The 144,179-nt window shown below is 43.1% G+C and overlaps 3 protein-coding genes and 2 non-coding genes across 5 annotated transcripts; 2 read left to right on the plus strand and 3 right to left on the minus strand.

Moving 5' to 3' along the window:
* Nucleotides 1-16,573: 16,573 nt before the first annotated feature.
* Nucleotides 16,574-19,442, minus strand: spata46 (spermatogenesis associated 46). The gene is made up of 2 exons (XM_045694883.2): nt 17,781-19,442; nt 16,574-17,351 (listed from the first exon to the last, which is right to left on the minus strand). The coding sequence occupies exons 1-2, from the start codon at nt 17,848-17,850 to the stop codon at nt 16,621-16,623; spliced, it is 801 nt and encodes a 266-aa protein (XP_045550839.1). The 5' UTR covers nt 17,851-19,442; the 3' UTR covers nt 16,574-16,620.
* Nucleotides 19,443-25,894: 6,452 nt separating this feature from the next.
* On the minus strand, nt 25,895-62,656 carry LOC106570446 (polypeptide N-acetylgalactosaminyltransferase 12). The gene is made up of 10 exons (XM_045694884.2): nt 61,695-62,656; nt 50,403-50,572; nt 49,535-49,724; nt 47,427-47,612; nt 47,109-47,226; nt 41,458-41,634; nt 38,401-38,532; nt 35,104-35,217; nt 33,287-33,445; nt 25,895-31,675 (listed from the first exon to the last, which is right to left on the minus strand). Exons 1-10 carry the CDS (start codon nt 62,078-62,080, stop codon nt 31,535-31,537), a joined length of 1,773 nt encoding a protein of 590 aa, XP_045550840.2. The 5' UTR covers nt 62,081-62,656; the 3' UTR covers nt 25,895-31,534.
* A 2,900-nt stretch (nt 62,657-65,556) lies between these two features.
* Nucleotides 65,557-94,532, minus strand: LOC106570445 (polypeptide N-acetylgalactosaminyltransferase 4). Its single transcript, XM_082961262.1, has 11 exons — nt 94,177-94,532; nt 82,331-82,779; nt 81,070-81,260; nt 79,777-79,945; nt 79,521-79,706; nt 79,030-79,147; nt 75,803-75,979; nt 71,880-72,011; nt 70,966-71,076; nt 69,473-69,625; nt 65,557-67,562 (listed from the first exon to the last, which is right to left on the minus strand). The coding sequence occupies exons 2-11, from the start codon at nt 82,717-82,719 to the stop codon at nt 67,422-67,424; spliced, it is 1,767 nt and encodes a 588-aa protein (XP_082817388.1). The 5' UTR covers nt 82,720-82,779; nt 94,177-94,532; the 3' UTR covers nt 65,557-67,421.
* A 31,009-nt stretch (nt 94,533-125,541) lies between these two features.
* On the plus strand, nt 125,542-125,623 carry trnal-aag (transfer RNA leucine (anticodon AAG)). Its single transcript has one exon. It is a non-coding gene; the product is annotated as a tRNA-Leu (tRNA).
* A 736-nt stretch (nt 125,624-126,359) lies between these two features.
* trnal-aag (transfer RNA leucine (anticodon AAG)) lies at nt 126,360-126,441 on the plus strand. Its single transcript has one exon. It is a non-coding gene; the product is annotated as a tRNA-Leu (tRNA).
* The last annotated feature ends 17,738 nt before the right edge of the window (nt 126,442-144,179 follow it).

A 144,179-nucleotide genomic window follows, 5' to 3' on the forward strand; every position in this document is an offset into this window, starting at 1 on the left:
GCACTATTTCTGACCTGGACAAAAGTAGTGCACTATATAGAAAATAGGGTGTCATTTGGACTCACAGCTCTTGTAAACACCATGCATTCACTCCTCAGGACACTGTGATGGTTAACATGGCATGTCAGAAAGTCTTCCAGTCTCTGTCTCACAATCCTTTTAATTATTGTGTTAGACATACAGTGCCTTCAGAAAGTATTTATACCCCTTGACTTTTTCCAAATTGTGTTGTGTTACAACCTGAATTTAAAATTGATTAAATTGAGGGTTTTTTTGTCGCTGGCCTACACACAACACCCCCTAATATCAAAGTGGAATTATGTTTTTAGACATTTTTACAAATTAATAAAAAATGAAAAACTGAAATGTCTTGAGTCAATAAGTATTTAAACCCTTTTTTATGGCAAGCCTAAATAAGTTCATCAATAAACATTTACATAAGAACTCACATAATAACTTGCATGGGCTCACTGTGTGCAATAATAGAGTTTAACATGATTTTTTAATGACTACCTCATCTCATACAATTATCTGTTAGGTCCCTCAGTCAAGCAGTGAATTTCAACACAGATTCAACCACAAAGACCTGGGAGGTTTTCCAATGACTCGCAAAGAAGGGCACCTATTGGTAGATGGGTAAAAAAAATAGCAGACATTAAATATATCCCTTTGAGCATTAATTACACTTTGGATGGTGTATCAATACACCCAATCCCTACAAAGATACAGGAGTCCTTCCTAACTCAGTTGTCGGAGGGGAAGGAAACTGCTCAGGGATTTCACCATGAGGCCAATGGTGACTTTAACACAGTTATAGAGTTTAATGGCTGTGATAGGAGAAAACTGAGGATGGATCAACAACATTGTAGTTACTCCTTTAACTCTGTCATTTCGGTTAATAATGTGGAGTAACTACAATGTTGTTAATCCATCCCCCATTAACTCCTATCACAGCCTGTACATAATACAAATATTCCAATACATGCATCCTGTTTGCAACAAGGAACTAAAGCAATACTGCAAAAAATGTGGCAAAGCAATTCACTTTTTGTCTTGAATATAAAGTGTTATGTTTGGGGCAAATCCAATACAACATATTACAAACAAAGTGGTGGCGTCATCACGTTATGGGTATGCTGGTATTGTTAAGGGGAGTTTTAATAAACATAATGGAGCTAATCACAGGCAAAACCCTAATGCAAAACCACACACACACACACTGCCTGACTGATCTCAGAGGGGGACTGGCGTTCCAGGACTCTGGGCCAGCGCCATCAATTATGAAGGAAATCCAATCCACCCGAGACAAATAAAAGTTAGCTCCTGAAAGGTTAAGAGCCAGTCGATGACTTATACATGTGTGGGTGTGGGGTAGATAGATAGATAGAGAGATAGATAGAGAGATAGAGAGATAGATCCAGCAGCGATCCTCCTCCATTGCAACCTAATCAGTCTTTGTTGGCGTACTAAATGGCACTCTATTCCCTACATAGTGCACTACGTAAGTCCAAAGTAGTGCACTAAATAGGGAATAAGCTGCAATTTGGGACGCATTCTCTGTCTGTCTCTCTTCACTAATGAGAACCATCCAGCCAGTCAGTCAGCCAGCTAGTCAGCCAGACAGTTCGCCAGCCAGCCAGTCAGTCAGCCAGCTTGTCAGCCAGCTAGTCAGCCAGCCTTCTGGCCGGCTAGTCAGCGAGACAGTAATCCAGCCACCCAGCCAGTCAGCCAGCCAGTCAGTGTGGAAAGGAGGGAGGCCCAGACGGTCCGGCCCACGTGCCTGACTGATCTCAGAGGGGGACTGGCGCTCCAGGACTCTGGGCCAGCACCATTAATTATGGACGAAATCCAATCCACCCAAGACAAATAAAAGTTTACTCCTGAAAGGTTAAGAGCCAGTCGATGACAGACAGACAGACAGACAGACAGACAGACAGACAGACAGACAGACAGACAGACAGACAGACAGACAGACAGACAGACAGACAGACAGACAGACAGACAGACAGACAGACAGACAGACAGACAGACAGACAGACAGACAGACAGACAGACAGACAGACAGACAAATGGGTAAAGACACATAACATCCACATCAATTTTTTTCTTGATCAAATACCATGTAAAACAACCACTTTTTGTGCAGTATTAATTTACCATCCTTCCAAACCAGTTAATGTACATGTACATTACTGTATTGTACGTAGGCTGGTCATCTAGGTTTTTACCTGTAGACTTTCCATCACCATGAAGAAAAACAATGCACAATACAGTCATTTTTTATTCAAATTGAGTACATTGGGACATCAAGTGGTTTGTGATGATGTGACTCAGTTGGTAGAGCATGGCATTTGGAACGCTAGAGTTCTGGGTTTGATTCCACGGGGAACCAGTATGAAAAAGTATAAACATTTATGCACTCACTACTCTAAGTTTCTCTGGATAAGAGTGTCTACTAAAATGGAAAAGGAATGAATAGACCATTTCACTTTTCACAAAGAAATAAGATGCATTTGCAAAGAAAATTGTATATACAAAAGTATGTGGACACACTTTCAAATTAGTGGATTCGGCTATTTCAGCCACTCCTGTTGCTGACAGGTGTATAAAACTGAGCACACAGCCATGCATTCTCATTGGCAGTAGAATGGCCTTACTGAAGAGCTCAATGGCTTTCATTGTGGCACCATCTTAGGATGCCACCTTTCCAACAAGTCAGATCATCACATTTCTGCCCTGCTAGAGTTGCCCTGGTCAACGGTAAGTGCTTTTATTGTGAAGTGGAAATGACTAGGAGCAACAACGGCTTAGCTGTGAAGTGGTAGGTCACACAAACTCACAGAACGGGACTCCTGAAGTAAGTAGCACGTAAAAATTGTCTGTCCTCAGTTGCAACACTCACCACCGAGTTCTAAACTGCCTCTGGATGCTACGTCAGCTCAATAACTGTCGGGAGATCACCAGGCGCAATGCCAAGCGTCGGCTGGAGTGTTGTAAAGCTCGCCGCCATTGGACTCTGTACCAGTGGAAACGCGTTCTCTGGAGTGATGTCTAACGCTTCACCATCTGGCAGTCCGACGGATTTATCTTGGTTTGGCGGATGCCAGAAGAACGCTACCTGCCCGAATGCATTGTGCCAATGGACTGGGGCTGTTTTTCATGGTTCGGACTAGGCCCCTTAGTTCCAGTGAAGGGAAATCTTAATGCTACAGCATACAATGACATTCTAGACCATTCTGTGCTTCCAACTTTGTGGCAACAGTTTGGGGAAGGCCTTTTCCTGTTTCAGCAAGACAATGCCACCGTGCACAAAGCGAGGTCCAAATAGAAATGGTTTGTCGACATCGGTGTGGAAGAACTTAGCTGGCCTGCACAGAGCCCTGACCTCAACCCCATCGAACACCTTTGGGATGAATTGGAATGCCGACTGCGAGCCAGGTCTAATCGCCCAACATCAGTGCCAGACCTCACTAATACTCTTGTGGCTGAATGGAAGCAAGTCATTGCAGCAATGTTCCAACATCTAGTGGAAAGGCTTCGCAGAAGAGTGGAGGCTGTTATAGCAGCAAAGGGGGGACCAACTCCATATTAATGCCCATGATTTTGGAATGAGATGTTCAACATACTTTTGGTCATGTTGTGTATTTCAAGGAACTGGAAAACATACAGGGCATTCGGAAAGTATTCAGACCCTTTGACTTTTTCCACATTTTGCTACATTACAGCCTTATTCTAAAATGTATTAAATCTTTTTTTTTCTCCCCTCATTAATCTACACACAATACCCATAATGACAAAGCCAAAAATGTTTTTTTTTACATTTTATTCTAACCCTTTCCTCAGGTGGATGGTCAAAGACTGCCCGAAAACGTCGGGTGAACTCCTCATAATGGTCCAACGCCGTATCTCCTCCTCCACACACAGCGCTGGCCCACTCCAGGGCTCTCCCGGTGAGGCACGAGACGAGGGCGAAACTCGTCTCCCGGTCAGATGGAACTGGGTGGACCGTGGCCAGGAAAAGGTCTAATTGGAGTAGGAAACCCCGGCAGGTGGCAGCACTTCCGTTGTACCCCTGAGGCATGGATAGACGAATGCCATCGGGTTCAGGTTGAGAAGGGCACTCAGGATAGACCCCGGTTGGACTGGTGGAGGCGCTGGAAAAACTCAGTCTCTCCCAGCGGTCCATATTCTGGACAACGCGATCCATGGCAGCGCATAGATGGTGAAGCTTCTCCTCATTCTCCTGGATGCGCTCCTCCACCTTCATGTTCGGGGTATCCTCTCCTGCTGACTTCATATTTTTGGTCCGAGATTCTGTCATTGATGTGTGTGTAGGTGGCAGGGAAGTCAGGCGCAGGAGAAACCAACTTTGTATAACTGGAGTTATTTAATACAGAATAAACAAACACGAACTCCAAAACCAAAGTCCATAAAAAGAACATGGGTAAAAAAAATACCCGCGCACACCAAATACAAAAATCACGAAGCCGATAACAAAACAAAACAATCTCGGACAAGGACATGAGGGAAAACAGAGGGTTAAATACACAACATGTAATCAATGTAATTGAAACCAGGTGTGTAGACTAATCAGACAAAACCAATGGAAAATGAAAAATGGATCAGTGATGGCTACAAGACCGGTGACGTCGATCGCTGAGCACCACCCGAACAAGGAGGGGCATCGACTTCGGTAGAAGTCGTGACAAGAACAGCCCCCTCAGCCAGCTGGTTCTGGGGATCTGATCACAAATGCAAAAATACCCCAAAGAGCCCAAGGACAGAATCACATTTAGACCCAACCAAATTATGAGAAAGTAAAAAGAGAACTATTTGACGTACTGGAAACAATCAACCAAAATACATAGCAAATTGGAATACTATCTGACCCTAAACCACTGTGACTGACCCAAAACTACAATAAGAAAAGCCTTGACTATTATTTTGAGAGAGGTCACCATAGGCAGAACTGGCTCTCAGGAGAAGACTGTGTGGCCTGTGTGGCCATTGCCCACAAAATGAGGTGGAAACTGAGCTGCAGTTTCTAATCTCCTGCCAAATGTACAACTATATAAGAGACACATTTCCCTAAAATTAAAGAAACCCACAAAGAATTCGAACACAAATAAAATGTTGACAAACTCCCATATCTGTTAGGCAAAATACCGCAGTGTGCAATCCCAGCAGCAAAATATGTTACCTGATGGAGCAAGTAAAGGTCAACCAGTGGGTCAGATGCACCAATGTAACTGTAACCTATATTTATCTTTGTATGCACCCCCCATCATTCTTATGAATGTTATACAAAATGTTTTAACCGCTAATAATATAATATCTTAAACATTGTTATTCTCTGTGTGCAATGTTTACTGTTATTTGTTGTTGATTGTTTTTTATTTAGTTTTGTTTAATTCGCTTTGTTGGTTATTGTGGTGATTGTTTTGTTTTAGTATTTTCACCTGCTTTGGCAATGTAAACATGTTTCCCATGCCAATAAAGCCACTTAGAATTGAATTGAGAGAGAGAGACCGCGAGGCTCACGGTAACAAGATCATGATTGCTTTTTTTCTCCACTGATTAGGCTAATGGTGGATTGAGATGTTCTCTTCCACCCAAGGCGATCAGCTGCATCAATAACTGATGGGGTAGCTTGGGAATGCTGTTGGCCAGGAGGCTTACAAAACTTCCTATTGCACCGACATCTGTCTGTGGAGTCACGTACACATGCAGTCACTCACCCATTGGGCTCTGGTCAAATGTAGTGCACTAGGGAATATGGTGCTATTTGGGACACAGATCACTGGAACCCTAATGCGTACAGTGCATTCGGAAAGTATTCAGACCCCTTGACTTTTTCCACATTTTGTTACGTTACAGCTTTATTCTAGAATTGCTTAAATAGATTTTTTTTTTGTTCATCAATCTGCACACAATACCCACAATGACAAAGCAAAGTTGCAAGTTTATTACCAATAAAAAACTGAAATGTCACATTTACATAAGTATTCAGACCCTTTACTCAGTACTTTGTTGAAGCACCTTTGGCAGTGATTACAGCCTCAAGTCTTCTTGGCTATGACGCTACAAGCTTGGCACACCTGTATTTGGGGAGTTTCTCCCATTCTTCTCTGCAGGTCCTCTCAAGCTCTGTCAGGTTGGATGGGGAGCATCGCTGCACAGCTATTTTCAGGTCTCTCCAGAGATATTAGATCGGGTTCAAGTTCGGCCTCTGGATGGGCCGCTCAAGGACATTCAGAGACTTGTCACGAAGCCACTCCTGGATTGTGTTAGCTGTGTGCTTAGGGTCGTTGTCCTGTTGGAAGGGGAACCTTTGCCCCAGTCTGAGGTCCTGAGTGCTCTGAAACAGGTTTTAATCAAGGATTGCTCTCTACTTTGTTCCATTCATCTTTCCCTCGATCCTGGCTAGTCTCCCAGTCCCTGCCGCTGAAAAACATCCCCACAGCATAATGCTGCCACCACCATGCTTCACCGTGGGGATGGTGCCAGGTTTCCTCCAGACGTGACGCTTGGCATTGAGGCCAAAGAGTTCAATCTTGGTTTCATCAGACCAGAGAATCTTGTTTCTCATGGTCTAAGAGTCTTTAGGTGCCTTTTGGCAACTCCAAGCGGGCTGTCATGTGCCTTTACCTGAGGAGTGGCTTCCTTCTGGCCACTCTACCATAAAGGCCTGATTGGTGGAGTGGTGCAGAGATGGTTGTCCTTCTGGAAGGTTCTCCCAACACCACAGAGGAATTCTGGAGTTCTGTCAGAGTGACCATCAGGTCCTTGGTAACCTCCCTGATCGAGGCCTTTTTCCCCCAATTGCTCAGTTTGGCCGGGTGGCCAAGAGCTGGCCAAACTGAGCAATCGGGGGGAGAAGGGCCTTGATCATTTAAGAATGATGGAGGCCATTGTGTTCTTGGGGACCTTCAATGCTGCAGACATTTTTGGGAACCCTTCCCCAGGTCTGTGCCTCAACACAATCCTGTCTCGGAGCTCTACGGAGAATTCCTTCGACCTCATGGCTTGGTTTTTGCTCTGACATGCACTGTCAACTGTGGGACCTTACATAGACAGGTGTGTGACTTTCCAAATCATGTCCAATCAATTGAATTTACCACAGGTGGACTCCAATCTACTAGTAAAAACATCTCAAGGATGATCAATGGAAACAGGATGCACATGAGCTCAATTTCGAGTCTCATAGTGAAGGGTCTGAATACTTATGTAAATAAGGTATTTCTGTTGTTTGTTTTTTTTTACAAATTTGCAAAAAATTCTAAAAACCTGCATTCACTTTGTCATTATGGGGTATTGTGTGTAGATTGATGAGGGAAAATGTTAGATTTGATCCATTTTAGAATAAGGCTGTAACATAACAAAATGTGGCAAAAGTCAAGGGGTCTTTTGGTGAAGTGAGAGCCAGAGCCAATGCCTAGGCTTTAGCTCAACGGACTAACACAGTTGGGACGTTCATATGTAGGCTACTGTATGTACTGTATACCAACATTAATATCCTCATATGGCGTATACTCTAAAATGCCTTTTTCATTATGTTATTATTCCATGATGTAATATGTTAATAATGTCAGTATAAATTGGAGCAACAGAAGACATACTGCTGCCTAGATCATTGGCTATGACCACCATACACATATACACTCAGACATAATACACACAAAGACCCTCAGATATGCACACGTAGACATGACATGAGGGTCATGTGATCAGAATCTAGGATGACTCTATCATGTACCATTAACAAGAACACCGTTTGGGCTCACGGGCTAGAACCCAGTGCACGACAGCGGTAGAAAAACAAGTCACAGTACATTTCATTTTTTCAGTAGACTGAACAAGGTGCTGTGAGAAAATTCTGATTCAGAAATCGCGTAAAGAACATCCAACACAATATTTTTTGGAGGAAAATAGCTCACCAAATGAAAGTCATGAAAAATGGATGAGAAAATCAGTCATTCATTCATATTTAATGGGCAGGCTTAAGATGTATTACGCAACCAAAACCAACAACCTACGGATAGAGGAGGAGAGACATAATGAGGTGTGTGGATGGAAGTACCTGCAATATGCTGCTGATATCAGCTCTAACACAGTGGCCAATAGTGTGGTATCCAAATACTTCACTGTAACACCAATTAAACCCTGTCTCTTTTCTTACATAGAGGCAGTGATGACATACAGATACACAATCATGCACAAATATGCACATACCCACACAAACACTCTTACAGTACACACAAACACACACAGTACACACACAGTACACACACACACACCTGGTGCTCCCCTTGGTATTTCCTCTCTCAGTGTGTCATCCCATCAGGCCATTAACGGGCCCAGCCACGCATCAGGTGACTGAGTCAATCGATAAAGCACGCAGACTCTCTTCATTAGAGGCCCCACGGCTAGGCAACCTGCCACTCTGCTGCTCTGGCACACAGGGAGATGAAGCACTGTCACCCACTCTTTCTCTGTCTCTCTCTCTCTCTCTCTCTCTCACACACACCACACACACACACACACACACACACACACACACACACACACACACACACACACTGAAAGACTTATCAAGGTGGACAGACGGGTGCAGAAAGAGTGATTGAGAAAGTGAGAGAACAAAAACAAAACATAAGGAGAGAGAAAGAGATGGAGGAGTGGAGGAAAAACAGGATGACTCATTCAACAAAGTTGGTAAAAGAGAAAAAGATTTGGAAAACAACATGTTACATCACATTTGTCTGGTGGTGGTGAATAAGATCTGTCTGGTGGATAAGACCTGTCTGGTGGATAATACCTGTCTGGTGGATAAGATCTGTCTGGTGGATAACATCTGTCTGGTGGATAATACCTGTCTGGTGGATAAGATCTGTCTGGTGGATAAGACCTGTCTGGTGGATAAGACCTGTCTGGTGAATAAGACCTGTCTGGTGGATAAGATCTGTCTGGTGGATAAGATCTGTCTGGTGGATAATATCTGTCTGGTGGATAAGACCTGTCTGGTGAATAAGATCTGTCTGGTGGATAAGACCTGTCTGGTGGATAAGACCTGTCTGGTGGATAAGATCTGTCTGGTGGATAAGACCTGTCTGGTGGATAAGACCTGTCTGGTGGATAACATCTGTCTGGTGGATAAGACCTGTCTGGTGAATAAGACCTGTCTGGTGAATAAGACCTGTCTGGTGGATAAGATCTGTCTGGTGGATAACATCTGTCTGGTGGATAATATCTGTCTGGTGGATAAGACCTGTGTGGTGGATAAGATCTGTCTGGTGGATAAGACCTGTCTGGTGAATAAGACCTGTCTGGTGAATAAGACCTGTCTGGTGGATAAGATCTGTCTGGTGGATAACATCTGTCTGGTGGATAATATCTGTCTGGTGGATAAGACCTGTGTGGTGGATAAGATCTGTCTGGTGGATAAGATCTGTCTGGTGAATAAGATCTGTCTGGTGAATAAGACCTGTCTGGTGAATAAGACCTGTCTGGTGAATAAGACCTGTGTGGTGGATAAGACCTGTGTGGTGGATAAGATCTGTCTGGTGGATAAGATCTGCCTGGTGGATAAGATCTGCCTGGTGGATAAGATCTCTCTGGTGGATAAGACCTGTCTGGTGAATAAGATCTGTCTGGTGAATAAGACCTGTCTGGTGAATAAGACCTGTGTGGTGGATAAGATCTGTCTGGTGGATAAGACCTGTCTGGTGAATAATAACTGTCTGGTGGATAAGATTCAGCTCACTAACAATGGAGTGGTTCATAATGCAATCCATTAAAGATGTTGATTCAGATGTGGGGGTTAAGGAAGCAGGGCAAGACATGCATCAATCTCAGGGTGTGCTAATGAATAAAGTTGTCTGTTAGTTTACAGATCTTGGACACCATAATGGCCTTACACTTCAGGCTGATGAAAGGAGAATATAAACTAGCAGCCACTCTTTCAAACAGCCAAAGCTCCCTTTTGTACTGAGCTGACTCAATGAAGGAGATTCTATAGTACATGCATAATTTCCATAGCAATACCAATTGAGTGCTAGGGCGCTTTGAAGTTTCATTAGACAACGCATTACATGATGTGATGTAACAAGTGACAGTTTACTATGCATCGTGGATTAAGGTTGGGAGTATTTCTAAAAGATAGATAGTGTTAAGCCTATACAGTAGCCTTACCTTTTAGTGATGCACGGGTTGGATATCCGCTGGGCGGGTGGGTTTAGGGTCATGAAATGCGGGCGGCATTAGTGCTTAAGCCTACTGTACGAGCGCCAAATAGCCTACATGCCAATCGCCTAATCCTTCTGGAAACGGGCAGAAAAAGTTAAGGTCATCCATGGAGGCAAAAAGGACAATGTCGGAGTTTCATTCAACAAGAGAAAAGCAGCGAAATGGAGAGTTAAAAATAAAGAGAAGGGAGGACCAGAAAAATCATGTTTGATGAAGTGGTAAAAGAGGATGATGGTTGTGTTATGTGTGATGATTGTGAGGCGCTATACAAATTCGACAGGACTGATCAGATCTGATCAGATCCTCCTCTCCACCCTCTCCGAGTTGGGCATCTCCGGCGCGGCCCACGCTTGGATTGCGTCCTACCTGACAGGTCGCTCCTACCAGGTGGCGTGGCGAGAATCTGTCTCCGCACCATGCGCTCTCACCACTGGTGTCCCCCAGGGCTCTGTTCTAGGCCCTCTCCTATTCTCGCTATACACCAAGTCACTTGGCTCTGTCATATCCTCACATGGTCTCTCCTATCATTGCTATGCAGACGACACACAATTAATCTTCTCCTTTCCCCCTTCTGATAACCAGGCGGCGAATCGCATCTCTGCATGTCTGTCAGACATATCAGTGTGGATGACGGATCACCAGCTCAAGCTGAACCTCGGCAAGACGGAGCTGCTCTTCCTCCCGGGGAAGGACTGCCCGTTCCATGATCTCGCCATCACGGTTGACAACTCCCTTGTGTCCTCCTCCCAGAGTGCTAAGAACCTTGGCGTGATCCTGGACAACACCCTGTCGTTCTCCACTAACATCAAGGCGGTGACCCGATCCTGTAGGTTCATGCTCTACAACATTCGCAGAGTACGACCCTGCCTCACACAGGAAGCGGCGCAGGTCCTAATCCAGGCACTTGTCATCTCCCGTCTGGATTACTGCAACTCGCTGTTGGCTGGGCTCCCTGCCTGTGCCATTAAACCCCTACAACTCATCCAGAACGCCGCAGCCCGTCTGGTGTTCAACCTTCCCAAGTTCTCTCACGTCACCCCGCTCCTCCGCTCTCTCCACTGGCTTCCAGTTGAAGCTCGCATCCGCTACAAGACCATGGTGATTGCCTACGGAGCTGTGAAGGGAACGGCACCTCCATACCTTCAGGCTCTGATCAGGCCCTACACCCAAACAAGGGCACTGCGTTCATCCACCACTGGCCTGCTGGCCCCCCTACCTCTGAGGAAGCACAGTTCCCGCTCAGCCCAGTCAAAACTGTTCGCTTCTCTGGCACCCCAATGGTGGAACAAGCTCCCTCACGACGCCAGGACAGCGGAGTCAATCACCACCTTCCGGAGACACCTGAAACCCCACCTCTTTAAGGAATACCTAGGATAGGATAAAGTAATCCTTCTAACCCCCCCCCCCCCCCCTTAAAAGATTTAGATGCACTATTGTAAAGTGGTTGTTCCACTGGATATCATAAGGTGAATGCACCATTTTGTAAGTCGCTCTGGATAAGAGCGTCTGCTAAATGACTTAAATGTAATGTAAATGTAATGTAATGACTGAGACTTCAAATTGGCCTAGGGCACATCAAGGGAACTGTAGCCTACTGTTCAGATGGGTTAAACGGGAACTGAAATCTGGACACTGACTGTAGCTCTGTAACCTCTCAGGTAGCCTTTATTAACTCCTGCAGAATTAAGCATTTCTTGCAGTAAAATGATACACCAAATGTAGGCTAAATGTTGACTCGGGGAATAGAAGAAATATGATTTCTTTCTTTCAGCATTTTGAGAGAATTCAAATGGAAGTTAGATACTGTCTGTAGTGGCTTGATCTTTATCAGCATCATAAAAGCTGATAGTATTTCAACCACATAAAATATGCATCCAAGCAGAACTGAAATCTATCAGAAACATGTTGGGTCGTTTTCACAGCTTTCTATTTCTTTACAACCGGTCAAACTGATGTCAATTGGACATTTTGCACAGCAAATCTTTCCTTTTTTTGTTGTTAAATTATTACATTTTACTTCAGTCCCTAAACATCTTTGCTAAGCGAAAGAACCAGAGATGACAGAGAAAACTTTACTGATGTCAACTAGATTGAAGCATTCATTTATGACATTCTGGTGAGCAAGGGTTTATTTAGTCTTCTAGGGCAACATATAATGACAGAAGGAAAGATGCATGTATCCAATTATAGCCAAGTTGACTAACAAATAGTCCAAAATGTCAGAAATTAAAGGCAGATATATATCTAAATCAGGCAAAAAAATAGCCTGCACCCCCCTGTCAAAAAATTGTCCCGCTGTCTGACTTTAGCCTACAGCGCATTTTCTATATTAACAGGTTAGGATCTGGTGCAGGTCTCAGATTTTTACTTTATCACCTATAGCGGGGCGGTTGCTAATGGGTTTTTAGCAATTGCGGTCGGGTGTGGGTGAACAAACAGCTGACCCTCGCATCACTTTTACCTAAAGAAATGAACCGCTGTGTGACAATGGCAGACATTTCACTGCTATCCCCTCATTTGGCGCCAAATTCAGATTGTAAATGTTTGCTAATATTTGTTCATGTTTCTAGCGTTCTCAAGTAGGCCTACATTTCTATTGCTAAACATGTCCTGTGGTTGTTATAGGCTACAAGCTATCACATGCAAGAAGGACTGTTTATCACTGATACATTATCAGAATTTAAAGTTGCGTTATTGCTGACCTGTACCACCAGAGCGAGCACTGGTCACTAATATATAGTTATCCAGCAGGTGCGCATGCTCAGTAACTACAACATTTTATCTATGTCGGTTTCCCCCCTAATATCTTTAGGCTTTCCATTGAATGTTTGTGATATTATGTCCTTAACTGTTCAAAATATTGATTATAGAGTGACATATTAATGTTAATTGATGAAATACCTGTTCAGGTTGCTCATTTTGAGGAGAGCTTAGGCTGGAGGGACATGTTGTCCCAGGGCTCTCTTAAACTCAGCTGTGTGAGGATTTATCTAAACTCAGTGTTATAGGTTCTCTGCCTAGTTTAAAGGCCCCAGTCCTAGTTTCAGTTATTGGCCATTTAGATTATTGTTCGTTATCTTGTAAGTCTACGCCTTTGTCAGTGTTTGTCAGCATCTTGTAAATGTCCTTTGAGCCAGCTCACCTTCTGCCCCTGTAAATAAATACCACCTTCAGAACCATTCTGTCTGACCCCCCAGGAACTCAGTAAGCCCTGGGTCATACCACCAGGACGGGCCCAGCGGGGATCCCTTCTTAGCATCCACAGGCAATTAGCACTTCCTCATCTCTGACTGTTTGTGTAAGCTTCCTGCCTTCCTCCTCTCCCACTCAGCTGAGAATGTTCCGGTGTCCCCCAGCGATGAGCCTTATCGATCACCTCCTTTGGAAAAGGTTGATACCTTGGCTACTGGCTGGGCACCGGGACCCCCTGCCCATGCCGTGCCAACCCCATGTTCATCAACACCCCCTACCTACTGCACTGAGGATATTGTTATTCCTCTCTCTCGCTCTCTCTCTCTGAGTCAGACAGGTACCTGGGCTGTAGTCGGTGACCACGCACTGTGCTTTTAAAACCCCATTGGATGTGTGTCTCTGTGGTGCCACATTGACCATTTCACAGGATGTTGTGGGAATACACTGCAGGCTCAGATGCAGGCTTGGTACAAGATATTTTTCCAAGTGGCTAGAGGATATTGTGGGTAATGTATCCATGAAATATGATAGCAACATTGCCTTTTAACACCCAGTAAAAGGAAAAATATTCTAAAGTTGCCACCATAAGCAATGTAATGACCATAGAGTGCATAGCTGCTTAAACAAACAGTTGTTTGTCATTTTATAAACTAATCATTAAATTGTGTCAGTGATGAATTATGCATGAAAAATCTTCTTACAGCTGGATAGGCCTACATCTCATATCTGAGGAAAATTAACGTTGTGCTCTCTTAAATGAGCATTATCTGAAGCTCCTCTACTTGGATGCCTGGGCTTTGAGCTTGGTTGATTCCACAGCTCCTTATCCACCCTGCCTCTGCTACAGTAGATAAGATTAATAGACTAGAATAATTAATTCCACGGTGGGCAAATTATTTTCTAAAACAAATTTTCAAATCCTGTAAGCCCAAATATGTTAATGTTGTTCAATTGAGTGACTCATACATTCAATTGAGCAGAATGAGAAACAGATGGGGAAAAAGAAAGTGTTGGCCAGGGTCTGGTATGAGGAGGGTACACGCTCACGAGACCAGAACTGTACTATTTAGCTCTGGTCAGCAGTGATGAGATTTCAATTCACACAGACAGCAACTGATCTTCTTGTGAAAAAAACCAAAACAAGTCCCACCATCCCAGAGTAAATCCTCCAGGACAGCAATTACACCTTGCCACTGAGAAATTCAATGCCAATAATCTTTCTCATTCAGTGAAACTGAGGAATCAAAAAGATGGATGCTTTTAAAGCTCTCTCTGGCAACAGGGTGACATCAGGGATGGGGTAACCGTCGATCTCATTCAGCCACTTGTGAAAGGTGCTGTTCCTTCTTATTGTCTCCACCGACTCCTGAGTCAACCTCTGGCTGGGTGTTGTCCCTTCCTCCTTCCTTCCTCCAGCTCCAGGAGCCTGAGCCCCCTGCTTCTGCCTTGTCTGCCCTCCACTCCTACCAGGGGTGGACTGGCCATCTGGCATTTCGGGCAAATGCAAGATGGGCTGGTTCACTTTTATTCTAGTGGGCCTGCCTAACTAATATTTTTTGCACAAAATGATAATTATCTGGATAATGAGCCAGTGTGCCTCCAGGGATAAAAAAAAAATGGGCCAGTGTGGGGGCCTCAAGGGAAAAGAAAATCTGGTTTGTCAGAAATGCCAGAGCTGATTTCTGGTCCCAGTCCATCTCGACTCCTACCCCCTCTAGCAAGGCCCAGGTCTGCCCTGCATGTGGGGGGACTCAGCTGTTCCTTGGCACCACTACTCACTAGCACCCTCCCGTGGAGCTTCCTGGTGTTGTTCTGGTGGTAGACCTCCCTCAACTTCCTGTAGAAGACGCAGCAGCTGAAGCCTTCCATCCAGTTGAGGCTGATGTGGTTCTACTGGGCTCTACTTACTTGAACCGCTCATTGGCTGAAGAATGAGTTGGATATGGTGGATGTCCCTGTCCCTGAGGCCTGGGTGGGGTGTGCTTCAGGGGGATGCAAGGAAGGTGAGCAGGGGTCTGTCATACTGGTGGCTCTGCTGTCATCAAAACCTGGAGGGAGGTTGGCTATCTCATTGAGTCTGAGACAGAAAACAAGAATTGAGGAGAATGTATGTATGAAGAACCTTGATCTATAAAGACATGGCTAGGTGAACACAAATCAATGCGCCTGACTGGCCATTGCAGTTTTCAGATTTCTATTCAGTACAGCATTTGAGAGGTAGGCTAAACTCAAGAAAGCAGGCCATTGAAAACATCTAGCATTTTGAAGGCACGGAAGAAGTGCTCTAACCTCGCTAAAGAAAACTACACAAGAATGTTGTCAATGTTGTTCTGTCGGAGGAGACTCCAAATTCACAAACTACAGCAGTTGTGAGAAGAAAAAAAGCATGTTTTTTCTCTACACACCAACCTTTCACATTAAATATTTAGCACATGGAGCTGGATCATTGTTCTAATATTTTTGGGGGTTTTATATTCTCGTCTTGTATGCTCACACATGTCTCAGAGGTATGGATAAAATCCTAAGGTACTGCATGTAATGTTAATGAAGTAATCACAATTGAGTGTCTCCCTATTTTTTGCCAAAACATTTGAATAAATGTAAATCTACTACACAGGCTTGTCATTACGTGTCATCTGCTTTGGGAATCAAACATGCTTCATTTGATTGGCTTTGTCATGTCCATTGGCTTTGGGGTAAGAAGATCAGCAGACTCTAAAGTTTGGTGAGCAAGTGTGATATGTGTTCTGACTGTTCTCATCTCTCCATCACCATGGAGATGCTTCTCAAAATAAATACATGTGTGATGTCATAAACGTCATACAAGCAGTGCCTTCTACATGGAAGCATTTTCTTCCGACAGGTGGCATCATTCCTACATCATCAGTGCAGACGGAATCGTTGCACTATCTGACGTAAGACAGTGACATGGAAGATGGGCATGGAGATTTGAACCTTGGTGAATGAAAACCTCTTTTCATCTCTTAAATAAAGATAATTTCAGATGTCCTAATTTCTGAGTAAAACACATTTAACAGAGAAGAAGTAACCTACAGTACATTATGTTTGTGAATTATTATTATTTAATTTTTTTGACAAGTTAACAACACCCTGTCAGTTCTAGACAACCCAGCAACAATACTACAGTACACACATTCTCCAACCAACTCATACAAAACTGCCTCAGTGAAGTGATGCTGTCACTTCTGTCTTCTGCAGCCACTTTTGGATCATGTCTCCCTTCTTATCGCTCGTCTCAAGACCCTTCCTCCCAACGCTGTCGGTGGGCTGGGGTGCCAGAGCCAGCGAGGCCGACCCCAGGTATGTGGTGGAGGAGCTGGAGGGCTTAGGGTCGTTATCCATGGCAAGAGACTCCCTGCTCTGGCAACTCATCATGATCATGGGCCTGCGGTCCTGCATGCTCTTCAGCTTCCTGTAGAACACCCTGCAGCTGAAGCCCTCCCTCCAGCCCTGGTCAATGTGACCCAGGAGGGTCCCCAGGTAATCGTAGTACCTCAGGCAGCCTGAGCACTTGTACTTCCTCTCCCCACAGACTAGTTCTGCAGCCGTGACCTTGCGGATGAAGAGAGGATCCAGTTCGCCGCACATTGATCTCTGGGAGTCGGAGGTGTGGTGGCAGTGCATGGTCTGTGGCGGCCGGGGATGAGGGTCGGCACCAGTCGAGTTGTTGGACCCTACCGGGATTGGAGTGGCTGGGTTGAGGGAGTAGCTGTGGACCATGACGTCGTAGTGGAGGTGGTGGTCGGAGGGGCTGCTGGCGGGGTGCTGGCCGTGGCCCGAGCTGGTGGTGCCCAGCCTGGACAGGAGGTCTGAGATGCTGGGGTTAAGTCTGGAGGGGGTTGTCTCTATGGTCTTTGACTGCACCTTCAGGCAGTCTGTGAGACTATCACAACCTGTACAGACAGCATGCACTTTTCAATTCCAAGGTTTCATTATGGGTCTAAAATGTATTCAGTGATGTACTCAGTGAAAATAAAAAAAACATGACTGCATGGCCACTAAAAGTCAGTCTAAATGGAAATAAATTGAGTGTTTTGAGGGGTGGAAGTGAGTGAAAAATGTCACTACTTTGTTCCACAGCTAGAGGTGGGAAATGCGTTCGATGCACTACAGTTCACTAAGATATGATGGCCTTCATCAAGCCAACAGCATCTAATGGATAAATCCTTTGAGTCTATCTGTACTTTTACCAAGATTGATTCTGCTCAATCACCAGCTTCCCTTTATAAATGTCATCAAGGTCATCCTATCATCTGATAAACACTTTTATATGTTGACATTTCATCATGTCACATAATTAGTGGCATAAAAAGTTAACATACCGGATGATTCTTCTACAATATTTGTCTTTTTTTCCTTAGTCCTTCTCAGAGCATCCATGCTTATGATCATTTAGGTTATCATACCTACAGTGTTTCAACAGCTATTTTGAGCAGATAACACCCTTGTGGTTTTCTCTGTTCTCTGAGTAACCATCATGTTTCATCACAGGCCAGAACAGTGACGTCACAAAGGGAACTCTGACTGAGCATTTCACTGTGATGAACATGTTTGATAAACCAGCTAAAATTAGAGTAATATTGAGTATCAGAACAAGCATTATTTTTCCAGAGGTAATTTATCTATCACAATAATTTCAGTAGCTACAATATGTAGGCTACATCTGTTGTGGGTAACAATGCCAATATCATTTACCTCTCTCTGCAGCCCTAGTGTTATCAGCAAAGTCATCTGTGGGATCATTCTTTGGAGAGTCAAGTTTCCTATAGTGTCCCCTCATATGATACCTGGAGATATCCAACTCTAGTCAGACAGAGAAGGATGCAAAGACATTACTGAAACACTGAGTGGCCATGATAAAATAAATGTAAGTGAACGTACTACATTTAAATAAGTAAGGCTACATATTAAAACAAACAATAAAGAGAGAAATATTATTTAAAATCTTATATTGAGAGATGGGGGAGTATTGAGGGCAAATTGAGAGCATAATGCAGGTGTATTCAGGGCCAGATAAATAGCAAGCTAACATTAGCTCCGATAGTAATTTGTTTTTATTAGCAAGAGTTCACTGTACCCATAAACTCTTTTCATAAACAAAACATCCCACTCAGCTATCAGATTCATGACTGTAAATGTACCTTGAATCTTCTTCACAAGAAAGTCCATTCGATTTCCCCCGTCTACAATTTTGTGTACAATTCTGTTTAGAGTTCTTGAAGTACTAAAATGTTGCATGCTTCAAATACTTTGTTTCATTGTTTCCTTGTTCCCTGGGAAACCAGAATTATATGAGATCAGAGGGTTCCATTCAGAGAAGAGATACAAATTAGGGATTAATATCGGTAACCGGGATCCGGGACTGTCCCGTGACCACTATTCACAATTCCCACATTTTTTTAAATAAAAAGACCTGGGAAATTATGACATTTTAAGCCAATGTCGCACTAACGCAATTCAAAGAAATACACAACATGAGCAGCAGTAGATTGGCAAAAAAAAATTATAACACATTATACAAACTGGTGGTTGCATAGTAGCCTTTAGCCTAGCGTATTTACTTCACACAAAGTCGCCGTAAATTCAAACCACATGCATAATTGACACTGCCAGACTGCACACGAGACCCGAATTGCAGTTTAGAGTTCTCATCAGAAGCAGAACTTGAAATTAATTTCTGGTCAGACCCAAGCCTGGTGAGCTGAAATTAAATGAAAGAATAGCGCGGCGGAGGCAAGTGGCAGCGGAGACGAGGAAACAACCATTGGACAGTAGTAAGATGGCGCTGACAGATATGGCAGCTCTGCTTCTAGCTCCTAAGAAACTTTGCAGTATTTTGTTTTTTGGTGTGTTATTTCTTACATTATTAGCCCTGATTTTTTTTGTGTTATTACACACAGCCGGAAATAACATTTTGGACATCAGAGCACTGGTAACTCACCAGCATTACGACCAGAAATACAACTTTCCCAAATTGGACCTTTTGTTTGTACCCCCCAGGGCAATTTAACTTATTCCAGAGGCTGCTCCAAAACACCACTGGCGGAGAAGAGGTATGCGGAGTGGACTTCTAGTCCGAATCAGGAGGCGTGCACTCCATCCACCGCTTCTGAGTATATTACTGGCTAATGTTCAGTCTCTGGGTAATAAAGTAGACGAGCTCAGGGCGAGGATCTCCTTCCAGAGAGGCATCAGGGATTGTAACATACTCTGTTTCACGGAAACATGGCTCTCTCGGGATATACTGTCCCTGTCCATACAGCCAGCTGTGTTCTCAGTACATCGCGCAGACAGGAATAAAGAACTCTCTGTGAAAAAGAAAGGTGGGGGTGTATGTTTCATGATTAACTACTCATGGTGTGATTGTGATAACATACAGAAACTCAAGTCCTTTAGTTCACCCGACCAAGAATACCTCATAATGAAATGCCCACCATATTACCTCCCAAGAGAATTTTCTTCAGTTATAGTCACAGCCAAGTATACTCCCCCTCAAGCCGATACCACGATGGCCCTCAAAGAACTACACTGGACTTCATGCAAACTGGAAACCACATATCCCGAGGACACATTTATTGTAGCTGGGGATGAAAAAAAAATGAATCTGAGGAAAAGGCTACTGAAGTTCTACCAACACATTGACTGTAGTACTCACGCTGGGAAAACATTGGACCACTGCTACTCAACTTTTAGATATGCCTACAAGACCCTCCCCCGCTCTCCCTTCGGCAAATCTGATCCCGACTCAATTATATCCCTTCCTATAGGCAGAAACTCATACAGGAAGTGCCCGTGCTAAGGTCTATTCAACACTGGTCTAACCAATCGGAATCCATGCTTCAAGATTGTTTTGATCACGCGGACTGGGATATGGTCCGGGTAGTCTCTGAGAATAACATTGAAGAATAAACGGATACGGTGACTGAGTTCATCAGGAAGTGCATAGGAGATGTTGTACACACTGTGACTATTAACCTGTTATTTACATTTTTACATTACATTTAAGTCATTTAGCAGACGCTCTTATCCAGAGCGACTTACAAATTGGTGCATTCACCTTATGATATCCAGTGGAACAACCACTTTACAATAGTGCATCTAAATCTTTTAAGGGGGGGGGGGGGGGGGGTTAGAAGGATTACTTTATCCTATCCTAGGTATTCCTTAAAGAGGTGGGGTTTCAGGTGTCTCCGGAAGGTGGTGATTGACTCCACTGTCCTGGCGTCGTGAGGGAGCTTGTTCCACCATTGGTGTGCCAGAGCAGCGAACAGTTATGGCTAGGGGGCAGTATTTTCTCGGCCGGATAAAAAAATGTACCCGATTTAATCTGATTATTACTCCTGCCCAGAAACTAGAATATGCATATAATTATTAGCTTTGGATAGAAAACACTCCAAACTGTTTGAATGGTGTCTGTGAGTATAACAGAACTCATTTGGCAGGCCAAAACCTGAGAAGATTCCATGCAGGAAGTGCCCTGTCTGACAATTTCTTGGCCTTCTTGATTATCTCTATCCAATACAGGGGATCTCTGCTGTTACGTGACACTTCCTACGGCTCCCATGGGCTCTCAGAAGGCGGCAAAAAGCTGAATCGTGGCTTTGCAGGCTCTGGCTGAAAAACATTAGCGCGTTTGGATAGTGGCCAGTCACAGTAGTATGAAACTGAGGCGCGTGCACGAGTCGACTCCATTGTTTATTTTTCTCTCTCTTTGAACGAAAACCACCACTCCCGGTCGGAATATTATCGCTTTTTTACGAGAAAAATGGCATAAAAATTGATTTTAAACAGCGGTTGACATGCTTTGAAGTACGGTAATGGAATATTTAGAATTTTTTTGTCAAGAAATGCGTCGTGCGCGTGACGCTTATTTACACTTCGGATAGTGTCTTGAACGCACGAACAAAACGCCGCTATTTGGATATAACTATGGATTATTTTGAACCAAACCAACATTTGTTATTGAAGTAGCAGTCCTGGGAGTGCATTCTGACGAAGAACACCAAAGGTAATCAAACTTTTCTAATAGTAAATCCGAGTTTGGTGAAGGCTAAACTTGCTGGGTGTCTAAATAGCTAGCCCTGTGATGCCGGGCTATGTACTCAGAATATTGCAAAATGTGCTTTCACCGAAAAGCTATTTTAAAATCGGACACCTCGATTGCACAAAGGAGTTCTGTATCTATAATTCTTAAAATAATTATGTTTTTTGTGAACGTTTATCGTGAGTAATTTAGTAAATTCACCGGAAGTGTTCGGTGGGAATGCTAGTTCTGAACGTCACATGCTAATGTAAAAAGCTGGTTTTTGATATAAATATGAACTTGATTGAACAAAACATGCATGTATTGTATAACATAATGTCCTAGGAGTGTCATCTGATGAAGATCATCAAAGGTTAGTGCTGCATTTAGCTGTGATTTTGTTTTTTGTGACATTATATGCTAGCTTGAAAAATGGGTGTCTGATTATTTCTGGCTGGGTACTCTGCTGACATAATCTAATGTTTTGCTTTTGCTGTAAAGCCTTTTTGAAATCGGACAGTGTGGTTAGATAAAGGAGAGTCTTGTCTTTAAAATGCTGTAAAATAGTCATATGTTGGAAAAATTGAAGTTTTTGTATTTTTGAGGAATTTGTAATTCGCGCCACGCCTATCATTGGATATTGGAGCAGGTGTTCCGCTAGCGGAACGTCTAGATGTAAGAGGTTAAAACCTACCCAAACCAGAAACTGTGGACAAATGGCAGCATTCGCACAAAACTGAAAGCACGAACCACCGCATTGAACCATGACAAGGTGACTGGGAATATGGCCAAATACAAACAGTGTAGTTATTGCCTCCGTAAGGCAATAAAACAGGCAAAACGTCAGTACAGAGACAAAGTGGAGTCGCAATTCAATGGCTCAGACATGAGACCTATGTGCCAGGGTCTACAGACAATCACGGACTACAAAGGAAAAACCAGCCACGTCACAGACACCGATGTCTTGCTTCCGGGCAAGCTAAACACCTTCTTCCCCCGCTTTGAGGATAACACAGTGCCACCGACGCGTCCCTCTACCAAGGACGGTGGGCTCTCCTTCTCAGTGGCCGACTTGAGTAAAACATTTAAACGTGTCAACCCTTGCAAGGATGCCGGCACAGACGGCATCCCTATCCGCGTCCTCAGAACATGCGCAGACCAGCTGTTTACGGACATATTCAATCTCTCCCTATCCCAGTCTGCTGTCCCCACTTGCTTCAAGATGTCCACCATTGTTCCGGTACCAACGAAAGCAAAGGTAACTGAACTAACTGACTATTGCCCCGTAGCACTCACTTCTGTCATCATGAAGTGCTTTGAGAGGCTAGTTAAGGATCATATCACCTCTACCTTACCTGACTCCCTAGACCCACTTCAATTTGCTTACCCTCCAAGCTCATCGTTAAGCTCGGGGCCCTGGGTCTGAACCCCTCCCTGTGCAACTGGGTCCTGGACTTCCTGACAGGCCGCCCCTAGTTGGTGAAGGTAGGAAACAACACCTCCACTTTGCTGATCCTCAACAAAGGGGCCCCACAAAGGTGGTTGCTCAGCCCCGTTGTACTCCCTGTTCACCCATGACTGCGTGGCCACGCACGCCTCCAACTCAATCATCAAGTTTGCAGACAACTCAACAGTAGTACCTCAGGGGTGTGTACTTAGTCCCCTCCTGTATTCCCTGTTCACTCACGACTGCGTGGTCAAACACGACTCCAACACATCATTAAGTTTGCTGACGACACAACAGTGGTAGGCCTGATCACCGACAACGATGAGACAGCCTATAGGGAGGAGGTCAGAGAACTGGCGGTGTGGTGCCAGGACAACAATCTCTCCCTCAATGTGAGCAAGACAAAAGAGCTGATCATGGACTACAGGAAAAGGCGCGCCGAATAGGCTCCCATTAACATTGACGGGGCTGTAGTGGAGCGGGTCGAGAGTTTCAAGGTCCTTGGTGTCCACATCACCAACAAACTATTATGGTCCAAAAACATACCAAGACAGTTGTGAAGAAGGCACAAAACCTTTTCCCCCTCAGGAGACTGAAAAGATTTGGCATGGGTCCCCAGATTCTCAAAAGGTTCTATAGCTGCACCATCAAGAGCATCCTGACCGGTTGCATCACCGCCTGGTATGGCAATTGCTCGGCATCTGACCGTAAGGCGCTTCAGAGGGTAGTGCGAATGGCCCAGTACATCACTGGGGCCATGCTCCCTGCCAGCTTCCTGCCATGTCATAGGAAAGCCCATAAAAGTGTCAGAGACTCCAGTCACCCAAGTTATAGACTGTTTTCTCTGCTACCGCACGGCAAGCGGCACCGGAGCGCCAAGTCTAGGACCAAAAGGCTCCTCAACAGCTTCTACCCCCAAGCCATAAGACTGCCGAACAATTCATAAAATCGCCACCGGTCAATTTACATTGACACCCCCCCTTTTGTACACTGCTGCTACTCGCTGTTTGTTTGTTACCTATATATAGTCACTTCGCCCCCACTTACATGTACAGATTACCTCGACTAGCCTGTACCCCCGCACACTGACTCGGTACCGGTGCCCCCTGTATATAGCCTCGTTATGTTATTCTTATTGTGTTACTTTTTATTATTACTTTTTATTTTAGTCTACTTGGTAAATATTTTCTTCTTCTTGAACTGCACTGTTGGTTATGGGCTTGTAAGTAAGCATTTCACTGTAAAGTCTACACTTGTTGTACTCGGCACATGTGACAAATAAAGTTTGATTAGATTTGATTTGAACTGCACAGCCCGCAACTGCAGGGCTCTCCAGAGGGTGGTGCGGTCTGCCCAATGCATCACCAGGGTCAAACAACCTGCCCTCCAGGACACCTACAACACCCGATGTCACAGGAAGGCCAAAAAGATCATCAAGGACAACAACCACCCGAGCCACGGCCTGTTCACCCCGCTATCATCCAGAAGGCGAGGTCAGTACAGGTGCATCAAAGCTGGGACTGAGAGACTGAAAAACAGCTTCTATCTCAAGGCCTTCAGACTGTTAAATAGCCATCACTAGCCGGCTTCCACCCCGTTACGCAAGCCTGCACCTTAGAGGCTGCTGCCCTATATACATAGACTTGGAATCACTGGCCACTTCAATATTGTAACACTAGGCACTTTAATAATGTTTACATACCGCTTTACTCATCTAATATGTATATACTGTATTCTATTCTACTGTATTTTAGTCAATGCCACTCCAACATTGCTCAATCTAATATTTATATATTTCTTAATTCCATTATTTTACTTTTAGATCAAGCATTTCGCTACACCTGCAATAACGTCTGCTAAATATTTGTACGTAGTTTCCTTCAGTGTTTCTGTGAGAGGAGAGACAGGAAACACAGCTCTAACTCTAAGGTTCTAATCCCCTTCCTTTCCGCTCACCGCCCCAGAGAGCCAGCCTAGGCAGATGACACCACACAAAGGAGGCCCACGCAGGCACCCTATGAAATATCAAACAGCGGAGCTTCATGAATGAGTAATTGAGGAAGACTGCAGGGCATTGCTGAGGCACAGGGGGAACAGAGGGACTTGGCGTGAGCTTGACATTTTGCCATCTCACACAGCAGCTGGTGTTAAAACCAATCAGATATGGTTTGAACAGAACGAACAGAACTCTCACTTATTCTCACTCCATCTCGGAAAGAGGACGACAGGAATGGATCCACCAGCATCAGTGTATTTTACTATCACTGGGGCGCAAGAGTCATATATGGCAAAGGGAACAAGCATGAAAAATATAAATGATATGTGTAGTTACTAAAATAAAATATGAAGTGTTTTTTTATGGAGAGACGTTTTTGAAAGGTACAGTGCTAGAGAATACCTGCATGTGTGTCGGCCCACAGCAGAGTACAATACTGTACTGGTATGGTATGGGGAAAGACTTCAGGTGTTTGATGTATGTGCTTTGAAGTAAAGACATATCAACCAAGAATACAGTTTTACCTTGTATTATTATTCAGACATTACACATTTGAGTTAAGGAATAGAAAATGGTACCTTAATATGAACACCAACTCTGAGTGTCATCAAATCTACTCCAGTTAACAAACAGTTAAAAAAAAAAATAATAATAATAATAAATATATAATATATATATATATATATATATATATATATATATATATATATATATATATATATATATATATATATATATATATATATATATAAATAAATCCTTCATTTTCTGATGATGGTTAAGGCCACTTGGAATGATGAACAGCATAAAAAAACATGGAATTGGATCCAGCATATTGATTGACCAATCTCTTTACAAGTGAAGTATTTCCCAGTATTCTTTCAACTTGGATTGGGACAAAATCTTAACAGTCTTAAAATGTGAAAATCAAGTAAATATACAGTACCAGTCAAACGCTTGGACACAGCTACTCATTCAAGGGTTTTCCTTTATTTTTACTATTTTCTACATTGTAAAATAATAGTGAAGACATCAAAATTATGAAATAACACATATTGAATGATATAGTAACCAAAAAAGTGTTAAACAAATCAAAATATATTTGAGATTCTTCAAAGTAGCCACCCTTTGCCTTGATGACAGCTTTGCACGCTCTTGGCATTCTTTCAACCAGCTTCATGTGGTAGTCACCTGGAATGCATTTCAATTAACCTCTTACGACACCAATCGCATAGGGGCAGTATTGTCACTTTCGGATGAAATACGTGCCCATATTAAACTGCCTCCTACTCAAACTCAGAAGCTAGGATATGCATATTATTAGTAGATTTGGATAGAAAACACTCTGAAGTTTCTAAAACTGTTTGAATGATGATTGTGAGTATAAGAGAACTCATATGGCAGGCAAAAACATGAGAATAATCCTACCAGGAAGTGGAAATCTGATGCGTGGAATCTTTCCAAGTCATTGCCTATCTAACACACAGTGACTAAGGATTCATTTAGCACTTTCTAAGGCTTCCACTAGTTGTCAACAGTCTTTAGAACCTTGTTTCAGCCTTTTGCAGTGAACAGAGAGCGAACAAGAAGGCTGGGAAGTTGTTGACTCAGGGAAGGACATCAGTTCATTGGCGCGTATTCACGTGAGGAGGTAGCTGTGTTCCATAACGTTTTTCTTGACATTGGAATCGTCCGGTTGGAATATTATTGAAGTTTGACGTTAAAAAGGCCCTAAAGATTGATGCTTTACAACGTTTGACATGTTAAAACGAACGTAAATATTACTTTTTTTACTTTTCGTCGTGACATTTTCCACGCGCTTCCTACATTTGGAGTAGCTAACTGAACGCGCAAACAACAAGGAGTTATTTGGACATAAATTATGGACTTTATTGAACAATACAACATTTATTGTGGACCTGGAATCCCTGGAAGTGCCTTCTGATGAAGTTCATCAAAGGTAAGTGAATATTTCTAATGCTATTTATGATTTTAGATGACTCCAAAATGGCGGGTATCTGTATCGCCTAGTGTATTTTTCTGAGCGCACTACTCAGATTATTGCAAAGTGTGCTTTCCCCGTGAAGCTTTTTTGAAATCTGTCACAGTGGTTGCATAAAGGAGATGTTCATCTATAATTCTTATCAACGTTTATGATGAGTATTTTTGTAAATTGTTGTGCTTTTCCGAACGTCACGCGCCAATGTAAAATGCTGTTTTTGGATATAAATATTAACTTTATCGAACAAAAAATGCATGTATTGTGTAACATGATGTCCTAGGAGTGTCATCTGATGAAGATTGTCAAAGGTTAGTGCTTCATTTAGCTGTGTTTTGGGTTTTTGTGATGCATCTAGTTGCTTGGAAAATGGCTGTGTGATTATTTTTGTCTATGTACTCTCCTAACATAATCTAATGTTTTGCTTTCGCGGGAAAGCCTTTTTGAAATCGGACATCGTGGTTCGATTCAGGAGAAGTGTATCTTTAAAATGGTGTAAAATAGTCGTATGTTTGAGAAATTGAAATTATTAGATTTGTGGATTTGAATTTGGCGCTCTGATTTTTCACTGGCTATTGTCAAACTCAATCCCGCTAACAGGATTGGTGTCGTATGAAGTTTTAACAGGTGTGCCTTGTTAAAAGTTAATTTGTGGAATTTCTTTCCTTCTAATGTGTTTGAGCCAATCAGCTGTGTTGTGACAAGGTAGGGGTGATATACAGAAGATAGCCCTATTTGGTAAAATACCAAGGCCATATTATGGCACGAACAGATCAAATAAACAAAGAGAAACAACAAGTCAATCATTACTTTTTTTTTACCTTCATTTAACTAGGCAAGTCAGTTAAGAACAAATTCTTATTTTCAATGACAGCCTAGGAACAGTGGGTTAACTGCCTTGTTCAGGGGCAGAACAACAGAAACCTGAACAAGTTTCTTCAAGTACCTTGTCAGTTCGGGCATTTGAACTTGTAACCTTTCGGTTACTAATCCAACGCTCTAACCACTAGGCTATGCTGCCACGCCTTTAAGACATGAAGGTCAGTCAATACGAAAAATGTCAAGAACTTTGTGAAAGTTTCTTCAAGTGCAGTCACAAAAACCATCAAGTGCTATGATGAAACTGGCTTACCTGTGGACAGCCACAGGAAAGGAGTTACCTCTGCTGCAAAGGATAAGTTCAATAGCGTTAACTGCACCTCAGTTTCCAGCCCAAATAAATGCTTCACAGAGTTCAAGTAACAGACACATCTCAACATCAACTGTTCAGAGGAGTCTGTGAATCAGGCCTTCATGGTTGAATACCTGTAAAGAAATCACTACTAAAGAACACCAATAAGAAGAAGAGACTTGCTTGGGCCAAGAAACATGAGCAATAAACATTAGAATGGTGGAAATCTGTCCAGAGTAGGTGAACGGATGATCTGCGCATGTGTGGTTCCCAACGTGAAGCATGGAAAAGGAGGTGTGATGGTGTGGGGGTGCTTTGCTGGTAACACTGTCTGTGATTTATTTAGAATTCAAGGCAAACTTAGCCAGCATGGCTATCACAGTATTCTGCAGTGATACGCCATCCCATCTGGTTTGCGCTTAGTGGGACTATCATTTGTTTTTCAACAGGACAATGACCCAAAACACACCTCCAGGCTGTGTAAGGGCTATTTGACCAAGAAGGCGAGTGATGGAGTCCTGCATCAGATGACCTGGCCTCCACAATCACCCAACCTCAACTCAATTAAGATGGTTTGGGATGAGTTGGACCTCAGAGTGAAGGAAAAGCAGCCAACAAGTGCTCAGCATATGTGGGAACTTCTTCAAGACAGTTGGAAAAGCATTCCAGGTGACTACCTCATGAAGCTGGTTGAGAGAATGCCAAGAATGTGCAAAGCTGTCATCAAGGCAAAGGGTGGCTACGTTGAAAAATCTCAAAAATAAAATATATTTTCATTTGTTTAACACTTTTTTGGTTAATACATGATCCATGTGTTATTTCATAGTTGTGATGTCTTCCCTATTATTCTACAATGTAGAAAATATTAAAAATAAAGAAAAACCCTTGAATGAGTAGGTGTGTCCAAACTTTTGACTTGTACTGTACATGTCATTGAACACTGAAGAGAAACAAAACAGAATTGCATAGTGCATATATAGTATGTGAAAGAACAGAGGTTGTGTCCCCTATCAGCCCTGATCAAAAGTAATGTACAACATAGAGAATAGGGAGTCATGTGGGAGGCATCCAAAGTACTGTGTCCCATACAGACAGAGAACATCTGGACAGCTTGCAGAACATCCCACTTTATGACATACGATGATAGAGAAGCGCCGCCCTATTCTATGACGTGTCAGAAAGATACTGTGTGTCACCGCCGTGTACCCAACAGCCACCAAAAAGGCAACGACTATGTGACCACACATCCACACTACTAGGCTAAATAGGGATCAATACATCCACAATTGGTCACAACCTCCTTGCATAAGATATCAATCTTTCATACCCGTAGGCTATATCTTCTGACGACATTTGCACTATAACTGTAGGAAATAAGTGGTATATTTTGTCCTTAAATCTCTTTTGATATCTCTTTTTGCATCAGGTAAGGGAGTTTTTCAGGGTAAAATGGCCCAGTTGATGGCCAAAAGGAACGTTTCTTATTCATTGCCAACAATCGCTGTGGATCTTTTGGATCTTTTTACTAATTTCTCAATTAATAACAATATTAATCCTTTTTGACATTAACAATGATTCATAAGTAAGTAAACAAACTGAGTAAATATATAATTTGAAATAAACATGAATGTAATGAAATTAACAGACACAGTATATATATATATATACATATACATATATGTGTGTGTGTGTGTGTGTGTGTGTGTGTGTGTGTGTGTGTGTGTGTATTTAGTTTTGTGTCATTCCACCAATTCGGCACCTTTTGATTTCACCTAAAGAGCACATGTTCAACTTCATAAAACACACTTTTTCCCATCTTAAGAGGTGAAATTAAAAATGACTATAGTAAGTGCCTATTCAGTGGCAAATAAAGTAACAGGGTTGACCGTAACAAGGTTAACGATTTCTTCTTAAATCACCATCAATCCTGCTGTGACAGGGGGAATGAAAGCTTGTTCTGTGCAACAGGGAGTGACAATTGAATGCAAGCTTAAAAAAAAAAAAAAAAGATCTATGGGCAACAGGGTTGACATTTTATAATCGACCCACTCAGTTTTCCACCACAAAACACTAGAAAATGGCCAAAAAGTGTACAACCAGCTTTTTACTCTATGATTTTACAATTAGATGATCAAAAAAGGTAATAGTCTCACCGTATTTCACCATATTAAAACAAGAGTTCTGTTCACAAAACAGGGTTGACCTTACAATGAGGGACAGACGTAAATGAACCATGCACACACGTCACTGAGCTGAGAACAGATTGGTTGGAGTGGGAAAAAGATCAGCACACAAGATGGAAGCTTTGGCGCCCTCTAGAGGTTGAGTCTGAGATATCCAGCTGCAATGTAATGCAAGTACATACTGTCACTGTCAAGAACACTGCAATGACAAAAACATCAACTACCAGGGGCAAAGTGGTCCTGGGTTCAAGAAAAGGAGAGATGGAAAACGATGAAAGTGAGAATAAAAACCACTAGTGGATTTCAGTCAGATGAACAGATCGGTGGTATGAACCATGGTGCACCCATAGAGATAGACAGAGGATTCGTCTTTGTATCTGTGCCATTATAGCTTCTGGGTGGGGGGGTGCCATTAAGGCAATCTCCATTTTGAAGTAGTACATTTCCTTCTTAACTATTTGCTGTTCCCTCCTGATGACATGAATCCAACAGGGTCACCAGGAGGGAACAGCCAATGAAGTTGGAAGTCCCACCCAGTTGACTGCATTAAAATGGTGGAAGCCCTCAATGGTGTTGCCCATGCAAATACAACCTTTTGGGGCCTCTATCATTCTCTATGGGTGTACCCCTCATCCTCAAATGGGTGTTACCCCATTAAAGTGAGTGGACACAGCCCTTAACCAATGAAAAAGAAGAAAAAACTTACTGTACTGTAAATCACTGTGGATAAGAGCGTCTGCTAAATTACTTAAATGTAAATAACAGCATGAACAATTGCAACGGTTGTCATTAAATCCCACACTATACACTGGATGTAAAATTGTGTTTGAAAACCCATACAATGTTAAAAAAATGTAATAAAAAGATTGGAGAAGCAGATATGTGGTATGTGTTAATTATCAAATATCAAACGTTGTCGAGCAAGCACACGGTTGTGCATAGATCCAGGAGGTAAGATAGCGGTTCCTCCTTTGCCTGACTTGGGTAATATTCATTAGAGCACAATGATTCAAAACAGTGTGCAACAGAAAAACAAAAACAAGTGATTCCAATTGCACTAATTCAATTAGTACCTCCCTGTTTCGGCAAGTTTTTTTTCTGTTTAGTTCCTATTAAATACAACCCAGGCTATCTCCACAGCATAGGGACTGGACCTGAGTATGGGTCTTGGGGCCTCCGGCCCTCTCCCTCAACTACAGGATAGGGGTTTGGTTGGCCCTCCACCTCAGTGTTAGAGATTTCGTCTGGCTCGCTCCACTATGCCACCCTCTCCTCAAAGAACCACTTCTGGTTGGCGTGGTCTGAGCAGGGCCGCAGGGCAGGGGCACGGCTGCCGTCGTCCGTCTTGTCCACGGCCTGGACACACTTCTGGGTCATCATGTGGTAGAGGGTGCCGTCCTATTGGAGAAGAGTTATTTATAACATGTCACCTTTACTCATACAGGTTATTGAAATACAATCTCTTTTACAAGACAGACCAAATGGACCACTAGTATAGAGTAGTCCTTCAGGCCTGTTACCTAATGCTGGTCTTCATCCTTGCCTTCTAACCAGCTAATATCTACCTGAGCAACCAAGTGTGTGGACTCAATGATAAATGAGCGCCAAAGGGATATTAACAGCAGTAGGACTGCATACAGCCCTGGAGGAGTGGAGTTGTGAACCACTGGTGTGTTGACTACATCCAGGAACACAAGAGACTACAGACATTACAGAGAGGGGAGAAGTGCAGTGTGAATACAGCAATATCACAGTACACTGAAATCATCATGTTTGAATATGGAGAGGGCCAAGAAATTGTCACCCCACCTTCTGTCGCTTGCTCTCTCTCCCTCCCTCTCTTCCTCCTTCCATCCATCTCTTCCTTCCATCCTCCCTCCCCCTCTCCATTTCCATTTAGATAGAATGCTTTAGCTCCAGCTATTAAGATGGCTAAACTGAACACATATACTAAACAACCAAGTATGCACACCCAGACAATAGGCTACCTCAATGTTCTATGATCCATTGTGTACAAACTGCTACATCAAAGCTATCCAAAATACATGATTAGATTATGTGACTTCTACTCCATAGAAAGAATATGGGGATGTGATTTACTAAAGTGATACCCGGATGATTCTGTATCTGAGGGGAGTTGGAGTCTGTGGAGGCTAAGGCACTGGTGGGTGAGAGAGAGAGAGAGAGAGAGAGAGAGAGAGACATTTTATGAGAATGCTGAGAGAGAGCACTGACAGAGTGTGAAAAGTTGAGAACTGTGAAGGAGAGAGAGAACGTGAGAGATGAGAGCTGAGAGGGGAGGGCTTAATGTCAGTGTTTGTCAAAGATTTCCTTTGAGCATGCTCTGAAGGCCTCGAGGCCGCTCCGACAAGAAACTCAACGTCACACACACAGAACACAAGAGTGATTAGTGAAAACCAACATTTAGCTACACACTTACTGTATAGGTCCATGTGTGTTCCTCTGGGTGTTCCCCTCCGCACTCCACTCTCTTTTCTCTACCCTCTTCAGAGGATGGTGGTGGGCGGAGATATAGGAGGACTGGTTCATTGTAATGGCTGAATGGAATGGTATCAAACACATAAAACATATGGTTTCCATGTGTTTGATACCCTTACATTGATTCCATTACAATGAGCCTGTCCTCGTATATCTCAGCCCACGAGCCACCACTGGCCCTCTTTCTAAGCCACCCTTTTTCTCTCTGGCCCACAGTCTCACACTATCCCCCACCTTCTTTCTGTTACCAAAACCTCCCCTATTCCCAACCCTCCCCCAAACCACTTCCTCTGCTCCCTGTTTTCCTGTCCCACTTCCTTGTCGTTAAAGTCTGGATTTCCCTCCAAAAATTCCCATTCTTCTCATTCACTTGAAGACAAGCACATGGCTGCGTCCCAAATAATACCCTATTGTCTAAACAGTGTAGAAAATAGAGTGCAATTTTGACCAGGGCCCTCGTATATAGGGAATAGGTTACCATTTAGGATGCATAGTCCCTTTCCCCCTCACCTCTCTGAGGACAAACTTCTGGTCCTGTGGCACAGGCTGCCGGGGATTCCTGCACAGGTGTACGGTCAGGTAGGTGGAGACGGCGTCCCCCACAGCGCACCCTGCTGGGTCCCTGGTGTTATAGCGGATCTCACTTCTCTTACTGGAGTACTCAAAGAACTGCAGCAGGAGAGACGTAGGGTGAGACGCAGGGTGAGACCAGCAGAGTGTGGGCAATCTGGGCAGTGTGGTCTGAGTTTTTGTTGTGTCCATTTCTGTTGCCAGTACAAAGTAAGGCAACACAGTGGATACACAGCACAGTGGATACACAGCACAGTGGATACACAGCACAGTGGATACACAGCACAGTGGATACACAGCACAGTGGATACACAGCACAGTGGATACACAGCACAGTGGATACACAGCACAGTGGATTCACAGCACAGTGGATACACAGCACAGTGGATACACAGCACAGTGGATACACAGCACAGTGGATACACAGCACAGTGGATACACAGCACAGTGGATACACAGCACAGTGGATACACAGCACAGTGGATACACAGCACAGTGGATACACAGCACAGTGGATACACAGCACAGTGGATACACAGCACAGTGGATACACAGCACAGTGGATACACAGCACAGTGGATACACAGCACAGTGGATACACAGCACAGTGGATACACAGCACAGTGGATACACAGCACAGTGGATACACAGCACAGTGGATACACAGCACAGTGGATACACAGAGGGGTGCTGAAATAACAATGCCAACTTTTAAGGTGCTCAATGTAGCCCACACTGGATATCACTTTTCTGCACAATACTCTCTTTTTATCCTTTGGGTGCAAAAATGATGTTTTATTGGTTCAACGTACCAAACAAAGACTATTTCAGTTTAAGGTTGAGCGTGATGGTAACTGCTTTCATCACTATCCTTTCAGTCCAAATTCACAAAGCAATTTTATAATTGTCAACGTAAATTATCATCTGAAGCCATGAGACAAACACTCTTTCCACTATCCACATGCTCTCTGCCAGGCCCAGTCAAAAGCCAAATAACCACTAAGCCATGAAAAGGCTATTGGCCATGAAAGCCCTGTGAGCATTGTTTACCATGACAGCTGTAAGCTAGCACACCAGTGTATGGACCACTACTTAATGTTGGACATGAAGAGTAAAAATGGAGTTATAACTACCTGGTTTTAAATGAAGGACATGGAGAGTAAAGATGGAGCCATAGCTACCTGGTTTTAAATGAAGGACATAGAGAGTAAAGATGGAGCCATAGCTACCTGGTTTTAAATGAAGGACATGGAGAGTAAAGATGGAGCCATAGCTACCTGGTTTTAAATGAAGGACATAGAGAGTAAAGATGGAGCCATAGCTACCTGGTTTTAAATGAAGGACATGGAGAGTAAAGATGGAGCCATAGCTACCTGGTTTTAAATGAAGGACATGGAGAGTAAAGATGGAGCCATAGCTACCTGGTTTTAAATGAAGGACATGGAGAGTAAAGATGGAGCCATAGCTACCTGGTTTTAAATGAAGGACATGGAGAGTAAAGATGGAGCCATAGCTACCTGGTTTTAAATGAAGGACATGGAGAGTAAAGATGGAGCCATAGCTACCTGGTTTTAAATGAAGGACATAGAGAGTAAAGATGGAGCCATAGCTACCTGGTTTTAAATGAAGGACATGGAGAGTAAAGATGGAGCCATAGCTACCTGGTTTTAAATGAAGGACATAGAGAGTAAAGATGGAGCCATAGCTACCTGGTTTTAAATGAAGGACATGGAGAGTAAAGATGGAGCCATAGCTACCTGGTTTTGTCCCATGCCATGACAGGGGTAGAGGATGATTCGGTGGCCCACCAGGTTATGGTCGTCAGGAGGATTGTAGTCAAAGCAGTAGCTGGACATGCCTCTGTTCTTCAGCTAGAGGGAAACAACATGCAGATGCCATTGTTATAATACAGATATGAGTATGGGGAGTCAAGAGAAAGCTCAACATTGTCTATGATAACTGATATTTCAGTGCACTATCCCTTCAATAAAAAAGGTTCATGTGGTGCCAATGTGAGGTTCATTAAGGCACACCATAGTATAGGAAAACGATAACAAGCTTTTCTTATTGGACAAGTTCAGGTAGCCTGCTATAGACCACCCTCTGCCCCCAGCTGTGCTCTGGACACCATATGTGAACTGATTGGCCCCATCTATCTTCAGAGCTCGTGCTGCTAGGTGACCTAAACTGGGACATGCTTAACACCCCAGCCATCCTACAATCTAAGCTTGATGCCCTCAATCTCACACAAATTATCAATGAACCTACCAGGTACCACCCCAAAGCCGTAAACACGGGCACCCTCATAAATATCATCCTAACCAACTTGCCCTCTATATATACCTCTGCTGTTTTCAACCAAGATCTCAGCGATCACTGCCTCATTGCCTGCATCCGTAATGGGTCAGCGGTCAAACAACCTCCACTCATCACTGTCAAACGCTCCCTGAAACACTTCAGCGAGCAAGCCTTTCTTATCGACCTGGCCCGGGTATCCTGGAAGGATATTGACCTCATCCCGTCAGTAGAGGATGCCTTAGCATCGAACAGCCCCCGTGATATGTAGCTTTTCAGAGAAGTTAGAAACCAATATACACAGGCAGTTAGAAAAGCCAAGGCTAGCTTTTTCAAGCAGAAATTTGCTTCCTGCAACACAAACTCAAAAAAGTTCTGGGACACTGTAAAGTCCATGGAGAATAAGAGCACCTCCTCCCAGCTGCCCACTGCACTGAGGATAGGAAACTCTGTCACCACCGATAAATCCACTATAATTGAGAATTTCAATAAGCATTTTTCTACGGCTGGCCATGCTTTCCACCTGGCTACCCCTACCGCGGTCAACAGCACTGTACACCCCACAGCAACTCACCCAAGCCTTCCCCATTTCTCCTTCTCCCAAATCCAGTCAGCTGATGTTCTGAAAGAGCTGCAAAATCTGGACCCCTACAAATCAGCCGGGCTAGACAATCTGGACCCTTTCTTTCTAAAATTATCTGCCAAAATTATTGCAACCCCTATTACTAGCCTGTTCAACCTCTCTTTCGTGTCGTCTGAGATTCTCAAAGATTGGAAAGCAGCTGCGGTCATCCCCCTCTTCAAAGGGGGGGACACTCTTGACCCAAACTGCTACAGACCTATATCTATCCTACACTGCCTTTCTAAGGTCTTCGAAAGCCAAGTCAACAAAACAGATTACCGACCATTTCGAATCCCACCGCACCTTCTCCGCTATGTAATCTGGTTTCATTTGACATTTTTTTTTTACATTTTAGTCATTTAGCAGACGCTCCTATCCAGAGCGACTTACAGTAGTGAATGCATACATTTCATTAAAAAAAAAAATCTTCAGTACTGGTCCCCCATGGGAATCAAACCCACAACCCTGGCGTTGCAAACACCATGTTCTACCAAATGAGCCACACATCCTGGTCATGGCTGCACCTCAGCCACGCTTAAGGTCCTAAACGATATCTTAACCGCCATCGATAAGAAACAATACTGTGCAGCCGTATTCATCGACCTGGCCAAGGCTTTCGACTGTCAATCACTACATCCTCATCGGCAGACTCAATAGTCTTGGTTTCTCAAATGATTGCCCCGCCTGGTTCACCAACTACTTCTCTGATTGAGTTCAGTGTGTCAAATTGTCTCTATGGGGGAGCCACAGGGTTCAATTCTTGGGCCGACTCTTTTCTCTGTATACATCAATGATGTCGCTCTTGCTGCTGGTGAGTCTCTGATCCACCTCTACGCAGACAACACCATTCTGTATACTTCTGGCCCTTCTTTGGACACTGTGTTAACTAACCTCCAAACGAGCTTCAATGCCATACAACTCTCCTTCCGTGGCCTCCAACTGCTCTTAAATACAAGTAAAACTAAATGCATGCTCTTCAACCGATCGCTGCCTGCACCTGCCCGCCCGTCCAGCATCACTACTCTGGACGGTTCTGACTTCGAATATGTGGACAACTACAAATACCTAGGTGTCTGGTTAGACTGTAAACTCTCCTTCCAGACTCACATCAAACATCTCCAATCCAAAGTTAAATCTAGAATCGGCTTCCTATTTTGCAACAAAGCATCCTTCACTCATGCTGCCAAACATACCCTCGTAAAACTGACCATCCTACCAATCCTCGACTTCGGCGATGTCATTTACAAAATAGCCTCCAATACCCTACTCAATAAATTGGATGCAGTCTATCACAGTGCCATCCGTTTTGTCACCAAAGCCCCATATACTACCCACCACTGCGACCTGTACGGTCTCTTTGGCCGGCCCTCGCTTCATACTCGTCACCAAACCCACTGGCTCCAGGTCATCTACAAGACCCTGCTAGGTAAAGTCCCCCCTTATCTCAGCTCGCTGGTCACCATAGCAGCACCCACCTGTAGCACGCGCTCCAGCAGGTATATATATCTCACTGGTCACCCCCAAAGCCAATTCCTCCTTCGGCCGCCTCTCCTTCCAGTTCTCTGCTGCCAATGACTGGAACGAACTACAAAAATCACTGAAACTGGAAACACTTATCTCCCTCACTAGCTTTAAGCACCAGCTGTCAGAGCAGCTCACAGATTAGTGCACCTGTACATAGCCCATCTATAATTTAGTCCAAACAACTACCTCTTCCCCTACTGTATTTATTTATTTAGCTCCTTTGCACCCCATTATTTCTATTTCTACTTTGCACTTTCTTCCACTACAAATCTACCATTCCAGTGTTTTACTTGCTATATTGTATGTACTTCGCCACCATGACCTTTTTTGCCTTTACCTCCCTTATCTCACCTCATTTGCTCACATTGTATATAGACTTATTTTTCTACTGTATTATTGACTGTATGTTTGTTTTACTCCATGTGTAACTCTGTGTTGTTGTATGTGTCGAACTGCTTTGCTTTATCTTGGCCAGGTCGCAATTGTAAATGAGAACTTGTTCTCAACTTGCCTACCTGGTTAAATAAAGGTGAAATAAAAATAAAAGTTTCAGTCTGTTTCCGTCTGCCTAATGAATGCGTCCCTGGAGTCAAAATTGCAGCATTCTCCTCACCATTCCAAACGTCCCAGGCCTGTCCTCAGGAACGTGGATATCAGGATAGATGTTCTCCAGGTACCACTTGAAGTCCTTACATCCTAACTGTGTCCTGAGCTTCCTCCTGTCTGTCACATCCCCAAAGGCCTCCTGATAACAACAATGGCACAAGAAACTTTAGTTCCACATTTCTTTCCAATCTATATGGACTAGAGTCTTCTATAAGCATAGACAGGACTAGCCTGGGTACCAGTCTGTTTGAGTTATCATTCCACTCCATGCCATGCTAAACATGGCGTAGAGTAGAATGTTAGCAAAACAGCTTCTGGATTTCAGGCTAAGACAGAACTTATTCTTTACCTGAAATGTAAACATGTTATTAGGATTGTGCATCATAAAGGGTATTTATTTTTGAGCCAATGCTGATATGAGTTCAGAAATAAATGTGAACCCGACTTCCTGTCTGTTTGAGTCTCTGGGTATATTGTGTGCAATGACAGACAACAGCACCATATATGGTTTTCAACATCTCTCTCACACACACACATCACAAACCCATCACATACAGTACATTGACATGCATAATCATCACAGGATGTGCACTCTACTGCTCTGTATCTTGAAAACTTGACAGCTGACATGCAACATTTTGGGGGATTGTATTAACAGTGGACTAATAAACAAAATACAAAAACAATTTTATTTGGGGATTTATCCCTTTAACACAAATAAACTCCACAACACCATTCACAGCATTCTAATATCATCATCAGCATTTCTTTATTTCTGTGTGGTGGTTTACTGTGTTTCACCACTCCAGAGGGGTTGTTACGTGTGAGCTATGGTCCACAGAGGAACATATGTTTGGAGTCAAGCCCCTATTGGAGGGGGGTGAGCAATGCCACAGGATGATGGATGCGAGCGGCACGCCTGAACACAGCTCTAATTGGTTGCTCATCAATTTATTTAGACCCAAGGCAGGTAGGCAGGTTTCAACTGGTGTGAATTAAAAGTTGAACAGGAAACAACAAGTACCTACTGAGAGATATTAGTCCAACCATTAGAAAACATCATCACATTGCTTGACAGAAGCTTTAGCAACACGAGTCACTAGATTCTTGAGAGCGATTGTCTCTCATATTGTGTACTACTGAAAAGGGCAGAATGACATATTCCTCTTCATCTGAATAACAGGCAGGAGATGTTCTAATACATTTCACTTCTGTTAGTAAACCTCCAGCAAACAGAGCAGAGAGGGAGAAAAGAATATTGGAGACAGAGCTAGAGACAGAGCTAGAGCGCTAGAGAGAGAGAGAGCTAGAGAGGGAGAGCTAGAGAGAGAGAGCTAGAGAGAGAGCTAGAGAGAGAGAGAGAGCTAGAGAGAGAGCTAGAGAGAGAGAGAGCTAGAGAGAGAGAGCTAGAGAGAGAGAGCGAGAGAGCTAGACAGAGAGAGAGAGCTAGACAGAGAGAGAGAGCTAGAGAGAGAGAGAGCTAGAGAGAGCTAGAGAGAGAGAGAGCTAGAGAGAGAGAGAGCGAGAGAGAGCGAGAGAGCTAGAGAGAGAGAGAGAGCTAGAGAGCTAGAGAGAGCTAGAGAGAGAGAGCTAGAGAGAGAGAGAGAGCTAGAGAGAGAGAGAGAGCTAGAGAGAGAGAGAGAGCTAGAGAGAGAGAGAGCTAGAGAGAGAGAGAGAGCTAGAGAGAGAGAGAGCTAGAAAGAGAGAGAGAGAGCTAGAGAGAGAGAGAGCTAGAGAGAGAGAGAGCTAGAGAGAGAGCTAGAGAGAGAGCTAGAGAGAGAGAGAGAGCTAGAAAGAGAGAGAGAGAGCTAGAGAGAGAGAGCTAGAGAGAGAGCTAGAGAGAGAGAGAGAGAGCTAGAGAGAGAGAGAGAGCTAGAGAGAGAGAGAGCGAGAGAGAAAGAGCTAGAGAGCTAGAGAGAGAGCTAGAGAGAGAGAGAGCTAGAGAGAGAGCTAGAGAGCGAGAGCTGAGAGAGAGAGCTAGAGAGAGAGCTAGAGAGAGAGCTAGAGAGAGAGAGCTAGAGAGAGAGAGCTGGAGAGCTAGAGAGAGAGCTAGAGAGAGCGAGCTAGAGAAAGAGAGCTAGAGAGAGCTAGAGAGAGAGAGAGAGAGAGAGAGAGCTAGAGAGAGAGAGCTAGAGCTAGAGAGAGAGCTAGAGAGAGAGAGCTAGAGCTAGAGAGAGAGCTAGAGAGAGAGAGAGAGAGAGAGCTAGAGAGAGAGAGAGAGAGAGAGAGAGAGCTAGAGAGAGAGAGAGCTAGAGAGAGCTAGAGAGAGAGAGAGCTAGAGAGAGAGAGAGCTAGAGAGAGAGCTAGAGAGAGAGCTAGAGAGAGCGAGCGAGCGAGAATGGGTGTTTGTGGAGCGGATAGTGTTCTGCCTGGCACTCCCCACTTGGCAGTTGGCACGTCCACCTCCTCTCTGAGAAATGAGTGCCATCTGATCTGTGTTCAGTCCAGAGGGCCGTTCCCTTTAATGACACACACTGGCAGCCTGGTACCTTGGCAGGCCTCGGTTCAAACACTTTTAGCGTTTGCTTTAGCCTCCTTGAAGTGCCTGATGGGCGGCCTTTGCACTTTTGCAACTATTTTGTTGGTTTCATTGTGACAGCTCAATCACGCCCAGCTGAGGTATTAGAAAACATGTTATTTTATTTGAACCTGTTGGCAACCTGGCACTTGGGTTTTCCCGGGACGGAGCGTTTCTGACTCACTGAGCTGTGCCTCTCGATGGTAATCTCACACCGTACGGAGTGTCACCTCGGGTGTCCCTTATGTCCTTATGCATCACAAGTGTCACTCAATCAGGAGAGCATTTACAGAGTAGCATGCGGGGAGTGGTGTGTGTCCTCAGAGGTGAAAAGATGTGATTAATCAATCCTTCTGATAGGCCTCTAGTCTACAGTCAGGGAAAGGCATGAGTGCATTTGATCAATACTTTGAAAGCTGCGCATGCATACAAAATATTACCACCTCCCCTACAGCTCCTAACCAACAATCGCAGCACCATAAACTTTCAAACTCCGCAGTCACACATTTTGCTAGCTTTCGTAGTCCCTGTTCAGGGCTGGCCTACCAGGCGAGCGTGGGGGTTACGGTGGTAGTACAACTCCTTGTACTCGTCCATCCAGACCTCAGCAGCACGCACGCTGTTGGCCAGGGCCTTGCTCCGCGAGTAGGGGGCCTTCTTTGGGAAGACGTGGCCCACGTGGGAGCAGGGGTGGATCTCCAGGCTGCCCCCGCACTGCCAGATCTAAATAACAACAACAGCAGGAGCAACACGAGAACATTATTAGCTACACACTGTTAAGTTCATGTTTTAAGTATCCCTATATTTCTGTTATTACGGGGCTATCACTCAGTCAAGAGTGCGGCTGCGCAGGAAGTTAGTTCGTGGATGGACCTAGCCGTGAGTGTAATGGCTACCTTGTAGTGTGTTCATACAGTATAGTAAACTTTGAAAACTGGAACCTTGTCGTTGTGTCATTTCGAGTTAACATTGGTAGCAGAGGATGGCTAATAACTACAATGTGCCACCTCGCTTCGACGAGAAGAGGTCGTACAAAAGTTGGAAAAATGAACTTGGAATCTGGACACGAGTTACTAATCTGGACGCGAAAAAGCAAGCACTTGCGGTGGTATTATCGCTCGAGGGAAGAGCGAGAGATACAGCACTGGAAATATCCGTTGAGGATTTGAACAATGATGATGGTATGGGAACTTTGATCAGAGCACTGGATTCTGTATTTCTTAAAGAAGAGAAAGACCGTGCCTACGAGGCATATTCAAACTTTGACAGTGTTTCGAGAGATATTTCGGTTGCAATGACGGACTACATCATTGATTTCAAGTTGTTAGCTTTCAAGTTGCTAGATACTGCCTGTCTAGATGGTAGGGAGAAACAGTTGGCTTTGACTGCTTGTACTGTACTGACTTTTGCATCAATGAAGTCGGCACTAAAAAGAATTTTTGGTGAAAAGACGTCTGTCGCGCCGTTAACAGATGGAATGCAAGCGAGTGACGGAGCAAATTACACTGAGCAGCAGAGAAAAGGCGCCAAAAAGTCACGTTCTCAAGACAACCTGAAGAGGGCGCCATTTCCCGGAACAAATCCACTGGACAAATATGGAAGGAGATCAAAATGTGCTGTTTGTCAAAGCACTTACCATTGGGTTAAAGACTGTCCTCATAAAAATGAACAAGTTAAACTAACAGAGGAAAATGTAAACACAGATATAGAGCAGTGTAACATTACACTGTTTTCAAATGAATCTGCTTCTGATACTGAGATTTTTATAGTTGAATCCTTAGGATCTGCTGTGATTGATACTGCATGTACACGGACAGTGTGTGGTGCAAAATGGCTTGATAGCTATGTTAGTGAACTAAATATGAAAGAAGTACAAAATATGATTGACACACCAAGCAACAGAGCTTTCAAATTTGGAGATGGGAGAATTGTCCATTCTACCAAGAGAGTTAAGATACCAGCAAAAATTGGTCAGACTAAGTGTCACATTGAAACAGAGGTGGTCCCTACAGATATCCCCTTACAATTAAGCAAAGCTTCCCTCAAGAAGGCAGGGGCTGTACTAGACATAAAAAATGACAAGGCAGTGATGTTTAAACAACCAGTGACTCTTGAACTTACTACCTCAGGCCACTATTGTGTAAACATGTTAGACAAAGACATCACACAGAGTCCATGCAAAAATGAGATTCGGACGGACACAGAGCACATGGAGATTCTGACAGTCACAGAGAACATGAACACAAAAGAAAAACACAAAGTATTGTTAAAGCTTCACAAACCGTTTGGACATGCTACAGTTGACAGACTTAAGAAGTTACTCAACAGTTCAGGGAATAATGATGATGAGAGTATTTCCATTCTACAGCAGATAGTTAACAATTGTGAGACATGTCAAAAATACAGTAAACCTATGCCCAAACCAGCTGTTGGTTTGCCACTAGCTTCCAAGTACAATGAAACAGTGGCTGTAGATCTACATGAGTTAGCACCAAGTGTGTGGTACCTTCACATAATCGACCACTTCACACGCTTCAGCGCTGGAAGCATTGTGAATACAAAGAAACCCAGTGACATCGTCAGGCACTTCATTCATTCCTGGGTAAGTGTGCATGGCCCTCCCCAGAAATTGTACAGTGACAATGGAGGAGAATTCAATAATAATGAAATAAGAGAAATGGCAGAGAACTTCAACATGGAAGTAAAGACAACTGCTGCATACAGTCCATGGAGCAATGGACTTCTGGAGAGACACAATCAAACACTCACAGAGATCATGCTGAAAGTGAAGCAAGACAATGGATGTGACTGGAACACAGCCCTAGATTGGGCTTTGATGGCAAAAAACTCAATGCACAATGTTCATGGTTACAGCCCATACCAACTAGTGTTCGGGCAGAACCCTAATCTTCCCTCTGTACTGGTTGACAAGCCACCAGCACTAGAAGGGACCAGTGTGAGTGCATGGGTGGGACAGCACCTGTCAGCACTACATGCAGCGAGAAAAGCGTTCACTGAAGCAGAGTGCTCAGAAAGAATTCGCAGGGCTCTGCGTAAACAGCTACGACCCACCGATGAGAAGTACGAAACTGGAAACAAAGAGTACTACAAACGAGTTGACTGTCAAGAGTGGAAGGGACCGGGAGTAGTCATTGGCCAAGATGGTGTGGTGATATTTGTGAGGCACGGAGGCATCATTGTCAGGGTGCATCACTCAAGATTGCGGAAAGTAAATGATCAACAAGATAGAGGGGCTGTTGCTGAGAATCATCCTAATGAAAAGGAGACAGTAACAGACACAAACCTACCAGATGTCACATCCAATGATATGGACACTGAAACTGACCCAGGAAATGAAGCAGAGACCTTCAAACATGCCACAGATAATACTGTTGAGCGTTCAAATGAGGAAAACATTCAACAACAGCCACATGTGTTAAGACAACATGGATGTTCCAATCTGAAAACTGGACAAACTGTTAAATATATGGACAGAGAAAGTGGTATTCCACATACAGCAACCGTCATTGGACGAGCAGGAAAAGCCAAAGGAAAACACCAGAACTGGTACAACTTGCAGTACTCTGAACCAGTTACACTTTCTGGTACAACAGGGTCAGCTGACCTGTCACTTGTAGATCATCTCAGAATTGAACCAATGGAAAATCGAGAAAAACAGAATGACATTCAAAATGATGATGTACTTGAAACAAAGGACGTGTCATTTGACTCAGCTAAGCTAGATGAGCTCAGTAATTGGAGGAAAAATTGAGTGTTTGAGGAAGTTACAGACATTGGCCAAAAATGTGTCTCAACAAGGTGGGTGTGTACCCTTAAAGAGTCCTTAACTGGAATAGTGCCTAAAGCACGTCTAGTGGCTAGAGGTTTTGAGGAGCTGGCTGCTAAACAACTCCCAAAAGACTCACCGACATGCGCCTCAGAGTCACTCAGATTGCTGATGTCCGTGATCTGCCAGAAAAAATGGAAACTTAATTCCATAGACATCAAATCTGCATTTTTGCAGGGAACAGAGCTGTCAAGGGACATTCACATCCGACCTCCGCCTGAAGCTAAATGCGAAGGAACACTGTGGAAACTAAAGAAGTGCGTGTATGGACTGGCAGATGCATCACTCTACTGGTACAACAAAGTCAAGGCAACAATGCTGAATACAGGTGGAAAACTGTCACAAGTGGATCCTGCAGTCTTCTATTGGCTTGATCAAGACTGCAGTGTGACTGGAGTACTTGCCTGTCATGTTGATGACTTCATCTGGGGTGGCTCACAGACCTTTGCTACAACTGTGATTCCAAACCTCAAATCTGTTTTCCAGGTTGGCCGTGAGGAGCATGATAATTTTTGTTATGTTGGCATAGAGTTTATTACAGTTGATGGGACAATACTGATGCAACAGGAGAGCTATATCAAGAATCTTCAACCCATTCACATGGATTCTTCAAGAGCCGTACAAAGGAATTCCCCTCTATGTGGAATTGAAGCTGATCAATTGAGGTCAAAGATAGGACAAATTTTATGGGTTGCTAGACAGAGTAGACCTGATGTAATGTTTGATGGTTGCAACTTGGCATCTAACACAAAACACGCCACTGTACAAACCATTCATGAGGCAAACAAAGTTGTTCGTAAACTGAAATCACAACAAGTGACTTTAAAGTTTCAGCATGTTGGAAAAGATGACTCTTTGAAACTAGTTGTCTTCAGTGATGCTTCGCTAGGGAACCTTACAGATGGAGGCACACAAGGTGGACATCTAATCATGTTAATGGGTGAAGGAGGAAGATTCTCACCTATCTGTTGGCAGTCAAAAAGGATCAGAAGGGTTGTCCGAAGCACACTTGCTGGAGAAACACTTACTCTTGCGGATGGAATTGACAATGCGATCTTTCTTGCAACTCTGTTCTCAGAGCTTACCACTGGTGAGACAAAACGGCACATTCTACCTGTAGTTTGTGTCACTGACAACTACTCATTAGTTGATGCTTTGAAGTCAACCAAGTCTGTCACAGAGAAAAGACTTCGTCTTGAGATTAGCAGCATCAAGGAACTTATTCAAGCACAGAGAATCCAGCGGATTCTGTGGTCGACCACAAAGGAACAGCTTGCTGACTGACTAAAAAGGGAGCATCCGGTCTTGTGCTCCTACAGGCTCTCCTCCTACAGGCTCTCAGTAATGGAAAGTGGCAGCTTGAGTAATACAAATAAAAACTGTCACACAACCCATTTGTAATGGGGAACTTAAATAATACTTGGACATTTAATTATGTTGTTGATGTTTAATTTGCCTTTAAAGAAAAGGGGGAGATTGTTAAGTTCATGTTTTAAGTATCCCTATATTTCTGTTATTACGGGGCTATCACTCAGTCAAGAGTGCGGCTGCGCAGGAAGTTAGTTCGTGGATGGACCTAGCCGTGAGTGTAATGGCTACCTTGTAGTGTGTTCATACAGTATAGTAAACTTTGTTAAACTGGAACCTTGTCGTTGTGTCATTTCGAGTTAACACACACCATGATTCAATCAGGCAGCACAATGAACGGGAGGGAGTTCTGTTGCGGCGGTCTTGTTTTCTGTCCCACAGGAAGTAACCTGATCAAGGAAAACATGAGCTCTGTGCTGGTTTAAATTCTTCAAAATGTGCAACTTTATTGACTGTGAGAACTTTTGGTCCCGAGTTCTTTAACATTATTTTGATTAGGTGAATCCAGGTGAAAGCTATCATCCCTTATTGATGTCACTTGTAAATCCACTTCAATCTGTGTGAATGAAGGGGAGGAGACAGGTTAAAGAAGGATTTTTAAGCCTTGAGACAATTGAGATATGGATTGTGTATGTTTTTTCCACCCAACAGTTTCCTGTGTGTATCCAGAATGGTCCACCACTCAAAGGACATCCAGCCAACTTGACACAACTGTGGGAAGCATTGGAGTCAACAAGGGCCAGCATCCCTGTGGAACTCAATATTAGGAAGGTGTTCTTAATGTTTTGTAAAACTCAGAGTATAGTGAATCAACACACATATTTCACAACGATATGGTGACCATCCGTTACAGGATTCCAGTGAGTTTTTAACTTATGACAGCAATGTCAGAAAGAAGCAATGGATAAACAGCTCACACACTCACTCACTCACTCTGTTGCTCAGACACTATGCTCACAAACTCTCTCTCACACACACTCACCCTGAATGAGAACTCTAGGTTCTCTCCTCCCCACACCTCCATGCCTGTGTCGTACGTCCCCAGGTAATGGAAATAGTTCTTACTGACAGCAAACAGCCCACCAGCCATAGTAGGAGACCTGGGACCAAAACACACACAGCTTAGAGCAGATCTTGAAAACTTGTTCCATAATTATCAGAAATTATACAGTATATGGTGTTTATAACAATTATTGATCTCTAATAATATGCATGTCATTTTAAAGTACATCTTGATAGTCCAATCCTAAATGAGCTATTTTCCTCTCCGATACACTGGGGATTTTAGGGTACCACAGACCTGATGACGTCGATGGCAGAGCGTCTGTGTTTCTGCTCATACTCTGGCACTGGGTGCCAGGTGAAGACCAGCCGCCAATCAAATCCTCCTAAATGGGGTTCCCCAGAGTTGCCTAGATACTGAAAAGTGTTCCAGTCGATGACATCGATGACGGGACAGACCACAGCCGATGGCTTCTCCTTTATCCTGGGAGGAAAAGGAGAAGAATGCAGAAGTAAGCACGGGGGTTGCAGTATAACAGGATTATAACATGGTTGGGCGACAGGTAGCAGGGGGTTGCAGTATAACAGGGTTATAACAGGGTTGGGCGACAGGTAGCAGGGGGTTGCAGTATAACAGGGTTATAACAGGGTTGGGCGACAGGTAGCAGGGGGTTGCAGTATAACAGGGTTATAACAGGGTTGGCGGCAGGTAGCAGGGGGTTGCAGTATAACAGGGTTATAACAGGATTATTACAGGGTTATAACAGGGTTGGGCGACAGGTAGCAGAGGGTTGCAGTATAACGGTTATAACAGGGTTGGGCGACAGGTAGCAGGGGGTTGCAGTATAACAGGGTTATAACAGGGTTGGCGGCAGGTAGCAGGGGGTTACAGTATAACAGGGTTATAACAGGATTATTACAGGGTTATAACAGGGTTGGGCGACAGGTAGCAGAGGGTTGCAGTATAACAGGGTTATAACAGGGTTGGGCGACAGGTAGCAGGGGGTTGCAGTATAACAGGGTTATAACAGGGTTATAACAGGGTTGGTGGCAGGTAGCAGGGGGTTGCAGTATAACAGGGTTATAACAGGGTTATAACAGGGTTATAACAGGGTTGGGCGACAGGGGGTTGCAGTATAACAGGGTTATAACATGGTTGGCGGCAGGTAGCAGGGGGTTGCAGTATAACAGGGTTATAACAGGGTTGGGCGACAGGTAGCAGAGGGTTGCAGTATAAAAGGGGTTATAACAGGGTTGGGCGACAGGTAGCAGGGGGTTGCAGTATAACAGGGTTATAACAGGGTTATAACAGGGTTGGGCGACAGGTAGCAGAGGGTTGCAGTATAACAGGGTTATAACAGGGTTGGGTGGCAGGTAGCAGGGGGTTGCAGTATAACAGGGTTATAACATGGTTGGCGGCAGGTAGCAGGGGGTTACAGTATAACAGGGTTATAACAGGATTATTACAGGGTTATAACAGGGTTGGGCGACAGGTAGCAGAGGGTTGCAGTATAACAGGGTTATAACAGGGTTGGGCGGCAGGTAGCAGGGGGTTGCAGTATAACAGGGTTATAACAGGGTTGGGCGGCAGGTAGCAGGGGGTTGCAGTATAACAGGGTTATAACAGGATTATTACAGGGTTATAACAGGGTTGGGCGACAGGTAGCAGAGGGTTGCAGTATAACAGGGTTATAACAGGGTTGGGCGACAGGTAGCAGGGGGTTGCAGTATAACAGGGTTATAACAGGGTTGGCGGCAGGTAGCAGGGGGTTGCAGTATAACAGGGTTATAACATGGTTGGCGGCAGGTAGCAGGGGGTTACAGTATAACAGGGTTATAACAGGATTATTACAGGGTTATAACAGGGTTGGGCGACAGGTAGCAGAGGGTTGCAGTATAACAGGGTTATAACAGGGTTGGGCGACAGGTAGCAGGGGGTTGCAGTATAACAGGGTTATAACAGGGTTATAACAGGGTTGGTGGCAGGTAGCAGGGGGTTGCAGTATAACAGGGTTATAACAGGGTTATAACAGGGTTGGGCGACAGGGGGTTGCAGTATAACAGGGTTATAACATGGTTGGCGGCAGGTAGCAGGGGGTTGCAGTATAACAGGGTTATAACAGGGTTGGTGGCAGGTAGCAGGGGGTTGCAGTATAACAGGGTTATAACAGGGTTATAACAGGGTTGCAGTATAGCAGGGTTATAACAGGGTTGGGCGACAGGTAGCAGGGGGTTGCAGTATAACAGGGTTATAACAGGGTTATAACAGGAATGGTGGCAGGTAGCAGGGGGTTGCAGTATAACAGGGTTATAACATGGTTGCAGTATAACAGGGTTATAACATGGTTGGCGGCCGGAAGCGGGGGTTGCAGTATAACAGGGTTACAGGTTATAACGGTTTCTCACCTGTGGAGCAGGGGCTCCAGCCAGCCCTCGTGACATTCACAGTGGCAGTCCAGGAAGGTCAGCACGTCACCCGTGGCAATGGAGGCCCCCAGGAGCCTGGCCCGCACCAGGCCCTCCCTCTTCCTGGCCCGGATCAGACGCACCTTCTTCAAGCTGGAGATGTAGTTTTCCAACGGCTCCTTCAAATGAGCTGCGGGGGAACAAAAAGGGCTGTTGTTTACATTTCATGATTGATGGAAAGCAAGATTGTACATTTCCTCGACTAACAAAAAGAATTGTGTAATGTGTTATGTTACCACAGGGTGGTTCAGCTAATAGGTGTGCCTGAACTTTGTGGTTAATTGATAATTAATTAAATAATACAACCAACTACTTGACAGAAATCTTATAAAATATTTCTAGTGACTCATTGGGCCAATACTACATCATGAGTGGGTTAAATAGTGACCGATGAGCAAGGCTGCATGTTTACCAACTGGCATTCAAAATTACTGAAATGTATTCAATGGGATAGTTCACTCAAAAACTTTATTTTGTATTTTGTTCATTAGTCCACAAAAAAACGTTGCATGTCAGAAGTCAAGTTTTCAAGAAAGAGCACTTTCAGTACAGAGCAAAAACTGTGCACTACACCTGTGACCTTAACATATTGAATGTCAAATTCATCATATATTGTCTGTCATTTGCTTTGGCAGGCAGAATGGCATATCATGTCTACTCTAGCCAAGCCAGTCTGTCCATCAGGGTCTCAGAGTAGGAGAATGATCTAGGATGTTGGCTTTTAAATCACAATTAACACAAATTGCATGGACAGGGGGGACCTGATCCTAGATCAGCACATGCAGGCCATGTATGTCTATGATTGTACCTCTGTCACTATAGTCGTCCACCAGCACCACCTCTCGTAGCAGTAAGTTAGGTGATGTCTCCAGGACACTGTGGACAGTGCGTAGCAGCGTGGACCACGCCTCGTTGTAGAAGGCGATCACCACTGAGGTAGATGGCAATGACCTATAGTCATACTTCAGGTCCTTACAACTGGAGAAGAGAGAAACATATCACTTGTTATATGATCTGTAGCCTGATCCCAGACCCGTTTGTGCCATCATGCCACTCAATGGTTGAGAATGGCGCTGGAGGGGATGGCTGCCGTTTTACGGGCTCCCAACCAACCGTGCTATGGTAGTAACCCGCCTCTACCATCAGTTCTGCTGGCCAACATGTAAATCACTGGAAAATAAACTGGATGACCTTTGTTCGAGAATATCCTACCAACGGGGCATTAACCTGTTAGGGCTAGGGGGCAGTATTTACATGGCCGGATAAAAAACGTACCCGATTTAATCTGGTTATTACTACTGCCCAGAAACTAGAATATGCATATAATTATTGGCTTTGGATAGAAAACACCCTAAAGTTTCTAAAACTGTTTGAATAGTGTCTGTGAGTATAACCGAACTCATATGGCAGGCAAAAACCTGAGAAGATTCTGTACAGGAAGTGCCCTCTCTGAACATTCCTTGGGCTTCTTGACTCTTTTTATTGAAAACGTAGGATCTTTGCTGTAACGTGACACTTCCTACGGCTCCCATAGGCTCTCAGAACCCGGGAAAAAGCTGAATGTCTTTGCAGCCCCTGGCTGAAAAACATTAGCGCCTTTGGTAAGTGGTCTATCAGAGGACAATGAGACTGAGGCGCGTGCACGAGGCGACCCCATGTTTTTATTTTCTCTTTCTTTGAACTAAAACACGGTTTCCCGGTCGGAATATTATCTCTTTTTTACGAGAAAAATTGCATAAAAATTTATTTTAAACAGCGGTTGACATGCTTCGAAGTACGGTAATGGAATATTTCGAATTTTTTTGTCACGAAACGCGTCGGGCGCGTCACCCTTCTTTACCCTTTCGGATAGTGTCTTGAACGCACGAACAAAACAGAGGATATTTGAACATAACTATGGATTATTTTGAACCAAACCAACATTTGTTATTGAAGTAGAAGTCCTGGGAGTGCATTCTGACGAAGAACAGCAAAGGTAATAACATTTTTCTTATAGTAAATCTGACTTTGGTGAGGGCTAAACTTGGTGGGTGTCTAAATAGCTAGCCCTGTGATGCCGGGCTATCTACTCAGAATATTACAAAATGTGCTTTCACCGAAAAGCTATTTTAAAATCGGACATAGCAAGTGCATTAAGGAGTTCTGTATCTATAATTCTTAAAATAATTGTTATGTTTTTTGTGAACGTTTATCGTGAGTAATTTAGTAAATTCACCGGAAGTTTGCGGGGGGTATGCTAGTTCTGAACGTCACATGCTAATGTAAAAAGCTGGTTTTTGATATAAATATGAACTTGATTGAACAAAACATGCATGTATTGTATAACATAATGTCCTAGGATTGTCATCTGATGAAGATCATCAAAGGTTAGTGCTGCATTTAGCTGTGGTTTGGGTTTATGTGACATTATATGCTAGCTTGAAAAATGGGTGTCTGATTATTTCTGGCTGGGTACTCTGCTGACATAATCTAAGGTTTTGCTTTCGTTGTAAAGCCTTTTTGAAATCGGACAGTGTGGTTAGATTAACGAGAGTCTTGTCTTTAAAATGGTGTAAAATAGTCATATGTTTGAGAAATTGAAGTAATAGCATTTCTAAGGTATTTGAATATCGCGCCACGGGATTACACTGGCTGTTGCGTAGGTGGGACGATTTCGTCCCACCTAGCCCAGAGAGGTTAAAAACTGTAATATCTTATGTTTCACCGAATTGCGGCTGAATGGTGACATGGATAATATACCGTTGGCTGGGTTTTCCGTTAATCGGCAGGACAGAACAGCTACGTCTGGTAAGACGAGGCGTGGGGTGTGTTTCTTTGTCAATAACAGCTGGTGCACGAAGTCTAATAGTAAGAAAGTCTCGAGGTATTGCTCGCCTGAAGTAGAGTACCTCATGATAAGCTGTAGACCACACTATCTACAAAGAGGGTTTTCATTTATATTTTTTTCGTAGCTGTCTATTTACCATCACAAACCAATGCTGGCACTAAGACCGCACTCAACAAGCTGTATAAGGCCATAAGCAAACAAGAAAATGCTCATCCAGAAGTGGCGCTCCTATTGGCCGGGGACTTTAATACAGGCAAACTTAAATCCGTTTTACCTCATTTCTACCAGCATGCCACATGCACACCCAAAAGTAAAAAAACTCTAGACCACCTTTACTCCACACACAGAGACACATACATAGCTCTCCCTTGCCCTCCATTTAGCAAATCTGACCATAATTCTATCCTCCCGATTCCTGCTTACAAGTGGGAAAAAAACTACTAAAACAGGAAGTACCTGTGACTCGCTCAATACGGAAGTGGTCAGATGACACAGGTGCTACGCAACAGGACTGTTTCGCTAGCACAGACTGGAATATGTTCCAGGAGTATACCACCTCAGTCACCGGCTTCATCAATAAGAGCATCGATGACATCGTCCCACAGTGACCGTACGTACATATCTCAACCAGAATCCATGGATTACAGGCAACACCCACACCGAGCTAAAGGCTAGAGCTGCCAGTTCAAGGAGTCGGACACTAATCCGGACGCTTACAAGAAATCCCGCTATGCCCTCAGACAAACCATCAAACAGGCAAAGCTTCAATACAGGACTAAGATTGAATCCTACAGATTACAGATTACCAGGACGTGTACTCAGAGCATGCGCGGACCAACTGGGAAGTGTCTTCAACCTCTCCCTGACCAAGTCTGTAATACCTACATGTTTCAAGCAGACCACCATAGTCCCTGTGCCCAAGAAAGCGAGTAACCTGCCTAAAAGACTACAGCCCCGTAGCAATCATATCAGTAGCTATGAAGTGCTTTGTAAGGCTGGTAATGGCTCACATCAACACCATCATGCTGGAAATCCTAGACCCACTCCAATTTGCATACCGCCCCAACAGATCCACAGATGACGCAATCTCAATCGCACTCCACACTGCCCTTTCCCACCTGGACAAAAGGAACACCGATGTGAGAATGCTGTTCATTGACTACAGCTCAGTGTTCAACACCATAGTGCACACAAAGCTCATCACTACGCTAAGGACCTTGAGACTAAACACCATCCCCTGCAACTGGATCCTAGACTTCATGACGGGCCACCCCAGGCAGTAAGGGTAGGCAACAACACTTCTGCCACGCTGATCCTCAACACGGGGGCCCCTCAGGGGTGCGTGCTTAGTCCCCTCCAGTTTTCCCTGTTCTCCCACGACTGCGGGGCCAAGCACGACTCCAACACCATCATTAAGTTTGCTGACGACACAAAAGTGGTAGGCTTGATCACCGACAACGATGAGACAGCCTATAGGGAAAAGGTCAGAGACCTGGCAGTGTGGTGCCAGGACAACAACCTTTCCCTCAATGTGAGCAAGACAAAGGAGCTGATCGTGGACTACAAGGAAAGGAGGGCCGAACAGGCCCCCATTCACATCGACGGAGCTGTAGTGGAGCGGGTCCTTGGTCTCCACATCACTAACAAACTATCACGGTCCAAACACACCAAGACAGTCATGAAGAGGTCATGACAACACCTTTTCCCCCTCAGGAGACTGAAAAGATTTGGCATGGGTCCCCAGATCCTCAAAAAGTTATACAGCTGAACCAGTGAGGGCATACTGACCGGTTGCATCACCGCCTGGTATGGCAACTGCACTCTGGAGCAGGTTTTCATCAAGGATCTCTCTGTACTTTGCTCCGTTCATCTCTCCCTCGATCCTGACTAGTCTCCCAGTCCCTGCCACTGAAAAACATCCCCACAGCATGATGCTGCCACCACCATGCTTCACCGTAGGGATGGTGCCAGGTTTCCTCCAGACGTGACGCTTGGCATTCAGGCCAAAGAGTTTAATCTTGGATTCATCAGACCAGAGAATCTTGTTTCTCATGGTCTGAGAGTCTTTAGGTGCCTTTTGGCAACTCCAAGCAGGCTGTCATATGCCTTTTACTGAGGAGTGGCTTCAGTCTGGCCAATCTACCATAAAGGCCTAATTGGTGGAGTGCTGCAGAGGTCGTTGTCCTTCTGGAAGGTTCTCCCATCTCCATAGAAGAACTCTAGATCTCTGTCAGCGACCATCGGGTTATTGGTCATCTCCCTGACTAAGTCCCTTCTCCCACGATTGCTGAGTTTGGCCGGGTGACCAGCTCTAGGAAGAGTTTTGGTGGTTCCAAACTTCTTCCATTTAAGAATGATGGAGGCCACTGTGTTCTTGGGGACCTTCAATGCTGCAGATATTTGTTGGTACCCTTCCCCAGATCTGTGCCTCGACACAATCCTTTCTCTGAGCTCTCCGGACAATTCCTTCGACATGACTTGGTTTTTGCTCTGACATGCACTGTTAACTGTGGGAACTTGTATAGACAGGTGTGTGCCTTTCCAAATCATGTCCAATCAATTGAATTTACCACAGGTTGACTCCAATCATGTTGTAGAAACTTCTCAAGGGTGATCAATGGAAACAGGACACACCTGAGCTCAATTTTTTCGAGTCTCATAGTAAAGGGTCTGAATACTTAAAATGTAAATAATGTATTTTCTGTTTTGTATTTTTAATACATTTGCAAAATATCAAAAAACCTGTTTCTGCTTTGTCATTATGGGCTATTGTCTGTAAATTGATGAGGGGACATTTTTTTAAATCCATTTTAGAATAAGGCCGTAACGTAACAAAATGTGGAACAAGTCAAGGGGTCTGAATACTTTCCGAATGCACTATAGGCCCAGGTCCTTACAACTGGAGAAGAAGAAAGAAAATCAGTTATTTGTTGTTGGTTACTGTTGTTGCTTACTGTTGTTGGTTACCATTGTGCTTGGATGTCTCAGATGTGGCCGCAGGACTTTGTTTGTGCATGGCTAAAATGGCACTAAGTCATTTGAGACTTAACTTCCTGCCCTAATGGGAACTCAAAAGGAACAGCTGTACGAGCTTTGTTAGTGACTTTATCCAACATGACAAAATAAAGCTTTATCTTGTCCGATTTTGGCATTTAGAACTAGGCAAAGGGGCATAAAATCATCTTGAGCTGTTTCAATGTGGCATAAAAATCAACAAATCATCTTGAGCTGAGGAGTGAAGTGTTAGCCACTATGGGTTAATGGAGTGTAGGCAGAGGCGCCATGCCCATAGGGGTCACAGGGGGCACATGCCCCCTCAGATTTGTCCAGTTACATTTTTTTTTGGGGGGGGGGGGGGGGGGGAGTTGGCTTTAGCTTGCCAAGATATTTTCCCAATCTCCCAACCTCCTAACTAGCTACCAGGAAGCCATTTCAGGCTATAAATCTGTAATGGATACACTGGGAATCGGGAAGCAGGTGCAGAAGGTGAGTTTAATAATAAAACAAGGCAGATAAACAAAACAGGAGAAGCGTACTGAACATGAACACAAACCATCACTGCCTGATGACAGAGGGCTAAATAAAGGGAGAGTAATCAAGGTGATGAAAGGGCTGGGGGTGCGGTACTGTTGCCAGACCCTGAGCTCACCTGAATAAATTTTTTGTTTGTTTCTAGTTATATCGTTCAATTTTGTTTTGTATAAATCCATGTACGTCGCAAGTTTGAAAGTGGATTGTACGTACCATGTGTAACGACCTTAATCCTAATCGCTGTAATATGCGGAAAACTTTACAATCACTACCAGGGGTTGTATGGATTCAGAGAGTAAATCAACCACCATCACCTACTCCCGTGAGTTTCTTCTCCCTTTCCGAGATAAAGCCCACGCTCTTAAAAATAGCATTGCCCTGCCTGATGGTTGTTCTACAAAGTCAAAAAGGGAAACTAAGAAGAAGCGAGGCTTAAGAGGTGGTGTCAGGAACAGACTCCCGGTGATCACCCTGTCAAATGTGGGGTCATTAAATAACAAACTGGAAGAGTTAGCGGCAAGGGCTACATTTGAAGAGGACTTTAGGAGAAGTAATTGAATCTGCTTTACAGAAATGTGGCTCAAGCAGGACAATGTTGATGTGAACATTGATGGATACACTGTTATTAGAGCAGATGGAGACAAAACAACGTCACATAAATCAATAGGCGAGGGGCTATGCATCTTTGTAGATAATACTTGGGCCATGCAGAGTAATGTGATTGAACAAGTGTTTACCAGAGACTATGAGATTCTCGTTGTATCATCCAGGCCATTCTATCTACCACGCGAGTTTGGACAAATTACCATTATTCTGGTCTATGTGCCTGGACCTAACAATAAGGAAGCTGCTGACAGGATTACACACTGTTTCAATGCTGCGCTTTCACGATCAACTGACCAGACAGTATTTGTGCTTGGGGATTTTAATACACTCTCCCTTTCCGCACATCTGCCCACCCTGCAACAGTATGTCACCTGACCAACTCGCTCAACTCTCATCCTGGACCAGTGTTACGGCAACGTAGAGGACGCATACAAGGCAGTGTGCACAGTACCCATCGGGAAATCAGACAATAACGTTATCCATCTCCTTCCGAGATACAGGCAGCAGGTGAAATGCGAAAAAGGTAGGGACAGAGGAGAGTAGAGAGGAGCTCAAGGATTGTGTTCTTTGACTCGTGCAGGGATCCCCATGAGTTGACATACAGAATTACATCATACATCTAGTTCTGTGAGGATACTGTCATTAACACAAAAACTGTCAGAGTATTTTCCAACAACAAGCCCTGGGTGTCTAAGGACTTGAAAATGTGCCTCAATGAAAGGAAGTGTGCATTCCTGAAAGGGGATACTGATGCTGTAAAGGAGAAAAAAAAAACGAATTCAGGTCAAAAATGTGGAAACCAAAAGAGGACTTCAAGGATAAAGTGGAGCAGAGGTTCTGTACAGGCAATCCAAGACAAGCATTAAAGACGAAAGTTAACAAATATGTGAGAGCATCCCCAAATCCTCTCCTGTCCAGATAACAAAGAACGATGGGGCCTCTTGCTGGTCAAATATTAAGCCACACAAAGCACCGGGCCCAGGAGGACTACGGGGCAAAGTACTGAAGGTCTGCGCCGACCAACTCAAGGGAGTTTTCACACGACTGTTTCAACTCCTGCTGAGCACCTGAACATTGCCAAACTCCTGGAAGGTGTCGACCATTGTACCAGTGCCTAAGAAGTCAGGGGCCAAATCACCAAATTACTTTTGACCTGTGGCCCTCATGCCCCTTTTGACCAAATGCATGGAAAGGGTTGTTAGTAAGCACCTTACCCTGTCCATAGCAGATCAACTGGACCCATTACAGTTTGCCTCTAAGGCACAGAGGGGGACTGAGGATGCTACCCTGACCTTGGTGAACATGGTGGCTAGTCACCTTCAACATGCTAAAACATATGCACACATTTTATTTATTTTAGTTCAGCTTTCAAGACAATGCAAATACAGACACTGCTGAAACGACTACTGGACCTACATGTCAATGGAGGCCTTGTGGGTTGGATCAAGGACTTCATGAATGGGGCCCTCTCTGATGAACTGACCCTGAACACAGCGGCGCCCCAGGGGTGTGTCCTTTCACCGTTGTTGTTCTCTATCTACACTAATGAAATGAAGATCCAAGGAAACAATGTGAGCCTTTTCAAGTACGCGGATGACATGGCTCTGGTAGGATTATTTTTTAAAGATGCTACGTCAGATGGGGACAGCTATTTTAAACAGACCAACAACATTCATGAATAGTGTCCTCCACATCAATGTGAAAAAGACAAAGGAGCTGATCATCAATAGCAAGAACTTACCAATGTCCCAACCACTGTCTCTGAACGACCAACCAGTGGAGGTGGTTGAGTGTTTAAAATATCTAGGGACACAAATTCATAACAAGCTGAGTTTACAGACTGTATTTTTTATAGAGCAAGCCAGCGCCTATTTTTATCAGGAAATAGAAGGGGTTTGGGGTCAGCCAGGATGTTCTAAAATAGTGTACAGCTGCTTGGTGGAGAGCATCCTCACGTTCAATATGACAGTCTGGTATGGTCATCTGAGTGTGAGGAGCAAAAGCAAACTGACCAGAATAGTAAACACAGCCAGCAAAGTAATTGGTCGACCACATGCACATTTGAGCAGTCTGTTCCACAAGGCAACCAAAAAGAAGGCACTGGCTGTCGTTGGCGACCCCTCCCACCCTCAGTTCAAGAGGCTTCCCTCTGGCCGGCGCTTCAGAATGCCCATGGTCAAGCAGAACGTGTCAAACGTTCATTCGTTCCTTGTGCTGGTGGACTACTAAATTCAAAGTAAATTGTATCAGTATATGTACTTATCTATCCAGTGCAGTTGGGACAGTGATCGGTTGTGAGGGAATGTATTAATGTCCTCTATGTTTTTAGTGTATGCAGCATGATGGACTGACTGGTTTAAATGTGTCTGATGTGAGAATGTATGTGTTTGTGATACTTTTAATGGAACGTGATGCCAAAGAAATATTGTCCATCCTGGATGGACAATAAAGTTTTATTCTATTCAATGATGAGGTCCAGTTGTGCGTAACGATGGGGAGCAGGTGTGCGTAATGATGATTGCCAGGGGCGGTGATTAGTAGACCGGCGACGTCGAGCGCCCGAACGGTTATATTACCTACAGCATGGTCAAGCAAGTTAATTTTTCCAACATTTTTGGACTACTAAACAACTATTGATTTAGAACCATGAAGAGTTACTGCAAGTCACAAAGAAAACAGGAGCTGCCTCCACTATTCCAGCACCATTTCCACTTCAACATTTCAACAAATCACCTATTCTTAGTCCAATACAATGACAACTAAAAGGTATAAAAAACTATTTAGTCCAATTAATGTAAGCTAAATATCATGGTTCTAATTTGTGTGTGCGCATGCGTGCAACAGGTAGAAAAAACATGTTGACTCACCCTACTAGTAGAAAAACGCCAATGACGACAACCTCTTTCATGTTAACGAAATGGTCTATGACTCTGTCATAAAGTACACACTTATTTTTTTTTGTCCTAGGCTATCTGGCTAAAATGCTTGCTTGCTAGCCTAACTTCCTTTCATGGGCAACTTTAGCTAGTTAACATTAGCCTTCTACATCTAGCTAGATATTGAACTTCCATCCTCTCAGTCCAGCACAATGTATGAATTTATGTTTGGATCAGAATCGCTGTTATTATTAGTACAGAGAACTAAGTAAAACTACAAGTCCAAATCCCTATCTCCATCCATGGCTACAACAAGATGCAACAATTCAAGTTGCTTCTGTCAATTATGTATTTATCTCGATGCGATGTGATAGGAGTGAAGCCAAATCCAAACTGGCTTCCCTTTACACTTTTTTTTGGTGCGCCATGGACCATTCACAGATGAGCTCACTCAGTTTAGCTCAATGCTGATTAGCTATTATTTTATACTTTTTTTAACCTCTATGGGCTAGGTGGGACGCAAGCTCAACAGCCAGTGTAATCCCGTGGCGCGATATTCAAATACCTTAGAAATGCTATTACTTCAATTTCTCAAACATATGACTATTTTACACCATTTTAAAGACAAGACTCTCGTTAATCTAACCACACTGTCCGATTTCAAAAAGGCTTTACAACGAAAACAAAACATTAGATTATGTCAGCAAAGTACCCAGCCAGAAATAATCAGACACCCATTTTTCAAGCTAGCATATAATGTCACATAAACTCAAACCACAGCTAAATGCAGCACTAACCTTTGATGATCTTCATCAGATGACAATCCTAGGACATTATGTTATACAATACATGCATGTTTTGTTCAATCAAGTTCATATTTATATCAAAAACCAGCTTTTTACATTAGCATGTGACACCGAACACTTCCGGTGAATTTACTAAATTACTCACGATAAACATTCACAAAAAACATAACAATTATTTTAAGAATTATAGATACAGAACTCCTTTATGCACTCGCTATGTCCGATTTTAAAATAGCTTTTCGGTGAAAGCACTTTTTGCAATATTCTGAGTAGATAGCCCGGCCATCACAGGCTAGCTATTTTGACACCCACCAAGTGTGGTACTCACCAAACTCCAATTTACTATTAGAAAAGTTTGATTACCTTTGCTGTTCTTCGTCAGAATGCACTCCCAGGACTTCTACTTCAATAACAAATGTTGGTTTGGTTCAAAATAATCCATAGTTATATCCAAATAGCGGCGTTTTGTTCGTGCGTTCAAGACACTATCCGAAGGGTAAAGAAGGGTGACGCGCCGACGTGTTTCGTGACAAAAAAAAATCAAAATATTCCATAACCGTACTTCGAAGCATGTCAAACGCTGTTTAAAATCAATTTTTATGCGATTTTTCTCATAATAAAGCGATAATATTCTGACCGGGAGTCGTTGTTTTCGTTCAAAGAGAGAGAAAGTAAACATGGTGTCGGCTCGTGCACGCGTCTCCAGTCTCATTGTCCTCAGATCGACCACTATCCAAATGCGCTAATGTTTTTCAGCCATGGCCTGCAAAGCCACCATTCATCGTTCTGGCGCCTTCTGAGAGCCTATGGGAGCGTTAGAAAATGTCACGTTATGCCAGAGATCCCCTGTTTTGGTTAGAGATGATCAAGAAGGCCAAGAAATACTCAGAGAGAGCGCTTCCTGTTTGGAATCTTCTCAGGTTTTGGCCTGCCAAATGAGTTCTGTTATACTCACAGACACCATTCAAACAGTTTTAGAAACTTTAGGGTGTTTTCTATCCAAATCAAACAATTATATGCATATTCTAGTAACTGGGCATTCAATGCTATGAATTGAAGGAAAATTATGAAAAGACAAAAGATAAATAATGTATATCTTTTTTTGGTGGGGGGGCCTGGCTTCCCTTGGCATCCATGAATGCATGCCACTGACAGCTCAAAATGTATGCTTAGATATGTTTCACATAGATTTAACGACAATGATTATGGCTCTAGATTGCTGAAAAAACATCTGTTTCAGATGTTTGATAAATTAAAATTCTAGCTTCCCTTCAGACCGCCCCCCCTCAAATCTTTCCCCTCAGATTTTTGGGGTTCATGTTGCCCCTGAGTGTAGGCCTGTTCAACACTTATTTAGTCAGTCATATTTTTTAAAAGCTTTATAACACTCTTACATCACAAGACGAATGCTGGAAAAATATCATAAACAACACACTGAAACTCAGTCAACTTACAGAGGATTCCATCTTTCAGGTAGGCTGCGGTGGAGAGATATCATATCACTCACATAGGTATTAATCTGGTGCTTCGTAATACTTTCCTCTTCTTTTTTCTTCTCCTCTCCAACGAGGTTCAATTTGACAGCTCTGCCCAGTTCTCCTAAGGCATTTAAATCCAACGGCGGTTTGTCATAAACAGGCTTTTTAAGCAATTCATTTCCAATATCTTGATCAGTGGGAACTTCTCTTAGACTTGTTCCACCTATGTCACCTGGATTATTATGCCTGTTAAAAATATAATATCCCACTATAGAAGCCCCGAACAGGCAAACTATCAATTTCGACCGATTCCTTCCCCTGCAAATTGCCATCGTGTCTTCCTTCCTCACGGATGTTTTCATGCCCCGTGGGCTACAACAGCACAATGCAAGTGTATGACCAAACCAGGGGTGTAAAAATTTGTCCAAAAAGTTGCGTTTTTTAACGAAAACGATAGTTTCTATTGGACAAATTAATGTTTGTCCCGCCCCTCTATGTTCCTTTTGCTTCCGTTTGAGAAACGTTTTGCAACACAATTGTCGTAATGAATATGCCACAGGTCAACGAAAAAAAAAAAAAACACAGAAAACGTGGTGCTGAGAACTTTGCTCATTGTAAGAGTCCTCCTCCTATTTTGATTGAATCAACTTTTTATATCAAACACGCTAGGCTACTTAAAGTTGATCAGATGTGTTGACCGAATTTGAATAATCAAACAAGTGTCAAATTTGCCAAAGCTCTTTTCCGTTATCCAGGGATGCAGCACTTGGCTTCCTTGGTCAAAGTTTATTGAAACAACTCTTCTCCATTAACCTACGTGATGTTAAAGAAGGATTTGCCCGATTAGATTAGCTATCTTGATGGATTAGCAGTAGCACCCAGCGAAAAAAATCCAGGTCAAATCAAAGAGCCTTATCCAGTGCTTCTGCGCCAGCAACCTACTATTCCAAATCCACTTTGCGCTCCCTCCTCTATTCGCACCAGTCACATTAGACACAATGTTATCACATTGTTATAGCTTTACCTGCAACAACCACACACACCAGTGGAGGCTGGTGGCTATAGGAGGGTGGGCTCATTGTAATGGCTGGAATGGAATTAAAAGGAACAGTCAAACATGAGGTTTCCATATGTTTGATACTGTTGCATTTATTCCATTCCAACCATTACAATGAGCCCGTCCTCCTATAGCTCATCCCACCAGCCTCCACTGACAACTGTGTTTCCAATCAATTATTCAAGTCGATATAGTCACTGTAATCTTTCTCAAGTGTCATGAGTTGTACAGAACTGCAAAATAAACATCCTTTTTTTCAGTGTAACAATCTTACAGCAGTTTCGTTTCGATTCCCCTTACATAAGTTTTAATGTTATGTGCACAAATGTTATGTGCACAAGTACAGTAAACTCAACAATGAAGTAATCAATATGTAGTACTAAAAACAACACAAGGTAGAACAAAAATAAGAAATAAGAACATGAGAAAGTAAGACGCTATATACAGGGTCAGTTCCAATAAGATATTTACAATGTGCAGGGATACTGGACAGATAGAGGTAGATATGTATAGGGGTAAGGTAACTAGAGATCAGGATATATGATAAACAGAGTAGCAGCAGCATAAATTAAGATTTTATGTTTGTGTGTGTAGAGTCAGTATAAATGTGTGTGCTTGTTATTTTTGTGTTGGAGTGTCAGTGTGTGTGAGTGCGTAGAGTCCTGTGAGTGTGCATAGAAACAGTGCAAAAATAAAAATAAATACAAGGGTCAACTCAGATTTTGTTAGCTACTTAGCGGTCTTATGGTTTGGGGATAGAAGCTGTTCAGGGGACTGTTGGTGTCAGACTTGACGCACCGGTACCGCTTGCCATGCAGAAGCAGAGAGAACAGTCTATGGCTTGGGCCTTCCTTTCACACCGCCTGATATAGAGGTCCTGGATGGCAGGGTGCTCGGCCCCAGTGATGTATGCGATCGAGGGCGGTGCTGTTGCCATACCAAGCAATGATGCAGCCAGTCAAGATGCTCTCAATGGTGCAGCTGTATAACTTTCTGAGTATTTGAGGGCCCATGCCAAACTTTTTCAACCTTGTGAGGGGGAAGAGGCGCTGTCATGCCTTCTGCACAACGGTGAGTGTGTGGGCCATTTTAAGTCTTTAGTGATTTGGACCCCAAGGAACTTGAAGCTCTGGACCCGCTCCACTAAAACAGTACAATATCACGTGACTGTAGTTTATACCATGGCAGGTAGCCTAGTGGTTAGAGTGTTGGGCCAGTAACTGAAAGGTTGCTAGATCGAATCCCCGAGCTGACAAGGTAAAAATCTGTCGTTCTGCCCCTGAACAAGGCAGGTAACCCACTGTTCCTAGACCGTCATTGTAAATAAGAATTTGTTCTTAACGGACTTGCCTGGTTAAATAAAAAACTGTAGTTTTCAGGGACACTCTCTTTTCACGCCACTTTGATACAAAGAGATTTTTGTAGCAGGTTAGGAGAGCATTTTCACTAACCCTAACTCTAATCCTTTTCCTATCCTTAACCTCAGTCTCCTAACCTGCTACAAAAAAAATTCACTTCCGTATCGAGATGGTGTCTAAAGAGATCCTGTAGTTTTCATGCACTGATGTCAAAGAGACTACTGCTGTTCTGTGTTCTTGCATGACTAGCACTTGTGTTATTAAAAATAGTAACTTAACATTTACTTGTCGTTCAACATTTACGGGTGCAACAAAGTTATCTTAATTATTGACAAATATTCTTACATTATTTCTCTTAGCACTGTCACAGGTCTATATGTAAAAAATGTCAAGTTTGAAGCGAACATCTTTCGGCAAATTAAAATGATTAATAATTGAGTTAACTGTTCAGAGTGAGAAGGTAATTTGAGTGCCATACTGTTTGATTGAATACTGTTATTGTGAAAACAACAATGAAACAAGGCAACTGGAGTGTTGTAATATAGCACGGTACACTGACCTGTCTTTCTTACTATCGCTGGGAGAAAACATTAGGCTACATTTTATGCAAGAGGACGTTTTCATACAAGACATAGTTAACACTCATGTTGTAGCACAAGAGGGAAATGTATTCTCTCTTCACCTATTAAAAAAGAAAATATGTAAAACCGAGATACTGTAAATGCAAATTAAATTGTCCATACACTTTTCTCAGACAGTAGCTCATGTGGCATTATTCTCAAATGGCCAACAAATATGGCACTACATCAACCCACAGCTAATTGGCTTCATTTCCAAGGTGTTTATAATGCAATACCCCAGGATGCTGTCCAGAGTAATGCACATGCTACAGCATTTTACAAGTGCAATTTACATAATTTATGGAAAGCAAAATTATTTTAGGCTTACACTTCACTTAGCCTAGATTACACAAGCAGCCTAATTCTGATATTTTTTCCACTGTTCTTTTTCAGATCTGATTGATCAAGACTAATTAGTGAACAAAAATATCAGAATTGGGCTGCCTGTGTAAACGCAGCCAATTTCCCAAAAAGTAATGGAGTAATTGACTGAAGTAGTGAACACTGGAGCTTTTGGTGTACCCATGTCATGAACTCAAGAATGTTTAAAATCCTGATTGTTTTATTACTTACGATAAGGTAAAAAAATGACACCTACCAATATATATTGAACCACAAACAGCGTCAATTTCCCCATTTGACATTCGGGTTGGTTCCTTCCATGGCCACCAGATGGTGCTAAATCAGTATATTTGGAAATACCTATAGTGAAGAAAACAGTGAAGTAAATATTTCTTACTTGCTTGTCAATCTTCAAATGGAGTCCTGTGTCAGTGCTAAGCAAGAGACACAAAATCAACACCTTTGGATTCTTGGTTTTAATAGTCATTGGTCAGTGAGTTAAAAAGGCATTGATTGATCTACAGCAATCCTCCAAAACTCCAACTTTATTTGAACCCTTTCATGCTTCACACAATCACCGTCTCTTATGCTTATTAACCAGTACAGTAGTTCAAATAAGCCCCATCCCGGTCCCTTTATACCAAAAAGTATCATTTACAAAGGAAATACAAAAGAGAATTCATAGAATCATATAAAAGCTTTGAATGATCAACCATTCAGTACAAATATTTGATTTAAAAAAAAAGGCCCTAGTGCAAAGCACCACAAAAAGCAGTCTTCGGCAGTACAGCTGATTTCAATAATAAGCACTTCAATGGCAACACACATGATAATTAATCTCCATTGGTTATAGAATCCCAATCAAGTGAACCAGAAAAGTTATTTTAGGAAAGGTTTAGTAGAGTGAGCAGAGTGCAGGTGCTGTTGAAGTTTCAAGTACTGATACAAAACGCTGCATTGATGTAAGTCTGGGGAAGGGAAAACTGAAAACTAGCTGTTATTGGTCGAGAGGTTTGGAACCCTTTGTTATTGATCTATTAACTAAAATTACCACCTGGTGATGATGTCACCAGGCTGTCAAACTCCTTCCATGCAAGACATGCTGTTTAGAAAGTCCTGTGTAGATTGTATTTTCAATCAGCAACTATCAGGAACCAACACTGATCAAATGTTCTTGCTTTTACAGTGTTCGTTTCATCAGCAGTTGTACAATATGATACAAAACACAGGAAAAAAAGAATTTTGACTGCACTGGGCTTTTAAGAGAATCAAGCCCTTGAGAGATCAACAATTGATTAATGCTACAGTAAGCAATGCTATGTGCTAGCTGAAATTGTGAGGCTATGGAAGAGAGCAGACAAAATTGCTGCAGACAAACACCCATATGAGAATATTGCTACTATGAAAGTGAAATTAACATGTTTATGCTTTTGTTAGGCACAGTAGATTTTAGATTAAAATACGTAAAAAAAATAACTCCTCTCAGAAAATACAACTGTTCAGTTTTTTAGGCACATTGTAAGCACAGTAAATCAGCCTGTGTAAAGAATGTTTTTACACAGCACAGTGAAGACTACCAAACAACCATGTCAAATGTCCCACCACCCTCAGGCAATGGTGAAATTGTACTTAGCGCACGCTTAACAGTGTTTCAAGTCTTGTTTGAACGGCCCAATCTGATCCTACCTTGAACACAGTCTTCAAAACAGAGTCAGAAGCTGATGAGTAGAACACATATAGCCTACTAGCATCACAGAGTCCACTTCATTCACTCACACAAGATGGGGCTTGTATAGTAAGTCTCATATGATACCAAGCTTTTTGACTTAATTAGCTGTGTTATCTTTGAGTAACACACCCCAGATTAACAACACCTAGGAAAGACCCCTAAATGAATCATATTTGTTTAAACATTTTAGTTTCATTTCAAACCCCAGAAAACACCCTTAGATGACTTGTGTGTTTTACCTGTAAAAAACCCCCCCACAAAAATATTATTTAAAAAACATTGTGCAATGCATAAGTATTTGTTAGCATCTATGCTTATCCCACTGAATTAAAGAAACGGAATCCCTGTGACGACATTGTTCCTCTTTCAAACCAGTATTTTAGAACTGACACCACACGATCAAGCTTCCTTATTGTTTTTCAGCCCTCACAGTGAGAGGTCAACTGTAAAGGAGGAATCCCGACAGACAGAAATATTGTCAACTCAGGTGTGGACCCCATTTGGTTTGCAAAGGCACTTTAAATTAGGACATTTGTCAAGTCTTCAGTAGTGTGCAGAGAGTCTCTCCCTCCCTCCAAAAGGTCACTTAGGGTGAGGTTAGTCCCTCCCATTCTCAAACTTCCAGCGCTGTTGCTTGTCCCCGGGCGTGCACATTATCATCTGGACGTCCGTGCGCCCCTCGACTGTCCGGTAGGAGGTGATACACATGTCTGAGTGAGGGTGGTAGATCGTCCCATCCTGAAGTGGTAAGAGACATCAGGTCATAGGGGGTGTGTGAGTTTCAAGCTCATTTTTCATGATAAAAATTTACCTTTAGAATAAACCATTCCATGCATCATCGTATTTGCAGACTTATGCAAGATAGCCTACTATTCCTAATGTGATGATTACATTGGATACCGTAATTTCCGGACTATTAAGCGCACCTGAATATAAGCCACACCCACTGAATTGAAAAAATATATATTATTTTGAACATAAATAAGCCGCACATGTCTATAAGCCGCAGGTGCCTACCGGTACATTGAAACAAATGAACTTTACACAGGCTTTAACGAAACACGGCTTGTAACAAAAAATTTGCAGTAAGCTTTAGTTGTCTTTTTGCACTGAGTCAATTCCTCACGCTGCTGTTTCCAACGTCTTATCATCGACTCATTAAGACCAAGCTCCCGTGCAGCAGCTCTATTTCCAACAGCCAGATCAATCGCCTTCAACTTGAAAGCTGCATTGTATGCATTTCTCCGTGTCTTTGCCATGATGAGGGTGACAAAATGACTACCGTAATCAGAATGATGGGAAGTTTGAGAGCGCTCGATTTAATCTAAACAGTAAACTAAAAAGTTGTTTGACCTTAACCCGTTCGGCAATTTCATTGGTCTAATGAAAGCTTCATGCTGGCAAAAAACTGAGCACGTCACAGAATGTGTTTTTTTGGGAAAAAAAATTTGAAAGCGGAAAAAATCCATATATTAGCCGCGTCATTGTTTAAGCCACGAGGTTCAAAGCCTGGGAAAAAAGTTGCGGCTTATAGTCCGGAATTTACGGTAGTCATAATTTAGGCTAATAATAGAACTCAATCATTGTTCACAAAAAAAGATGGCCTTTTATAATTTACGACACTTTATATGACTGAAGACATTAGCAGAATCTTTTTTAATACGATAAAAATGACAGGGTGGTCTACTCTGCTGATGCTGACAAACAGATCAATAAAAACGACGTTGTCTGATCCATATAATAGGCCTACAAAAAAGGGGAGACACAAATACAATATGAAATGATCGTCTAAAAAACAAAATCACTTACCCAGTGATAAAGAGTGAACGATATTCATAACATATGCGCACTCACCGGTAATATGGCCGATGCTCTCGGCTAGTGCTGATAAGATAGGCTATGACGTTTAATCAATTAAGATGAGAATGTTGATAACTAAAAGACAGATTAGAGTATTTTCTATCGTTTTCTCTTTACAGCAATAGCCACTTGCTTTCCAAACTATGTTTTCTCGCAATTGTATTTTTGAATATTGCGATATGCCTGGCTGGGCCTCTACTTTTCACTGGGTCGCAACTAAACAATCGTCTATTTGGTATATGCTCCGCGTGCTGCCCAAACTGCAGGCCCTTCTGACTGCAGGCAATGCAATTTAACAGTCCACAGGTTATTAGTGATTTTTTAAAGCTAATGATCCTCTATGGCCAAACCATGCTTTCTGTTGCAGTAGCCTATTTTAAATGATTGTATTTATTTCTGTATAGACCGGAGTAGGCCAATTACGGTATATAATTTTGGCAATTTAATTCAATTTACTTTAGGGGAAGCTTAGCTTCTCCTAGCCTTATGCGCGCGCCGCCTATGATCCAGGTAAGGCATTATAGCTAGTCCGTGTCAAACTGAAAACTAAATGTAGTATAAAGACCACTAATAAGACATGGGACTTACATAGCGGTTTTCAAGGACCCAAAGTCGCTTAACAACTGTAGAAATTAAACCCCAAAAACTGTCTTTTCAAATTCGACCAGCCCAGTTGTACATACTCAATACTATAAATGCTTTGTTTTTCTGTGAATGAGTGAGTGAGTGTGTGTACGAGCATTCCTCTGTTCACAAGGAATCTTTATCCTTGCGTCTGCATCACTCACCTCTCTAAACTCCCAGATGATGGTGGGGGGTGTAGGGGTTCTGTCATGGGGGCAGTGTGTCATCCCAATGTAAATCTGTCCCTCGGGGACCTCGGCACACAGCTCCGTCACAGAGTTATAGCGGATCTCCTTATGGGTCGTGTACTCAAAGTACTGGGGGGAAGGAGAGAGAGAGGCATTTACATGCATGCTTTCTGAATTATAGTGATCACTGTCCTCCTGGGGAATGGATCAATGTTTCCTCACTGTGCTTCTGCTTATCAAATCAGCAGCTCTGAACATTAGCGTTCCACTGCTAAAAGAGATTTCACCATAACAATCTCTTCCCTTTGAGAGATTAGGATTGGATTTAGGTCAAATTAATGTCTGTTGACCAAACATTTGTGTGCACCTCTCTCTCCCCCCCCCTCTGCATCCCCTCCTTTTTCATCTCTCCCTCTGAGAAATGGCTGCTGGATGGATCTCCATTGAGCCAGATTTTAGTGTGTACTGAACAGTCAGTGGTGTTCATCATGCTAATAAGGACAAGGCTACCAACCATTTCCATCACCCAGATATAAACACTGAGGAAACGTCCCAAATGGCACCCTATTCCCTATATAGTGCACTACTTATGACCACAACCCATAGGACTCTGGTGAAAAGTAGTGCACTATTTACACAACAGAGTGCCATTTGGGACACATCCTAGGCTAATTCTCCACGGGTGTCATTTCTAAACCCAAGCCTCAGAGAGACAATCAGACAAAGCATCTTGGGTGCCCATTAAACAGACCGAGGGTAAATCAATCTTCAATGGTCTGATCATTCGCTTCATTCTCCTCACATCCTATGCATCTTTTAGACGGGGTAACAGTGAATTCTATTTAAAGAAAGAGTTCTCCCTCCTGTCTTGAAAAACCGTATTTATCCAGTCTAGGCCACTGTCTGTGGCCTCAAGGATCTTTTAAATGGAACTAGGGGGGACCTCTAAAGAGAAGGTAGAGATTCCTGTTTCTTGTTTTAGAGCAGGTTGTGGAAAAATAGATTTTCAGTCACACACATGGTGCTTTTAGAAGCGATGTACACCTGATGCAATGCATCAATGAGTAATCAGAGAGATATAGCTGGTGGAGATAGGCATTCAGGCAGAGGCCTCCACTACCCTCTGTTTATGACTGGACATAAAATATTCATCCATACAGCCCAGCAAGTCTTGGCTATTAACTACCTATAAACTAACTTGGCTAGAAAAGTTATACAACTTAGTTGAGTGTTTGTTTAAGATATCTAAAAGATTTAGGATTAAAATATTATTTAGGACACTGTCTGGCAATACTAAAACAAAGTTTAAGATGCCTTTGAAGCTAGATTCTAGATGAGGTGGATATTCTCCCGTGGTCACCAGATATCGTTGATATTCAGAAAAACCACTCCGTCTGTCCATCAGGGAGACAGACGTGGGTCAGGGAGGGTTGAGAGACAAAATAAACAGACGTGAAATTTTAAGTCACCTGGTTGCCGCCCTGCCCATGGCAACTGAAGAGGGAGACGTGCGCCCCCGTGGGATTGTGTTCCGGAGCGTTGTAGTCCAGGCACTCTGAATGGATCCCAGAGCTAAGCAACTGTGATGAGGAGAATGATCCAGATTAGCATCATGAGATCTGCCATCCATGTTTCTGCATTGCTTTCTCTTTGGGGGTTTAGGCTGGGTCTCTGTAAAGCACTTTGTGACAACTGCTGATGTAAAAAGGTCTTTATAAAATACATTTGATTGATTGATTGATTGAAACAATTGCCTGGGGTGAAGTCAACAACTTGAGTGTCACGTCCTGACCATAGTAAGTGGTTATTTTCTATGGTAGAGTAGGTCAGGGTGTGACAGGGGGTGTTTGTCTGTTTTGTATTTCTATGTTCAGTTTCTAGTTTTGCATTTCTATGTTGGTTTTGTATGATCTCCAATTAGAGGCAGCTGGTCGTCGTTGTCTCTAATTGGAGGTCATATTTAAGTTGATGTTTGTCCCACTTGTTTTTGTGGGTGATTATTTGTGAGTAGTGTTTGTTTCTCCTCTGCGTCACGGTTTGTTATTTTGTAGATTTCAATTATTTGATGTATTGCTTAGTTTTCACGGATTAAATAAATATGTGGAACGAAACACACGCTGCACTTTGGTCCGATCCTTTCGACAGCCGTGACATTGAGTCCACACCTAGACACTTATTGATGCCACCTATATACATTTGAAAGAACAAAGTGCTGGATTATGCTGCTTGTCTTTACATTTTTTCAAGTGGTGCTCTGGTGCTTAAGATTTTCAATTGTATTTATTACATATGGGGGGGAAAAAAAAATGTACTTGATTATGACATGGAGACAGAGACAAACTGATAGAAACAGAGAAACAGACAGAGACGAACAGAGACTCACCGCCCCGTGCCAGCCCTCCCTGTCCTCTGGTACATGCAGGTCAGGGTAGATGTTGTTCAGGTACCATTCAAAGCTGTTACACTTCAGTCTCTCTCGAAGGACCACCCTCTCTGAGATGTCCCCATATGTCTCCTGTGGAAAAATAACACTTATTTAGCTGGCGCCAATTTCCACACACAACTCTAAAGCTACAGCAGAATAATAGGCTAAATCTCCCTGCAATGCTAAATGCAGCTCAGGTCAAAGTTGACAATCCTAAGAGTGGTTTGATATGACACACCATATCATGACTACACATACACTACATGTTCAAAAGTATGTGGACACCTGCTCGTCGAACATCTGGTCCCCCTTTTGCTGCAATAACAGCCTTTGCTGTGGGGACTTGCTTCCATTCAGCCACAAGAGCATTAGTGAGGTCGGCACTGATGTTGGGCGATTAGGCCTGGCTCCAAATGGGAATTCCAATTCATCCCAACGGTGTTCGATGGGGTTGAGGTCAGGGCTCTGTGCAGGCCAGTCAAGCTCTTCCACACCGATCTTGACAAACCATTTCTGTATGGACCTCGCTTTGTGCACGGGGGCATTGTCATGCTGAAACAGGAAAGGGCCATAAAGTTGGAAGCACAGAATCGTCTAGAATATGGTGTAGCGTTAATATTTCCCTTAACTGGAACTAAGTGGCCTAGCCTGAACCATGAAAAACAGCCCCAGACCATTATTCCTCCTCCACCAAACATAACAATTCAGGCAGGTAGCGTTCTCTTGGCGTCCGCCAAACCCAGATTTGTCCGTCAGACTGCCAGATGGTGAAGCGTGATTCTTCACTCCAGGAGAACGAGTTTCTACTGCTCCAGAGTCCAATGGCAGCAAGTTTTACACCACTCCAGCCGACGCTTGGCATTGCTTGTGTGCGGCTGCTCGGCCATGGAAATCCATTTCATGAAGCTCCCGACGAACAGTTATTGTGCTGACATTGCTTTCAGAGGCAGTTTGGAACTCGGTAGTGAGTATTGCAACCAAGGACAGATGAATTTTTACACGCTTGGCGGTCTGTTCTGTGAGCTTGTGTGGCCTACCACTTCGCGGCTGAGCCTTTGTTGCTCCTAGATGTTTCCACTTCACAATTACAGCACTTTCAGTTGACCGGTATAGCTCTAGCAGGGCAGAAATGTGAAGAACTGACTTGTTGGAAAGATGGCATCCAATGACAGTGTCATGTTGAAAGTCACTGTGCTCTTCAGTACGGGCCATTCTACTGCTAATGTTTGTCTATGGAGATTGCATGGCTGTGTGCTCGATGTTACACACCTGTCAGCAACGGGTGTGGCTGAAAGGGGTGTCCACATACTTTTGGCTATGTAGTGTGTGTAGCTACATCCTGGGCCGTTATCTTGAACATGTTTGAATCCTGGTTGGGGAATTGCTGTTGTGTTCTGAAGAAAAGGATTTCCCATATGACAGGTGTGTCATGACGTTGCCCTCTGAGTACAGGGAGGACAGTTGACCCCCTCCCCCTTGCACCATCCCCCAACCTACCTCCCCCCACCCAGGCCCTGTGTGAAGGGGTGGTAAAATTCTAGAGGAGAATCTCCTGCCACATGGCCCACACAGGAAATTCTTCCAACTCACAGAATTGGGGAACCGAACGACATTTATGTTCTGGAGAAGGTATAAAAGATTGGTGAAGAATCCAGCTACAAACTGGTCCGCTTGGTACAATTTTGTGATACTCAGAAGAGACAATATAGCCATATTACCATAAAACTGTTTATATAATAGCTATGGGACTTGCATCCAAATGGCTGTATAAAATGTATTAATAAGGATAAAGCTATTTGGAATACGTTGAGATGCTATGTACTGATGTTAATGTGATAGAATTGTATTTCTGTACCAAGCTTAACTCAGTCATCGGCAAGCCCCCCCAGGGACATGGACAGGACAAGGCGTCATGTGACAAGCCTGTTCTATGTTCACGTATAAAACCCCCACCTAGAAGTTATTTCTTTAGACCAGCTTACCTCAGAAGAGAGAGCCAAGGTTTGACCACCCAATTCCTCTACTGAAAGTTACCTATACCACGTGGTTAAACTTTTAGACTATCGAGACCGACAGAATAAGAACAAGTCTTTGATATTAATTATTAGTCTGCAGCTAAGTAAATTATATAATTGAACGCGAAGACCAACGAAACATCCATTCTATAACGACATTAATGAATGTCGCTTTGAAAGATCCATTCTAACCGAGAGAGAGAGAGAGAGCTCTCTCCAACAGAACGACTCTCCAACAAGGATCCCGACGACACACTGAGCGTAAATATATATTGATTGCAATTGTTCCCGAATGAGTGAGCGTTCATGTGCAAAGGATTAGCATATCAGTTGTTAATATTAATGAACTCTGTGTGCCTCCTCAGCTGCCCTTTATGACCCTTTGTTTAACAGGCCGCCATGCCTGTTTAGCCCACATTACTCTACCAATTCTTTGTGACGATAATTACTGTTTGTATGCTTTCTGTGAATTACTTAGTTTAGTAAATAAATGATTTTAAGACAATTGATGTATGGATGACTTTAGTAAAGGCTGGATTCGTGCTGATACAACAATTTACGACGTTTGGACTGAGACTGGACGCGAGGTAAAATACACCATTTAAACCAGAAGATAATCGGCCTATACTATAATAGAATATAATATATAATGTTATAATATAGGAAAGTTATAATTTTGAAATCTGAATATTTTCCTTGGTGCCCCGATCTCCTAGTTAATTACAATTAAACGATTAATCAGTTTAATCGCGTGATAATAATTACAGGGAGTTAATTGATAAACATGTCTTCAGTTTAATGGTGCCCCAAAGACACAACAGGTGTGAGAGGGCGTTGTTGAGATTGTTTAAGGAGGTAACGTTTGCCAAGGTGGCGAGTGATACCTGTTGTACTAATGGGAGTAGTGGGACTCCCCACCTTGAACAAACCAAAGGGAGGGAATTCAAACACACGTCAGATTGTGTGACACTAAAGTTGGATTATGTGGTCCCTGATCAACCAGGGGTGTATTCATTAGGGTACACCGTAGCAAAACATTTTGCAACAGAAACAATAAAACATGCATTTGTTATTGGACAGATTCAGGTAGGTCGTACTCCCTCCCTGTTTCGGCCCATTTGCTTCCGATTGGTTCCTTGGTTCTTCAATTTGTTTGGACAAAAACTACTTTGGTGGTTTAAACCAAAACCACTGTGTCCACATTTCTCTTCAAACAAAACACCTTGATAAGGGCCTATATGTAAATGACGCCCAAGTGAATTCAAACCTGCCAGTTCTCTCTGGCACCCAGTCTCCATCTGCCTTTGGTAAGGTAATGTTTTATCAAAGATCCCTGGCATTAATAATGTAATTCATTTCAGAGTGGTGAAACCAAGAAACCTTGATGTCAGCCAACACAAAAAAAAGAAAGAGGGATACGCACACACACACACACACACACACACACACACACACACACACACACACACACACACACACACACACACACACACACACACAGAGATGATTCGTCTCACACCCAGACAGCACCTCATCAACACTGCTGACACCTAGACAGGTGAAGCAACACCTCCAACCAAGTTAACCCATTACAATATATAGCCAAGTCTAAGGTGTTCCTTCCTTGGTATACCCTAACCATCACAGCTTTAACTAGAGCATGCCCTACTTAACACCTGCTGGAATTATGTACTTTACAATAAGTTACTTTACCTTTACCACTTTACAATAAGTTACTTTACCTTTATCACTTTACAATAAGTTACTTTGTCGCTTTATTACAATACAACAAGTTTGTTTATTGCTTTATTACATTACAATAAGTTAAGATAGCATTTTATTGTAAAGTGTACTACAGTACTTTACCCTTCTGGCCGGTGGGTTTCTGTTGTAGAAGTGCTGTTTATAGGTGTCCATCCACACCTCCGCAGCACGGACCGTGTTCTGGAGGAACTTGGGCCTGGCGTAGGGGGCTTTCTTTGGGAAGACGTGGCCCACGTGGGAGCAGGGGTGGATCTCCAGAGAACCTCCACACTGCCACACCTGTGGAGCAGATGAACCGATGAATAAAACATAGTAAATGACATATGATATTATTATATATCATTGTAGAGTATCCCTTCACCTAATCGTTCTGGCAAAAATCCAGACAAGATGCATGGGACTCAAACTTTCCCATAAGATTTGTGGAGAGGTTTTCCTTTCCACACAAGTCAAATTAGTGCCTCAATGTTCTCCAGACTATGGAAAAGGATCCAAATTGGGATGTAAGTGGCGTGATAATGTGGGCAGAAACCACGATGGATATTGTCTATGAATAATCAGAAACACGACCGCTCTTCTTCTCTGTCCTCTCTCAGCTATTAATCAAATGACAGAATCAAAAAACTGTTTTTTGGGGAACATTTTTAATTGTATCTATTTCCAGCAGAACATTTTATTTATAGTATTATAAATTGCTTGTTTTCCCACTACGGCCAAGAAAACAGCTTGAGGGAAATGACACGTAGCTAGGCTACCTCACGATTTGCTAACTACATTTAACGACTTCCTTGAGTTATGCCCTAATTGCCAGACAGATTCTCTCAGTGTAATGGATACTTAGCTACACCTCGTAGAACCCTATTCATTCTCATCAAAACATTTAATTCCCGTGCAATATTTATTTCTTTGTAGTCCCAAAAAACTGTTGTAAACCAATTCACAAGACATTAATTATGAATGGGGATTCGCAGAGGCATTTTATTTCGACATACATAAAAGATCACTGGAGGTGATACCCCATCCACCTTTAGTTTAACAAAGAATATCAGCCTATTTCCATTTTCCTCAAATAAAACGTTTAAACCTTTTTATGCACCATGTTATAGTTTTTTCTCCCCAACTGGTAGTTATGACCTTGTCTCATTTCTGCAACGGGATCGGGAGAGGCGAAGGTCGAGACATGCGTCCTCCAAAACATGACCCGCCAAGCCACGCTGCTTCTTAACACACTGCTCACTAACCCGGAAGTCAGCCGTATCAATGTGTCGGAGGAAACCGTTAGACTGACGACCAGTCAGTTTGCAGGCGCCCGGTTCACCCGCCCCTGCCACAAGGAGTCACTAGAGCGCGATTAAGCCAAGGAACGCCCTCCGGCCAAACCCTCCCCTACACGGACGGCACTGGGTTAATTGTGCACCTGGGATCGAACCTCAGGCTGTAGTGGCACCTCAGCATTGCGACGCAGTGCCTTAAGACCGCTGCGCCACTCGGGAGGCCGATAGACTTTTAGTAAACCTTTTTGCGAGCCTAGATCAGAATGCAAGTAAGTGTCCTTTCAATTTTTTTACCAAGGACCTGAGGTAATAAACTCCGCAAATAAATAAACGTCCTCTCACTGTCAACTGTGTTTATTTTCAGCAAACTTAACATGTGTAAATATTTGTATGAACATAACAATACTCAACAACTGAAACATAAACTGAACAAGTTCCACAGACATGTGACTAACAGAAATTGAATAATGTCTCCCTGAACAAAGGGGGGGTGAAAATCAAAAGTAACAGTCAGTATCTGGTGTGGCCACCAGCTGCATTAAGTACTGCAGTGCATCTCCTCCTCATGGACTACACCAGATTTGTCAGTTCTTGCTGTGAGATGTTACCCCACTCTTCCACCAAGGCACCTGCAATTTCCCGGACATTTCCGATCCAACAGGTCCCAGACGTGCGCAATGGGATTGAGATCCGGGTTCTTCGCTGGCCATGGCAGAACACTGACATTCCTGTCTTGCAGGAAATCGCGCACAAAACGAGCAGTATGGCTGGTGGCATTGTCATGCTGGAGGGTCATGTCAGGATGAGCCTGCAGGAAGGGTACCACATGAGGGAGGAGGATGTCTTCCCTGTAACGCACAGCATTAACATTACCTGCAATGACAACAAGCTCAGGCCGATGATGCTGTGACACACCGTTCCAGACCATGACGGACCCTCCACCTCCAAATCGATCCCGCTCCAGAGTACAGGCCTCGGTGTAACGCTCATTCCTTTGACAATAAATGCAAATCTGACCATCCCTCCTGCTGAGACAAAACCGCGACTCGTCAGCGAAGAGCACTTTTTGCCAGTCCTGTCTGGTCCAGCTACTTTGGGTTTGTGCCCATAGGCGACGTTGTTGCCGGTGATGTCTGGTGAGGACCTGCCTTACAACAGGCCTTACAAGCCCTCAGTCCAGCCTCTCTCAGCCTATTGCGGACAGTCTGAGCACTGATGGAGGGATTGTGCGTTCCTGGTGTAACTCGGGCAGTTGATGTTGCCATTCTGTACCTGTCCCGCTGGTGTGATGTTTGGATGTACCGATCCTGTGCAGGTGTTGTTACACGTGGTCTGCCATTGCGAGGACGATCAGCTGTCCTTCCTGTCTCCCTGTAGCGCCGTCTTAGGCGTCTCACAGTACGGACATTGCAATTTATTGCCCTGGCCACATCTGCAGTCCTCATGCCTCCTTGCAGCATGCCTAAGGCACGTTCACGCAGATGAGCAGGGACCCTGGACATATTTCTTTTAGTGATTTTCAGAGTCAGTAGAAAGGCCTCTTTAGTGTCCTAAGTTTTCATAACTGTGACCTTAATTGCCTACAGTCTGTAAGCTGTTAGTGTCTTACCGACCGTTCCACAGGTGCATGTTCATTAATTGTTTACGGTTCACTGAACAAGCATGGGAAACAGTGTTTAAACCCTTTACAATGAAGATCTGTGAAGTTATTTGGATTTTAACAAATTATCTTTGAAAGACAGGGTCCTGAAAAAGAGATGTTTCTTTTCTTGCTGAGTTTAGATGAACAGCAAACGCCGCAGGCACTGAGAAGTTGATACCATATTAAATAGACAGTGTCCAGCCACTGAGATGTTGATGCCATATTAAATAGACAGTGTCCAGCCACTGAGAAGTTGATGCCATATTAAATAGACAGTGTCCAGCCACTGAGAAGTTGATGCCATATTAAATAGACAGTGTCCAGCCACTGAGATGTTGATGCCATATTAAAAGACAGTGTTCAGCCACTGAGATGTTGATGCCATAGTGTCAGTGGCAGTGTCCAGTACTCACCCTAAAGGACAGTTCTAGGTTCTCTCCTCCCCACACATCCATGCCCATGTCATATGTGCCCAGGTGCTCAAAGTACGCCTTGCTCACTGCAAACAGTCCACCAGCCATGGTAGGAGACCTGAGAGAGAGAGATAGAGAGAACAGTGGAACATGGAGTTGAGCACCACCAACAGTCAGAGAGACTTGAAGACTTTTAAAATGACCTGTCACCTGGCCAAGAGGGCAGCTAAAGTAAAAGCAATGTTTTGGTCTAGTTGCATCACCAATCAAACTAGATAACTGATTAACTCAAGGATTGGAGGAGAGAAGGAAAGATGCATTTCAAAACATTTCAAACAAGGCCGGAGAGTATTTCAGTTAGGATTATACCTTTTAGTCAGAGCATTAGGGTCCTGGTCAGAAGTAGTGCACTATATAGGGAAAAGCATGCCATTTTGGACACAGCCAGAGATCTCATTTTGTAAACAAACTGATGACCAGACAGTACCGACCTGATAGGTTCGATGTGGGACTTGCGTTTCTTGCGTTCGACCTCAGGGATAGCGTGCCACTGGAAGGTCAGCCTCCAGTCGAAGCCTCCGATCATGGGCTCATCTGTCTGCATGTAGAACTCAAACGAGTTCCAGTCGATGGTGTCGATCACCGGACACACGATGGTGCTCTCATTCTCACCAATCCTGGAGGGAGAAGATACACATGAAACTATCTGTAATCACATTGTCAATATGGTGGCTACGTGACACACACCTCTCCAGCAGCGGCTCGATCCAGCCGGGGACACACTCGCAGTGACAGTCCAGGAAGGTCAGTACGTCACCCGTGGCGTAGGTGGCGCCGATGAGCCTCGCCCTGACCAGCCCCTCCCTCTTGTTGGTGCGGATGAGGCGGACACGCTCCCAGTTACTGATGTACTCAACTAGTCTAAAGAAAGCCAGTTTTATTGCTTCTTTAAATCAGACAACAGTTTTCAGCTGTGCTAAAATAATTGCAAAAGGGTTTTCTAATGACCAATTAGCCTTTTAAAATGATAAACTTGGATTAGCTAACACAACGTGCCATTGGAACAGAGGAGTGATGGTTGCTGATAATGGGCCTCTGTAGATATTCCATAAAGAAATCAGCCATTTCCAGCTACAATAGTCATTTACAACATTAACAATGTCAACACTGTATTTCTGATCAATTTGATGTTATTTTAATGGACAACATTTGTTGTCATTTTCTTTCAAAAACAAGGAAATGTCTAAGTGACCCCAAACTTTTGAACGGTAGTGTACATAACAAAAATGGTGGGACCAACAGCAATAATAATAGTAGTGGACATGGGATTACATTAAACAGCTACAACAATATTAATAAGAATAATAATACATTAAAGCAATGGTAGTGGGCCAGTCTCAACATGATTGAGAAGCCACATGACATAACATTACATTGCACTTTTCACTGGCTGTCCCTCAGGTTGTGGCAGGAGGACACATATTTGGCTGCCAAAACATTGTCTTTTATTCCAATAAATATTAAAAAATAATTATTCAGTTATAGTTTCAAATTATTTGTACTGAATGATAATTTTGGGGTGGAAAGATTCTCTTAAGTCTGAGTCACAGTGTAATAGGAAATGCAGCTGTCTCTACCTCTCCCCTGAAGCAGAGTGACAGGACAGCCTGTCCTCTCTGGGCAGCCAGGTTTGTCTGTGACAACCAGTCTCTATAGCCAGACTGTGCTCACTGGTCTGTACCTAGTCAGTGTTTCTCCATGTTCTGTCAGATAGTACATGGTGGCAGACTGTCTGTTTTAGAGACAAATAGCATTGAAGTTAACTTTTTTGTGGTGTCTTTCCAATAGGTGATATATTTATTATTTTTGCTTTGTGCTGATTTGTTTGGGCCAGATTTTCTGAGTGCTGTCCTAGGGTTCTATGGGGTTGGTTTGGGTTAGTGAACTGAGCCTCAGAACCAGCTAACCTCTCTCTCCCTCTCACTACCCCCTTATGCCTTCCCTTTCTCTCCCCAAAAACATTTCTTAATCAGGCAAAGCCAGTTTCATGCTCTGTCTCACCTCGGTCACTGAGGTCGTCTATGAGAATGATCTCCCTCAGGAGGACAGCGGGAGTGCTCTCCAGAACACTGTGGATGGTTCTGAGCAGGGTGGACCAGGCCTCGTTGTAGAACGCTATGATCACTGACGTGGTCGGCAGACGGCGGTAGTCAAACGTCTTAGCTCTGCATCTGTACTCAAATGAAAGAGAGAGTTGTTGTTCGGAGGATCAGGTTATAAACTGACTGCAAGACTGACCACACAATCAGTGGCTCATTGGAGAGTTGCTTTGGTCAGCGCAGGAGAGGAGCATTTGGTGTCATTCCTATCGGGAGCTGTGGAAACAGCAAGAGGCAGAAATGTGAAGGGAAAGAAATCACACCGATGTCCCACATGACTGAGCAGTTCTCACGTAGAGACGAAAGAAAGAAAGAAAAGCCAGTCAGGGAAGGAGGCTACTCTCTGTAAAGTAATGGACACAGGCAGCTCATATGCCTTAAAAAAGGATCCTGGCCTCACGCCAAGCTGTCTGCAAGCCCAGACAGATTCAGTGTTTATTGGAAGCTGACAGTGCGCCCAGACAGATTCAGTGTTTATTGGAAGCTGACAGTGAGCCCAGACAGATTCAGTGTTTATTGGAAGCTGACAGTGAGCCCAGACAGATTCAGTGTTTATTGGAAGCTGACAGTGCGCCCAGACAGATTCAGTGTTTATTGGAAGCTGACAGTGCGCCCAGACAGATTCAGTGTTTATTGGAAGCTGACAGTGCGCCCAGACAGATTCAGTGTTTATTGGAAGCTGACAGTGCGCCCAGACAGATTCAGTGTTTATTGGAAGCTGACCATGAGCCCAGACAGATTCAGTGTTTATTGGAAGCTGACAGTGAGCCCAGACAGATTCAGTGTTTATTGGAAGCTGACAGTGAGCCCAGACAGATTCAGTGTTTATTGGAAGCTGACAGTATGCCAAATGTATGTTTCTGCAATCAGTACAATAACAGATGGTTACTGGTCTAAACGGATGACATTTATATGACATTTTAGTCATTTAGCAGAAACTCTTATCAAAAGTTAGGGTTAATTGCTTTGATCAAGGACACAACAGATTTGTCACCTAAATCGGCTCGGGACTGAAAGTAGCGCCCGTTCGGTTATTGGCCCAACGCTCTTAACCGCTAGGCTACCTGCCGCCTGATTGTACTGCCGGGAGGGGCGGGGCTCTCTGTGCCCTGTGTGGAGACGAAGATCATTTGGCTACTCACTCTTTCATTCTGCTGTCCTGGATGTGTCGGTGCAGGGAGATCTTATCACTGACAAAGATATTAATAGCGTATCTCTCCACGCTGTCCTCTTCCTGCTTCCTCTCCTCCGGGCTGAGGTTCAGCGTGGTGGCCATGCCCCACTCCCCGTGCGCGTTGGCATCCGCTGGCGCCTTCACGTACACGGGCCTGGCCAGCTGCTCGCCTCCCTGCTCCTCCACGGGGGAGAAGTGCCTGACCAGCAGGTTGCGGTCTCCTCTGTCCTCCCCTCCATCGGCCCCTGTAGAGGAGGCGGTGGAGCGGGCTAGGAGAATGTAGCCCAGCCATAGCACCCACAGCAGGAAGAAGGTCTTTGCTAGGAAGCCCAGCTTCCGGGACCAACGCACCCTCATCTCCCCTAGCAACGTGGAGTCTCACCAGCTGCCACTCAAGAGTGCCCAGGCCACACAGCTCTGTGGAAAACACAACAAACAGCAAGGAGGGCTGAGAAAAGGTTTAGGTCCACTTTGGTCTATGATGAAAGTATTAGACACCATGTGCTGAGTTATAAGTGGATCCATGACTGCCTTGAACCATGACAGTGAACCATTAGACCTACACCACATAAAAACAGGCTGTAATAGGAACTACCAGGTGAACAAATAGGAGAGCAGTCGTAGTTACTAAAAAAATCCATCCGGTTTATTACAAGTTGCAACAGGGAGACACCTCCAGTGCAGAAGCAGAGAAAACGTCTAACTGGCCTCTTGGAGACTGGACCTTTACATCCTATTAAGACCACACCAAATGCTGTGTAAACACCAGCCTGAGAGGCTTGTAGGAAGACAAAACTAAAAGGCAGTGACTTTGTCAGCTGCTACAGAATCAGTGTTCATAGAATGGCATCAATAGAACAGTGAATAATCTGTGTGTCCTCGGTCCATGTACCTCCAGTCTGGCGTCAACCACCATCAACAGATGACAATAATCCAGAACAAGTCTGGCGACTATCAACCTGCACCTTGTGTTACAAATAGAACACTGGAAAGTCTGTATTACAGAAAGTCCAACACTGTGTTGATTACTCTAAATTATCATCTTAAATATTTCCATTACAACAGTTGAATAATACTGACTATAACAAGTTATGCATAACTGTGATAGAAATCATTATGACAGTGGAGGTTGGGGATAGGCCTATCTGTTGATTAAAAATATGTTGATTCATTCAAATTCTCACTCAGAGCATTCCACATGACAACAAGATTTGATTAAGCACAAAACGCTTAAAGGCTAATGATTTTATGCTAATTTCATTCCACTCAGCGGCAGCGCTAATGCTCGACAGAGACGTCTGTTTACTGCTAAATGAGAAAACACTGCTAATGATGTCGCCCAAATTGACTAAACTGATGACAATCATCATCCAATATCAAGAATGACAAATTCAGGGCTAAATGGGAGCTGAAATTAAATAGAAATAGCAAAGATAGCAGCCTATAATTCCACCAGTGATCTACGCTGTGGTGTTGAGATGCTTCAACATGTAACTTTTTGGGCGACCTGACCAAATTCACATAGAAATGTGAGTTGTATCTGTAATTCTCATTGAAATCAAGCCTAAGAAGCGGTAGATCTGTTCTATTTCTATGCTTCCCGTTCTGCAGTTTTTCCATTTCAGTTTTGTACACCAGCTTCAAACAGCTGAAAACACAATATTTTTTGTTATGTAAAATATATATTTCACAGCGGTTTAGATGGTACAATGATTCTCTACACTGTTTTGTCACAAACTGAAATGAGGCAAACGATTAGAATTTTAGCAACCACAAAATGGTGGAGCGATTTCTGTACATTGCATCTTTAATCAAAGCCAACATTTTATACAGGAGGCAACACATATTGTACACCCTAGAAAGTTTTGGAAAAAATGGTTCCAAAAGGGTTCTCTGGCTGTCCCGATGTGATAACCCTTTGCAGAACCCTTTCCACAGAGGGTTCTACATGGAACCCAAAATGGTTCTTCAATGGGTTCTCCGATGGGGACAGGCAGAGAACCCTTTTTTCAAAGCGTACTATATAGCCAAGGTTCTCTGAGGTGATAGGGTTAGGCAACAGTCTAGGCCTAATGTTCTTTGAATGTTCTTCTAGTAGTAACAACATGTAGGCTTAGATACAGTCAGATAGCTCAACTCAAAAGACAGGCAGACCAGAGGCAAATAAAAGAGGGCAGATACTGTTAAACCCATCTCCAGCATCAATCCTGCCATTGAGTGTAATCACAGCATGAATATTTCAGCAGGGATACTCAGTACAGCATCAGTGACTGACTGAGGTTTTAGACAGTAACTTCGACATGCTTTCATCCACTCTGTGCCTTTCCACTCTGAAAATAGCCTACATGTGATGTGTTCCAGTCACACACACTCCAGCTTCCTACTGTATCATTGAGATTTTTTCCATTATCAAGACTGGACTGCTTTACTATAACGTCGTAAATTTAACTCTGGAAAATATTCAATCTTTGATCTTGACAGGGAAATTCTGAGAGGATGACAAGGATGTTACCCCATAAATAGATTTTTATATGATAGGCCTAAGCCAATACACCCTTAAAACATTGTCAGAGTCAGGTGTTTCACAAACTGAGGAGAGTATTTGCTTGATGTGCGCTGAAGCATTGTTGAGTCACTAAGCACGAGTCTCCATTTCAGTTCTTCGAGGCATTACCAGGCCCATGCCTCTTTCACACTCAAGCTCTGGTCACTGGCCAAGGGACTCCGAGGCCTGGGGTTACAAAATAGAGAACGGCACTAAACAAAACCTCCTTTATATTAGAAGTCCATCAAATTCCTCCCACTGAATCTGATAGCCCTTGGTGGGGCTGGGGAGGGAGGGATTCGGACCAGCAGCCTAACACAAGGCTTAGGGAGAATCTCTGCCTCCTCTTTGGAGTAAGTCTGTGGGAGTTCTGCAGAATCCAAAACAAGTAGGACTACGCCACCAGCTCCAGGAGGCTTTGGGTCCGCCATCGCTGGCTGGCTACACTGCCCCATTGCTACACTAACACCAATCTAGATACCACCTGATCTAGCATCTTCTGTCAGAGGGGATTTTAAAAAGGGAGTCTGGACAGCCCTAGCAGTGTTTAATCTTATGAAGGTCTGACTGACCACAGCGCAGATGGATGGTTTGCTGCTGTTAAGAGTATAGGGACTATAGAGTTGAGTGTACAGTAGGCTATAGGGACTATAGAGTTTAGCATACAGTAGGCTATAGAGTAGTGTACAGTAGGCTATAGAGTAGTGTACAGTAGGCTATAGGGACTATAGAGTTTAGCATACAGTAGGCTATAGAGTAGTGTACAGTAGGCTGTAGAGTAGTGTACAGTAGGCTGTAGAGTAGTGTACAGTAGACTATAGAGTAGTGTACAGTAGGCTATAGAGACTATAGAGTAGTGTACAGTAGGCTATAGAGAAGTGTACAGTAGGCTATAGAGTAGTGTACAGTAGGCTATAGAGTAGTGTACAGTAGGCTATAGAGTAGTGTACAGTAGGCTATAGAGTAGTGTACAGTAGGCTATAGAGTAGTGTACAGTAGGCAATAGAGAATATAGAGTAGTGTACAGTAGGCTATAGAGAAGTGTACAGTAGGCTATAGAGTAGTGTACCGTAGGCTATAGAGTAGTGTACCGTAGGCTATAGAGTAGTGTACCGTAGGCTATAGAGACTATAGAGTAGTGTACAGTAGGCTATAGAGAAGTGTACAGTAGGCTATAGAGAAGTGTACAGTAGGCTATAGAGTAGTGTACCGTAGGCTATAGAGACTATAGAGTAGTGTACCGTAGGCTATAGAGTAGTGTACCGTAGGCTATAGAGACTATAGAGTAGTGTACAGTAGGCTATAGAGTAGTGTACCGTAGACTATAGAGTAGTGTACAGTAGGCTATAGAGTTTAGTGTACAGTAGGCTATAGAGTTTAGTGTACAGTAGGCTATAGAGACTATAGAGTTGTGTACTGTAGGCTATAGAGTTTAGTGTACAGTAGGCTATAGAGTAGTGTACAGTAGGCTATAGAGTAGTGTACCGTAGGCTATAGAGTAGTGTACCGTAGGCTATAGAGTTTAGTGTACCGTAGGCTATAGAGTAGTATACCGTAGGCTATAGAGTATAGTGTACCGTAGGCTATAGAGTTTAGTGTACCGTAGGCTATAGAGTAGTGTACCGTAGGCTATAGAGTAGTGTACCGTAGGCTATAGAGTAGTGTACCGTAGGCTATAGAGTTTAGTGTACCGTAGACTATAGAGTTTAGTGTACCGTAGACTATAGAGTTTAGTGTACCGTAGGCTATAGAGTAGTGTACCGTAGACTATAGAGTAGTGTACAGTAGGCTATAGAGTAGTGTACCGTAGGCTATGGAGTAGTGTACCGTAGGCTATAGAGTAGTGTACCGTAGGCTATAGAGTTTAGTGTACCGTAGGCTATAGAGTAGTGTACCGTAGGCTATAGAGTAGTGTACCGTAGGCTATAGAGTAGTGTACCGTAGGCTATAGAGTAGTGTACCGTAGGCTATAGAGACTATAGAGTAGTGTACCGTAGGCTATAGAGACTATAGAATAGTGTACCGTAGGCTATAGAGACTATAGAGTAGTGTACCGTAGGCTATAGAGTAGTGTACCGTAGGCTATAGAGACTATAGAGTAGTGTACAGTAGGCTATAGAGACTATAGAGTAGTGTACCGTAGGCTATAGAGACTATAGAGTAGTGTACAGTAGGCTATAGAGACTATAGAGTAGTGTACAGTAGGCTATAGAGACTATAGAGTAGGGTACCGTAGGCTATAGAGACTATAGAGTAGTATACAGTAGGCTATAGAGACTATAGAGTAGTGTACCGTAGGCTATAGAGAATACAGAGTAGTATACAGTAGGCTATAGAGAATATAGAGTAGTGTACAGTAGGCTATAGAGAATATAGAGTAGTGTACCGTAGGCTATAGAGACTATAGAGTAGTGTACAGTAGGCTATAGAGACTATAGAGTAGTGTACCGTAGGCTATAGAGACTATAGAGTAGTGTACCGTAGGCTATAAAGTAGTGTACCGTAGGCTATAGAGACTATAGAGTAGTGTATCGTAGGCTATAGAGACTATAGAGTAGTGTACAGTAGGCTATAGAGTAATGTACCGTAGGCTATAGAGACTATAGAGTAGTGTACCTTAGGCTATAGAGTAGTGTACCGTAGGCTATAGAGACTATAGAGTAGTGTACCGTAGGCTATAGAGACTATAGAGTAGTGTACCGTAGGCTATAGAGACTATAGAGTAGTGTACCGTAGGCTATAGAGTCTATAGAGTAGTGTACAGTAGGCTATAGAGACTATAGAGTAGTGTACCGTAGGCTATAGAGACTATAGAGTAGTGTACAGTAGGCTATAGAGTAGTGTACCATAGGCTATAGAGTAGTGTACCGTAGGCTATAGAGACTATAGAGTAGTGTACAGTAGGCTATAGAGACTATAGAGTAGTGTACAGTAGGCTATAGAGTAGCGTACCGTAGGCTATAGAGACTATAGAGTAGTGTACAGTAGGCTATAGAGAATATAGAGTAGTGTACCGTAGGCTATAGAGACTATAGAGTAGTGTACCGTAGGCTATAGAGACTATAGAGTAGTGTACAGTAGGCTATAGAGACTATAGAGTAGTGTACAGTAGGCTATAGAGACTATAGAGTAGTGTACCGTAGGCTATAGAGTAGTGTACCGTAGCCTATAGAGTAGTGTACCGAAGGCTATAGAGACTATAGAGTAGTGTACCGTAGACTATAGAGTAGTGTACCGTAGGCTATAGAGAATATAGAGTAGTGTACAGTAGGCCATAGAGTAGTGTACAGTAGGCTATAGAGACTATAGAGTAGCGTACAGTAGGCTATAGAGTAGTGTACAGTAGGCTATAGAGAAGTGTACAGTAGGCTATAGAGTAGTGTACCGTAGGCTATAGAGACTATAGAGTAGTGTACCGTAGGCTATAGAGTAGTGTACCGTAGGCTATAGAGAATATAGAGTAGTGTACCGTAGGCTATAGAGACTATAGAGTAGTGTACAGTAGGCTATAGAGTAGTGTACCGTAGACTATAGAGTAGTGTACAGTAGGCTATAGAGTAGTGTACAGTAGGCTATAGAGTTTAGTGTACAGTAGGCTATAGAGTTTAGTGTACAGTAGGCTATAGAGTTTAGTGTACAGTAGGCTATAGAGACTATAGAGTTGTGTACTGTAGGCTATAGAGTTTAGTGTACAGTAGGCTATAGAGTAGTGTACAGTAGGCTATAGAGTTTAGTACCGTAGGCTATAGAGTTTAGTGTACAGTAGGCTATAGAGTAGTGTACCGTAGGCTATAGAGTTTAGTGTACCGTAGGCTATAGAGTAGTATACCGTAGGCTATAGAGTTTAGTGTACCGTAGGCTATAGAGTTTAGTGTACCGTAGGCTATAGAGTAGTGTACCGTAGGCTATAGAGTTTAGTGTACAGTAGGCTATAGAGTGGTGTACCGTAGGCTATAGAGTTTAGTGTACCGTAGGCTATAGAGTAGTGTACCGTAGACTATAGAGTAGTGTACAGTAGGCTATAGAGTAGTGTACCGTAGGCTATAGAGTTTAGTGTACAGTAGGCTATAGAGTAGTGTACCGTAGGCTATAGAGTTTAGTGTACCGTAGGCTATAGAGTAGTGTACCGTAGGCTATAGAGTAGTGTACCGTAGGCTATAGAGACTATAGAGTAGTGTACCGTAGGCTATAGAGACTATAGAGTAGTGTACAGTAGGCTATAGAGTAGTGTACCGTAGGCTATAGAGACTATAGAGTAGTGTACCGTAGGCTATAGAGACTATAGAGTAGTGTACCGTAGGCTATAGAGACTATAGAGTAGTGTACCGTAGGCTATAGAGACTATAGAGTAGTGTACCGTAGGCTATAGAGACTATAGAGTAGTGTACCGTAGGCTATAGAGACTATAGAGTAGTGTACCGTAGGCTATAGAGTAGTGTACCGAAGGCTATAGAGACTATAGAGTAGTGTACCGTAGGCTATAGAGACTATAGAGTAGTGTACAGTAGGCTATAGAGAATATAGAGTAGTGTACTGTAGGCTATAGAGAATATAGAGTAGTGTACAGTAGGCTATAGAGACTATAGAGTAGTGTACAGTAGGCTATAGAGACTATAGAGTAGTGTACCGTAGGCTATAGAGAATATAGAGTAGTGTACAGTAGGTTATAGAGTAGTGTACCGTAGGCTATAGAGTAGTGTACCGAAGGCTATAGAGACTATAGAGTAGTGTACCGTAGACTATAGAGTAGTGTACCGTAGGCTATAGAGTAGTGTACCGTAGGCTATAGAGTAGTGTACCGAAGGCTATAGAGACTATAGAGTAGTGTACCGTAGACTATAGAGTAGTGTACAGTAGGCTATAGAGACTATAGAGTAGTGTACCGTAGGCTATAGAGACTATAGAGTAGTGTACCGTAGGCTATAGAGACTATAGAGTAGTGTACCGTAGGCTATAGAGACTATAGAGTAGTGTACCGTAGGCTATAGAGACTATAGAGTAGTGTACCGTAGGCTATAGAGACTATAGAGTAGTGTACCGTAGGCTATAGAGACTATAGAGTAGTGTACCGTAGGCTATAGAGTAGTGTACCGAAGGCTATAGAGACTATAGAGTAGTGTACCGTAGACTATAGAGTAGTGTACCGTAGGCTATAGAGACTATAGAGTAGTGTACCGTAGGCTATAGAGACTATAGAGTAGTGTACAGTAGGCTATAGAGAATATAGAGTAGTGTACTGTAGGCTATAGAGAATATAGAGTAGTGTACAGTAGGCTATAGAGACTATAGAGTAGTGTACAGTAGGCTATAGAGACTATAGAGTAGTGTACCGTAGGCTATAGAGAATATAGAGTAGTGTACAGTAGGTTATAGAGTAGTGTACCGTAGGCTATAGAGAATATAGAGTAGTGTACAGTAGGTTAGAGAGTAGTGTACCGTAGGCTATAGAGTAGTGTACCGAAGGCTATAGAGACTATAGAGTAGTGTACCGTAGACTATAGAGTAGTGTACCGTAGACTATAGAGACTATAGAGTTGTGTACAGTAGGCTATAGAGAATATAGAGTAGTGTACAGTAGGCCATAGAGTAGTGTACAGTAGGCTATAGAGACTATAGAGTAGCGTACAGTAGGCTATAGAGTAGTGTACCGTAGGCTATAGAGACTATAGAGTAGTGTACCGTAGGCTATAGAGTAGTGTACCGTAGGCTATAGAGTAGTGTACCGAAGGCTATAGAGACTATAGAGTAGTGTACCGTAGACTATAGAGTAGTGTACCGTAGGCTATAGAGTAGTGTACCGTAGGCTATAGAGTAGTGTACCGAAGGCTATAGAGACTATAGAGTAGTGTACCGTAGACTATAGAGTAGTGTACCGTAGGCTATAGAGACTATAGAGTAGTGTACCGTAGGCTATAGAGACTATAGAGTAGTGTACCGTAGGCTATAGAGACTATATAGTAGTGTACAGTAGGCTATAGAGAATATAGAGTAGTGTACCGTAGGCTATAGAGACTATAGAGTAGTGTACCGTAGGCTATAGAGAATATAGAGTAGTGTACCGTAGGCTATAGAGACTATAGAGTAGTGTACCGTAGGCTATAGAGACTATAGAGTAGTGTACAGTAGGCTATAGAGACTATAGAGTAGTGTACCGTAGACTATAGAGAATATAGAGTAGTGTACCGTAGGCTATAGAGACTATAGAGTAGTGTACCGTAGACTATAGAGTAGTGTACCGTAGGCTATAGAGAATATAGAGTAGTGTACAGTAGGCCATAGAGTAGTGTACAGTAGGCAATAGAGACTATAGAGTAGCGTACAGTAGGCTATAGAGTAGTGTACCGTAGGCTATAGAGACTATAGAGTAGTGTACAGTAGGCTATAGAGACTATAGAGTAGTGTACCGTAGGCTATAGAGACTATAGAGTAGTGTACCGTAGGCTATAAAGTAGTGTACCGTAGGCTATAGAGACTATAGAGTAGTGTATCGTAGGCTATAGAGACTATAGAGTAGTGTACAGTAGGCTATAGAGTAATGTACCGTAGGCTATAGAGACTATAGAGTAGTGTACCGTAGGCTATAGAGTAGTGTACCGTAGGCTATAGAGACTATAGAGTAGTGTACCGTAGGCTATAGAGTAGTGTACCGTAGACTATAGAGTAGTGTACCGTAGGCTATAGAGACTATAGAGTAGTGTACCGTAGGCTAGAGAGTAGTGTACCGTAGGCTAGAGAGTAGTGTACCGTAGGCTAGAGAGTAGTGTACCGTAGGCTAGAGAGTAGTGTACCGTAGGCTATAGACTATAGAGTAGTGTACCGTAGGCTATAGAGTAGTGTACCGTAGGCTATAGAGAATATAGAGTAGTGTACCGTAGGCTATAGAGACTATAGAGTAGTGTACAGTAGGCTATAGAGAATATAGAGTAGTGTACTGTAGGCTATAGAGAATATAGAGTAGTGTACAGTAGGCTATAGAGTAGTGTACCGTAGGCCATAGAGACTATAGAGTAGTGTACAGTAGGCTATAGAGACTATAGAGTAGTGTACAGTAGGCTATAGAGACTATAGAGTAGTGTACAGTAGGCTATAGAGACTATAGAGTTTAGTATACAGTAGGCTATAGAGACTATAGAGTTTAGTATACAGTAGGCTATAGAGAGTATAGAGTTTAGTATACAGTAGGCTATCGAGATGTGTACAGTAGACTATAGCCATCTGGAGAAGGACTTTCATACAGCCATAATCCTGTATTCATTTGTGTGGTGGAATGAATTCTGCTGCTATGCACAAACCAGTTGGGCTAGAACCAGTTGGGCTAGCCTAGCCCTAGAATAATGTTCCAACATAATCATCATCAGCCTCTTCTTCTCTACTAGCACACCACTAAGAATGGATTTGGCATGCATTCTTAAAGTTATGCTCGTATGGACATTTGAATGTAGCCAATGTCTTCATCTGCAACAGCTATGGAGAAGAAACATCGCCCTGACATTGACAGAGAGCTAGAGTAAGTACAAACACGGAACAGGGCTGCGCTTTTGCTGTGACATCAATCTCAGAGACCAGTCAAACAAGTTGCACTGACAACAGTAACTGTAAGTTAGAAAATAGGTGTCAGTACATTCCTACACACTACTGTGTGATTGTATCTGTGTCACTGAATAGTAGTATACTGAATGGTACAGTGATTGGATTGGTACACTGCAAATGAACAGCTGGACAACCTGAAACATGAGGGCCAACATGTGAGAGTTTACGCGCTGTTAACTTATTTCCACAATGGAAATAAGTCTGACTTGTTTGTGATATCCCTGTCACGTTTTTAAAATATATATACTGTGTGTGTTTTTTCAACCGGCAAATAAAATCAATCAACCTTCAGCACTGAAAAACCTCTGACAAAATAGGTACTAGTACATTCTGTATTTTACCATGATGTTATCAGTGTCACTGAATGGTGTAGGTTAAAGTTGCCCCCCCAATGTTGATCTTGGGTCAGTTATGCATTTACCCCCCTAATGGTTAGAATTGGGGGAAGGGATGCTGACCCTATATTTGTACCTAGGGGGAACTCCCCCTCCCACCAGAGTGTCACTGGTACACCAGAGAGGAACAGCTGGCCAGCTTCAACTAGGAGTGCCATCAGGCTTATGTGAGCATTTACTCAGTGTAAACATTCAGCATGGAAAAACATCCCTCAACGACACAAACGACTCCTCAGTGATTACACTAGACCTAAACACTATAGTAAGACCGACGGCTGGCCGTCTCAAACTGTATCAGAGGGTTGATAAGTGTTATAGGAATGTATTTCATGTATTTCACAGACCTCCATCACACTGACGCAAGTAGACTATAGCCTACAGGGAAAGCTTGTAGTTCAGCTTTAGCCTACTTTCTCTTTAATAGACGGGATGCATTTTGCTTGCTGTTGACCCAAACTGTAAAATGATGTCTTCTTGTATGTTGACAGGTTTAGTTATTGTTTTCCCAGATGTTTAGGTTGTGGTCTGAGTGCAGGGAGTGAGCAGAGGATCAATCTTCAGCATGACTATCTTTTGTTCCAACAGACTACATAGCTCGTTCAAGGAACTTCACATGCATCAATTATAGACAATACAAAATCACTTATCACTAATGCAAATATGCTGAGAAAGTTAAAACTGCAGAGAATCTAGATCCTCTTCAATTCAGATTAGACGAGGTTTACAGTGAGCTAAATTAACTCGCTCATAGCTGGGACTGGGAAGGGTTTAAAAGCATTAGAATGAACACCAGTATCCTTGTGAAATCAGGGAATAGAAAGCACATTTGACAAATCAATCCTGTTGTTACAAACGGTTTATCACAAAATAACATTTGTAAAAGTTATTTGCATGGACATGGGTTAGGTTAGCCTAGTTCAGCTGTCAAAACAGAAGTTCTAACTAGCTAAATTAACTAGCTATCAGATCTGAGAGATTGAGTCTCTTTGATTAGATTACTAACTAACGTCAGCTTGTTATACACCAAACTGACGCTAGCATATTACTCACTTGGAGCTGGATGCCCAGTCAGTAATTTTCGAGAACAAGAGACTTAAACATCAACTAACGTTAGCCACGTTTAGCAAAACGTCCTGTAGCAAAAGAGAAAGCTATCTGCTAGCCAGCTGACGGACCTCCTTAATAGTCAGCTCTGGTCCAGGGCGACCATTGGTGCTAGCGTACTTACCTTGCTCGATAGATTTCACCTGATTAGCCAAGTGTACAAGTTAATATAATTCTTACCTTATCATTCCACTACATTCCGTGTTCTTAGAAACTGCTCAGCGTCTTCTCTAGTTTGCATCTGTCCTCCAGCTCTGACTACAGCTGTCAGTCAGCACAAGGCACAAGCACGTCCTCTCCACGTTGATGAGCGCTGGCTAGCTGGGGATGTCACTTCTACGTTCTGGAATTTCGGTAGCCAGCTCTTGTTTTCACTCGATTTCAATTGAATTCTTCAAGCTGTGTAATCAATTAGATACCAGACTAAATGTAGACGTACTGGAAAATATGTTTTACATTAAAACAGCTTGTTATTCCAGAAATTCAGGTTTGCTGACTGAGCAAGTGTAGTTGGTTGGTCACCAGGAAGTTAGAGCTAAACATTTTTTTTTAAAACACATGAGCATAGCATTGCGGGGGAAAATAATATTTCATCATTTTATAAAACGTGATGTCCACTTGTAACACTTTTTCTGCCATAAATAATACAATAATAACAATGTAGCTAATTGATCTTATATATTGTGTGTGTGTTTGGCCTTATGTGACACTTTACCAGTTAATCCATAACTGTAATAGTATATATATATATATATATACAACTGAGCAAGAGGACAAGTACATTAGAGTGTCTAGTTTGAGAAACAGACACCTCACAAGTCCTCAACTGGCAGCTTAATGAAATAGTACCCGCAAAACACCAGTCTCAACGTCAACAGTGAAGAGGCGACCCCCGGGATGCTGGCCTTCTAGTCAAAGTTGCAAAGAAAAAGCCATATCTCAGACTAGCCAATAAAAATAAAAGATTAAGATGGGAAAAAGAACAGACACTGGACAGAGGAAGTCTGCCTAGAAGGCCAGCATCCTGGAGTCGCCTCTTCACTGTTGATGTTGAGACTGGTGTTTTGCAGGTACTATTTAATGAAGCTGACAAGTTGAGGACTTGTGAGGTGTCTGTTTCTCAAACTAGACACTCTAATGTTCTTGTCCTCTTGCTCAGTTGTGCACTGGGGCCTCCCACTCCTCTTTCTATTCTGGTTAGAGCCAGTTTGCACTGTTCTGTGAAGGGAGTAGTACACGGCGTTGTACCTTCACTCTGAGTTACCGCAGAGTGAAGGAAAAGCAGTGCTCAGCATATGTCGGAACTCATTCAAGACTGTTGGAAAAGCATTCCAGTTGAAGCTGGTTGAAAGAATGCCAAGAGTGTGCAAAGCTATCATCAAGGCTGTCACCTCTACTCCTGCTCCTCCTCTCTGGCGCTCGTTGTCGCCAGGTTACTCATTACGCACACCCGTCACCATCGACTATTAACATGGAACATAAGTAAAAATATCAGTTACAGAATGCTTACTAACATGGTCACGTAAAAGTGATTTTAAATAATGTTCTGATTGAATTGCGTACATAAGTCCTTACAACTAAATGGAAGGACCACATTTTTTTACTACAGGTGAAAAAGAAATGCAAGTCAGGGAAAATCTGATGTAGGACATTCTGGGTGTAAACTATATATAATTTAACATTTTACATTTAAATATTTTCCGTCTGGATTTTAATGATTTGCACTTCATGAGACTCACCTGGACTCCATTGCCTTGCTGATTTCTTCCCCTATATCTGTCACTCCCTTTGGTTCTTTCCCCAGGTGTTATTGATTCTGTTCCAATGTTTTATGTCTGTATGCGACTCGTGTTTCTTGTTTTGTTCCATTATTTATTAAATTCACTCCCTGTACTTGCTTCACGATTCTTAGCGTACACATTACAACGGCAAAGGGTGGCTACTTTTAGAATATAAAATATATTTGGATTTGTTTAGAACTTTTTCGGTTACTATATGATTCCATTTGTGTTATTTCATAGTTTTACAATGTAGAAATAGTCAAAATAAAGAAATACCCTAGAATGAGTAGGTGTGTCCAAGCTGTTGACTGGTACTGTATATGTGTATATATATTCTGTCCATGGTTGAGACTCAAATAGGTGTGGCTTACAGGTTAGAGCATGCATTTATTAATGAGATTTTTATGTGCCCCCGTCTGAACTGTCAATATGTCTATGTAAGTTTGCATGCTTTTGAACATTAACATTATTTTTTGACAACTTCTTAAAATTAACAACAAAAAAAACAATTGTTGAATACTTGTGGGAATAAACAAAAGGCACATATATGCATAAATGTAAAAGGATGTGAAACACCCCCTTAAATGTGCTTGGGAATGGAGGAGCTAACCTCATCAAACCTTTTTTGTGGTCAGTATTTCACAACTGTTGGTTAAAGGAAGCCTTTCCTTCACGTCCTACAGACCATTGTTGTACCCAGCCTTTATTACCTGGTAAATATCCATCTACTGTCTACATCCCTGTGTTTCAAAGCTTGAAGTAGCCTAGATAAACTGGACTTCAACTCCACCGACTTTATTGCAAAGGGCGGCCCCGGTGTGGCATATTTGAACAGTATATAACAGGTTAGGCCTACTCTGTGTAATTGATTACATGGGCACGGCAATGTCAACAAATGTATGGCATGAGAACAGGTTTCTTTAACCAGAGAGCTGTCAGCCAGTTCAAGATTATTTGCCAAATAAAAACTTTGGAAATGTGGCCTTCAGTAAAAGGAGAGGAACTATATGAATGTAGCATGAGAACACTTGTGGCCACGTGTCAGTTCAAGTCTATAGCTATTGCGGACGACCGAGGATGGATCACTCAAACACTGAAAATATGAAACAAATTAAATTCCAATAGATACAATTCACAGCCAGCTATCAGGAAAAGTGTTCTGTGTGAATCATTTATTTGCCTTCTCATTTCACAGCGTCAAGACAACGTTGCTTATGTTAGATCATTACCAACACATGGTTTATGGTTTCATAACTTAAAACAGGGTTTATGTTTGAATCTGATATCAAAGGCTGTAGAATGAGTTATGGCTGAAGTTCAATGCACAGACTGGTACTGATAAGAATATAAATGCGATACTGGAATGTACATGAGGTTGGTGGCACCTTAATTGGGGAGGACGAGCTCGTGGTAATGGCTGGAGCAGAATGAGTGGAATGGTATCAAATACATCAAACACATGGTGTTGAAGTGTTTGATGCCATTCCATTTGATCCGTTCCAAACATTATTATGAGCTGTCCTCTTCTCAGCAGCCTCCACTGCTGGAATGTTGTCGATATTTGATGCAAATGCTGAGGATATTCAATGAAGCCAGTTATGATTTTTGTAAATAACTCAAGTTCACAATCATTCTCACAAGACTGTGAATCGTGTGTCACAGTATAATAACATAATTTTAACAGGGAAAGAGTATAGGCTACACCTGTTACCTTTTACGGTAAATTAACAAATGACAGCTACAAATTACCCCAAAAATTATTTATTAACTGTTTAACATCTGGGCCTGTCGGGGTAAAGCTATGCATAGTTACACACAACTCCCTTCCCTCTCAGCATTTTTTACTTTACTTATAATCCCCTATAAGGATTGGTTTGGTGTCTTTTCCTCTAGGAGTCCTGTTCATACCGGACAAGGCTTGGCTGGGCAGCAGTGTGCCAGGCTGCCAACCACCATTGTACTGGCCCATTGTTCGGCAGACACCTGTGACTATTGGTAGCCTGCCAGGGAACTTTTCTTTCATCTTCCATCTCTTTCTTTCTTTCTTTCTTTCTCATTTTCTCTTTCTCCTTCCCTCTCTTTCTCCTTCTCTCTTTCTGCTTTTGAAACCAATTGACACTTCTTTCTCTCCCAGGAGCCCCCAGGCGGAACCAGAGGGGTTCCGTTTCCCTGATATCATCTGAGATCTCAAGCGACTAAACAAGAGGGACTCTTGTATAGTCTTACATTTTAACCTTTCCTGAATCAAAAGCTTAATTAGTTGCAGCCTCTGAATTGTACAAGTTCGATTACCCATGTGTTCCTAAAAAAATGTAAATGTTCATTCAATTCATTGATTGGAATTAAACATTCTACTAAACATACAATGTGTTGACAGCTATGGTATCAATGTGAGATCACATGACATGACAGTGATAGGCTTATATACAAAGACTAACCATTTGTGCTTGTTCTATGGACAGTGATAAAGGACCAATGAAGTTGATTCAGATCATAATCTGTAAAATATATTCCAATAATGAATTGTTTCTTAAACAACATTAAAGTTGTAAATTGTGTTTAAACAGGCCAGAAGGGCTTTTTTCGGATTGGCCTGATTAAGCCAATTAGAACATTGTCTGACTATAGAATCTTATTGTTATTGTCTTATTGTTGGCCGTTTCAGGTCAAACACAGTTCAAGTTGAACACGTCTCTCATCTTGGGACCTTATTAACCATACAGTTATGTTGAATGGATTTCGAGTGCTGAAAATCAAGTAGTCATTAGAGAAGTCGAAATGCAATGCTCAGTGGGAAAACAATTATCAAAGTGTGCATCGACATCTAGTGGCTTTGTTAGATAGTACATCATATTACAGCTATTCCAGTGGCACAATAATCAGATCAGCAAGGACAGGTCACACAGTCGTGAACTCATCTGAAATGCTGATCGACTGCCTTCTTTATACTCTTCACCACCTTCATGCACCTCAGACGTTTCGTGTGTGCCATAGATTCCACAGAGGAACTATACCGGAGCAGGCCAAGGACATCTCATTGAATAACATCCATAAACATGTGAACTTCTTCCACCATATCTGCAATCTGTAGAGCACTGTTCAAGGATGTACCATTTATGCAAAGGAGAGAGAGCTGATCGGAAAACCGAACGTACGCCCCACAAACATGGAGTGTCCCTTGTTGCATTTCCAACACCATCGCCAATATCTACATTTTCAAGTGTGATATAATTACTCCAGTGTCCCCACACACTACACTTATTTTTCATTTGGTTCGGCCATGCAATAAATCACAGTGAATAGAGGTCTATTGGAAGGTCCCGGCTCCTTAATTGAGATGGATTCTGGCCCACATTCCATGTCTGGGTTCAAATGCTATTTGAAATATTTCAATACTTTGAGCGTTTGCTTTCGCCTGCCTGTAGTGCCAGATGGGTTTGCTCATTTGCGACTATTCTATTGATTCCATTTAGCCAGGTATGCTCAATCAAGTCAAACTAAAGTATGTGAAATTATTTCAAATCGTATTTAAACCCAGGTCTGCCATATTCTGACTTCTGTCCTTCTGTCCAACTTCTGTCCAGCCATTAGAAAGGAATAGTAAGGGTGACCTTCAGCGACCAGGACTGGCGAGGCTAGTCAATTAGTGAAAGCACTAATGGGGCTTTTGACCTTTTTTTCGACCTTGGTTGACCCAGTGAGCGACTCATAATTACCTGAGTCTACCCTCAGACCCTCGCTCTCCCAAATGGATGTGTCAGAGTATATTTCCATCAATTACAGATTATGTTCTACTACGCAACCGCGAGGGAGGGAGGGGGGAGGGAGGGAATCAGTGAGTGAGGGACAGGGTGAGTGAGTGAGTGAGGGAGGGAGGGAGGGAGGGAGGGAGGGAGGGAGGGAGGGAGGGAGGGAGGGAGGGAGGGAGGGAGGGAGGGAGGGAGGGAAATACAGACAATGACAGCGAGTGTTGTTTGAGTTTGCTGTGCTGTCATTGGAGGAGGTAGAGAGGTCACAATAAGGACGTGTCTCTCACCCTCCAGACTGACTCTGTGCCAGGGGCTGCTGCTACAGTGTGCTGCGGTGGTGAGTGACCGTGCCAAGGTTGCAAGAGGCAGGGTGACATGCGCTGTTTATGCAGCCAAAGCAGACCTGAGCCAGAACCTGAATCCTCTAAGTGATACTGTGTGAGAGAGAAGGGCTTATTCCCATTCTAGCCACGGGGCCCGCTGGGAGCCTCTGTAAAACAAAGCTCCTCCATGGCATGCAAACACACCACCCCATTTCCTTATACCTCCAAAACTCCCATCTCACACACACACACACTCTCCAAAAACTCCCCTCCCCTCACCTGCACCAAACTCCCCAAGGCTCTCATCCCGTTGTCCTGGCAACACATCGAAGTCTGTGAGCTGTTTGTGTCATTTATAAGAGACACAAAGGGGGTAGGTGGAGAGAAGGAGGTGTGAAGCTTGTGGGCAAGCTGTTTAGGAAGACTGTGCCTCAAAGAAAGTTCTACAGTAAGTAAGAATCCTTTGGAAGAAAGGCAGGCAAATGGCCAGCTTTCTTCTTTAGGGATCTGCTTGGATCTGTGCAGAGATGTGAGAGCTAGTTCTATTGCTGCATATGACTGGCTCTTTCTCAGTTGCATTTGACAGACTCTACTGGAAGGTATGAGAGCTTTTTGAAGTGGTACTTGTTTACTATTTATGGTTGTCTTAGACCTGAAGGAACTGGCACACATAATGTAAAGAGGCACCCGTGAATTTTGAATACACTTTAGTTCAACTACATTCTTCTCATATCTCAGTGCAGTGGTGAAAAAAGTACTCAACTATCATACTTGAGTAAAAGTAAAGACACCTTGATTTACTGAACAAAAATATAAACGCAACACTCAACAATTTCAAAGATTTTACTGAGTTACAGTTCATATAAGGAAGTTTATTTAGTAGGGTGTTTGATTTATTATTTCCGGGTTTTTGGGTAATGTTCTATGTTTGTATTTCTATGTGGTCTCTAGTCTTTTGTATGTCTAGTTTATTGGGGTTGGACTCTCAATTGGAGGCAGGTGTTTTCTCGTTGCCTCTGATTGAGAGTCCTATATATGGGTATGTGTTTGGTTTAGTGTTTGTGGGAGATTGTTCCGTGTATAGCTTATGGCCTTACAGGACTGTTTAGTCGTCATTGTGTTTCTTTTGGTGTACGTGTTTATTTTGTTTTTTTCCTTCTTTCCGTAATAAAAGAAGATGAGTACACATATACCCGCTGCGTTTTGGTCTCAATCCGACGACAACCGTTACACAGACAAAAGTTTGGACACACCTACTCATTCAAGGATTTTTCTTTATTTTTACTATTTCCTAAATTGTAGAATAATAGTGAAGACATCAAAACTATGAAGTAGCAGATATGGAATCACGTAGTAACAAAAAAAAGTGTTAAACAAATCTAAATATATTTTATATTTGAGATTCTTCAAAGTAGCCAACATTTGCCTTGATGACAGCTTTGCCCACAAAAACTTTGAACGTTTCTTCAAGTGCAGTCGCAAAAACCATCAAGCACTATGATGAAACTGGCTCTCATGAGGACCTCCACAGGAAAGGAAGACCCAGAGTTACACAACCGTTCAAAAGTTTGGGGTCACTTAGACATTTCCTTGTTTTTGAAAGAAAATAACATTTATTCCATTACAATAACATCGAATTGATTAGAAATACAGTGTATACATTGTGGTGTCTTTGGCTATGCCGGATTAACTGATATGACATGCTATTCTATAAAATCCTTTCTCTGTAATTAATATTACCTGATTGAGCTAATCATGTAAATGTAATTAACTAGAAAGTCGGGGCACCACCAAAGAGTGTTTATAGAGCTGTTATCTTCCGAATAAACTCTGAAAGACCTAGTAATATTTTACATCAATAACAGTCAATATTAATCGTCACCTTATTTCAGTCTCATCTGAAAGTTGTAAATTCTTGGTTATCTTCACGAACCCTGGCTAACAAGTTGAATCAGCAATACAAAATTGGGTTTAATTATTTATTTCCTAAATACCTAACTAATCACACAGAATTACATATACACAGAATGCAAATTATGTCATACAGAAAACGTCCCTGGTGGACGGAGCCGACATGACGGCTTGTTACACAAAGAGAGGGGGTTGGGCTTGAATGAAAGAGCGGGAAGACTGATGAACAAAGGGAGTAGCTGTGCTATCGTAAATATAGTATCTTATGCATTCTAAATTACCGCCCATTTGGAAAAGGAAAATGCAATAAAAATGTACTCTGAGCTGCGCTTCGGTAGGTTTGTCGTAGATGCTGGCCGTGTTGGCCAACAGAGATCTTCCTGTCCTCGGAAGAATGTCTCTGGTGGTAAATTGAATACGTTGTAGTATCTTCATTGTGTGTTAGACTGGATACGCCGTCCGTCCTTTTCTAGCCCGTGTTTTACAGCTGCTGTTGCTAACTCAACGGCTAGGAGGTCTCACTTCTTTAGTGAATAATAGTTCAAAGTTCATACCATTCACAACCAAAGCTCACGCTGAGGTTGGCTTAGTTCTGTAGTTGACATGTTAGTCCTTTTTAAAGTATGGACCGTCATCCTATCGTCCTCGGAACAGGAGGTTACATTTTCGTCAAGGGCTTATATAGTGGAGGGAGAGAAGGATGTGTTTCATAGTTTATAACCCATGTCTCTTCACAGGGGCGGGCCACTGATTGAGCAGGGCTCTAACCTTACGAAAACCCAATTCTCTCATTTGGAAGCTAAAATTACATTTAATCTTATCACAAATAGTTTCATATTCAAACATTTAATTTGCACAACAATTCCATGTGAATCTGATAACTAGAATGTGTAGACTTTCTCAGATACAGTTTATGTCATCCTGTCATCAGTCATAATGTCTCAGATGACAACCGAACAGACATCATGTACATTAAGTACCAAAGCATATTTTCAACTGGTTCTATTACCGAAATATGGTTCCTTTCCCCCCCACTTGTTTGATGTTCACAGACTCTCTATGTTTAACAAAGGCTATTCAAGAGTCCTTCAGTAGAGTCAGAGAGAGAGGGAAGGAAGGGAGAAAGGTATTTATGGGGGGTACATACACCTTACCCACAGGCCAACGTCATGACAACATTATTAATGTTGTAAATGACCATTGTAGCTGGAAACGGCAGATATTTTATGGAATATCTACATAGGTGTACAGCGGCCCATTATCAGCAACCATCACTCCTGTGTTCCAATGGAACGTTGTGTTAGCAAATCCAAGTTTATCGTTTTCAAAGGCTAATTGATCATTAGAAAACCCTTTTGCAATTATGTTGGCACAGCTGAAAACTGTTGTCCTGATTAAAGAAGCTGTCACATCCTGACCAGCAGAGGGAGCAATTGTATTAGTTTTGGTCAGGACGTGGCAGGGTTTTTGTGTGTGTTAAGTGTTGTGTTGGTGATTGGACTCCCAATTGAAGGCAGGTGTGTTGAGTTGCCTTTGATTGGGAGTCCTATATAGTAGTGTGTGTTTTTCTTTGGGGTTGTGGGTAGTTGTTTTTGCACTGCGTTTTGTGAGCCTGCAAAACTGTTCCTGTTGTCGTGTTTATTGTTATTTTCCTGTGGATGCCTTACTTGAGTTTATTAACCTGTTAGGGTTAGGGGGCAGCATTGACACGGCTGGATAAAAAACATACCCGATTTAATCTGGTTACCACTCCTACTCAGTAACTAGAATATGCATATACTTATTACATATGGATAGAAAACACCCTAAATTTTCTAAAACTGTTTGAATGGTGTCTGTGAGTATAACAGAACTCAAATGGCAGGTCAAAACCTGAGAGATTCCTTTACAGGAAGTGGCCTGTCTGACCATTTGTTGAACTTCTTTTCCATCTCTATCATTTACTAAGGATCTCTGCTCTAACGTGACACTTCCCACGTCTTCCATAGGCTCTCAGAGCCCGGGAAAAAACAGAATGTCGTCATTCCAGCCCCAGGCTGAAACACATTATCGCCTTTCTCAAGTGGCCCATCAAGAGACACTAGCTTATGCGCGTGACCCCGACCGCCCCCGCCTTTGGGATTTTTTCCTCTGTTTGCCGAAAAGGAGATTCCCTGTCGGAATATTATCGCTTTTCTACGAGAAAAATGTCGTAAAAATTGATTTTAAACAGCAGTTGACATGCTTCGACGTACGGTAATGGAATACTTAGAATTTTATTGTCCCGAATTGCGCCAAGCGCGTGACACTTCTTTACTATTTCGGATAGTGTCTGGAACGCACGAACAAAACGCCGCTATTCGGATATAACGATGGATTATTTTGGACCAAACCAACATTTGTTATTGAAGTAGCTGTCCTGGGTGTGTATTCTGACGAAGACAACAAAAGGTAATGACATTTTTATAATAGTAAATATGATTATGGTGAGTGCTAAACTTGCCGGGTGTCTAAATAGCGAGCCCGTGATGCCTGGGCTATGTACTTAGAATATTGCAAAATGTGCTTTCACCAAAAAGCTATTTTAAAATCGGACATATCGAGTGCATAGAGGAGGTCTGTATCTATAATTCTTAAAATAATTGTTATGCTTTTTGTGAACGTTTATCGTGAGTAATTTAGTAAAATGTTAGCGAATTCCCCGGAAGTTTGCGGGGGGTATGCTAGTTCTGAACGTCACATGCTAATGTAAAAAGCTGGTTTTTGATATAAATATGAACTTGATTGAACAAAACATGCATGTATTGTATAACATAATGTCCTAGGGTTGTCATCTGATGAAGATCATCAAAGGTGAGTGCTGCATTTAGCTGTCTTCTGGGTTTTGGTGACATTATATGCTGGCTTGAAAAATGGGTGTCTGATTATTTCTGGCTTGGTACTCTGCTGACATAATCTAATGTTTTGCTTTCGTTGTAAAGCCTTTTTGAAATCGGACAGTGTGGTTAGATTAACGAGAGTCTTATCTTTAAATGGCTGTAAAATAGTCATATGTTTGAGAAATTGAAGTAATAGGATTTTTAAGGTTTTGAAAATCGCGCCACAGGATAGCCGTGGCTGTTACGTAGGTGGGACGAATTCGTCCCGCCTAGCCTAGAGAGGTTAAAAGTATGAGTATTCACATTCCCGCTGCGCCTTGGTCTTCTCTCCACTACGATACATGTGACAGAACTACCCACCACAAAAGGACCAAGCAGCGGAAGAGGAGGGAGCCACAGGAGAACAGTGTGGATGGATGGACTTGGCAGAAGGAGCGAAGATTCTGGGATGACAAGTTAAGGGAACTAAGGGAACCCGAGAGGCAGCCCCAATAACTTTTTTGGGGGGGGCACAAGGGCTGTTTGGCGGGGCGAGATTGGAGCCCCAGGCCAGCTCCCCGTACCCTTGTAGGGCAGAGACAGGGTGGACAGGTCCCGTGCTTTGGGGTTGGGGCTGTGGTGAGGCCTGGGATTTTCAGGCCGGTAGGCACAGTACCAGCGCCCCGCATGTGCCAGGGCGAAGTAAGCATCGAGCCTGAAGGGGTGATGCCAACCCTGTGCTCAAGACCGCCAGTGCGCCTCTACGGTCCGGTGTTTCCCGCTATACGCACTAGCATGGAGGTGCGTGTCTCCAGGCTGGCACGTCAGAGCTGCCCGCCAGTCAGGAGTCGCCAGAGCCGCCCGCCAGTCAGGAGTCGCCAGAGCCGCCGCCAGTCAGGAGTCGCCAGAGCCGCCCGCCAGTCAGGAGTCGCCGGAGCCGCCCGCCAGTCAGGAGTCGCCAGAGCCGCCCGCCAGTCAGGAGTCGCCAGAGCCGCCCGCCAGTCAGGAGCCGCCAGAGCCGCCCGCTAGTCAGGAGCCGCCAGAGCCGCCCGCTAGTCAGGAGCTGCCAGAGTGCGTCTGCCCGGAGATGCCAGAGTGGCCCGACTGCCCGGAGCTGCCAGAGTGGCCCGACTGCCCGGAGCTGCCAGAGTGGCCCGACTGCCCGGAGCTGCCAGAGTGGCCCGACTGCCCGGAGCTGCCAGAGTGGCCCGACTGCCCTCCGGCCCAGCCCGAGTGGCCCGCATGTCCTCCGGCCCAGCCAGAGTGGTCCGTCTGCCAGGGTCAGCCCAAGTGGCCCGTCTGCCCGGCGCAGCTATCGGAGCCACCGAAGTGGGCGACGCCGAAGGTGGAGCGAGGTCCACGTCCTGCACCTGAGCCACCTCCAGGATAGGTGGGTTGGGGAGGGAGGGTGTAGCACAGTGCCGTCGTTGACGACAGCCACCCTCCCTTCCCTCCCTTATTGTTTAGGGGTTATTGTTTATTGGTTTTGTTGGGGTATTGGGGATTTTTTGGTGTTTTCTTTTTTAAGGTGCATTCCGGGGTCTGCACCTTGAGGGGGGGGGGGTACTGTCACGTCCTGACCAGCAGAGGGAGCAATTGTATTCGTTTTGGTCAGGACGTGAAGCAATAAAACTGGCCTTCTTTAAGATAGTTGAGTATCTGGAGCATCAGCATTTGTGGGTTCAATTACAGGCTCAAAATGGCCAGAAGCAAAGACCTTTCTTCTGAAACTCGTCAATCTATGCTTGTTCTGAGAAATGCTATTCCATGCGAGAAATTGCCAAGAAACTGAAGATCTCGTACGACGCTGTGTAATACTCCCTTCACAGAACAGCGCACACTGGCCCTAACCAGAATAGAAAGTGGAGTGGGAGGCCCCGGTGCACAACTGAGCAAGAAGACAAGTACATTAGAGTGTCTAGTTTGAGAAACAGACGCCTCACAAGTCCTCAACTGGCAGCTTAATGAAATAGTACCCGCATAACACCAGTCTCAATGTTAACAGTGAAGAGGCGACTCCGGGATGCTGGCCTTCCAGGCAGAGTTTCTCTGTCCAGTGTCTGTTCTTTTGCCTATCTTAATCTTTTCTTTTTATTGGCCAGTCTGAGATATGTCATTTTCTTTGCAACTCTACCTAGAAAGCCAGCATCCTGGAGTCACCTCTTCATTGTTGACGTTGAGTCTGGTGTTTTGCAGGTACTATTTAATGAAGCTGCCAGTTGAGGACTTGTGAGGCGGGCACTATTTAATGAAGCTGCCATTTGAGGACTTGTGAGGCGTCTTGTGAGGCGTCATGTAGTAACCAAACACTTTATAGGTTACTACATGATTCCATGTGTGTTATTTCATAGTTTTGATGTCTTCACTTTTATTCTGCAACGTAGAAAATAGTAAAAAAAAAAAAAAATGAGTAGGTGTGTCTAAACTTTTGACTGGTACTATATATATAGTCTTTGCTAGGTAAAGCCCCATCTTATCTCAGCTCACCGATCACCATAGCAGCACCCACCCGTAGCACGCGCTCCAGCAGGTATATTTCACTGGTCACCCCCAAAGCCAATTCCTCTTTGGCCGCCTTTCCTTCAAGTTCTCTGCTGCCAATGACTGGAATGAATTGCAAAAATCACTGAATCTGGAGACAACTATCTCCCTCACTAACTTTAAGCATCAGCTGTCAGAGCAGCTTACAGATCATTGCACCTGTACATAGCCCATCTGTAAATAGCCCACCCAACTACCTCATCCCCATATTGTTTTTGTTTTTTTGCACCTTTGCACCCCAGTATCTCTACTTGTACATTCATCGTCTGCACATCACTCCAGTGTTTATTGTAATTATTTCGCCATTATGGCCTATTTATTGCCTTACCTGTCACAGGGGTCATGGAATGGAGACCAAGACGCAGCGTGGATAGTGCACATTCTTAATTCTTTCATGAAAACACTTCAAACAGCAAAACAAGAAAACGACCAACAACAGTCCCGTCAGGTACTAAAACTAAAACGGAAAAAAACGACCCACAACCCAAAAGGAAAAACAGGCTGCCTAAGTATGGCTTCCAATCAGAGACAACGAAAGACACCTGCCTCTGATTGGAAACCATACCCGGCCGAACATGAAAACCAATACATAGAAATAGATAACTAGAACAAACCCACATAGAAACAGAAAACCCAAAATACATACAAAACAAACCCCCCCTGCGCTGATCATTCTACTATGGCAAACGACCTCTTTCACTGGTCAGGACGTAACATTCCCTCCCTAATCTTACCTCATTTGCACACACTGTATATAGACTTTTCTATTGTGTTATTGACTGTACGTTTGTTTATTCCATGTATAACTCTGTGTTGTTGTTTGTGTCGCACTGCTTTGCTTTATCTTGGCCAGGTCGCAGTAAATGAGAACTTGTTCTCAACTGGCCTACACAGTTAAATAAAGATGAAATTAAAACAAATATATACTTTTTTTTTCTTGAATCAATTATCAAGGTACAGACCTCGGTGTCCTTATATGTAGTTACGGCCAAGAGTATTAGAGGAACATTCGATCCGGAGTCAAGTGCCGTTTCTCTCCCCCGACCTAGCACACTGGGGAGCTCATCATTGTTAATGCCAACTGGATGAGTCACGGCCCGGTGGCGGTGACGGTGACGCGGGAACCGGGAAGCGTGTGCCCTCTGATGTCTTACCCCTGTGGAGTCGGAGATCCTGACTCCTTCTGTTTGCACCTGATAACACTGCTGGAAGTGTTCCTACCGCTTCCATCCCTCGTCAGATCTATCAAAACACAGGGACAATAAAATCGTTCAGAGCAAGCTCTCACTGAACTGCTTAAATTGCCTCTGGCCTCGTAAATATACCTACATCCTCAGCCCACTAGCAAATATCAATCGGATGCGCTGCAATTTTTACTCTCTCGAACTGTCTGCCAGTGCATGACTGAAAATCTTTTTTCATATTTCACTTTTCCAGTCTGATAATCCTAACCCAGTTGAAACAGCACAACCCACTGTAGAATAAGATTTCACAGGGCCTACCTCTAAATGTTGCCAGTAGGCTATGAGTTATAATCGGTGACGTCATTCAGGGCAGATTCTGAGCCCCACATTTTTAGCAAAAATAATAATAATATATATATATACAGTTGAAGTCTGAAGTTTACATAGACTTAGGTTGGAGTCATTAAAACTTGCTATTCAACCACTCCACAAATTTCTTGTTAACAAACTATAGTTTTGGCAAGTCGGTTAGGACATCTACTTTGTGCATGACACAAGCCATTTTTCCAACAATTGTTTACAGACAGATTATTTCACTTATAATTCACTGTATCACAATTCCAGTGGGTCAGAAGTTTACATACACTAAATTGACAGTGCCTTTAAACAGCTTGGAAAATTCCAGAATATTATGTAATGCCTTTAGAAGCTTTTAATAGGCTAATTGACATCATTTGAGTCAATTGGAGGTGTACCTGGTGTATTTCAAGGCCTACCTTCAAACTCAGTGCATCTTTGCTTGACATCATGGGAAAATCAAAAGAAATCAGCCAAGACCTCAGAAAAATAATTGTAGACCTCATCAAGTCTGATTCATCCTTGGGAGCAATTTCCAAATGCCTGAAGGTACCACGTTCATCTGTACAAACAATAGTACGCAAGTATAAACACCATGGGACCACGCAGCCGTCATACCGCTCAGGAAGGAGACGCGTTCTGTCTCCTAGAGATGAACGTACTTTGGTGTGAAAAGTGCAAATCAATCCCAGAACAACAGCAAAGGACCTTATGAAGATGCTGGAGGAAACAGGTGCAAAAGTATCTATATCCACAGTAAAACGAGCCCTATATCGACATAACCTGAAAGGCCGCTCAGCAAAGAAGAAGCCACTGCTCCAAAACTGTCATAAAAAAGCAAGACTACGGTTTGCATCTGGACATGGGGACAAAGATCATACTTTTTGGAGAAATGTCCTCTGGTCTGATGAAACAAAAGTATATATGTTTGGCCATAATGACCATCATTATGTTTGGAGGAAAAAGAGGGAGGCTTACAATCCGAAGAACACCATCCCAATCGTGAAGCACGGGGGTGGCAGCATCATGTTGTGGGGGTGCTTTGTGTGGATATATTGAAGCAACATCTCATGACAACAGTCAGGAAGTTAAAGCTTGGTCGCAAATGGGTCTTCCAAATGGACAATGACCCCAAGCATACTTCCAAAGTTGTGGCAAAATGGCTTAAGAACAACAAAGTCAAGGTATTGGAGTGCCCATCACAAAGCCCTGACCTCAATCTCATAGAAAATGTGTGGGCAGAACTGAAAATGCGTGTGCGAGCAAGGAGGCCTACAAACCTGACTCAGTTGCACCAGCTCTGTCAGGAGGAATGTGCCAAAATTCACCAACTTATTGTGGGAAGCTTGTGGAAGGCAACCTGAAACATTCAACCCAAGTTAAACAATTTAAAGGCAATGTTGCCAAACACTAATTGAGTGTATGTAAACTTCTGACCCACTGGGAATGTGATAAAATAAATAAAAGCTGAAATAAATCACTCTCTGCTATTATTCTGACATTTCACATTCCTAAAATAAAGTGGTTATTCTAACTGACCTAAGACAGGGAATTTTTACTGGGATTAAATGTCAGGAATTGTGAAAACGGAGTTTAAATGTATTTGGCTAAGGTGTATGTAAACTTCCGACTTCAACTGTATAATCTGTATAGTCTGCTAAATGACTTAAATGTAAATGTAAACTGTATGTCACATATCAGTTTGTAAACAATGTAAAAAAAAAAAAATCTGTCATTGAGTTAATAATACCACATACAAACATTGTTTTCTTGACTAAGGCACCTCCAAAATGCAGGTGTTTCATCCTAGCTCAGTGCTTTCTGTGGTGTTGGGGCAAGGCAGCAGAAAATACGGAGCTTTGCGCCGTGATTGGCTCAGTGTTCTGTCACTCATGAGGACACTACGTCACCGCCAAGTCTAAGGGGAGAGCTAGAAACTCTATGGGTGCTGCCATGGAGTTACATTAGAAGTGCCCATCCAAGAAGGCTCAAGGTCATTGTCCACAGATAAAATGATGTCAAATCACGTTATATGTACAGTAGCTTGATTGGACTGATCATGTCAAGATCATACTTTCAAAATCTTAGCTAGCAGTCATCATCATGAATCAAGTCGACAAGCTACTATGTGAGGGAAATGTTCTGTTAAACCCTACTAATGCTTGTCTACTAAAATATCCTTCTTTAAGCCTAGGCATTGGACTTGAGATAGTTAAATAAACTAATTCATATAAGATAAGAAAAGTGTGTGTGTGCATTAAGAGAGGCCTGTTCTAACTGTTCTGTGTGTGTATAATGGGCAATGATATCTGGGCACTCAGCCAAGAATATGACAGAAACTGACTGGTTCCTCTTGATCCTAGACAGGGAAAAGTGTTATATTCTGCACACCAGTGATAGAGCTATTGTTCTGTTTTGGAGCCTGTTTCTGGGCGAACGGTTCATGTTTTTGTGTGTGCGTGTGACCAGTACGACCATGCATCATATGGGCCGACAGTCAAAGGCACTTGGGGGAACCGTTGAGCAACTGTTAGAGGAAGTATGTCTGGAGTGACTTCCTGTCATTCTGGCCCTTGTTGTCCTCACTCAGTTGCGACAGACTGAGGCAACCTTTTCACCCAGTTGTTCCCCCCTCACACACACACATACGGATACATAGGGTGACGTGTTTTGCAGATGCTTGCATGGGGTAGCTTGACTATATAAATGCTTCTGTACTCTGGTTTTAGGCTCTCACTCCACTTCACATGCGGGGGTGGGGCGACAAGCCTCCTATTATAATACGTTTTTAATAAAAGTAATACCTTGATTGATTATTGACTTTAACTAATAACGAGGAGAGGCAAAGGTAGAATTTCCACCACAACTGGCAAATCTTTTTTAATCCTTGTCATATGAAGAGAAATAGTGAAGAGAAATTCTACATAAAACGTATCGGTGCTCATCGGCCATTAGACATAAACATTACACAACAGTTGGAAATCCCAAATTCAACAATGAGTGGTTTGAAAGGAATCAGTGACAGTGGCTAACGTTAACTTCAAGCATTGCAAAGCAATCACTAGCCTGCTATTCAGTGGAGTGGCTGTGTGGTCCCAAATCTGGGATTAAGGGTCTCTTTTCCAAGTTTAAAATGATAAACATTCAACATGGGCCATGCTGTCAATGAAGCATGATTTATGCCGCGCTCAAAACAACTGTTAACTCGGAACTGCGAAAAAAAACTTGACTTCAGTGAGTTCAAGACAACTGGGATGTCGGGAATAAACGAGCTCCGACTGGGAAAATACGTTTTGAACGGTCATCCAACTCGGAATTGTAAATCTGGCCTCTTTCTAGAACTACAACCTGAAGATCAATGACGTCATCATGATTCAACCTTGTTTTTTGTCAGAGTTCCCAGTTGTTTTGAAAGCACCATAAATCCAGAGAATGCCAGACTTTGATGACAAAATTTGCCCAAGAAAGACTGCCGCACCACCTTCCTGTTCAATTGGGCACAGCACAACAAGGTGAGGCCAAAAATGTATTGTATGCTGCATAAATGATGTAATATGCCAGGAAGATATGTATACTGTAGCTAAGAAAGTAATACTAAGTGTATGTTGTGTAGTAAGATGTTAGTAGCCCATGTGCCTCACCCTAATAATTTGGTCTATTTACCCCTCTTAATTTCGCCTACTGTTCTGAGTTGGTGGTGCACATGTAGCCTTTAACCTGTTTTAGAAACATGTAATCATTGAATATTGTAAGAGCATTCATTGTCTGCTTATATGTCCCCCTATTTATCCTACGGTTCTGACTTGTAAGAATGGCCCATGTTCTGAATTCTGTCGCTGTACATTTCAAAAGTGCTAAACAAATAGTTATATTGACTATGTCCATCCTAGCTCGCTCATCGAGTAGAAATTACAGATTGCCTCTTATCCGCTTGTCTTCCCCTTATGCCATAGTTTGTACATCTCAATTGTCATTAGAAACCACATTTGTTTAAGCAAGTCAGCCATATCAGCTATGTTTTTTTTTAAGGCAGTAAATGAGGCTGAATGAACTGTTTCGCTGCCAGACAAGGCTCAGCTGATAGCCAGGAGTAGCAGTGGTAAGATATTGGGACTGCTGTTGGGACAGCTTTATGTAGGCCGTTTGTGGGCACCGTTTGTCAGGTTATAGTGCAATTAATGTATTGTTTAGTGTTGTTTTGTGTAGTGGCTTTGCTGGCATGCACCCCACTTCTTTATTTCTTTTTTTCACACCAAGATTTACATGCTAAAATCGCCACGGGTTATAATTTCCCCCTCATTTGTGAAGCAAGCTGTCAATCATTTGGTTACAGTTGAACGATCCAAATCCTTACTGCTGAATATTATGATCCTCTCATTTGGTTCTCGACAGATGGGCGCGTGGCTTCATTGAAGAAACGATGCAAAACCAAACTGCCAGTATCTTGACAGTGTGTCTTAGTTTGTCTCTAAATATAGTATTTTTCCTCTCCACAAGAAAAACAACACATTCATTTCACAATTTACTGATGTAGTGACTTGACACCATTTTATCTTCCTCTTCATAGTGAAAGAAGCCTTACAGACAATAGCCTGCATTACCCTGGGCATTTGGCAACAGTGTTTCAGGATCTTCTCCTCCCCTCCAGGCTGTTAGTCAACATTTCTGTTACCTGCCTGAAAGGTCATGTCCACAATTGCACCCTATTCCCTATGTAGTGTACTACTTTTTACCAGGGCTCATAGGGAATAAGGTGCCTTTTTGGGATGCAACCCAAGATGAATAAACCATGAAAGTGAATATACCGGTCACTGTCAGCAGTACTGTCTGCAGTGTTGCAGCAGCAGCCATCACAAAGGGTCACCTTGTGTCTTAGCAATCTGTCCCCATAACTCAGCACTCAGCTCAAATCCTCTGCTGGAGGAGGGAGGCTGAGCTCAAGGAGGGAGGCTGAGGGGCCACTGTCATCCCCTCCCATACTTTCTCCCTTGGGCCCCTCCACCGGAAAAGTGGAAGTAATTGGAACTGAAACCTTGTAGGAGATAGTGAGGGGCCACAGTATCCGCTGGGAGATGAGTAAGGACATTTATTTGGATTCTAGTGGTAGTGGTTTTCCTCTGTTAAGAGATGATGACAGTTGTTCAAACATTTTGTCTGTGCAATACCAAACATGTGTTGTACCCCCCCCCAAAATACCAAAATAGATTTGCTCTTTGCCCTTTTGAAAACCAGTTTTATCATTCCATCTTGTGTTGTCATTTTTCAAAGTGTTTTTCATTTCATTATTACCTTTAATGATGTAAAATAGATTTGAGGTCTATCCTAAAGGTATATCACTGTACCTCATGATGGCAGGAGGTTTCATTCAAATCTTGGAGCATAATTTCCCCAAACTGCAGACATCAACTTCATGGGGCGTAGCACATGATCGAAGTCCCATTCCTGTTACGTGCCTCCCAAGAGTCAGGAGCAGGAGAGCAAGGATTTCCAGAAGCACAAACGTTTATTAGAACGTCCCAAACACGACAACAACAGGTGGGGAAACACACCCAACGAAGTCGCCACACACAGGGAAATAAACGTAACACACGGAGGAGAAATCTCTACTCCTAAATAAACTACAACGGTACAACACGACTGTGAGGAGAAAGAAAAAAAAAACCTGTGGCGCAAACACTATCGTAGCAACAACAGCAAATAGTCCCGCACAAAGAATAGCAGGCAGCGGAGGTTAATAAACCCACCCAAATTAACTGATAGGACACAGACTGCTTGTTTCCAGACATGGCAGTTTCTCAGGAGCTCTGCAACTCTTTCACATCAACACCATGGCTGCGTCCCAAATGGCATTATAAACGGGGTAGGGTGCCGTTTGGGATGCATGCCTGTAGTCTTTCAAGGCCAGTCACATCCTAGTAGGTCCCTCATACATTGTATTCAATACTTTTTCACTTAATATTTGTAGGCATTTTTTTCCCCTATCGGAATAATCTGTCCAACCCCACACGGTTGGTCTTAAACACTGTTACAAGTCACAGCTGTCCCTGAAGCGCATGCCTGCTTGGACTCAATTTGAATAAAGCATCTCTTTAGACAGACAGCTGTCTCTCTTTCTTTCTCTCTCTCTGTCTCCTCTCTCTCTTTTATCATGTCTCTCTGAGAGTTTCTCTAAAATACCCACTCTCTCTGGGCGCAGACATCATTTCAACGTCTAGTTTTGATTTTATCTTGGTTGAGTTATCAACAAACGTAAATTCAACTTAAAATACAAATAGAAATGTCACCATGCCTTTGAATTTAGGGTAAAAGTTGGGTAAAAAAATTAAGAAATGTCCTTACATTGATGACTTTTTGCAAATCCAATCAGTTTTCCACAGTGATTCAAAATCATCACATACATTTTTGAAGTTGGAAATGACATGGAAAGAATATTTATTCAATCACTTCTTGCCCAGTGGGCTGTTTTCTCAGGAGAGAGTTGAGGAGTATCAATCCTGCATTTAAAAGCTGAGAGTTCTTGGATGGTGCCTCTTTTCTTCTCTGGAGAGAGTTAAGGAGTATCGAGCCTGCATTTAAAACCTGAGAGTTCTTGGATGGTGCCTCTTTTCCTCTCAGGAGAGAGTTGAGCCATATCAAGGCTGCATTTAAAACCTGAGACTCCTTTAAATACATGAAATGAACATTGGCCTGAATGTCTGTAGATGTACTGTAGCTCACTCCAATCTGTAAGTGCACACTGCAGATGAAGGCAAGTGCACTGGTATGGAAAACTCGTAAAAGATTCAGCACTGTCAGGAGATGAGCAATCTGCCAGATCTGTCTTAGCAGCTCCATCTCCCAGATATCCTTGATGACTTTTCTTAAAGTGGAACTGCCTTAGGTTATTCAAGTCTAATTGCTATCATGTACACAGCGGCAAAGGGAAATGACCTCAATTAATCACAGCATAGATTCACATGGGGTTGGTGAATGGGCAATTTTGTGTTCATTTTCTAAACATAGTAGGGGGGAGATAGATACCAGTGACCATAGTACCTGGGGATGCAATCACAATCTCTTTCTTCCAGACAACAATAAGTATTGTATGAAAAAAAATCAGCCCTATGAATACTGAGTGTTTCCAAGGATCTCATGACTTGCCATAAAGTGTTTCTGAAAAGTCAACATGGAAAACTGATTTGATTTGCAAAAAGTCATCAACGTAAGGCCATTTCATATTTTTTTTACTAAACTTTTAACCTTAATCGAATGGCATAGGGAATTTTTTGGTTTATTTCACGTTGAATTCACATTAGTTGACATCTTAACCAAAATCGAAACTAGACGTTTAACTGACGTCTGAGCTCAGTGGAAATACTCTCCTAGCATCACTGGTGTTGAGAAAAAAACACACAGCTGCTAGAGACCAATATATAATAGTCATCCTGCTGCATTCACTGCACAGCCTCTTTACAATCCCTGCTTTGACACAACACAATTCAGGACCCTAGATGGAAAACAGCGATGAACCGCCCCCTGGATTTACATTCCAATCAGGTGACAGCCCAGTCAGAAAAATACTTTCTTCCTCAAGTTTAAATTATGCCCCCTTCTCCCCCATCATTCCGTGGTCATCAGACAAGGCTCAGTCAGGCACGGAGCAGAGTGGGAACATGAGCTGAATATTTACACCGGTGTGCCCCTCCCCACCCTCTCCTCTCTCTCTCCCCACCCATGTTTGCTGGGAGCAAAGGCAATCTCGTGCCTCTTCCTCTTGTGCTGTTCATCTGTAACCTTGGGGGAGATAAAGGATCATTAACACCATCCCAGACAGCCAGGCACCGCATGCCAGGCAGCTCACCTCACCTCACCTCACCTCACCCCAGAGGTGCATCATGTTTTTATTTAATCTTTATTTAACTAGGCAAGTCAGTTAAGAACAAATTCTTATTTACAATGATGGCCTAGGAACAGTGGGTTAACTGCCTTGCTCAGGGGCAGAATGACCTTGTCAGCTTGGGGATTCAATCTAGCAACCTTTCGGTTACTGGCCCAATGCTCTAACCACTAGGCTACCTGCCGCCCCATTGTTGACCTTATTTAATTCTAATTCGCTATTGAACATACAAAACAAGAGAAAGGACCCGGGTGTTGCTTGGTAACAACTCGTTGGAGAGAGGAGCGGAGAGAATACCAGAGGTGTCCATGGCTGACTTGATACATGGTCTCTTTGGCGTATCTTCGTGGTGTTAAGCGGTGTGACTGTTCCACTGGCTGCAACACAAGACACGAGCAGGAGGGGCAGGTAGCTCCCATGTCCTGTGTTGCAGCCCCTGGCCCAGCCACAGGTCACAGGCCTTCAGATACACCCCTTCAACTGCTGCTGCACTGGAGAGAAAAAGAGAGAGAGAGAGAGAGAGAGAGAGAGAGAGAGAGAGAGAGAGAGAGAGAGAGAGAGAGAGAGAGAGAGAGAGAGAGAGAGAGAGAGAGAGGTGGAATACATAGGGAAGGTAAGGAAAGGGAATGAGAAGGAGAGAGAATGTGGGAAAAGAGTGAGAGAAAAGAAGAAACACTGTTCATTCATCACCTTTCAATGAAAATAGCTTGTTTCTGCTCCTAGCCCTACCACATTCACACTCAGACAGACAAAATATTATGTGGACCAAATTGTTCAACTATTACTGATGACTGACTGTGCTAGTTTTTCACAGACAATAATCATTTTAAAAACATAATGGGTTTCACGTCTGACATGTCCCATGGCAGAATTGAAGCGTATTATTGGGAATCAAAATTATTATCTTTCAATTATATTTAGACTTTTCAGAAAATAACGACTCCTCTTTTCCAGCCTCGCAGGTTATCAAGGAGGAAATAAGCAGTGTTCTTTCTGAGAGAGAGAGAGAGAGAGACAGCCTTGTAGTGCATTTTAAAAGGTCACAGCAGTGTGAAAGATCTCTAAATGTCAGGCCTTCATTAAAAACAGCCAAATATTAAACAATACCAATTAAGCATCCGTTTACTGCAATATCTTCCAATTCTTACATCATCTTCTGCTCCTTCCTTCAGAACAAAACAGTCCTCTCTTTCCACCACACCTTCCCCAGTGTAATCCTCCCACGTACAGCAAGGGAATTTCTTTCTCTCAGCTCCCCGTGTGGAAATGGGTCCAACCTAGTTTTGTGAGGCTGCAAGGATATGAGCTCACTGAGGACAGTGAGCCGACATACGAACAAGAAGTTTCAAGGAGAAAGGCAGGCAAGAGCCAAGGGGGAAATTCAATGTCCACCTTTCTATAGAGACAAAATGAGTCGAGATCAGACAAAATTTAAAAAAAGAGGTAATGAGGAAATGAATGATTCAGAACTCTGAATGTGGTCAGAATTTGTTTGATTGGGTGGAGGTGAAAGGAACAACTGTCGCAGAGGATCAAACAGCTCATGATGGCGCCGGAGGAGATGGCTGCCATTTTACGGTCTCCTAACCAATTGTGCTATTATGTGTGTTTTTTCGCAATATTTGTAAATTATTTTGTACATAATGTTTCTGCAACCGTATCTTACGGCAGAAAAGAGCTTCTGGATATCAGGACAGCGATCACTCACCTCGGATTAGACAAAGATTTTTTCAACAACAACAACAGCAGCAAGCAGGACTCACACGATATTCTCCAACACCCCGCAGGGCAGACATCCCAATTATTCACAAAAGGAGGCGACGCAGAGGAAGAAGAGCGGGATGCCTCGTCCGGACCCGAAGAAGGCAACTAGGAAAGCTGCCGTTAACGTCAATATTACTCGCCAACGTGCAATCATTGGACAATAAACTAGACGAGGTACGATCACGAATATCCTACCAATGGGACATCAAAAACTGTAATATCCTATGTTTCACGGAATCGTGGCTGAATGACGACATGTGACTGAATGACGACATGTTCTATCCTGCACCGGCAGGATAGAACAGCACACTCCGGTAAGACGAGGGGGGGCGGTCTGTGCATATTTGTAAACAACAGCTGGTGCACGGAATCTAAGGAAGTCTCTAGATTTTGCTCACCTGAAGTAGAGTATATTGTGATAAATTGCAGGCCACACTACTTGCCTAGAGAGTTCTCAGCTATACTTTTCGTGGTTGTTTATTTACCACCACAGACAGATGCCGGCACTAAGACCGCACTCAGCCAGCTGTATAAGGAAATAAGCAAACAGGAAACCACTCACCCAGAGGCGGCACTCCTAGTGGCCGGAGACTTTAATGCAGGGAAATTTAAATCAGTTCTACCAAATCTCTATCAACAAGTTAAATGTGCAACCAGAGGGAAAGAAATTCTAGATCACATGTACTCCACACACAGAGACGCGTACAAAGCTCTCCCTCGCCCTCCATTTGGTAAATCCGACCACAACTCTATCCTCCTGATTCCTGCTTACAAGCAAAAATTAAAGCAGGAAGCACCAGTGACTCGGTCTATAAAAAAATGGTCAGATGAAGCAGATGCTAAACTACAGGACTGTTTTGCTATCACAGACTGGAACATGTTCCGGGATTCTTCCGATGACATTGAGGAATACACCACATCAGTCACTGGCTTTATCATTAAGTGCATTGAGGACGTCGTCCCCACAGTGACTGTACGTACATTCCCCAACCAGAAGCCATGGATTACAGGCAACATTCGCACTGAGCTAAAGGGTAGAGCTGCCGCTTTCAAGATGCGGGACTCTAACCAGGATGCTTACAAGAAATCCCGCTATGCCCTGCGACGGACCATCAAACAGGCAAAGTGTCAATACAGGGCTAAGATTGAATCATACTACACCGGCTCCGACGCTCGTCGGATGTGGCAGGGCTTGCAAACGATTACAGACTACAAAGGGAAGCACAGCCGCGAGCTGCCCAGTGACATGAGCCTACCAGATGAGCTAAATCACTTCTATGCTCGCTTCGAGGCAAGCAACACTGAGGCATGCATGAGAGCATCAGCTGTTCCGGACGACTGTGTGATCACGCTCTCCGTAGCCGACGTGAGTAAGACCTTTAAACAGGTCAACATTCACAAGGCTGCGGGGCCAGATGGATTATCAGGACGTGTGCTCCAGGCATGTGCTGACCAACTGGCAGGTGTCTTCACTGACATTTTCAACATGTCCCTCATTGAGTCTGTAATACCAACATGCTTCAAGCAGACCACCATAGTCCCTGTGCCCAAGAACACAAAGGAAACCTGCCTAAATAACTACAGACCCTTAGCACTCACGTCCGTAGCCATGAAGTGCTTTGAAAGGCTGGTCATGGCTCACATCAACACCATTATCCCAGAAACCCAAGACCCACTCCAATTTGCATACCGCCCAAACAGATCCACAGATGATGCAATCTCTATTGCACTCCACACTGCCCTTTCCCACCTGGACAAAAGGAACACCTATGTGAGAATGCTATTCATTGACTACAGCTCAGCGTTCAACACCATAGTACCCTCAAAGCTCATCACTAAGCTAAGGAACCTGGGACTAAACACCTCCCTCTGCAACTGGATCCTGGACTTTCTGACGGGCCGCCCCCAGGTGGTGAGGGTAGGTAGCAACACATCTGCCACGCTGATCCTCAACACTGGAGCTCCCCAGGGGTGCGTGCTCAGTCCCCTCCTGTACTCCCTGTTCACCCACGACTGCATGGCCAGGCACAACTCCAACACCATCATTAAGTTTGCTGACGACACAACAGTGGTAGGCCTGATCACCGACAACCACGAGACAGCCTATAGGGAGGAGGTCAGAGACCTGGCCGGGTGGTGCCAGAATAACAACCTATCCCTCAACGTAACCAAGACTAAGGAGATGATTGTGGACTACAGGAAAAGGAGCACCGAGCACGTCCCCATTCTCATCGACGGGGCTGTAGTGGAGCAGGTTGAAAGCAACAAATTAGAATGGTCCAAACACACCAAGACAGTTGTGAAGAGGGCACGACAAAGCCTATTCCCCTCAGGAAGCTAAAAAGATTTGGCATGGGTCCCGAGATCCTCAAAAGGTTCTACAGCTGCAACATCGAGAGCATCCTGACCGGTTGCATCACTGCCTGGTACGGCAATTGCTGGGCCTCCGACTGCAAGGCACTTCAGAGGGTAGTGCGTACGGCCCAGTACATCACTGGGGCAAAGCTGCCTGCCATCCAGGACCTCGACACCAGGCGGTGTCAGAGGAAGTCCCTGGAAATTGTCAAAGACCCCAGCCACCCCAATGATAGACTGTTCTCTCTACTACCGCATGGCAAGTGGTACCGGAGTGCTAAGTCTAGGACAAAAAGGCTTCTCAACAGTTTTTACCCCCAAGCCATAAGACTCCTGAACAGGTAATCAAATGGTTACCCGGACTATTTGCATTGTGTGCCCTGCCCCCCCCCCCCTGCTACTCTCTGTTTATCTTATATGCATAGTCACTTTAACTATACATTCATGTACATACTACCTCAATTGGCCCGACCAACCAGGGCTCCCGCACATTGGCTAACCGGGCTATCTGCATTGTGTCCCACCACCCGCCAACCCCTCTTTTTATGCTACTGCTACTCTCTGTTCATCATATATGCATAGTCACTTTAACCATATCTACATGTACATACTACCTCAATAAGCCTGACTAACCGGTGTCTGTATATAGCCTTGCTACTCTTATTTTCAAATGTCTTTTTACTGTTGTTTATTTCTTTACTTACCTACACACACAGACACACACATACCTTTTTTTCGCACTATTGGTTAGAGCCTGTAAGTAAGCATTTCACTGTTGTATTCGGTGCACGTGACAAATAAACTTTGATTTGATTTGATTTGAGGTTCCAAAGGGTTTGGATGGTTCTGTGAAGTCTCTCAGCCAGCCTGGAATTGAAATGAGTTTCGCACCCGAGATACACCACATGCAATCAATAAGACTGGTAATTAAAGTATTGATGTACATTCATAAGTACCACTTATTTCCCACAATCACCACAACAATAGCACAGAGTGGAAGGGATACGTGCCAAGCATATCTTTACTCAAAATGTTATTGCACAACAACAAAAACGTTTCCTTTTTCACTGAATTAATATGAGACTTACAATGGTATATTGTGCATGGTATGACAATGGATTGGCTCGACTGGGAAGCATCTGTTACCAAAAATGTTTCCAAAATGGCACCCTATTCCCTATACAGTGCACTACTTTGACCAGAGCCCTATGGGACCTGGTATAAAGTAGTGCAATACATAAGCAATAGGGTACCATTTGGCACACATCCCATGTCTAGGAAGAATGTAGACATTAGACAGCCTACCCATGGAGAGGTATGATAAGAAGACAACACAATATATAAACCAAGATACAAAGTGTGGCTTAAGGCTTATGGCAGACATGTTATAAAGCATGATTGTGCTAAGAACCCCACATTTCTATTGTTGCACACTTAGAATCCGTTCCAAATTACACCATATTCCCTACATAGTGCACCCTGGTCAAAAGTAGTGCACTGTATATGGTAGGGAATAGGATGCCATTTGGGATGTAACCTATGATATTTGCATGACCAAATAGATACACATGAGGTGAACAAGACAGTCCATCAACAGTCATTATGAGGATGACAATCACCTACCACCTAATCCCAGATAGTCATATTCTAATAATTAAAGCAGAGTTTTACACACATGATACAAGAGGAATAAAACAACCCTCTGCCACTATACAAGGAAAATAACCCTTTGAAGGGTTTAAAGCGGGGCTTTCTTATCATCGCCTAGTTGGTAGGCTACACACTGAAACAGCCTGGTTGGTAGGCTACACACTGAAACAGCCTGGTAGGTAGGCTACACACTGAAACAGCCTGGTTGGTAGGCTACACACTGAAACAGCCTGGTAGGTAGGCTACACACTGAAACAGCCAGGTAGGTAGGCTACACACTGAAACAGCCTGGTTGGTAGGCTACACACTGAAACAGCCTGGTAGGTAGGCTACACACTGAAACAGCCTGGTTGGTAGGCTACACACTGAAACAGCCTGGTAGGTAGGCTACCCACTGAAACAGCCTCGTTGGTAGGCTACACACTGAAACAGCCTGGTAGGTAGGCTACACACTGAAACAGCCTGGTTGGTAGGCTACACACTGAAACAGCCTGGTAGGTAGGCTACACACTGAAACAGCCTGGTAGGTAGGCTACACACTGAAACAGCCTGGTTGGTAGGCTACACACTGAAACAGCCTGGTTGGTAGGCTACACACTGAAACAGCCTGGTTGGTAGGCTACACACTGAAACAGCCTGGTAGGTAGGCTACACACTGAAACAGCCTGGTTGGTAGGCTACACACTGAAACAGCCTGGTTGGTAGTCTACACACTGAAACAGCCTGGTAGGTAGGCTACACACTGAAACAGCCTGGTTGGTAGGCTACACACTGAAACAGCCTGGTTGGTAGGCTACACACTGAAACAGCCTGGTTGGTAGGCTACACACTGAAACAGCCTGGTTGGTAGGCTACACACTGAAACAGCCTGGTTGGTAGACTACACACTGAAAGAGCCTTCTGCTGGGTGCTGAACCAAACAATCACCGTTTGTAAAGCTGGGAATCTTTGTTCTCTTAAACCTGATTATGCATGGCAAGGCACTAGGGTATTCTGCAGCAGAGCCTCTCTCTCTCTCTAAAAAATGCTGGGCCGCACACGTACGCGCACACACACACACACACACACACACACACACACACACACACACACACACACACACACACACACACACACACACACACACACACACACACACACACACACACACACACACACACACACACAGGGAAGGATGACATCAGCGGAGATGAGATACTGGACTTTGATGCTGGTGTTTCAAAAGGCTTGTTGTAAACAGCCGGTGCAATAAACAGAACGTTCTGGGAATATATTTCAGACAGAGAGATAGATAGGGATGGAATAATGAATGTAGGCAGGCCTGGAGTTTTCAGGTGTCCTCTAATAGGATATGTGAAGCAGCAGACCTGAATTAAACGCTTGGGAAGGAAGTTTTATTGTTTGTAGTCCATCTGCGTCCCAATTGGCACCCTAATACCTATATAGTGCACTGTTTTTGACCAGGACCCATAGGGGGACACACCCTCTCTATTTTTCCAGTCTTTCCAGGTATATGCTAGACAAGAGAGACCATGCTGAAAATGTCTAGATTGGCTATGTTTACAAATGTTTTTGTACTGCATTTCAATAGTATGGCCACTCTGTATTCATACTGGATAATCAAACGTGGTTTAAAGATTTAAACAGAGCACACACAAATTGTCTTTGAAATAGTATGTCCCGACAGGCCCTTAGTCACACAGGGTATCAGACTGGTTGTGCTGATCTAGGATCTGATTTGTATTTTAGATCATAAGGATTTGTGGTTGGTCACATGGGCCATTCAAATTGCCATAGAGGACCTGATCCTAGATCAGCACTCCTACTCTGAGACCCTTTGTGAATGGCCCATGTGACCAACCACAATCCACACACTACACCCAGTTAATAGCCAAATGAAGCTGACTGAATTCTCAAAGCAGGGTCACGTTGTGAAATGTTGTAGGTAGATTTTGCTTGAATATAGCTGATGGGACTTCTAATTACCTGCCAGAGAGGCAAGTTTGTTTTAATCTATATAATACATTCCTACCTGAATGTTGGCCAATGTTGCCATGCTGAACGTGACCCATGTTTGGCATTGGTTACGGTTTTCATTTTGCTGTTCAGTCTTGAAAATATAAAATGACTACTGCTAGCCTTAATTCAGAGAGGATGACTATGGTGAATGCATCCCTGCAAGTAGGGGAGGAGTAAATACCTGACTTGCTTTCTAACTAATGCATTGAACGGATAAATGTATTCCACAGCCCTAAGAGGTACGTCGGCAGGAGTCAGGAAAAGCACATACACACTCCAAATCAAGATTGAGTGGCTGCCTGGCAAGAACCTGAAATGGGCAATGTGTCTTTTCGTAATGGTATTAGGATAAAAAAACTGTGTAGTGCTCCAATAGCAAGACAGGCACCACTGAGAGGAAATGATTGGACAGACGATGGAATAAATTAAGTGGACTTGGCATTGGAGATGCTCATTGAGCGTTGTCATTGCGGTTTACTGTTGACTAAAGGTGACCAATCACAAAACCATTACACTGCTCTAGTATATTCAGCTGTGCCAGCATCAGGGTTCAGGCCAGTGGTGGAAAAACTATACAATTATCATACTTGAGTAAAAGTAAAGGTACCTTAAACAATCAGCCACCAAGTCCTGTGCTCTCGCGGTGGCAGTCGCAACTCCTACCGGTGGTTGTTCACGTCAAAGCCTTGATTGGAAACAAGGAAAGTTGGGCTGGGCCGTATGCCAAACCTAGCAGAAGGTTTTAACAATGGGTACTGTGGCTGAGCTGTCCAGAACACATCATTTAAGGATCCAGTCTTTTCATAGGTGTGGGTTCAAAGTCCACCGCTGCAACTTTTCCCAACAGAAAACTGTAATGTTTTTCAAACAAGGCCACCAAGGATACCGGACAAATAAAGGGATTCCAGCCTTTACCCTAATTCCCACTTCTGTTGTTGAAAATATCTGCTGCGTTATTCAGATTCAACCTGCTTTAGCCATAAAAGCAGAAACTAATTATAAGTGTACACGAAGGAAGAAAGAGCAACATGAGATAAATTAATATTGTAAAAAATAAAATAAAAAAAGATCAAGGATTTAAGAGCATCATGAGATACATAAAGATTTTAAAGAAGAAATGAAAAAGAAGACTAAAATACAAGGGAGTGCAGAGGCTCTAGGTAACTGAGGAGAAAGTGTGAATTAGTTGCTAGAGCTGGGTAGTGTGGCCGAGCGGTCTAAGGCGCTGGATTAAGGCTCCAGTCTCTTCAGAGGCGTCGGTTCAAATCCCACCACTGCCATGTTTATCGAGGTTGTTGGTGCAAGCATTCACATGTTCTGCTTTTTGCAGGGTTTTTGCGTTCATGTAGGGCCATGCGAGGGGGAAAAGAACAAATGCTGTGTGGCACGGATGGGGTTCCATCTCAAGCATTCAGTCCATTGCCTTAAACAATCAGACACCAAGTCCTGTGCTCTCACAGTGGTAGTCGCAACTCCTACCGGTGGTTGTTCACGTCAAAGCCTTGATTGGAAACAAGTAAAGTCTGGCTGGGCTGTATGCCGGACCCAGCAGTACATTTCAACGATGGGTACTGTGGCTGAGCTGTCCAGAACACTGAATTTAAGGATCCAGTCTATTCATAGGTGTGGGTTAAAAGTCTACCGCTGCAACTTTTCCCAACAGAAAACTGTAATGTTTTTCAAATAAAGGCCACCAAGGATACCGGACAAATAAAGGTATTCCAGCCTTTACCCTAATTCCCACGTCTGTTTATTGAAAATATCTGCTGCGTTATTCAGATTCAACCTGCTTTAGCCATAAAATCAGAAACGAACTATAAGTGAACACGAAGGAAGAAAGAGCAACATGAGATAAATTAAGATTTTTAAAAAGAACATCTAAAAAGATGAAGGATTTAAGAGCAACATGAGATACATAAAGATTTTAAAGAAGAAATGAAAAAGAAGACTAAAATACAAGGGAGTGCAGAGGCTCTAGGTAACTGAGGAGAAAGTGTGAATTAGTTGCTAGAGCTGGGTAGTGTGGCCGAGCGGTCTAAGGCGCTGGATTAAGGCTCCAGGCTCTTCGGAGGCGTGGGTTCAAATCCCACCACTGCCATGTTTATTGAGGTTGTTGGTGCAAGCATTTACATGTTCTGCTTTTTTGCAGGGTATTTGCGTTCATGTAGGGCCATGCGAGGGGGAAAAGAACAAATGCTGTGTGGCACGGATGGGGTTCCATCTCAAGCATTCAGTCCATCGCCTTAAACAATCAGACACCAAGTCCTGTGCTCTCGCGGTGGCAGTCGCAACTCCTACCGGTGGTTGTTCACGTCAAAGCCTTGATTGGAAACAAGGAAAGTTGGGCTGGGCCGTATGCCAAACCTAGCAGAAGGTTTTAACAATGGGTACTGTGGCTGAGCTGTCCAGAACACATCATTTAAGGATCCAGTCTATTCATAGGTGTGGGTTAAAAGTCTACCGCTGCAACTTTTCCCAACAGAAAACTGTAATGTTTTTCAAATAAAGGCCACCAAGGATACCGGACAAATAAAGGTATTCCAGCCTTTACCCTAATTCCCACGTCTGTTATTGAAAATATCTGCTGCGTTATTCAGATTCAACCTGCTTTAGCCATAAAAGCAGAAACTAATTATAAGTGTACACGAAGGAAGAAAGAGCAACATGAGAAAAATTAAGATTTCAAAAAAGAAAATCTAAAAAGATGAAGGATTTAATAGAAAATTACTCAAGAAAAAGTGAAATTCACCCAAGAAAATACGACTTGAGTAAAAGTCCAAAAGTATTCGGTTATTAAATATACTTAACTATCAAAGGTAAATATAATTCCTAAAATATAATTGTTTCAAAAGTAAAAGTACACTGCTCAAAAAAATAAAGGGAACACTTAAACAACACAATGTAACTCCAAGTCAATCACACTTCTGTGAAATCAAACTGTCCACTTAGGAAGCAACACTGATTGACAATAAATTTCACATGCTGTTGTGCAAATGGAATAGACAACAGGTGGAAATTATAGTCAATTAGCAAGACACCCTCAATAAAGGAGTGGTTCTGCAGGTGGTGACCACAGACCACTTCTCAGTTCCTATGCTTCCTGGCTGATGTTTTGGTCACTTTTGAATGCTGGCGGTGCTTTCACTCTAGTGGTAGCATGAGACGGAGTCTACAACCCACACAAGTGGCTCAGGTAGTGCAGCTCATCCAGGATGGCACATCAATTCGAGCTGTGGCAAGAAGATTTGCTGTGTCTGTCAGCGTAGTGTTCAGAGCATGGAGGCGCTACCAGGAGACAGGCCAGTACATCAGGAGACGTGGAGGAGGCCGTAGGAGGGCAACAACCCAGCAGCAGGACCGCTACCTCCGCCTTTGTGCAATGAGGAGCAGGAGGAGCACTGCCAGAGCCCTGCAAAATGACCTCCAGCAGGCCACAAATGTGCATGTGTCTGCTCAAACGGTCAGAAACCGACTCCATGAGGGTGGTATGAGGGCCCGACGTCCACAGGTGGGGGTTGTGCTTACAGCCCAACACCGTGCAGGACGTTTGGCATTTGCCAGAGAACACCAAGATTGGCAAATTCGCCACTGGCGCCCTGTGCTCTTCACAGATGAAAGCAGGTTCACACTGAGCACATGTGACAGACGTGACAGAGTCTGGAGACGCCGTGGAGAACGTTCTGCTGCCTGCAACATCCTCCAGCATGACCGGTTTGGTGGTGGGTCAGTCATGGTGTGGGGTGGCATTTCTTTGGGGGGCCGCACAGCCCTCCATGTGCTCGCCAGAGGTAGCCTGACTGCCATTAGGTACCGAGATGAGATCCTAGACCCCTTGTGAGACCATATGCTGGTGCGGTTGGCCCTGGGTTCCTCCTAATGCAAGACAATGCTAGACCTCATGTGGCTGGAGTGTGTCAGCAGTTCCTGCAAGAGGAAGGCATTGATGCTATGGACTGGCCCGCCCGTTCCCCAGACCTGAATCCAATTGAGCACATCTGGGATATCATGTCTCGCTCCATCCACGAACGCCACGTTGCACCATAGATTGGCCAGGAGTTGGCGGATGCTTTAGTCCAGGTCTGGGAGGAGATCCCTCAGGAGACCATCCGCCACCTCATCAGGAGCATGCCCAGGCGCTGTAGGGAGGTCATACAGGCACGTGGAGGCCACACACACTACTGAGCCTCATTTTGATTTGTTTTAAGGACATTACATCAAAGTTGGATCAGCCTGTAGTGTGGTTTTCCACTTTAATTTTGAGTGTGACTCCAAATCCAGACCTCCATCGGTTGATAAATTGGATTTCCATTGATTATTTTTGTGTGATTTTGTTGTCAGCACATTCAACTATGTAAAGAAAAAAGTATTTAATAAGATTATTTCATTCATTCAGATCTAGGATGTGTTATTTTAGTCTTCCCTTTATTTTTTTGAGCAGTGTATAAATCATTTCACATTCATTATATTAAGCAAAACAAACACCACAATTTTCTTTTTATTTACGGATAACCAGGGGCACACTCCAACACTCAGGTATAATTTACAAACAAAGCATTTGTGTTTACTGAGTCGGCCAGATCAGAGACAGTATGGATGACCAGGGATTTCCTCTTGATAAGTGTGTGAATTGGACCATTTTCCTGTCCTGCTAAGCATTCGAAACCTAAGGAGTACTTTTGGGTGTCAGGGAAAATGTATGGGGTAAAAAGTACATTATTTTCTAGTAAAGTACAGATACCCCAAAAACTACTTAAGTAGTTTTACTTAAGTACTTTACATGAGCGGTCCACCGATTAATCGGAATGGCCGATTAATTAGGGCCGATTTCAAGTTTTCCTAACAATCGGAAATCGGGATTTTTGGACGCCGATTTGGCCGATTTCTTTTAAAACAAAGAAATTATACTTTTTTTATATATATATATATATATATATATATATTTTTTTTTTTCTTTTTACCTTTATTTAACTAGGCAAGTCAGTTAAGAACACATTCTTATTTTCAATGACGGCCTAGGAACGGTGGGTTAACTGCCTTGTTCAGGGGCAGAACGACAGATTTTTACCTTGTCAGCTCGGGGTTTCAATCTTGCAACCTTACGGTCCAACTAGTCCAAAGCTCTAACCACCTGCTTTACATTGCACTCCACGAGGAGCCTGCCTGTTATGCGAATGCAGTAAGAAGCCAAGGTAAGTTGCTAGCTAGCATTAAACTTATCTTATAAAAAACAATCAATCAATCATAATCACCAGTTAACTACACATGGTTGATGATATTACTAGTTTATCTAGCCTGTCCTGCGTTGCATACAATCGCTTAGGTACACGTTGCTCCAACCATAAACATCAATGGCTTTCTTAAAATCAATACACAAGTATATATTTTTAAACCTGCATATTTAGTTAATATTGCCTGCTAACATTAATTTATTTTAACTAGGGAAAATGTGTCACTTCTCTTGCAAACAGAGTCAGGGTATATGCAGCAGTTTGGGCCGCCTGGCTCATTGCGAACTGTGAAGACTATTTCTTCCTAACAAAGATAGCCAACTTCGCCAAACGGGGGATGATTTAACAAAAGCGCATTTGCGAAAAAAGCCCAATCGTTGCACGACTGTACCTAACCATAAACATCAATGCCTTTCTTAAAATCAATACACAGAAGTATATATTTTTAAACCTGCATATTTAGCTAAAAGAAATCCAGGTTAGCAGGCAATATTAACCAGGCAAAATTGTGTAATTTTGTGTTCATTGCACGCAGTCAGGGTATATGCAACAGTTTGGGCCGCCTGGCTCGTTGCGAACTAATTTGCCAGAATTTTACGTAATTATGACATAACATTGAAAGTTGTGTAACAGGAATAACGTTTCGTTTTTGAGATGATAGTTTCCGGATTCGACCATATTAATGGCCTTAGGCTCGTATTTCTGTGTGTTATTATGTTATAATTAAGTCTATGATTTGATAGAGCAGTCTGACTGAGCGATGGTAGGCAGCAGCAGGCTCGTAAGCAATAAGTGTTCATTCAGTATTGTTGTCATTGTCATTATTACAAATAAATAAATAGTAAAAAAAAATAAAAATAACAATAAAAATCGGCCGATTAATCGGTACCGGGGGTTTTTGGTCCTCCAATAATCGGCATCGGTCTCGGCGTTGAAAAATCATAATCGGTCGACCTCTACTTTACACCACTTGTTACGCTCGTCGATGGAAGGATCGGACCAAGGTGCAGAGTGGTAGGCGTACATTTTAAATTTATTAAATGAACACCGAAACAAAACAAATACAAACGAAAACGTAACGTTCAGTAGGGCATACAGCACAGTACCAAAAACAAGATCCCACAAACTAAGGTGGGAAAAAAGGCTGCCTCAGTATGATCCCCAATCAGAGACAACAATAGACAGCTGCCTCTGATTGGGAACCATACCCGGCCAACATAGAAATAGAAAAACTAGAATGCCCACCCAAATCACACCCTGACCTAACCAAATAGAGAAATGAAAAGGGTCTCTAAGGTCACTGCGTGACACCACTGGTTAAGGCCAGGGAAATTTTACTTAATTCAGAAAGAATCACACTATAATCATGAACTGAGGCTTTCTTTATATGATTAGCAAGTCAAAATATTAATTGATTAAAGTATTAAGTAGTATTTTCTGAATGAACTCTGAGTTTGAACTGGTGTGATGTCCTCACCACATCTCTCCATATCGTTCTTCCAGTAGCCTAAGCTCTGTCTTGATTTCCTTGTCTCAGTCAGCACTATCAGAGTTGGTGTTGTGTTACGACACTGATAGCCTAGCTGGCTATTTGGTTTGCCTTTCCTTTCCTCTTCATGCTGACAGAACACTTCGGGTGTCTCCTCTCTCCTCTCCTGTAAGGTGCTTCAGTTTGATAGGATGCAATACATCTACTTATCCTTCATCCAGTTCCATTATATACAGCACATTTCTAGAAGTTAGTTTTAATCAATGTAGGCCTGCTGTAGCCCTTTACATTCGTACCCGTATAAAGGTTGAAAATCGTATCTAAACTGGAACAAAGTGGCTGTACAGTAACATGCTATACAGTACATGACGTCAGAGCTCAGGGTCTCTGCTTCACAGATCTGTATGGGTTTTGACCAATGATGTACTGTATATAAACCCTGGATTGCTGATGCTATGTATTGGCCATTGAAGGCTTTGAAGCCACCGGTCGGCCATATTGCCTCCCCATTAGGAGCAGTCCTCCATAGGAATGAATGGAATTCTACAGTATTTCAATTCAATGTTCAAAGGACAAAATGACAGGTATTGAAGTATTTTTGTTATTTTAGAGGGGATAGTAACATTAGTACTCTGTAATATAATACGTCATTAGTACATGCATTTAAATAAAGTTAAATGTTAAATAAAGATCTTAATTAAAAAAATATATATAGGTTCCAAAATCTGATACAGTGTCAATGTTTATGATCACTATTGTCACGCTCTGACCTAGGAGAGCTGTGTTTTCTCTGTTTAGCTAGGCCAGGGTGTGATAGGTGGGTGGGCATTCTATGTTTTTGTTTCTATGTTTTGGCTGGGTATGGTTTCCAATCAGAGGCAGCTGTCTATCGTTGTCTCTGATTGGAAGCCATACTGAGGCAGCCTGTTTTTCCCTGTGTTTTCGTGGGATCTTGTTTTTGTGCAGCTGTGTGTGAGCAGCCCCAGAACGTCACGTTTGTTTCAGTTTCACCTGTTTATTGTTTTGTTCGAGTTCACAAATAAAATATGTGGAACTACCGGCATGCTGTGCCTTGGCTAATTTATGACGGGGAATACGAAGACAGCACTCGTGACAACTATGTTTGAGTTACAAAATGGCATGGCGTCATACACTGGCTTGTTCTGAACAGAAAGAGCCTATGTTTGTTGTATTGTGAAGAAAATTTGCTGCGGACGACGCATATGAATGCACTCATGACTCCATTCTATGCACACCAAAATTACAATCTGCTTCTCTGAATTGCCTTGTAAAAGCCTAACACTGTAATAATTTAGCTAGTCATGTTGACAATAGAACAAGCTTTAAAATTATGCTCACCTGACCCAGATTCTGATTTATAATGGACTGTTTTTGGATTGCGTGAACAACGGTAATTATGTGATGGCGGGGATGCAGGGCTGTGTTCCAAACAAAACAACGACAAGTGTGCTTGCTCTAGTTCCTCAATGGCAAAGCTATGAGAGCTCAAAAAAGCACCTTATAGTTGAAGACTCTTCTTTGAGTCATAAAAGTGCATTGGAATTACTTAGGAACTGTGCACACTTTAGAGAGGAGTGTGTCCACTTGGAGACACCAGTTAGTCCTCTCACTCAAGGCTTTGTAATTTTTATGTCTTATGTTGCACCTACCCCACATTACCACAGGAATATTCTTATCATGGTACTGAATGTATCCAGAGTATTTTCAGATTTCGTTATCAATAAATGCAGGGAAAAGTACAATAAATGTAAAATTCACAAAGTCAACAGTGTAAGGTTTGGATTCAGTGTCAGGTGAACTGTTGTGTCCTCACCTTTACCCCAATACATTTCCCATAATCTTCATAACGTGAATGTCCCTATCATTCATTCAAGAGCATATTCACTACTTCGTTATCAGTAGGTGAATGATTGGTGAGACTCTGACTCGAATATTTGGTGATGTTTAGTAAACAAAATAACATTTTCGGATATGCAATGGTGCTCTCTCTCACACATATACTCACACAACATTGTCTAAACGAAATGGAACTCTACAATCCAATTTAACATTTGAAGTGAGGGAAAGCCAGGGAAGGCTACGGTCTATTTGGTCCGCGCGTAACACACAACTGCTGTACTGGGATATTTAAATCTATCCACGCATGTCTGACAGCATTTGATTAAGTGGAAGATTTACCGTCCCACAAACTGAGAGGCCATCACTTACACTTTAGACTGCTCCATGCATTAACTTCGGATCACTGTCACATTCACATAGGCTAGCCTCCATGGTGTCTTTAAGCCATAACTATGACTACAAAAAGAAGATGCAAACACAATAGTTCTATTTTTAGCTGTCATTCATTATGCGTACGCCCTCCACAACAGTTTTAGGCTACCGTTATAAATAATAAACTAATGGGATAACAATGATAGCCTGGTGATCGTTTTGGAGACAGCATCATATTATATCCGACGATTTTAACCCGCCCGAACCAAAAAATGTAATAAATATTATAATAAAATGTGTAAAATTACCAGTAATCTGATCGGATCGATAAATCCCTGTGGTCCGTGAGAAGATGCGCGAAAAAAAGGATCTCTCTGTTCATGCTGCTTCAAGGACACAGTCTGAAGGTGTCTCACTTCAGGCACTCGGGACGGTGGTATGTCTCTCTAGCCTACCTCATCTCGTCCCATAGAATTTCATTCGTGTTTAACAATGCCCACACTAACTTATTCTGTCCACTCACGTATATGCGCCCCACGGGTGACGGGTTACGTAGCCTATTCTAGCAGGTCCGTTGCAAAGACCGTGTTGCTTGCTTCCTCTGATATCCGCTGCACTCCGCTCATCTCTGAGAGCGCGCCCTGTTCCCCAGTCGCTTTAAAATATACAATTTTATAGCCACTGCTCCTGGGGAATGTTTCTGCTGGAGTCCGTGTGATAATTTCCCAGCATCCATCAATTGTTGGGGCAAGTAGACTAGTTAGACCAGGGAGGTCTGTCCTTGTGTGACCTCAAATGGAGTCGAGAGGGTATAATTGGTCATGGCTTGAAGGGTTACAGTTTATGTCAAATTGATGTCAAATGTAGATTGTTGTGTATTTTAACCCTTTTCCTAACCTTAACCCAATTCTCCAAACCTGCTATATTAATTTTCCTAACATGCTGGGTAAGTCTCCTTACCTGCTACAAAAAGTCAATTCTGGTCAATCTGGCCTATCTAGTACAAGAGGCCAAGGAGATAATTTGACGATGGTGCTGGGGGGTTTGGTTTGGGACAAGATGGTGGGTATGCCCGAATGGTTGTTGGACTTGGAGATGGAGTCAGGGGAACCCAGTGAGGTCGGTAAGAAGGCAAGCAGGGAAAAAGGAAGAAAGTAAACCATAGAAGATGTTTACCCATTGGGAGTGAGATTTTTTTGGAGAGAATGACTCCTTGCCTTCTGGCTGATCCATATGTCGTGTCAGGTTGGTAGGGAAGATGTTGAGGAATGTTGGTGAAAGTTACTCGAAGTGGAATCGTGTAGAATGTGCTCCACATCACACGACTGGGGACAAGAACTGTGACTTGTGTTCCCGTCCGGAGCAGGGTGCCATTGAAAGGCGTGATAACTGGAGTGGCGTTAAGTGTTGAGGGTCAACTGAAGTTGAATATTACCGGTGTCTGTGACGCCCGCAGTTTGGTGCGATGCAGACCCGGTGCAGAGCGTGGTGAAACAGAGAAGACACTGTCTGTACTACTAAGTTTTGATGCAGTTTTTAAAGTCATGTTAGGATGTGTCAGTTATCCCGTGAGCGCTTTTGTCCCGAACCCATTAGTGTTTTAGGTGTCAAGCTTATGGTCATGTGGCAGCAGTGTGTAGGAGAGAGATTCCTAGATGTGAGAAGTGTGCAGGAGGACATGAGACAAAGGAATGTGTAGTATCGGTGTAAAAAGTGTGTAAACTGTAGGCATGCCCATGGTGCTGGAGATCAGCGGTGTCCGGTGAGAGAAAGGCAAGTTGAGGTTTTGTTTTGGTGGCCATGGTTATCAACTGTACCACAGGAATGGAAAATATAAATCACAGAGGATAGATGTTGTGGTGGCAGCTGCAGAGAAGTACTTGGGTGTACGAGATTGTACTGCAGAAGAGTAACGAGGTGTTTTTAACGATATTGTCCCGTCCTCCCAGGCTGCTGGCCTGGTGCAGGATCAGATAGGGCCAAAGTAGTGGAATAGTGATGAGGTTTTAATGGGTGTATGGTTAGTTGGTAGGGCAAAAACAAAATTCTCTCACAAAGTGTAATGAATTCATACTATAGAATCGTAGGCTAATACACAGCCAATACAGTAGGTGGTGACATGCACCTATAACATTTGTTTGCATTATACCAAAGAGGAAGAAGACAGTGCTGAGTCCCAATATCTACAGTATGTCTACAGATGATATTAAAGAAAATGTGAAGGGTGGCAGAGTGAGGCAAAACGGTTTCAGTTGGAAAGAGGGTCAAAGAAGTGAAAGCTTATCATTGATGCTAAGAATTGAGAAAGTCTTTCTGGGAAAAGTACAGGTAGGATTCCTTAGTATCAATGTTAGAGAATTTGTCCCATATACTCTGCAGTGTTTTAAATGCCAAAGAATGAGACATGTAGCTGCTCAGAAAATATGTGCCAAGTGTGGAGGGGAATATGATTATGGTGAATGTGGAAGCAATGTGAAGGAAATGCTAGAAGATGGCAGAAACGACTGTTCTGTTCAAAACTGATAGTGGGTCGGGTGAAGATGAGAGTACAGAGAGTGAGAACGAGTTGGCTACAGTCGTGAAAGGAAACAAAAGTAACATTTTGATGGAAACTAAAGAATCCATACATTCGTTTATAATCGGAGTGAGGGTCTTGGATCAATGTTATGTGAGGAGTGTAATAGAAGTGTTGGGTGAGGTGGCGTCGGTGGGAGTCACGAGAGCTTGTCATATTCAGATTTTGTGTGTGTCCGTGGAACAGAATACGCATACTTTGCACCTCAAATATTTTTGAATGGAATATTATGTGTATGGGTTTCCGAAGCATGGCGTCTGTCAAGGAGGTTATTTATGGGGTTGTGCTAGCCTTTGATCTAGCTCTCAAACTCTAGGTGGCATTCTGCCTTCCCCCTACAGTTTTCGGACCCCTTCTGCCTTCCCCCTGCAGTTTTCGGGCCCCTTCTGCCTTCCCCCTACAGTTTTTGGTGGTATCTGTTCTTTACTCCATACATTTTGAATGCTTAGCAGGACATAAAATGGTTCAATTCATAAAATGGTTCAACTTTCCATCAATTTGTATAGCAGACCCTCATGCCAAATTGAGTAGAATACTTTTTTGAAATCAACAAAGCATGAGAACACTTTGCCTTTGTTTTGGTTTGTTTGTTTGTCAATTAGGGTGTGCAGGGTGAATACGTGGTCTGTCATACGGTAATTTGGTAAAAAGCCAATGTGACATTTGCTCAGTACATTGTTTTCACTGAGGAAATCTACGAGTCTGCTGTAAATGATAATGCAGAGGATTTTCCCAAGGTTGCTGTTGACGCATATCCCATGGTAGTTATTGAGGTCAAATTTGTCTCCACATTTGTGGATTGGGGTGATCAGCATTGGTTCCAAATATTGGGGAAGATGCCAAAGCTAAAGATGATGTTAGAGTTTTAGTATAGCCAATTGGAATTTGTTGTCTGTATATTTGATCATTTCATTGAGGATACCATCAACACCACATGCCTTTTTGGGTTGGAGGGTTTTTATTGTCCTGTAGTTCATTCAAGGTAGTTGGAGAATCCAGTGTGTTCTGGTAGTCTCTAATAGTTGATTCTAAGATTTGTATTTGATCATGTATATGTTTTTGTTCTTTGTTATAGAGCCAAAAAGATTGGAGAAGTGGTTTACCCATACATCTCCATTTTGGATAGATCATTCTTCGTGTTTGTTTAGTGTTTTCCAATTTTCCTAGAAGTGGTTAGAGTCTATAGATTCTTCAATTACATTGAGCTGATTTCTGACGTGCTGTTCATTATTTTTCCGTAGGGTATTTCTGTATTGTTTTAGTGATTCATTATAGTGAAGGCGTAGATTTTTTTTTTTCTTAGATTTTTGCATTCTTCATCAAACCATTTGTCATTGTTGTTCATTTTCTTTGGTTTTCTATTTGAGATTTTTAGATTTGATCGGGAAGCTGAGAGGTCAAATATAGTGTTTAGGTTTTCTACTGCCAAGTTAACACCTTCACTATTACAGTGGAACGTTTTATCCAGGAAGTTGTCTAAAAAGGGATTGAATTTGTTGCCTAATTGTTTTTTGGTAGGTTTCCAAACTACATTCCTTCCATCTATAGCATTTCTTAATATTACTCAGTTCCTTTTGCTTTGATGCCTCATAACTGAGTATTGCTCTGTTCAAGTAGACTGTGATTTTGCTGTAATCTGATAGGGGTGTCAGTGGGTTGACTGTGAACGCTCTAAGAGACTCTGGGTTGAGGTCAGTGATAAAGTAGTCTACAGTACTACTACCAAGAGATGAGCTATAGGTGTACCTACCTTAGGAGTCCCCTCAAAGCTTACCATTGACTATGTACATACCCAGCGTGCGACAGAGCTGCAGGAGTTGTGACCCGTTTTTGTTGGTTATGTTGTCATAGTTGTGCCTAGGGGCGCAAATGGGGGAGGGAATGCTGTCACCTCCAGCAATGTACTATCCGACTACAGCTGGCCAATCAGACGGATCAGATTAGTGTGTCTGGAGTAACGTGGCAGGCATTAAACAAAGCTACAGCAAAGTAGATACTGATATTTCAAAATGTTTAAAACCATGACTGAAGAGACTGTCAACGAATACAGCAAAGAGCTGCTTTTTTTATGAGTGAGTTCATGTTTAAGTTCTTACTTAGAACTGTCAACACTTTGTGTTCAACACTTTTTTATGCCATAAAATGCGCGTTCTTCCTATTTTCACTCAGCGCTACAAGCAGTGCAGCAGTAACGAATGAGTATGAAAGTGTATCTACAGCCTTGCGATATTATCAGCTTGGGTCTTTTTTTTTAATCGAGGAATATTTCACTTTCTCTGTTCATAGGAGTAACAACATGAATTTGTGCATGAGGCAGAAATAATGCGGTGCGACTCGAGTTTACCCATCAGCAGGAAGACGGTGGAGGAAAGGGAGAGCGGAGGGACGCGGACCCTCAGTCTGCAGCTCTCTCCCTCCACCGAGACTGAACCTCAGATGCAGGCACCATCAGGCCAGTAAAAAAATATTTAAATGCGTGTACACTCAGCTGTGCCTCACAAGTAATAAAACAACGGATCTATTACCGGTGTGATCATATAGCCTACCTCAAATTTTGAAATATATTCTTTTAAATGGCCTGAACAAGAATGCATTGGCAGGTCAATTCAAGCAAAGCCAATATGGGGTGATACTGTATTGGGCCTGTAGCTTACTGCACACATCCAGTGGCGGTTCTAGACCATTTCAACTGGGGGGGCCAACCTGGGGCCAGTTGTACTGTTAGAGGGACCAGTTACATTAGACGTTATTGTTGTCATATCATTTTCTTCACTGCATTGCAGGCATTAGCAGGCATTAGCAGGCAAAAGACCATGTTCATAATCATCATCGTTGCCACTGTCTAATAACGGATGTGAAAAAAGAACGATAGCAAAAATTAGTTATGTAAAAATTATTTCATACTCCACATATAGGGGGGCCACAAGGGGGTCCAAAATTGTTGTCACAGGCCCCCCCCCCCCCAAGAACCACTAGTGCACACACCTCATTGCTACAGTTCTGTTTTTAATTGGTTAATGTTGCATAGGCTTACATTTTTTAGGACCAGTTTAAAAAAAATCTCAGAGGTAGATCTCAGCTTGCGTTTTGACTCAGTGATCTTGACTCAGAAAAGGTTGGTGACCACTGTTCTAGGGTTTTCCATGTTAACACTATCAAAGTTTTCCTTTTACTGTGGCAATTGTGATCGAATCAATGCAATATTAGCCACATTTTGTTGTAGGCAGAACACATCGGAGGGGGATTCTATTGCATTGACACGCACTACTCTGCCCGTACTCTATACAGACCAGTGCCGCTTAAACAATCAGAGCTGCAGTAGGCCTATATGCAAATAGGCCATTGCCTTATGTGGATCTGTGCTATTTACTTTGAACTGGACTGTGTTTACAGCATCAGCGGTCGTGAGTAGATGTGCTTGTTTGAGATCAAAGTGAGAGCTGCATGTAGCTACGTGTGCACATTTTGTTCATATCCTTTGCTAGTTAGTGAGTTATTAGCCCAGTTATAGATAATTTGTAGTCAGCAATAGGGTAGTGATTGCTTTCTTCAAGAGCACAAAACATGTATATTTCTAGGCATCTTTGAAAATCGAGTCAGGTAAAGAGCTTTTTGTTGTCTTAAAGGGGCAGTGTTGTATTTTCAGACTGGCTTGAATGAGCTAAGTAGCCAATAGGCAGAGGGTAGCATTTGCTGATTCTCTGTAAAAAAGTATGCATTTTATTTTGTAAAGGGGTTTCTTGCATCAAACAACACATTTTTAGTCACCTCTTTGTCTGAAGGACAAGTGGATTAACAGGTTAATGTCAAGCCCTGCATGTTTTTTTTTTTCCCAAGTCTCATAGAATGTAGCCCTACATTGAACACCACACATTGGCTGCTACTGTAGGCTGAGTAATAGAACAGCTATTTCCATGTTCAAATGTATGGGATGCATTTTCTCCATTGTTCTTGATGGTAGGCCACTCTGGTAGGCCTACATTATGATCAAATAGCTACAGTAGTCTACATGGCCACTGTTAACTGTAACTTAGAGTGTACAGCCTCAGTAGACCTGAAATTTGCTCAGTGCCTAAAATGTTTTGAGGGAACATTGCCCACAACTGCCTCATGAACTAGTCCGGATGTTGCGTTTTAACATTTAGAAACATCAATAATCATTGCTTTCGAAACATATGGCCATTATCTTTCATCAGCAAGAAACAATCATTCAAATAAAAAAGATACACTTACTGTAGCAGTTTTGTACAGATCCATACAGTTATGGGTGCCTCCATCCAACGAAACTACACTTCCGCTACACTTCCACTACACTTCCCGAGTTTTGCTGACACACAGGTGTTTGGAGCATGCTAGATAGGTAATTAGCACAGGTAGTCACCTAGTTTTCCATAAACAAGCGCTGTAACATGGAGATATGGCAGTGTGGGAACACTAACCCTAGCCCTTGATCATGACTCTCAGTTCAATTACATTACACATGTCAGAGCTGCCAATTTTTGAATATAGATTTCCTATCATGAATGTTGTCTAGACCACCATTATTATGTTGTTTTAAAGCTCAATTCTGCATATCATATTGCTTAGACCCATGACCAGGGTGAAATAAAAATGTTTAAAAATCACAGGTCAGGTATATTCAGGACTCTTTTAAAGTTGAATAAACACTCAACTCAGACTGGGTTTTAAGTTCTTTTGAGATTATTTGGGCATTAAATTTAGTATGCTAACTGGGGGGCATTGAATTAAATTGGTTTTTGGTTAGAAAATTCTAATATTAATGGTTGGTGGCAGCATATTGTTTTGTAGTTGTACAGTGTAATTTAATAACTAAGACAAGTTCCCTGAATTACATTTTCTACCAACATTTCATGTTAGGCTTATTGATTTTTGAGAGCTTCTGAAAGTCTTAACTCTTAATAGAAATGGAAACATTTATAACCATAGTTGAAACACCTTTCGTATAAAAAGTACAAAAATAACATGCTGCAGGAATATCAAATCAAAGTTTGTCACGTGCGCCGAATACAACAGGTGTAGACCTTACAGTGAAATGCTTACTTACAGGCTCTAACCAATAGTGCAAAAAAAGGTATTAGGTGGACAATAGGTAAGTAAAGAAATAAAAGCAACAGTGAAAAATAACAAAAGGGAGGCTATATACAGTAGCGAGGCTACATACAGACACCGGTTAGTCGGGCTGATTGAGGTAGTACGTACATGTAGATATGGTTAAAGTGACTATGCATATATGATGGAAAGAGTAGCAGTAGCGTAAAAGAGGGGTTGGTGGGTGGTGGGACACAATGCAGATAGCCCGGTTAGCCAATGTGCGGGAGCACTGGTTGGTCGGCCCAATTGAGGTAGTATGTACATGAATGTATTGTTAAAGTGACTATGCACATATGATAAACAGAGAGTAGCAGCAGCATAAGAGGGGTTGAGGGGGGGGGGGGGGGGGGGGGCACATAATGCAAATAGTCCGGGTAGCCATTTGGTTACCTGTTCAGGAGTCTTATGGCTTGGGGGTAAAAACTGTTGAGAAGCCTTTTTGTCCTAGACTTAGCACTCCGGTACCACTTGCCATGCGGTAGTAGAGAGAACAGTCTATGATTGGGGTGGCTGGGGTCGTTGATCATTTTTAGGGCCTTCCTCTGACACCGCCTGGTGTAGAGATGCTGGATGGCAGGCAGCTTAGCTCCAGTGATGTACTGGGCCGTACGCACTACCCTCTGAAGTGCCTTGCGGTCGGAGGCCGAGCAATTGCCGTACCAGGCAGTGATGCAACCAGTCAGGATGCTCTCGATGTTGCAGCTGTAGAACCTTTTGAGGATCTCAGGACCCATGCCAAATCTTTTTCGTTTCTGGAGCGGGAAAAGACTTCGTCGTGCCCTCTTCACGACCGTCTTGGTGTGTTTGGACCATTCTAGTTTGTTGGTGATGTGGACACCAAGGAACTTGAAGCTCTCAACCTGCTACACTACAGCCCCGTCGATGAGAATGGGGGCGTGCTCGGTCCTTCTTTTCCTGTAGTCCACAATCATCTCCTTAGTCTTGGTTACGTTGAGGGATAGGTTGTTATTCTGGCACCACCCGGCCAGACAGGTGCTGGCACTAAGACAGCACTCAGTCAGTTGTTATTCTGGCACCACCTGGCCGGGTGGTGCCAGAATAACAACCTATCCCTCAACGTAACCAAGACTAAGGAGGCTGTCTCGTCATTGTCGGTGATCAGGCCTACCACTGTTGTGTCGTCTGCAAACTTAATGGTGTTGGAGTCGTGCCTGGCCATGTAGTCGTGGGTGAACAGGGAGTACAGGAGGGGACTGAGCACACACCCCTGGGGGCTCCAGTGTTGAGGATCAGCGTGGCAGATGTGTTGCTACCTACCCTCACCACCTGGAGGCAGCCCGTCAGGAAGTCCAGGATCCAGTTGCAGAAGGAGGTGTTTAGTCCCAGGATTCTTAGCTTAGTGATGAGCTTTGAGGGTACTATGGTGTTGAACGCTGAGCTGTAGTCAATGAATAGCATTCTCACATAAGTGTTCCCTTTGGCCAGGTGGGAAAGGGCAGTGTGGAATGCAATAGAGATTGCATCATCTGTGGATCTGTTTGGATGGTATGCAAATTGGTGTGGGTCTAGGTTTTCTGGGATAATGGTGTTGTGAGCCATGACCAGCCTTTCAAAGCACTTCATGGCTATGGACGTAAGTGCTAAGGGTCTGTAGTCATTTAGGCAGGTTGCCTTTGTGTTCTTGGGCACAGGGACTATGGTGGTCTGCTTGAAACATGTTGGTATTACAGACTCAATCAGGGACATGTTGAAAATGTCAGTGAAGATACCTGCCAAATGGTCAGCACATGCCCGGAGCACACATCCTGGTATCCCTCTGGCCCCGCAGCCTTGTGTATGTTGACCTGTTTAAAGGTCTTACTCACGTCAGCTACGGAGAGCGTGATCACACAGTCGTCCGGAACAGCTGATGCTCTCATGCATGCCTCAGTGTTGCTTGCCTCGAAGCGAGCATAGAAGTGATTTAGCTCGTCTGGGAGGCTCGTGTCACTGGGCAGCTTGCAGCTGTGCTTCCCCTTGTAGTCTGTAATAGTTTGCAAGCCCTGCCACATAAGACGAGCGTCGGAGCCGGTGTAGTATGATTCAATCTTAGCCCTGTATTGACGCTTTGCCTGTTTGATGTCTCGTCGCAGGGCATAGCAGGATTTATTGTACGCTTCCGGGTTTGAGTCCTGCACCTTGAAAGCGGCTGCTCTACCCTTTAGCTCAGTGCGAATGTTGCCTGTAATCCATGGCTTCTGGTTGGGGTATGTACGTACAGTCACTGATGCACTTATTGATAAAGCCAGTGACTGATGTGGTGTACTCAATGCCATCGGAAGAATCCCGGAACATGTTCCAGTCCCGTAGTTTAGCATCTGCTTCATCTGACCGCTTGTTTATAGACTGAGTCACTGGTGCTTCCTGCTTTAATTTTTGCTTGTAAGCAGGAATCAGGGAGGATAGAGTTGTGGTCGGATTTATCAAATGGAGGGCGAGGGAGAGCTTTGTACGCGTCTCTGTGTGTGGAGTACAGGTAATCTAGAATTTTTTTCCATCTGGTTGCAAATTTAACATGTTGATGAAATTTGGTAGAACTGATTTAAGTTTCCCTGCATTAAAGTCTCCGCCCACTAGGAGCACCACCTCTGGGTGAGTAGTTTCCTGTTTTCTTATACAGCTGACTGAGTGCGGTCTTAGTGCCAGCATCTGTCTGAGGTGTTAAATAAACAGCCACGAAAAGTATAGCTGAAAACTCTCTAGGCAAGTAGTGTGGCCTGCAATTTATCACAATATACTCTACTTCAGGTGAGCAAAATCTAGAGAATATTCAACATCTGGTTAAAAAAAGAAAAACTTAGCCAACTGACTCGCTCCCGGAAAGATGATTGATTTGTCCGGCGAGAGGATGTTTATTATCAGAGCAGAATGAAAGAAGTAACAATATAGCAGATTAAAGTTGAAATGTGAGTCACTGGAACCGCTGCTGGCGGACTACATGCAGGCATCAGGTATCCAATCCGATGTCGGATTCAGCCAGTTGATACTGTAGTGTACTGTATTGTGATTTGCCTAGTACCTCAACTCCTCCACAGAGTTGAGTACAGACTTGAGTTAATCAAATACAATCACTGACTGTTTCCTCATCGCTGATGCTCTAAGATTGCAACTCAGCGCAAATGCACGTGCCAATTGAATCTCAACAAGGAAACAGTCGGCAATTGTATTTGATTAACGTTTCATAAGAGTATGGATTTCAG

Source organism: Salmo salar, chromosome 14, assembly GCF_965601325.2.
Source record: "Salmo salar chromosome 14, fSalSal1, whole genome shotgun sequence".
NCBI classification, from domain to species: Eukaryota; Metazoa; Chordata; class Actinopteri; order Salmoniformes; family Salmonidae; genus Salmo; species Salmo salar.

Coding starts and splice junctions, on each gene's coding strand:
- LOC106570446 (XM_045694884.2), bottom strand. CDS start 62,080: ATGAAAACATCCGTGAGGAAGGAAGACACGATGGCAATTTGCAGGGGA. Junction 33,446..35,103: donor ATGGCATGGGACAAAACCAG/GTAGCTATGGCT, acceptor CTCCTGCTGCAG/TTCTTTGAGTACTCCAGTAA. Junction 31,676..33,286: donor AGAAGTTTGTCCTCAGAGAG/GTGAGGGGGAAA, acceptor CTTCTCCAATAG/GACGGCACCCTCTACCACAT.
- spata46 (XM_045694883.2), bottom strand. CDS start 17,850: ATGATCATAAGCATGGATGCTCTGAGAAGGACTAAGGAAAAAAAGACA. Junction 17,352..17,780: donor TATTGTAGAAGAATCATCCG/GTATGTTAACTT, acceptor CTGTCTGTACAG/GTTGTGATAGTCTCACAGAC.
- LOC106570445 (XM_082961262.1), bottom strand. CDS start 82,719: ATGAGGGTGCGTTGGTCCCGGAAGCTGGGCTTCCTAGCAAAGACCTTC. Junction 81,261..82,330: donor CAGGACAGCAGAATGAAAGA/GTGAGTAGCCAA, acceptor ATTTGAGTACAG/ATGCAGAGCTAAGACGTTTG. Junction 79,707..79,776: donor ATCGAGCCGCTGCTGGAGAG/GTGTGTGTCACG, acceptor TTCTCCCTCCAG/GATTGGTGAGAATGAGAGCA.